Below are 106,619 nucleotides of genomic sequence, written 5' to 3' on the forward strand. Positions count from 1 at the left end.
TCCTGTTTACCTATAGTGTATAGTTTTGGGGTCCTGTATACCTGTAGTGTATAGTTTGGGGTCCTGTATACCTGTAGTATCTAGTTGATGGAGGTTCTGTATACCTGTTGTGTATACTTTTGGGGTCCTGTACACCTGTAGTGTATAGTTGGTGGAGGTCCTGTATACCTGTAGCGTATAGTTTTGGGTCCTGTGTACCTGTAGTGTTCTGTAGTATATAGTTGGGGGGTCGTGTATACCTGTACTGTATAGTTTTGGGGTCCTGTGTACCTGTAGTATAGAGTTGCTGGAGGTGCTGTATACCTGTAGTATAGAGTTGGTGGAGGTCCTGTATACCTATAGTGTATAGTTTTGGGGTCCTGTATACCTGTAGTATATAGTTGGTGGAGTTCCTGTATACCTGTAGTGTATAGTTTTGGGTCCTGTATACCTGTAGTATATAGTTGGTGGAGGTCCTGTATACCTGTAGTGTATAGTTTGGGGTCCTGTATACCTGTAGTATATAGTCGGTGGAGGTCCTGTATACCTGTAGTATAGAGTGGGTGGAGGTCCTGTATACCTGTAGTGTATAGTTTGGGGTCCTGTATACTTGTAGTATATAGGTGGTAAAGGTCCCGTGCACCTGTAGTGTATAGTTTTGGGGTCCTGTATACCTGTAGTGTCCTGTATACCTGCAGGGTCGTATTTACCATTAGGCACTTGTGGTCTCTCTAAAGCAGCACCAGGGAGCAGGGGGAAGGAAACAACTTTTTATTTTTTTTTAATTTTTCTAGTCTTCCACCTCCTGTTCAGACTTGCCAGAAAATCTAGTGTCTTTTCAAAGGGGGGTATGGTAGTATTGGTCAGGTCTGGTGTGGCAGTGTTATCCAGTCACGGTATGGTGGTATTGGTCAGGTCTGGAGTGGCAGTGTTATCCAGTCACAATGTGGCGGTATTGGTCAGGTCTTGTATGGCTGTGTTATCCAGTCACAGTATGGCGGTATTGGTCAGGTCTGATATGGTGGTGTTTAGAAGGGGTCTACCAGGTATTACTGTGGATGTTGTGAGGCAGCTTCCCTAGCAACCACAGCTCCCTGTGAAAATGAAAGCAGTAATCCTATTGGTTGCTAAGGCTCCAACTGCCGTGTCTGCTCCAGCTAATTATATCACCTGTGTTTGCAGTGAGGAGATTTTCCCATTCATCTCTATGGGGCGATCTTCCCCCTCCTCTCCTGTACATCTGGCGGGGACGGGACCTTTGCTAAAACCAGGGGCAGAACTACCACCGTAGCAGCTGTAGCGGCTGCTACGGGGCCCCTAACATCAGGGGGCCCGTGATCTCGGCCCCCTAAAGATGACCGCCTGCAACACCCGGCGGCCGAGCGGGCCTCCGCGGTGTTCAGTGTTCTGACTGACAGCGCGAGAAGCCACAGGCTTCCCGCCCTGTCAATCATTCTTGTGACCGCAAGCAAGCGTTCTGCTTGCGATCACAAGAGTGTCCCGCCCGATGTGCAGCTCTTTGGTGAAGTCCTGGCAGTGTCATCGCTGAGCACTCAGTGTGCGCCGCCGCTGCTGGGACTTCCGTTTTGTGTTCTTAGTACCGGAAGTCCCAGCCGCCGCGGTGCACACTGAGTGCTCAGCGATGACACTGCCAGGACTTCACCAGAGGCCTGCTCATCGGGCGGAGGCCGAGAGAAGAGGAGACCGGCGACCGACGGGGGAGCGTGTGGTTAGGTGAGTTATGTGTTTGTTTTTTTTTAATCAGAGGGGCAACACTGGGGGCTATGTGGGGACTGGGGGGGGCAACACTGGGGGCTATGTGGGGACTAGGGGGTGCACAATACTGGGGGCTATGTGGGGACTAGGGGGTGCGCAATACTGGGGGCTATGTGGGGACTAGGGGGTGCGCAATACTGGGGGCTATGTGGGGACTAGGGGGTGCGCAATACCTGGGGCTACCTTTATGGGGAATGTGGGCCATCTATAAGGGGAACTACACTGGGGATGGACTACACAGAGGGGGTCATCTAAGAGGACTACACAGAGGGGATCATAAACTGTACGGCAGGGATAGGGAACCTTGGCTCTCCAGCTATTGCAAAACTACAGCTTTATTTTTGACTGTCCACACATGATGGGAGTTGTAGTTTTGCAGAAGCTGGAGAGCAGAGATTCCCTACCCCTGATATAGGTGATGCACAGAGGGTGTCATCTACTATAAATGGATTACACAGAGGGGGATCTCTACTATAGTAGATGCACATGGGGCCATCTATATGGAGGACTGAACAAGGGGCAATCCATAAACTGTCTACACAGAGCCTAATTTGTCTGTCTGGCAGATTCTGTGGATTTGTGGCTCGGAGAAGTCCTTATAATGGCTAGGGCATATGGAGAAGAAAATGAAAAGGAAACAACTCTAATTAGAGAAGACGTCCACTCTGAGTCACTTAATATAACTGCAGTGTAATTTAAATGGTGTACAGAACCTGTGTAGAGCTGGGTGTGTTGATGGCATAGTGGTTGGTCGAGGAGGGGGGGGGGGGGGCAATCAAAGTTTGCTATGGGGCCCAGCCATTTCTAGTTACGCCCCTGGCTAAAACCTTCCCGGGCACCCAATGTATCTGTGGGCCAATTTTGAGGTCAAACGGTTCAGGCGTTTGGAAGTCTATATGGGACAGACGGACAGACAGACAGACAGACTTTCATTTTTATGATATAGATAACTTAAATATCACTGGACTTTTTCCAAAATTAAACCACACTGCAAATTGTATGTAAAAAGTAATGCAACCTGAAGAGAACAAAGCCATTCTGCTTAAGAAATTTGACATAAAACATCAATTCATGAGGAAGTTATTTTTTTGTGTGGTATGTGTGGTATTCAGTGTAATCTTTTGTTGTTATTATTAGCTGGCTATCTCTATTCATTCTTATAAAGCGACAGAAAGAGCCGAGTATGCCGGAAGAGCGCTGTACTCTGCTCTTTTTGTCAGCTCCATAGGAATGAATAAGGCCAAGGGTAACACGCCGTACCCACGGCTTTATTCATAATAGAGCCGGCGGGGCCAGACACCTCCTACTTTTCCTCTATCCTGTGGATAGGGGAAAAGTCAATTTTTTTCTGAGCAACTGCTTTAAAGGGAACCAATCCGCATAATTGTGCTGATATGGTTCTCAGCAGCTCAGTTTAGACCTACTGTGCAGCTCGCGGAGCATACCAGCACGGCCGCAGCAGTAGCTTTACAAAGGGCAAAATAATGTTTTATTATGCCGCATAAGAGGGGGCAACTAGTCATCTGGGCGGGGAGCTATTAACGAGTCTCTCTGCATGTCAATCATCCCAGTACTGCATGCTGACAGGCAGACAGCCATGACTAGTCACAAGCAGCTTCCCGCCCAGATGACTAGTTCCCTCCCCCGTCGTGACATAATACATTTTTTTTCCCCTTTGTAAAGCTGCTGCTGCAGCCGTGGCAGGTAAGCTTCGTGAGCTGCACAGATTTATACTGAGTTGCTGGGAACCACATCAGCACAGCTGTGCCTATTGGTTCCCTTTAAATGAGCTCCAAACTGTAGCTTCACTATACAAAAAAAAAAAAAAAGTATAAATGTTCCAAACTAAACACAGGTCAAATGAGGCAATGCTAACCCTGCCCATATTCCTTATCCCTCCTCTATATTAAAAAAAAAAAAAAAAGATTTTTTTTTTCCCCCCAAACAACAAGGATCATCCAGAATAGCTAGAGAACTATTAGTGGCCAGGATGTATTTCTTAGAAGATATGACTCTCCTCCTTACTGTGGTGGTGTCTTGTCTTATCCTACTCACAAGTTATAAACATTTCTGGAGAAAAGGAAACTTACCACCTGGACCGACCCCTCTGCCAATATTAGGAAACTACCTACAGCTAAGAGGAGGAGACATGACAAAATCCCTGCTGAAAGTAAGTGTTTATTAAGTTTGTTTAATCTGTGAGTGTAACTTGATTTTTTTTTTTTTTTTTACATATGTCTGAAGAACTCACAAGCTCCTGTACCAGGTTGTGTAACTATGAAAGTTTGGGCGGATCATCAGTATTTACTGTTATTGTGTTTCAGAACATGAGGATAGGAGCATAACATAGCAGCTATGCAGGATCAGAAAGAATCAACTTTTTGCAAATCTCTTTAAATTTGAGCTAATTTATGATGGAAGGGTGGGTTCATACTGAGGAATTCTCGCAGATAATATCCACGGAATTCCGCTGTCTGTCCGCGCGCACGGCCGTGCGCCTTTCAGACGGCTCCACAGACACCATTCTATGAGCCGGCGTATTCGCTATCCGCCAAAAGAAGTGACATGTCTGCGAGAATTCCTTAGTATGAACCTACTCGAAATCAGAAAACTGTGCGGGATTTGTTACATGATGGACACCAATGATACCAAGTAAATGTCATTGACCTATTATAAGATCCATGATGATATGCTGAGGTATCTGTGATTTCGTCGATAGGACAAGTGCAGCAAGCTATAAGTGGCAACAATTTAGGATTTTGCAAGTGTTGTCGAATAGAGTGGGACAGGGCTTTAATGTCCCATGTCTTGGGATATAAATATGAACAGTATATTCATGTATGCAGTTGTTAAAATATAATGTTACTGCAGACAATGGTTTCTTTTAAAACATAGGGCTGTAGCGACTAGATGGATGACTAGTGGTTGGTTTTAGTTCCATTTGGCAGATGCACTTTAAGCAGTTGTACTGTATGGGCGGGGGGATGGGTGACCAGTGTAGGGTTAGAAGGAGAAGGTGTCAGAATGACCAAAATAAGGTAAAATGAGAGTGAGGGAGTGGTCATATGGTCTAATTTGGGGTTTGAATATATTTTGGGGTCCATTGTCTGTATTTAGGGGTCTGGTTGAGGTCTGAAATAAAGTTGCGGTTTGATTTGGGGTGGCACATTATAATATACTTAATACCTCAATGACTTCCCAGGACTAGAAAAGTGAATAAAAAAAAAAATGTAGAAATATATGTTTGTTCGTTTTTTTAAGAAAAAAACTTACCTTAAAAAAATGTAAAGAAAAAGGGGGGATAAAAAGGAGAAGTTGTGTGCACACATCTGTGTCCTGTCTCCATGGGTTCTGTATTGTAGCTTCTAATACGGGCTATGTGGGCACGGGCTAGTTAATTAGAACAGAGACAGTTAATTGATGCAAGGTGACTAAAAGTAGACTCATCACAATTGGTGTTGCCACATGTAGAAATGACTAAACTATTTAATGTGTACCTTTGATAAATGTGTTTTTTGATAAATGACTATTGTGGACAGGTCAAATATTTTATTTCCAGCACAAAACGCATTGCCACATTATAGTCACATTATACCGGGTCTCACGCTGGAGATGGGTGCTTTGGAGATGGACCAGCAAGGTCTGTCTCCTCATGTACAGTTACAAGCAGGGACACGACACCTCCATTAAAGGGGTACTCCAGTGGGGGGGCACTTTTTTGCTGGGACCCGGGAGGAGGTGGCCGAGGGAAAAGACGTCCACTCACCTCCCCGGTTCTAGCGACAGGTCACGCATCGCTGCACTCCGGTGCCTGGTTGCCGGCCGCTTCCGGGTGTCTAAAACGGGCCGTCTCAGGTCTGCTCAGCCATTCAGTGAAGGAGGCGGGATCTGAGCTGACTTGAAACGGATCCCACCCCCTTCACTGAGTGGCTGAGCGGACCAGAGACGTCACGTCTCGGACCTGCGTCTGACACCCGAAAGCGACCGGAAACCTGGCACCGGAGCGCCGCGATGCGGGTCCTGCCGCTGGAACCGGGGAGGTGAGTGAACGTCTTTCCCCTCGGCCACCTCCTCCCCGATCCCAGAAAAAAAGTGCCCTCCCCCCCGCTGGAGTACCCCTTTAAAGTGGAATTATCGCTAGGTTCTTCCCAGAGAACCTGCTGATATGCCGCAGTAGCTGTGTCCCTCAGTAGTATATGGCCATTAGTTTCACCCCTCTCCTCCCTCACATTGTTTCTAAAATTCAAAATGGTAGTAATTTAGAAAAATTACTTTTGTGCTCCGTGCGGCACACTCGATTAAACTCTGCTGTCTGTGCAACACTCTTACCAAGCTTATGGTTTTCTCTAGTTCCCCATTCAGATAACTAGACCAGTCGCGGAAATGTCCGCAGTAAAGCTGCTGTAATTTATCAGGGTCAATCATGGGTTTTTTAGGGAGGAGGAGTCTATAACTTTGACGTGACAATATGTATTTCCAATTCCCATCCAGCTTAGTGAGAAGTATGGAGAGGTGTTCACCGTTTATCTAGGATTCCGACCAGTCATAGTGGTCACAGGATATAAATCTGTAAAAGAAGTTTACGTGGACAGAGGGGACGATTTCTTAGCTCGAGGCGATGTTCCTTCATTTGATTTTCACTTTAAAAACTATGGTGAGTAATGTATTTAGTTTATTAGGCTTAATTAAAATGATTATAATGCAGCCACAAGGCTCTGCCTGATGTATGATGGCCTGACTGTATGAGGCTATTAGATAGGTCAATATACCGGTCGGCCTAGGCCTCTTGGCTGTAATAAGGATGATAATTGTAGATAAATACTTATGCAAGTTACAAATTTGTACAGCCTTTTATGTGAAGTTTGCATTTTATTCTATAATGCTTTACTTCTTACATCATTTGATATTTTGTAATTGACTGTTTATTACTATTTAGGAATTGTTTTCACCAGCAACATGGACAGGTGGCGGGAACTTCGTAGATTTTCTCTTTCTACTTTGCGGGATTTTGGCCTGGGAAAACGAAGTATAGAGGATCGGATTCACGATGAGGCTTTGTGTCTTGTGACGGAATTAAAGAAAACAAAAGGTTGTTATAGACAATAACCAAATAAAGTATATAAAGCACAGTGGGCGTGTTGGAATTAGCGAGCGGCCAGGTAGTGGATGGCAGCATCACTGTGATCTCTCCCCAGCTATATCTTCTGATCGCAGAGGGTCTCATTGCTGATCAATAACTTTTGACATGCCTGATCACATGTCAAATGTTATTTTTTAATAACAATGACTCTTTAAAACAAATAGCAAAATACTGAATTGCGACTTCATAAAAAAACATGAAGGGTAAAGAGGGTAAAGGTCTTCATTGACAGTGTACAATGTATAAAGCTACGAAAGGTAATGGCAAAAGAGGTATAAGACCATGTGAGAATAAGAAAAATAGACTTCAGCTTACCAGTTCTTTGGCAGTAAAAGATAATCGTAGGGTGCAGTTTTATGTCAAAAATCAGTAGGGTTTTTTTTTGTACATTTTTCATTTTCTAATGAGTAACTAAAATTTACTACATCAGACAGGTCAAGAGTAGAGATGAGCGAACCAACCTGAGCTTACTGTAAGCTTACTTATCTTTAGTCAGGTGACAGCTCCTCACAGATGACGTCATCCTTGCTTGTAGACTTTCTCTTTCCTTTTTTCTCTGCATCCAGCCTACACCACCTTGATACTCCTACTGTGACATACTCCTTTGGAGGAGAGACAGATGGGCCTCTGACTGGGGAGGGTGATGAACAGGCCGGGACAACAGAAGCTGAAGGGGAAGCACAGGCAACCTCAGATGTTTGTTGGTTTTTCAGGTGTCTCATTCATTGCAGCTTATGTTTTGCATTTAGGTCTCCTATCATGCATGTCATGCTGAGGTTATTCATATTTACACCTCGATCGAGGCCCTGGTGGCACAGTGTGCAAACGATCTGTGTGTCATCATTGGCGAGTTGGCAGAAAAATGTCCAGGCCAGAGAGCCTCTCTGAACTGGCTTTCGCATGCTCCGTCCTTTGGCATGGTGGGCAGTACAAGTTGAGGTACCGACTGTGGGCTGTCCGTTGTGCTTTTGCCCCTTGCTCCATTTTTTTTCTCTTTCTCTGTGGCTTGGGGATCACCACTTCTTCCCCCGGACTTTCATGGATCTTCAGTCAAAATAGGGTCTAGGACCTCATGATCACCCTTCCACCCACTCCTATCTGCTACCCTCCACGACAGCCTCCACACTTGTGAAAGTCTCAGCAATTGGCAGTTGGGTTTCATAATCTAAGATGGTCCTCTGCCAATTGGCCAACCCTTCCCTCCTCTTCTTCCTCTATCAGAATTCATTGGGCATCAGCGCATTTGAGGTCCTTAACTTGGGTAGGTGGACCACTAAATCAATGGGAGCAGAGTCGTCAAAAAGCAGTAGTAATTGCTGCCTCCACGACTCCAGACTGCTGAAAGTCTCAGTAATTAGCAGTTGAGTTTCAGCATTGTCCAGCAACCACGTTTTTTTTTTTTTTTTTTTAAATGGCCCAGCCACAGCAGTTAGTGGCTAACTCCCAGGCTACTGGGCCCCCAAATCCTAGTCCATGGACTTTCTCGGCACCCAAGCTCTTAACCAACAAACTTTCTGGCCACCACTTCCTAATCCACAAACTTTCAGGACCCGCACTACTCCTAATTCATGGACGTTATTGCATCCCACCTCTTATCCCATGGACGTTAAACAACCCCCCCCCCCCCCACCCACAAACACATACATAGTTCCTGAGCAGTATTTTGTGGCAGGGCAGTTAGATAATTTTTTTGTGGCCTGTCTGTCTCTGCCCACACTAGCAACCTCTCCTTACTCTTATTACCAGCAGAATGGTAGGACGTAACTGCTGCTATTATACACTGGGGTCATATGTCCTGCCTGTCCAATCACAGCCAGACCTACACTGAGCTGTCAGCAGCCTTTCAACAAACTTTATTGTTTGTCTGAACTACAGACCCAATCACTGCATTCTCTGCAATGTTTGTGGTTGGGTCTGCGTAGCCGAACACGTGGGTCATCACTAATGACTAATAGTAGCCTATCCTAATGAACCACTTCAATCCTTTCGTGAAAGGAAAACTTTCTCTCTGTCAGTCTAGCTAGTCAGAATCACTTTGATTTTCACTCCCAGCCTAAGTAAATTTGTAAAATAAAAATTATACCAAACAGAAAGATAGGCAAGAATAAATATGAGGATGCCACATAGTGCACAGTGATTAGAATGGGTATTTTGTTATTCTAATATAAAACAAAACAAACAAATAAAAAAAAAAGATGATTTTGGGCTTTGAGAGTATGGACAGCTTTCACATAGGTTTTTCTTTTTAATTTGTACTGACTGGTATTGAAACAAAAAGGAGCATGTAGTATGATCCTCACCTTTGGGTCGAATGGCAGATAAAGCCACAAAAAGTAAATAAGTAAAATCAAATAGAAATGTTAAATACGACAGAAGGTTAATGTATGATCCCAGTTGAAGAATACAGCCTGACTTGGCACACCAAGTTATTGATTATTTGTTAAAAAGGCACATTTCAAGAGCAAATAGGAACAGAGGGAAAAATAATAAAACTGGACTATTTTTTTTTTTTATAGTGGAATATTAACTTCAGTGTAGCTTATATTTTTTTCTTGCATGCTATTAACAAACTTACCCACATAAAGCTTCTTGTAGACAACAGTTTCACAGACTTATTTTAGCCTGTGTTTGGGCGGAAAGCTTGGACCTTCTGTGGTTAAACTAACCCTCACATATATTACATTCAGGCTCCAGCAGCAAAACAGGAGTGTAAATAAGCCCATGGCAAGATAGAGCTAGTCATCCTGATTCTGGGCATACCTTTTTTCCTGTAAGTTTGTAACAAGAGTAGAGTTATTGTCAGGGCGAAGAGCATATGGCCTCCTTGCTCTGGCATTTAACTGTGAGCACTCATTACGAGCACTCACAGATAAAGAAACAAGTGCTGGGTGGACCTTGGTACACTCCGTGCTGCCTCTGGTCCTGCAGTCACCCCCCCCCACACACACTTCTAATAACAGGGACTGCTGCCTGAGGCCACAATATATTGTAATAATTTCTTTCAATACATTATGTACATTTAACAACATGTATTTTGTGTATTTTTCCTGCATTTTTATCTTTCTCTCTTATTGTTCTAGAATCATTTGTTAAATCTCGACAGTACATAAGTAAAGCTGCCTGCAACGTTATCTTCTCCATCATGTTTGGACATCGTCATGATTATGAGGATTCAGAGCTCCTTGATGCTATTTCTTTAATGTATACAGCTTCTGCCATTGTCAGCTCGGAATGGGGCCAGGTAAGGATTAAAGAAGGTTTGATCCCAACTAGAGATAAGCAACATTTTTTGTGGATCAACATTAAGCCTAAATGGGCACTAGTATTGGAAAAAAAAACAAAAAAACCTTTTAACAACTTTGTCACAAGGACATATGAAAAGTTTTGATTGGTCAAGTCCTCACTGCTAACATCAAACATCACCCTATTTTATTTTTAATAACAGGCACACGTTAAATCAGTTGTCCTCAACAATTCTTCAATGCTTGTTCAGCAAACAGCTATCTCTCCCGACACCTCTATAGTGTCCATGTGTTTGGTTGTCTGGAGCTATATGCTTTGCTTTATTTGACATCAAATGGTGTTTACAGATTTACGATTAAAACTGTTACTGTTACTATGCACTAAAGTCTCAATATATTTGCTTTAGTTATATGAGATTTTCCCCTGGTTCATGCGTTTTATCCCTGGAGCCCACCAGAAGACCTTCATCTGTATGAAAAAACTCCTTCAGTTTGTAGAAAAAAGAGTTCAAATGAACCAAAAAACACTGGATGAGAATAACCCCAGGGACTTCGTTGATGCTTTTCTCATTAAAATGGAGAAGGTAAAGAAAGGGTCCAAGGAACCCTGTAAGTCTATATGAATCTTTACTATGACCAATGCTTCTAAGGGTGCGTGCACACTACGAAATTCCTATATATGACCCGCAGCGGATTCTGTCGCTCGCACCCGCATGCGGAGGTGTGCATCTCCACCGGTGCCATAGACACTATTATATGCACGGGCGGATTCCGCATTACACCAAAAGAATTGACATGTCAATTCTTTCGGTGGAAAGCGGAATCCACCCATGCATAGAATAGTGTCTATGTCACGGGCGGAGATGCGCGCTGCCGCGTGCGGGTGAGAGCGTCGGAATCCGCCACGGGTCATACGCGGGTATTCCGTATTGTGCAAGCACCCTTAGGGCCCATTCAAACTAGGCAAAAGTGGCGGAATTTCAATTCTTTGAGTGGAGAACGGAGGAGCACAAGAAAAGTAATTGAAACAATGGTACAGGTGGTGTCGGAGGCATGGGCTCTGCTTGAAATTCCACCACTTTTGCACCTTTTTTTTTTTGCTCCTAAGGGAGAGAACCTTTGTAATGTAAAAATACTTCCTCTTTTATTTACAGGAAAAAAATAATCCCAAAAGTGAATTTCATCTCACCAATTTGGTGAACAGCACTCTACAGATTTTCTTTGCTGGGGTGGATACCATTAGCACAACCCTGACCTATTCTCTTCTTCTCCTTATGAAACATCCAAATGTCCTTGGTAGGTACAAGATTTTTCTGTTACTTAAAATAATTAAATTTTACGTAAGAGAATATGGAAAAATGAAGAGGAGGGTTCATGGGAACAAGAAAACACCCTCAACAATTACTTTCTGTGGACCTGTTATACACTTTTTCTTAGGAGCTTAGCTCGCTTCATAGCGGGTGAGCAACGGCTTCTATCAGAAGTGACAGGATCAGCTCCTGTCACTCAATGATTGGGACTAGGGATGGTCCGAACCCACCGAGGTTCGGGTTCGGCTCAACCCGAATGCTCGGCATCGGATTCCCGCTGTCTGCCCGCTCTGTGCAGCGGGCGGATCCAGCGGGAGGACCGCCTGGAAAACTGGGATACAGCCTATGGCTATGGCTGTATCCCAGTTTTCCAGGCGTTCCTCCCGCTGGATCCACCTGCTGCACGGAGCGGGCAGACAGCGGTAATCATTGCTGATGGTTCAGGTTCGTACGAACTCCGTACGAACTCGGTTCGGACCATCCCTAATTGGGACCCCTGCAGTGTGTAAAAAGTGTAAAAAAAAAAAAATGTTTTATAAACCTATGCCGAAGCCCCTCCTCTAATACAAGTTAAAATGACCCCCCTTTCCCATTATATAATTAAAACATGTAGAAATAATTAAAAAAATAAACATATACATCATAGCATGAGTAACAGTCTGATCTATATAACAAGTCCCATCTATATAACAATATTGTGCTCACACGGTAAATGGCGTTCATGAAAAAAGCACTAGAAATGCAATTCATAAGAGGAAAAGTGCAGCACTCACAATTAATTAATTGCAAACTTTAGGCCATTAAAATCATGGGATGTGGATGGACGAGGTGAAGGACTGCTTCCCGCACTCCCATTGTGAGAGTATGTGAAACGGTCCGTTGCTTTGTCCATCCACTCCCATTATTTTTTGAATGGACTAAAGTTTGCAAACAAAATAAATGGTGAGTGCCGCACTTTTTCTTTTATGAACTGTATTTTAAGTTACATGCGCATGTCGAATCAGACCGAATTCCTGATGTAAACGGACATTATACCAGTAGTGGAGCAATGACAAGGTAAACGTCTTTTATTGAGATCAAAAAAGTGCTAGGATTGTTAATTTTTTTTTTGTTTCATTATATAGTAAATAAATAAATAAACAAACAAGGAAAACATTACATATACATAAATATTACTAGAGCTCATGGTGCAAAAAATGACATCCCATACAGCCCCGTAGGCGAAAAAATAAACCTGTTGTAAAAGTCATAATAGAGCAATTTTAAATATTTAAAGCGACTCTGTCCCCCCCCCCCCCAAAAAAAAAAAAAAAAAAAAAAAACACTTGTACCTTCGGATAGCTGCTTTTCATCCAAGATCTGTCCTGGGTTCCGTTCGGCAGGTGATGCCGTTATTGTCCTAAAAAACAACTTTTAAACTTGCAGCCCCGTGCCCAACGGCCGGAGCTTAGAGTATCTGTGCCCTAACATTGCACCTCCGCTCTATCCCTCCTCCCCATCCTCTTTATCATTAGGAATGCCACTGGAATATTTTCTCCTGTCTGAACATTGCACAGGTGTCTTAACCATCCAGCCCATGTTCAGTGGGAGACAATCTGCCTGGAGCATTCCTAATGATAAGGAGGGCGGGGAGGATGGACAGAGAGGATGTGTCAGCCTAATGCATACACAATCTAAGCCCCGGCCGTTGGGCACGGGGCTGCCAGTTTAAAAGTTTTTTTTTAGGACAATAACTGCATCACCTGCCGAACGGACCCCAGGACAGATCTTGGATTAAAAGCAGCTATCCAAAGATACAAGCGGTTTGGGGGGGTCAGATTGTGGGTACAGAGTCACTTTAAGACAAGGAGAAAAAAAATTGAAATGCAAAACAAAAAATTGGCCTGGTCATTTAAGTTATTTTGGGGGCTGGGTCATGAAGGGGTTAATGAAGATGTCTACTGCTAGACCTCTGCTGCCCATTATTGTGTTAGATGCTCTGTTAGAAAACTTGGTTCAAATGGTTCCTAAGACTATTGTGGAATATTCTATTTGGAACTTTTGGACTATAATTATTGACTGTGTGAAAGCATTGATCATTGATTATTTATCATTCCTGCTAGCCAAAGTTCAAAAGGAGATTGACAAAGTCATTGGTCGAGACAGATGCCCAAAGATTCAGGACCGGAACCAGATGCCATTCACTGAAGCTGTTATTCATGAAATACAAAGATTCATAGATTTGCTCCCATTTGGGTTGCCACGGAAAACAACAAGAGACATTACATACAGAGGGTACTCCATACCTAAGGTGGATATCTAAGACCTTTAAAAATGTTTACTATTTTGTTTAATTTCAATACAAAAAATTTGGGTCATTCCTTATGTGTTATTTCTGTCCACAAAGGGTTAATCTGATATTAAACGGGTTATCCAGTGCTACAAAAACATGGCCACTTTCTTTCAGAGACAACACGACTCTTGTCTCCAGTTCAGGTGCAGTTTGCAATTAAGCTCCATTCCCTTCAATGGAACTGAGCAGCAAAAACCCGCCCAAGCTGGAGATAAGAGTGGGGCTGTCTCTGGAAGAAAGTGGCCATGTTTTGTAGGGCTGGATAACCCCTTTAACTAAGAAGGTTTAGACATTCCCACTGAGTCATCGGTGAAACCAATGGATATTTTTAGATACTTTTAAGTGAGAGAAACATAGTAGCCACTCTACACTGTGGTTCTGGGTGAGGGATTATTCCCTATCTTCTATTAAAGGGGTTATCCAGAAAAAAACACAGCTACTTTCTTGCAAAGACAGCACCACTCTGTCTCCAAGTTGTGTATGATGTTACAATTTAACCCCATTTACTACAATAGAGCTGTGCTTCAAAACCCAAACCCAAACTCGAGACAAGAGTGGCGCTATTTCTGGAAGAAAGCGCCAATTTTTTCTAAGCCTGGATAACCTCTTTAAGGTATTTGTCCTCTAAGTTCTCTAAACCATTCCCTTTAAGCTGTCCTCTCTTATAATTCCAGAACACCAATGTGTATCCACTGTTGTCCTCTGTATTGAAAGACCCTGCCTGTTTCCCATACCCAACTGAATTTAATCCCAAAAATTTCTTGGATGAAAATGGGAAATTTAAAAAGAATGATGCCTTCATGCCTCTGGCTACAGGTATTTTTAATCCTAATGTTGGAAATTCTTGTTTTGTAGCTTAAAACTAAAAGATTTTCTTGAATTCTTTAACTTTTTTTTTTTAATTTAGGCTTAGCTCACACTATGCTTTAGGCCTCTACTATTCTTTATCATACATTCTATTTTGTGATATGCACATTTCTATTTTTGCTCTTCTGCAGGTAAAAGGATTTGCATGGGAGAAGGCCTGGTCCGAATGGAGCTGTTTGTTATTTTAGTCACTATATTACAAAGTTTTAACTTGAGAGCACCTGTTGCTCTGGAGGACTTGGTTATCACACCAGAGATATCTGGCCTGGGAAATTTACCAAAACTCTACAAAATGGCTTTTATCCCTCGTTAAATATTAACTTTTCTCTGCATCACATTGTGCTGTCAAATTCTTACAGTAGACATGCAGTTTCCTAAGTTTTTGGAACCAGAGCACAAAATAGTATAACTCAATTTTTTTTTTAGACTGACTTCGGGTCGTCTTTGAAGTAAATCTGTCAGCTGGAGTTCATGTTCCATGTTTTCTTCAGTAAACACTTTACCTGTTTAAGTTACTTGGATTCACTGTTTACTGCTACACCCTCTCTACACCAGTTCTATTACAAAAAGCTGTGTGTCAGTGTATCCAGGGGTGGGCAAACATACCACTCCTGGCCACTGTGACAAGTGCCTTGTTTAATACTACAACAACCAGCCCTGGCACATAACAACTGGCCCCCTGGGCCACTGCATTTGTCTGTCAAGGATTTTAAGTTAGACCGATTGTTTAGTGGTCTTTATAGATGGTTTAGCTAAGGTTACATGCATCAGTCAAAATCCATCTCCTATATCCAGGATACTTTAGTAGACATGAAAGTTGTGAGGGTACCATCCATTGTGAAGGCTCTAGGCGCCTAATGGTGGTGTCTCTGGGCAGCCTGCTGGCCCTCTGAGAGGATAGCATGAACAAGTTCCAGACACTCTATTAAATTGACATAATCGCTGAGAAGGTACCATCAACATCCATTCTGAAGGCCATTGGTCTCCCAAGGTGATATGTCTGGCCAGCCATCAAGGCCTCTAACTGGACTTCCTAAATGTGTTCCAACCACTTATAGATAAATGGGTATTTTCCACTTCAAAGGACCTTGGACTTTGGTTCTATTCCCTCTCAAGGCAGTTCCATGGTCCTCTGACCAGATTAATTAAATGAGATGTAGATAGGGGTCCCAACTGTGACCTGACCCATACACTAGTGGGGCCCCCCTCCTCACATGTCATCATTTTGCAGTTGTCCAGAATGGGCTGTAAAAATGACAGCCAATTCAGAAGAACTGTGATGAGCAAGCCTGCAGACTGCTTTCCATCTAATCAATGAAATCAGCACATTGATGCACATCGCTGATATAGTTGAATAGCTAAGTACTGGCAGTACTGCCACTCGGCAATTGCTCCACCAGCCTTACAGAGACCTGACCAGAAGACGTAAGAGCACCTGAGAACAGCAGGAGCCTGGAGAGGTAAGCATTAACAGGGAGGCAGATTAATATGGGTTGCGTTGCCCAACCTGTGGCTCTCCAGACTGCAGAGCTACAACCCCCATCATGTCCTGTTGATATTTCATGATAGGAATTATAGTTTTACAACAGCTGAAGAGCCGCAATGAGAAACAATTATTAGAAAACAGCACAGTACATAAAGGGAAGGCAGTAGCACAGTACATAGGGGCCACAGTGGCACAGTACATAAGGGACACAGTGACAAAATACATAAGGGAAGATAGTGGCATAGCACATGGGGACACAGTGGCACAGTACATGAGAGGGGGATGGTGGCACAGTACATAAGAGGGGGACAGTGGTACAGTACATGAGAAGGGGACAGTGGCACAGAACATAAGAGGGGGACAGTGGCACAGTATATGAAAGGGGGACAGTGGCACAGTACATGAGTGGGAGACAGTGTCAAGGCACATAGGGGAGACAGTAACACAGTATGAGGGGGAGAGTGGCATGGTCTATTAGAGGTGATTGTGGAGCAGTTCACTAGAGGGGACAAGGGTAGAATCCAATAGATGACAGGGACACAGTACATTTGTGGTGTACCCCCGGAGGTGTTATATTGGAGGGACTTGCTAGGTGTTGTAGTGTGACATCACTCCTGTGGTGGATGGCCGAGATACAACTGGACCTTATTATGTTGTCACATGACGCCAGTGCCTGGTGGGCACACAGGTGTGATGGTATGCCTGCTTTTAGTGTGTAGGGCTGTTGTACCCTTTTCCCCTGTGGTCAGTGTCCTGCCGGGCTGCTACTGGGTCCCTTGGGATATTGTCACTGATGATGTAGTCACGGATGGCCAGAGTGGTGTAATGACCCTCCCGGATAATAGGACCCGCCACCAACAGAAAGGGGAAGTTTCCCAAAGTTGCGGTGTATAGGCTGTGTAGGTGGTGATGAATGATCACAGACTCTTAAGATAACATTGAGTTGGTTTACTACTTGTAAATCTGCAGCAGGTAATAAAGAAGATCTTTGATATACACTTGACAAAGTTGCAATAAAGACTTGAACATAAGACAACCAGATCTGTAGGATAAGTGCAGTGTAGGAGGTAGTTTTGTCGAAAGAATTGTGCTGAGGTAGAGTAGCAGAGAGGAGGATGCCGTGAGAGTCTCAACCCATGTAGTAGTGTGCTCTGCCGGGATGTTGGAGGATACAATAGAATACTTGTAGAAGAAGAAGAACACCTGTGCCTGTGTATTGACCTTTACTCTAGTCTTCACAACACCTTATGCCCACTAGCGTTGGCCGAACTGTACTAATGGGTGACACAGGTCACAGACCTTGTTACCTAGGTTGAGCGGAATGCTGAGGGTTCCCTGCTGACACCCTCGCTGCGAGATGGTGTTCATAGGCTTACTGCCACTTTGCTCCACCCGGATCAGTTCCTAGCTCTTTGGCTCTTAATGGATACTGTCCTGCTCTGTCCCCTCCTAAGAGGTTTAACACTGCATAGTGCTTTGTGTGGGTACTTTTAAGAAGGTTGGTAACAGTGTGATGTCTTGCGTCCTACCCATGCGGGGCACTGGCTAAGACTGAATTTGGCAGAGGGCCAGGGTCTGGACAAAACCACTGTGGAGAGCTACTAGCTTGCGTCCTTTCTCCCCACCGTTCTGAACGGAAAGCTCTTGCTCCTCCCCCACCCAGGGGATAAAGGCACAGTAGAGGTTAAGTAGGGTGGAGGGGAAATGGCATTATTAAATGATTTGAGGGGTACAGCGACAGAATTAGTTTCTTCAGTACACTATTCTCACCTGTTTTATCCCCGCCATGTCCAGTGCATCTAATGATCTAATGACATCTTGGCAGAAAACTAGATGATATGTGACCAGAAGAAATCTTCATGGCGGCTTGGGCCAAATGGAGAAGAAACTGTACAGTATCTGATGCAAAAGCTGAGATTTTGCACTAGAGCTCATGAGCCTTTAGGTGGAGTATAGCTTTATTGTTGTGAACCTGTTTAACAGGAAACATCAAGTATTTGGCAGAAGTATTTGTGAATACGGAAACACCTACTAAGGGTACAAACACACAGGGCGGATCTGCATTGTGGATCCATTGCCTGAAGCTTGTATGGGAAGACATACTCTCGGCAGGATGGACATCCCATTGCAAGTACTGTATGTAGGAGACCGCCCAGTTAACCCCCTGTGGATGGAGCATAATGTACCTGCTCCCCGCTCCGGCTTGCTTCAGGGGTTCTGGGCTAGACGTCCTGCCTAGCCAATCAGTGTGCTGCGGCAGGGCGGGCGTTAAAGGGGCAGTCTCCTTACATACTTGCAGCGGGATGTCTTTCCATACAAACTTTGGAAATCCGCTTCGGATCTGCCCTGTGTGTTTGTACCCTAATATGTATTCAAGGCTTCCCCACACATACTTTTTGCATTGCCTTTTTTTTGATCTGAGGAAACTAAATAAAAAACTGAATATGTTTTTTGTTCCCCATGAAAGTTTTTGTATTTTTTAAGGAACATACTGTATGTTATTTTAATACATGCGTTTTATTGCATTTTTTCACTTGTGTTTTTTGCAATACAAGTCATGCGTTTTAAAGGTTTCTAAAGAATGTGAGAAACAAAATACCCCAAAAATGCAAACACTCATCTACACATGCATATTAGAGATGAGCGAGTAGTGAAATATTCGACTTTCGAGAATTCGAATTGAATAGGCACCAATATTCGACTATTCGAACGAATATTCAATCCCATTATAGTCTATGGGAAAAATTCTCTGCACTTGGAAATCCAAATTCGACCACTTGGAGGTCACCAAGTCCCCCATGAAACCTCCCTAAACGATGCCAACACCTCCGGAATGACACTGTGACAACAGGGGGAGCATGGCTGGGTGCACCCAACACCCCAAAATCGCAGTATAATGCCACTCTCCGCAGTTGCGAAGGAAAAATATTTGCGAACGCTTTACAAATGTTTACGTCAATGTTCACATTTCCTTCGTATTTCGTGCACAGCGTTACATACATGACTCCAATGTGTGTCCGTAGAGCGTCACAATATTCGCGCGTATCACGCATTATGCTGTGCGAACGCTAGGCCGCCGCAGAGGAGAGATTAGGAGAGAGAAAAATGTCCAGGCAATCGTCCCCTTTTGGCGATGAAGAGCTGAAGCTCATGGCCCAAATGATGGATCGAATGGATTATGGCCTAGAACGTGTCCCTGTCACCCCCCCCCAACCCCAACACACATAAAAGGCGTTGTATAATAAGAAAGGTGGTTTGTGCCCTCCAGCAGGATCTCAACAAGAGAAGGACCCCCGTCCAAATCCCAAAAAAATGGTCGGACCTGAAATATAAGAGTCCCCGGAAACTTGCAGAGATACGGCACGGTGAGTAATATGCTGTGAGCCTGATCGTGGGATGTGTAATATATTGGAGTTGTGATACTGGGATGTATAATATACTGGATTCCTGAGACTGGAATATGTAATATACTGGGATCTGCTATTGGGGTGTGTAATATACTGAGGACTTTCATTACCCTTTTACTTTGTACCCACATAACCCCCAACCGATTGCTAACACATATATCAGATGTTCCCTCCTTGTCATGTGCAGCCCACAGCATATGGCCCTCCTCTCATAATATAAGTATTGAGCTTTTTAGGAATAAAACAGCTTAGGATGATGCTGCTGCTGATGGCTTCTATACCTTTTTCTTTTTTTAAAGATCTAATGGAAGAACGAAGGCGTCAGTGCCGCAGAAGGGCAGCTGTTAGGCCCACAGCGGATAAAAGTCGGGAGTTAGGACCGTCTTCTAAGTGTGCACATTTGCATGTATATATAGGCTATGTTCACACAATGTAACAGGACTTGCAGCCGATGTCGGACTGGGGTACCTTGGGCCCACCAGGGAATATTTTATTCTAGGGGCCCACCTTACATACACCAGATATACCCAGTGCCAAACCTTTCACATTACTATAGCGACTTTGCACAGTGCTGTGTATGTGACGGGCAATTCTCGCTCACTGTTACTAACTGGTCAGACACTCCAGGTCCCTGGCTAGGTTGAAAGTGCATCAGCGGTCGAGAGGCGGAAGTCAAGTATTAAATATTCAAGGTCATGTGGTTCAGCCATCCAATGAGGGTAGACACCGTTTTCGCGCTGCGTGCCTACTCCCAGGGTCCCTCATGGCCTCCCTGCATGGTGATTGGATGAAATAAAGCGCCAAGTGCGATGGGAGGGCTTTCAAATGTTTGCCACGTATTAGTCACACTACTCGATTGAATTTGAATCTTTCGAATACCGCAATATTCGATCAAATACCATCTCACTCAAATTGTATGGTTATCTAATGCATATATCTATATATTATTATTATTATTATTATTATTATTATTACTTTAATTACTTTTTTTTTAAACCTAGAGAGGTTTATGGGAGAAAAACTGGAAGGACTGCCAAAAAACACCACTCAAGTTAGAAAAAAACCCACCACTAACAAAACAAAGCGTACCAGTAATGATGTCACCCCTGCTCTCCAATGAATGGATAGGCTGTAGAAACACCTCCAACCAGTTGATATGTTTCTTGCGTCACACAGTAGAGAGAAACCACAAGCTATTTCTCTCTGGTATCAGCTGCCTTACAACCTTGAATACAGTGGGTAGACCTGTGTGCACACTTTTTTTCTTTTTTTGGGAGAATCACAAGCACAGTAAATTTTTCGATCTTGCAAAGTTAAATAAAGAAAAAAAACTTGTAGTGTGCTGTGTAGTGTAACATACAGTAGGTAGTAGATTGTTAGTGGTGAGCAAACATTACTTATTGTTAGTCAATGGTTATGTTTACATATATGTTGTGCTCAATTATTAACCTTCTTGTAAAACATACTTTGGCAAAGACGTCCGTTGGTATATTATCTTGGTTAAGGTTGAAAGATGGCCGCTTTCAACTATTTTTAAAGGTCCACTGAATTTTGTTTAAAAGATAGTGAAAGGACGGTAAAAAAAAAATAAAAAAAATAAATAACGGCTGTTGTTCGCTAAATGACATCCATCAATAAATGTCGCTGCAAACAATGGCCGTTATTCTATACCATATGTGTGAACTAATGACCGTTGTTTCCATTTAATTGAAAACTGAAATAAGTACCAATGATTAGCATATAACATACGTTATTTTAATTTTAAAAAAATTCCCTGTGTGAACATGTTTTTTTTGCGTAAAAACTTTAATGATTCTTATCCCCTTTAATGTAAGAATTGAGTATAAACAGGGCCCAACACAGCCATCTTTTTAAAAAACCAAGCCTTAAGCCCATAATGGACATTCTTACAAAAAATTCATTGCCTAGGGAATTGACACCCACAGCACCCCACCCATCCTCTGCAAAAACAGAACAGAATAGAGAGAGCAAGTGAGAAAACTAGACCACAGTCAGGATGGATTTCTCACAGGACGTAACTCTCCTCCTTACAGCAGCAGTTTCTTGTCTCATCTTCTTCTTGAGTTTTAATTTTTTTTGGCGAAGATGTAACTTACCACCTGGACCTACCCCCCTGCCAATACTGGGGAACTATCTACAGCTAAGAGGAGGAGACATAGTGAAATCCCTATTGAAAGTAAGTGTTTAAAAGAGTTTATCAGAATTTGAAAAATACAAAACCAAAACAAAAAAAAGCTGCTTTCTTCCAGAAAAAGTATCGCTTTTGTCCTCAGTTTATATGCGCTATTGCAGCTAACATGAATGGAGCCAAGTTGTAACTCTGCACACAACCTGAGGACAGATCAGATCAGGCACTGCTTTTGGAAGACAACAGCTACATCTTTATAATTTTGGACAATCCCTTTAACCCCCTTCCCATACTTTTTATTGTGTTATTTTCTTTTAAGGCTTCATAAAACCTCAATGCTGTTGTTTTTTTCTTGCTCAGTATTTTGCAACCAAAACCAGGAGTGGATTGAAAACACAGAAAGGCGATGTTCACACACTGTTGAAATTAAGTGAATGGCTGTCAACAGCTGTTGTTTTTAAATAACGGTAATTATTTGCCATTAAATGTCAACCATCCACTCAATTTCAAGTGTGTGAACATAGCCTGTGTTTTCAATCCACTCCTGGTTTTGATCGCAAAATACTGACCAAAAATACTATGTGGGAACATAGCCTAATACACATGGGACTTAAAAAAAAAAAAAAAAAAGGCCTCTGCCGTTTTTTATACCAAAACAGAAGAGGATTTAACAGGAATGAGAAGTACAAATCCTCCCCTTATATTCTCAATCTTATTTAAATCCACTTCTGGTTTTGCCACAAAAACTGCTATGAAGGTTTTTTTTTCTTTTTTCTTTTTTTTTCTGGTGATACATCCTCTTTAAGGTTACAAACCCACTTGCCGGATCTGCAGCAAGTCTCCTTGCTGCGTTTTTGCAGCGAGACTCGCTGCAGATCCCAGCCCTATACTTTCAATAGCAGAGAAACTCGCAGCAGGGATGTACATCCCTGCTGCGATTTTGTCTGCAGCCCGCCCCATTAACCCCCCGGCCGCCGGACATTATACATTACCGGGTCCCCGTTCCTGCTTGCTTCGGGGCTCCCGGTGTCTTCACGGCCCGCCCGGCCAATCAGTGCGCTGCGGCGGGGCAGCGCACTGATTGGCCGGGCGGAACGTGCCGGGAGCCGCTGAAGCAAGCAGGAGCCGGGATCAGGTAATGTATATCGCCCCCAGCCCCCGGCCGCACAATCGCCCCCAGCCCCGCAGCCCCCGACCGCACCATCGCCCACAGCCCCCGGCCGCACGATCGCCCCCAGCCCTGCAGCCCCCGACCTCACGATCGCCCCCAGCATCGCAGCCCCCGGCCGCACGATCGCCCCCAGCAGGCGATCGTGCAGCCGGGGGCTGCGGGGCTGCGGGCGATCATGCGGCCGGGGGCTGCGGAGCTGTGGGCGATCGTGCGGCCGGGGGCTGGGGGGCTGCAGGCGATCGTGCGGCCGGGGGCTGGGGGGCTGCAGGCGATCGTGCGGCCGGGGGCAAAAACGCTGCAAGGAGACTCGCTGCAGATCCGGCAAGTGGGTTTGTAACCTAAGGCTATGTTCACATGTTGCACCAACAACAGCCGTTCCGCAGTGAATACACGTTTTTTTTTTTACCTACGGCCAGAATTAATAATCATGAACATTGATTCTGGCTGTAAGCAGTGTGATAAAATGGCCGTTGTTTGTACAGCATGTGAACACAGCCTTAGGGTTGATTTACACAGAAACATTATCTGACAGATTATGTGCCATAGATTTGAAGCCAAAGCCAGGAATGGATTTGAAAAGAGGAAAAATCTCAGGCTTTCCTTTATGTCCTGATCTCTGTTTATAGTCTGTTTCTGGCTTTGGCTTTTAAATCTTTGGCAGATAATCTGTCAGATAATCTTTTTGTGTAAATGGACCCTTAAAGAGGACCTGTCACCCCCCCTTGCCCGGGTGACAGGCTCCCGACCCACAGTTAGATCCCCTTATACGTACCTCATCCTGCCGAGTCCCGCTGCCAGAGCGGGTCCCGGGATGGAGATATCCTGGTCAGAAGCCGGCGCGCGCGCTGTGGGGAGAGGTCCGGCGTCCATAGAGAATGAATGGAGCCGTGCGCGCGCTGCAGAGATGAGACCGGCTCTATTCATTCTCTATGGACGCCGGACCTATCTCCAGAGCGTGCGCCGGCTTCTGACCGGGATATCTCCGTCCCGGGACCGGCTCCGGCAGCGGGACTCAGCGGGATGAGGTACGTATAAGGGAATCTAACTGGGGGTCGGGAGCCTGTCACCCCAACACGGGGGGGGGGGGGGTGACAGGTCTCCTTTAGGCTGGGTTCACACTACGTATATTTCAGTCAGTATTGTGGTCCTCATATTGCAACCAAAACCAGGAGTGGATTGAAAACACAAAGGATCTGTTCACACAATGTCTAAATTGAGTGGATGGCCGCCATTTAATGGCAAATATTTGCTGTTATTTAAAAACAACGGCTGTTGTATTGAAATAATGGCCGTTATTTACTGTTATATGGCGGCCATCCACTCAATTTCAACATTGTGTGAACAGATCCTTTCTGTGTTTTTAACCCCTTAACGACATCGGGCGTAAACTTACGCCCTCGCGCCCTGGTACTTGGTACTTGTTTCCCCGATCGCTGCGTGTTCGCACACAGCGGGGGAAGATGGCCTGCTATAAATCATAGCAGGCCATCTTAGCTTCTCGGCACGGGGGGTGGTTAACACCCCCCGTGCTTACGATCGCCGCTATAGGCTGATCAATTCAGATCAGCCAATAGCGGCGATCGGAACCTTTCCGGGTCATCGGTGACCCGGAAAAAAATGGCGGTCGGTGCTGTCCGAGGACGGCACCGACCGCCATTACTGTAAAAAGTAATGGTGATCGCCGTGCCACCGGCCCGATTCACGGCGATCGGGCCGGTGGCACGGCGATCAGAGTCCCACAAAATAGTAAATACCTGCCCTGGACCCCTCAGCTAGGTAGCCGAGGGGTCCAGAGCAGGTATTTATACATTACTCACCTGTCCCGGGCTCCTGATCGGCGTCTTCCGGGTTTGCGGCGTCCTCGTGTTCGTTCGGGTCTTCGGCTTCCTCCGTGACGTCACGTTCGGCTTCTCTCGGCTATTTTCGGCTCCAGCGTCGGCTTTTTCCGTATTTTGTGCTCTGCTGCCCTCTAGCGGCTGATATGTGTAATACACTTATCAGCAGCTACAGGGACGTTCAGAATGTAAAAAAGTTTTTTTTTTTTTTTTTTTCTATTTTCCGCACCCTATCGCCGCTGAGTGTTGATCAGCATTGCACGAAAGTGCGCTGCTAATCAGCAACTCCTCCTTTTTGGCATAGGGTGTTTTTTTTTTCTATATTCTACTGCCACGGTCTGCTGATAAGTGGCGCACATAAGTGCGGCATTTATCAGAAACTCCTTTGTTGGCGTAGTTTTTTTTTTTTTTTTATACTTACTGTAATAAAAAACACGTAAAAAAACACTACATTACACCACACTACATTGAATAAAGTTTGACACTACACCACTACATACCCCATATACCAATCCCCGTATAAAGATGGCCCCCAGGGTGTTTTCGGCGTCAGAGGGATACATTATTATTGCCTCCGACAACGAAACAGCCAGTGAGGATGAATGGGGGGATCCTTCTTTCCTCCATTCATCCTCATCGTCCTCATCATCCAGTGACGTGTCTGGGGGTAGCGTAGCGTACGCTGCCCCCCAGACACGTCTTTTCTGCCAGTACCGTCCCAATAAGAGATGACGGTATGGCGTGAAATTCTACAAACTCTGTGAGCGTACCTCAGGGTACACTTACAGATTTAGGGTACGTGCACACTGCGGATTGGCGAAGGATAACCCTTTGTGCATTCCGCAGCTGGCACCCGCCGGCGGACTGATGCAGGCGCATGTCTCTACCCGTGTCATAGACTCCATTCTATGCACGGGCGGATTCCGTCGTCCATCAAAAGAATGAATACGTTGGACGGAGAGCGGAATCCTCCCGTGCATAGAATGGAGTCTATGGCACGTGTGGAGACGTGAGCCTGCATCAGTCCGCCGGTGGGTGCCAACTGCGGAATGCACGAAGGGTTATCTGTCGCGATTCCGCAGTGTGCACGTACCATTAGAGTGTATGAAGGAAGGGACACCCGAATGCAGCCCCCAGATGCCCCCTCCCCCCCCCCATCCTCGGAACAAGTGGGAAGATCGTCCGGGAACTGATCTTCCCACTGCTGGATAAAGGTTACCACCTGTACGGGGATAAATTTTATACCAGCGCCCCCTCTTCTGGTCCCTCGCTGCCCTGTAGCTTGCGGCACGATACGAAAATATCAGAAGCAGTAATAGAGCCCTAATATTTAGCAGCCATGGAGCGGACCCAGCGCTTCTGGATATGAAGGACCCCGTATCTCACCAGGACAACATTTTCCAGGTAACGTCCCCCACACTGGAAAACAGGAGACCCCAGAAGAAGTACAGAGTGTGGCGTAACAGGGGGATCAGAAAGGACGCCATTTTCCAGTGTGACACCTGTCCTGATCCCCCCGGCCTCTGCATACTGGATCGCTTCAAGGCGCACCACACGTCATCGGGGTTCTACATTATCTAAATTCTGTCCCTTATTCCTATTTCAGGGGTCACGTTGATCCAGGGATTATTCTGATCGCCAATATGGAGTCGGGAAGGAATTTTCCCCTGTGATGAGGCTACTGTTGTCTGCCTCACGAGGGGTTTTTGCCTTCCTCTGGATCAACACAGGTTGAATTTGATGGACACCTGTCATTTCCAACCTTATAAAGTAATAATTGGTCTAATACCCCCAAATAAATTAGAATTGTCCCTTTTTCCCAGCTAAATAGGCATGGCCGCCATTCCCATTAGAGGATGCCATGATGCAATTACAAAGCCTCTGTGCGGCCAGAACAGTAGAAACCCCCCACAAGTGACCCCATTCTGGAAACTACACCCAATAAGGAATCTAACAAGGGGGGCAGCGGGGATATGGCCCCCTGGTGACGGCCACATTTGGGACGTGAAAATGAAAAAAATGGTATTTTTTATTTTCTCGGCACATGTTCTACGTAAGTGCCCGTCACCAGTGGGGTCCATATCCTCACTGCACCCCTTGTTAGATTCCTTATGGGGTGTAGTTTCCAGAATGGGGTCACTTGTCAGGGGTTTATACTGACCTGGCAGCACAGGAGCTTTGTAATTGCGACATGGCCTCCATCCTCCATTCCAGCCTCTAAATGGCGCTCTGTCCCTTTGGTGACTTGCCCTGTGCCCATATGGCACATTATGCCCACATGTGGGGTATTTTCGTACTCAGTGAAAACTACCCTACACGTTTTGTGTTCATTTTCTTTTTAACCCCTTGTGGAAATGGAAAAAATCAAGGCTAGACCAACATTTAGTGTAATTTTTGTAAAATGTTTACTCTAAATCATTAATCTTGTCATGATTTTTTCATTTTCACAAGGGGCTAAAAGATAAAAAAAAACACTAAATGTGTAGAGCAATTTCCCCTGAGTACGGAAATACCCCACATGTGGACATAAAGCGTCGTGCGGGTGCAGGGTAAGCCTCCGAAGGGAAGGAGCGCCATTTGGTTTTTGAAGGCTGGATTTGGATGGAATGGATTTCGAGGGGCCATGTTGCATTCAAAAGGCCTCTGTGTTGCCAAGACAGTTGAAACCCCCCACAAGTGACCCCAATATGGAAACTAAACCCCTCAAGGAATGTAACAAGGGGTGTAGTGAGCATATGGACCCCACTGGTGACAGGCACAAATGTGGAACAATGTGGCATGAAAATGAAATATTACATTTTTTACACTATAATGTTGGTTTAGCCTTGAATTTATCATTTTCACAAGGGGTTAAAAGAGGGGAAATGAAACATAATGTGTAGAGCAATTTCCCCCGAGTCCGAAAATACCCCACATGTGGACATAAAGCGCCATGTGGGCGCAGGGCAAGCCTCCGAAGGGAAGGAGCGCCATTTGGATTTTGGAGGTTGGATTTGGCTAGAATGGATGATGAACGCCATATCGCATTTACAGAGCCCTCGTGCTGCCAAAACACTGGAAACCCCCCACAAGTGACCCCATTCTGGAAACTGCACCCCTCAGGGAATCTAACAAGGGGTGCAGTGAGGATATGCACCCCTTGATGACGGGCACATTTGTGCCATGAAAGTGAAAAAATGAAATTTTTTACTTTTACGTCACATTGTTCCACATTTGTGCCCATCACCAGTGGGGTCCACATGCTCACTGCACCCCTTGTTAGATTCCTTGAGGGGTGTAGTTTGCAGAATGGGGTCACTTGTGGGGGGTTTCCAGTGTCTTGGCAGCGCGAGGGCTCTGTAAATGCGACATGGCCCTTGAAATCCACTCCAGTGAAATCCAGCTTCCAAAAGCCAATTGGCGCTCCTTCCCTTTGGAGGCTCGTCCTGCGCCCCCTTGGCACTTTATCGCCACATGTGGGGTATTTCCGTACTCGGGAGAAACTGCGCTACACATTTTGTGTCTTTTTTTTCCTCTTATCCCTTTAAGAAAATGAAAAATTGAAGGCTAGAACAACGTTTTAGTGTAAAAAATAAATTTTTCTTTTTTCACGCCATATTGTTCGGAAAATCTGTGAAGCACCTGTGGGGTCCAGATGCTCACCGCACCCCTTGTTACATTCCTTGAGGGGTGTAGTTTTCTAAATGGTGTCCCTTTTAGGGGTGTTTTTTAGGTTTTGGCACCCCAGAGCCTCTGCCAAGCTGAAGTGGTACAGTCAGAAATGACCAAATATAACGGAGGCATTGAAATTCACTAGGCGCTGAAATTCACTAGGCGCTTGTGGTTGTGTCAAATAGCGCAATAGGGCCACATATGGGGTATTTCTATAAACTGCAGAATCGGGGCAATCAATATTGGGGTGCATTTCTCTGGTAATAGGTTTATAATTATGAAAAATATTGGATTACAATAAAATCTCTGCACAGAAAATTAAAATTTTCTAATTTCTTACACACTTAACTTTTATTTCTGTGACTCCCCTAAAGGGTTAAAACACTTTCTGGATATGCTTTTGCAGAGTGTGTGGGGTGCAGTTTCTGAAATGGGGTGCTTTGTGGGGCTTTCTAACATACAGGCCCCTCAAATACACTTTGAACCTGAACAGGTCCCTAAAAATATCTGATTTTGAAATTTTACTGAAAATTTGGAAATTTGCTGCTAATGTTTTAAGCTTCCTATTGTCTAAAAAAAATGAAAGATCGTTTAATAAATCCTGCCAACATAAAGTAGACATGTTGCTAATGCTATTTAATATATAATTTATGTGGTATATCCACTTTCTGTATTACGCAAAAAAGTTTCAAAGTTGGAAAAATGCAGTTTTTCACATTTTTTCACATTATTTGTGAAACCTGATTGGTTTTTTTTCATAAAGATTCGTTATGAGTATCGACTACAATTTACCAGAAATGTAAAGTACAATATGTCACGAGAAAACAATCTCAGAATCAGCCGGATAGGTAAAAGCATCCCGAAGTTATTAATGAATAAAGTGACACAGGTCATATTCATAAAATTTGTCTCTGTCATTAAGGCCATTTCAGGCTCTGTCCTTAAGGGGTTAATCCACTCCTGGTTTTGGTTGCAATATGAGGACCACAATACTGACTGAAATATACGTAGTGTAAACCCAGCTTGAAAGTCAGCGATCAGTCAATGAGCTTGTTTGCACACTGGCTGATCTTTCTTTATTACACAGGGAGATATCTACCTGATTTTTTCAGATAATCTCTAGTTTTAATAGGCCCTCAAAAAAGTACATTTTAGTAAATCCGAGCCAGTGTATTCTGTTATTATTGATGGAAATCTCAGATTTGTGGTTGCCTTGGTTTGATGAAGGAAGATGTAACAATAACTGTGATCATTTCCCATCCAGCTTAGTGAGAAGTATGGAGAAGTGTTCACCGTTTACCTGGGTTCCCGACCAGTCCTAGTGGTCACAGGATATAAATCTGTGAAAGAAGTTTATGTAGACAGAGCGGACGATTTCTTAGCTAGAGGCGATGTTGCTTTCTTGGATCTTTTCTACAAAAACTATGGTGAGTGACCTGTTTTCATTTATCTGATCCTATGTAATAGTATTCAGCAATGACTCATGTAGACAATATGGTGCCTTTGTACTCAAATCTATTAGGGACCCTGATGCTTAAAAATAAATTGTCCAGACTTAGAAAAACCTAGCTGCTTTCTTCCAAAAACAGCGCCACTCTTGTCCTCAGGCTGTGTGTGGTATCACAATTCAGCGCCACTCACTTCAATGGAACTCCGAACCCACACTGAAACTGAGGACAACAGTGGTGATGATTCCAGAAGAAAATGGCTAAGGGTGTGTTTACACAGACAAATTTATCTGACAGATTATTGAAGCCAAAGCCAGGAACAGACTATAAACAGAGAACAGGTCCTAAAAGAAAGACTGAGATTTCGCCATCTTTTAAATCCATTCCTGGCTTTGTCTTCAATAATGTGTCAGATAAATCTGTATGCGTAAACATACTGTAAGTCTTTCTAATCGGTGTTAACACCTTTAAGAGCCAAGGGGATTGTCAAACAAGACAAAAATATTTTAAAAATGTTTTTGGTTTCTCTGTCGATAGGCACAGTAAACAGTTCTGGAGATAAGAGGGGTTTGGCTTCCTCCTTCTGTGTTTGAAGCTCCTGGAGTCTGGGCTCCTTTTTCTAGACACTTTACTAAAGGCCCTATTATACGGAAAGATTATTGACCAATATCAGTCGTTACAGCCGACAATCGTCCCGTGTAATAAAAGGCAACCATCAGCCAACATGAACAATGTCAGGCTGATCGTTGCTGTCGTTTGTCTTTCAACATGTTCAAAGACAAATGACTGTGATAGCAACGATCTGCTGCTGTCGATCTGCGGAATAGGAGCAGACCGCCGCCATCACCAATGGGCTGTCTGGAAGATCCAGCAATCACCCGGGCAGCCCCTTCGGATGGACTCGAACCCGAACCCGGTTCGCTCATCTCTAGTAGGAGCTGTTAAAGGAATGTGTCTGCTGTAGATGAACCACGAAGGAATGAGATGGCACATAAGATAGAAGGATGGAGTCTGCATCAATGGGGGCTGAAAGAGGAACTAAATATACTGAAAGCTATATAAGATGCTGGGAATTGTAGTTTAGAAGTGTGTTGTAGTCTTGTACAGCATTTTAAACAGGATATGTTAGGCAGCAGAACTGGTGAAAATTTATTAAAAAACCCAGAGTGGGTTAAAAAAAAAAACCACTGAAATTGTGCAAATTTTTCCATTATAATTTTGCCCTGTCAGTCCCACTCCTGATTACAATGGCGCGGAGATTCAAATATTTTCCCCGCTGCAAGTATGATGATACATGATGCCGGACGGGGAAACAATTTACCGTGTGTAGGTACGCAAAATTTTCGGACTTGTGAATGCAGCCTAATAGGAATACTGTGCGTGAACATAGCCTCAGGCTGTGGGTTTTGAATACCTAGGTCGAACTTAGAAAGCTGAACTGTAGTTTGTTGCTACTTGTCTGAGACAAAAATGTGTCTGGTTTTTGTCTTGGACAGATTGAAAAATCTGGACCCTAGAGTGGAATTCATTAATGGGCTTGTATGTTAGGGTCAAAAAGTCACTCACTTTCGCTCAATCATTTTCTCAAAGCCTTGAGACTTTTAGGCCCCGATCTACCTTCCAAGTTAAAAATGTGTGTGCCATGACCCAGGGTACTGTGTGGTGTTATACAGTGGGTGGGCTTGGTGTTTCTGCCGGTTTCACTTCTCACAGTGGCCAAGAGTGGTTATACTCGCCCTCGGCAACACGGGCACTGGCACTAAAAAAAGGTAGCACAAGGTGTAGGTGCTGGTGCGGAGACAAAAATAGGACAGCACTTAACCAAAAGCAACTTTTACTGAGGACTTCAGTGCAGTAGAAAATAGTATGGTAGTAAGGCACCTTGACAGGTGCAGTGACTGTAGTGTAGGAAAGTGAAGAAAGTTAACTTAGTGTAGGTATAGGGACCTTGGGGTCTTGTCCAATGTAGAACTTTACTTAGCCAAGATTAGTTTAGGAGAAGAATACTCATACTAATGTTTATATAACTTGGTATCTGACTGCTTTCTCCCCAACCAGATCAGAGAGGGCCAGGTTGGGTAGCACGAGCCCCAGGCCTTCATAACTGTGTGTAGCAGACTTCCCAAGACCTCCGAGGATAGCTGTACATAATTCAGTGAGATACTTCAGCTTTCCTGCTCTTTGTCTTACTGGGGATCAGTCCATTGACTTTTGTAACTGTCCTGAAAATAACAAAAAAGGATGGTGTGGAAAAGGTGTACCCTAGAGGACAGTTACCACTCCTGTGGGTTTAGCAGTGCATCATAGGAACAGTCTCTCCCATAGAAAATCTCTTTCTCTAAGTCTCTATCTTCTGACAAGGTCCCTGGCCTGGGTCAGGCCCGGCTTCACTACAGCAAGAGTTCTCTTACTTGTCTTGTTCCTTCTCACCATACAAAAGACCTCCCACCAGGAACAAACTGAGTTTATATAGGGGTGACTGGGTCTAACTCCCATTGGTGGGGCTGTACAAGAAAGAGGAGTGGGAAGAAGTGTAGTTGATGGAAAGCTGTGTGAGGCACCTGCACCTGTGATTGTTCAAAACAGGATATAACAGTGCAACAGTTAACCCATTACCTTCAGCTGTGCTCATATACCCAGACAGTATAACAGAAGAGTGAGACATCTAGTGGGAAAAATACAAACAACACCTTCATCCCCTTAGTGTGATACCTAACAGAGATACTTTAGCCAGGTGGTATAAAACCGTACTGGGAAACTAGATGTGCAACAGCCCAAAATCTTACAATAAATAGCTATTCAGGCAAGTGCTACTTATGTGCAACTTTTACGTTTGCCCAAACGTTACATTTTTTAGACAGACATACAAGCAGAGCAGTCAATATATAGAAATCCATCAAGCTGCCTTTGATGACTTTTGATGAATAGGGGTAAAGTTAAACATGCTAAAGGAGAGATGGAATAAGCTCATACCAGATGCCTCTTTATCTTTTGAAAGAAAGGGATTTGGCATACTCATTTGGTCCAGTCACACATCTGTGAGCTTAGAGACAGTCCTCTCGCACACATCTTGTGACATCCATGGGCCTCCCACAATCATGTGTTGTGAGGTCAATAAAAGTCTATGGAAACCAGACTGCAAATAGGGTCTGTATAATGGTAGGTCCTATTTTTTGTGGTCCAGGCTTTGGGCAAATGCACACACCATAGCATCCACAGTCGTGTGCATTGACCCATATATTATGTGATTTATACTGTGTAGAACTGCGGACTGCAAATTACAGCAGTGTACAAGAGTAAAAGAATGATTCTTCACCATCGGTCTATTAAATACTGTAGTTTAGAGACAAAGTAACACGTTAATGGCTACCAGTACTGCTCCTTGACTTATACAGACTTGTAGACCTGTTATATAATTGATCTATTTTACTTTTTGCTTGTATGAATAAAATAAATAAATACATTATGGGTATTCTTACCATTCAGGGATTGCTTTCACAAGTAACATGGAGAGGTGGAGGGATTTTGGCATGGGTAAAAGGACTGCAGAGGATCAGATTCAAGAAGAGGCTCGGAATCTCGTGGCGGAATTCAAGAAAACAAGAGGTTTGTTGACAAAATATAAGAGGTAAGAAAAAGGTTGTTATTGCAGATCACTCAAAGACAATTCTATCTCTACTGCATGTCAGAAAGAAATCGGGATCTGCATCCTAGCAAACTTTTGATAGCCCCCGCCTTCCTGACTGACCACTAAGGTGTCAATTGTACAGGCTTTTGCGAACAGTGTAACTAAAAGCAACACCTGTGGTGGGACACCACAATTGGTCTTCGAAGTCTTCCAAGGCAGTGCTTCTCAATTCCGGTCCTCAGGCCTCACCAACAGGTCAGGTTTTGAGGATTTCCTTAGTATTTCACAGGTGATATAATTACACTCAGTGGATCAGGTGTTATCACAGGTGATCTTTGTATGGGATATGCTCAAAACATGACCTGTTGGTGAGGCCTGAGGACTGGAATTGAGAAGCACTGTTCTAAGGGGACTACAAAGTGTATACAAGTCTCTTCTGTGTTCCAGTTATGCCACTTTCTGCTGGCGCCCTGCTCAGCTCTTTGAGCAGCGAAGGGAGCAAGGAGGGTAAGTATGACTCGTTTATTGTTTTAGGCCACGGACGACCACTATAACAAATTACACTATAACAAACCTGTATTTACATCTTGAAAGTGAAAGTACTTATCCATTTACCAAGTAAAGAGAACTGTGAGTTACTATTTTGCAAGTAACCTACCTTCTCTGGCTATATCGAGAACACCCTAACTTGCCCAAGGTACTTTTACCCTTATTTTCCACTCCGTTACCATTACACTGCCCCTTAGTTAATGCATTTGGGTGACACAAATGTTTATACTCTAAAGACATCTAAACATTAGACACATTTCATCTTTCTATTTTCCAGAATCATTTGTGGATCCACACCTCTACATTAGTAAAGCCGCCTGTAATGTTATTTTCACCACCTTGTTTGGTAATCGCCATGATTATGAGGATGAAGAGCTACTGAATGTTATCTCCTTGATGTATACAGCATTGTTCACTGCCAGCTCAGGATGGGGACAGGTTAGAACAAACTTTGATTCCTGCCAGAGAAAGCAAAATTTTTAGAATCGGTAATTTTTTTTGCTGCTGAGGTTTCACTGCTAAGACCCATTGTGATCAGGAGATATAGCCTGGGAGAGAGCACGACAGCAGTGCGATCACATCTACTTTGGCGATTGTATTTTAATCACTACTTCTATCATTCTCTAACATTTCAATGTATTTTGCTTTAGTTATATGAGATGTTTCCCTTGGTGATGCAGTTTATCCCTGGAGGATACCAGAAGGGCTTCAAATGTATGAAAGAACTCCTTAAGTTTGCAGAAAAGAGAGTTGAAATGAATAAGAAAACATTGGATGAGAATAACCCCAGGGACTATGTTGATGCTTTTCTCATTAAAATTAAGAAGGTAAAAAACAAGGGGTCTGTTTTGATGTAAGCCTATTAGATGTCATCCACATTTTAAAAGTCATAGAACAAGGCAAGGAAAGGCTTAAAAAAGCAGTCTAGGTTTTTTCTTTTCAATTCTTCCCCATTCCCCCACTACACGCTGGCACATATACTTACCAATGATGATCGGTGTCCTACGGCACGGCTTCGTTCCGGTCCTATGGCGCAGCTTGGATCCTGCAGGTGCCCACATGACCTCTTCAGCTCTACAGCTCAGGAACCTAGGAGTCATGGTCTCCAATGCATCTCTATGAGATTTCTGGCTTTCAATAGACCTGTAGAAAGAAGAGTGGTCAGAAGAGCAGTGACGCCACCGCCAGTGGGATCCGAGCTGCGCCGTTGGACCGGAACGAAGCCAAGCCGCAGGACACCGATCATCATTGGTAAGTATATGCTCCAGTCTGCAGTGGGGGATGGAGGGGGGATTGATGAATGTACTGTATTCATGTTCATTTATTCATTATTAGGCTATGTTCATACTATGTAAGAGACCGGCGGTTCCGTGACCCAGCCGGGTCACGGAACGGCCGGTCTCTGCAAAGATCATCCCGGCCAGTACTGCAGTACCAGCCGGATGATCTTTTCGGCTGCAGGGTTCTGATGCAGGTGCATCTGTGCATGCCCGCATCACAACTCCCCACAGCACACTATGGAGCGAGCGGACGGAGCCGCTAACTCCACAGTGTGCACTGACATGGTGATGTCATTGTGCCAGAGATGGGTGCTATGAAAAGGGATCTGGAAGCAGCAAAGAGAAGGGACAATGGTGCCTCTGTTAAAGTATTTAGGCACCAAATTCAAAATGTCATTTAGAAAAATTACTGTTGTGCACAGTGTTACCGGCCAATGGTACACCTTATCTGACACAGCTTTTCCTATTTTAAATACACAGTAGGGAAAACGCTTCTGCAGCATGGTAGGAACCTCCACGTAAACTTTGCATGATTTCAGGAGAATTAATAATATTATTTATTATTATTAAAGTGGTTATCCAATTTTGGAAAAACATGGCCACTCTCTTCCAGAGACAGCACCACTCTTGTCTCCAGGCTGGGTGGGACTTTGCAACTCAGTTGCATTGAAGTGAATGGAGCTTAATTGCAAACCACCCCTGAACTGCAGACTAAAGTCATGTTGCTTCTGGAAGAAAGCGGCCATGTGTTTCTAACGCTGGATAACCCATTTAATAGTACCTTTTTAATTCACAGGAAAATACTAATTCCAAAAGTGAATTCCATCTCACCAATTTGGTGAACAGCGCTCTCAGCGATGGATACCATCAGCACAACCCTGACCTATTATCTTCTTCTCCTTATGAAGTACCCTGATGTCCTTGGTAGGTAAATCCCATTACAATCTCTTGTAATCGGTTAATGTTATGTAACATTACTAAGAGTACCACTATAACAGTACTATGGTTAAACCCCCTCACCAATATTTCATGTATTGCACAAACCTCACTCCTCATAATACCTTGTTTTGTATGGATCAGCCATACTTCATCAGATCCTTCGTACTAATGTTCAGATACACAGATTTAAGGTCAAGGTTAAAGGGGTTATCCAGCGAAAATCTCTTTCTTTCAAATCAACTGATATCAGAAAGTTCTATAGATTTGTAATTTATTTCTATTAAAAAAAATCTCAAGTCTTCCCATACTTATCAGCTGCTGTGTGTCTTGCAGAAAGTGTTGTTTTATTTTCAGTCTGACACAGTGCTCTCTGCTGACATCTCTGGCTGAGACAGGAACTCTGTCTCGGTTTTCTATGAATCTCCATAGAAAACCTCTCCTACTTTGGACAGTTCCTGTCTCGGCCACAGATGTCAGCAGAGAGCGCTGCATCAGACTGAAAATAAAACAGCATTTCCTGCAGGACATATAGTAGCTAATAAGTATGGGAAGCCTTTTTAATAGAAGTAAATTACAAATCTATATAACTTTTTTTTTTATATCAATTGATTTGAAAGGAAAATAATTTCGGACAACCCCTTTAATAATGTCGGACACCTTTCCCCCCTGGCAGTATTTCTCATTAGGCAGTGGAGGACGATGGTTCACTCGGTGTCAGATGTTCGGTTCAGGTGCCGTTTGACAAACAGAGCTGAATGGACTCCATTGATTTTATTTATTTTTTAAATAAAATCATCTTTATTGAAAGTTGAACAAATAGCAAAAGGTCCATGTGTAAAAGAGGCCTTATAGTTTTTACGAGCCCACTGATCTGAATGCTAATTGTAGTACCTAATATAAACCACAAGATGTCAGCAAGAGGTTTTTTTTTTGTATTTTTTTTTCTATACCTGTAGTTGCTCTTTGTGACCATTAGTGTCACTGTAGTATATTTTATTTGTGCTGTAATTAAAATGTTGATACAGCATTAAAGGGGAACTCCAGTGATTTATTTATTTATTTATTTATTTTTCAAAATCAACATGTCAGAAAGTTATACAGATCTGTAATTTACCTCTATTTAAAAAGATTAAGTCTTCCATCACTTATCAGCTACTGAATGCCCTAGAGGAATGTTTTCTTTTTAGTCTAAAACAGTGCTGTCTACTGCCACCTCTGTATGTGTAGGGACCTGTCTGGATCACTAGCAAATCCCCATAGAAAACCTCTACTGCTTTGGACACAGAACAACATAAGCACAGAACAAAATCTTCGACTGCTAAAAAATACACCACTTCCTGCAGGGCATACAGCAGCTGATAAATACTTGAAGGCTTGAGATTTTGAAAAGTCATTTACAAATTTATTTAAAGGGGTACTCCAGGCAAAATTTATTTTTAATATGTTATTAAAAAAGAAAAGTTATACAAATCCCTAATATACACTAATTATGGGAAATGCACATATGGTGCTATTTTCCCTCAACTTAGTAGATCAGGCAGGCTCACTTCCTCTAAAAAAAGGTGACGTCACGTTTCAAGTGCCGCGTCCAGCAGGGGGCACATGTATGCATCTATGTAGATGTATCAGTGCATTCTCCCTCTCTGCGCTTGCTGACACTAACCCCGCTGTGGTGGCCCCTCCCCCCAACTAGCTCACCCTGCCGCCCGGTCAGCGCTCCCCCAACTAGCTCTGAGCCCACCCGTCCTGTGCAGGAGCGCTCACCCGCCGCTCGTTCCTGGCAGGGTGAGCGCTCCTGTACCTCCCATCCAGCCGCCCGTGCTCTGAGCCGCCTGGTACCTTGCAGGAATGCTCACCCGCCGCTCGTTCCTGGCAGGGTGAGCGCTCCTGTACCTCCCCATCCAACCGCCCGTGCTCTGATTCGCCCGGTCCCTTGCAGGGGCGCTCACCCGCCATTCGCTCCCGGCGGGGTGAGCGCTCCTGCCCTCTACATCTAGCCGCCGGTCCCTTGCAGGAGCGCTCACCTGCCACCCGATCACGGTGCTGTGAGCGTTCCTGCACCTCCGTATGCATCAACCTGTCCCCTCTCAGATACCCACAGCGCAGGAGCGGGCGTCTGGGTGAGCGCTGAGGCACAGTGGGGCAGGGAGGCTGTCCTCGCTTCGCCTCAGCGCTCACGCCCGCTCCTGCTCCTGCGCTGTGGGTATCTGAGTGGGGACAAGTTGATGCATACGGAGGTGCAGGAACACTTGTTGGGGGAGCGCTGACCGGGAGGCAGGGTGAGCTAGTTGGGGGGAGGGGCCTCCACAGCGGGGTCAGTGTCAGCCAGCACAGAGAGGGAGAAGGCACTGATACATCTACATAGATGCATACATGCGCCCCCTGCTGGACCTGGCACTTGAGACGTGGCGTCACCTTTTTTTAGAGGAAGTGAGCCTGCCTGATCTACTAAGTTGAGGGAAAATAGCACCATATGTGCATTTCCCATAACTAGTGTATATTAGGGATTTGTATAACTTTTCTTTTGTAATAACATATTAAAAATAAATTTTGCCCGGAGTACCCATTTTAACTCTCTCACACTAGCTTATTAAACAAACAAACAAAAATAGATATATATCACAGAGTACTCCTTTAACAGTTTTAAATCGTGTATTTCTGGGTCCTGGCTAGAATTGTTCTTCAGATAAAATTCTGTCTTTTTCTTTCATAATTCATGTAAAATATTCGAATATATAGACTTGACTTTCTATTGGCTATTTCCTAGAAATCTACAGGTTGTGATAGGAAGGCTTTATGCAGAAAAACAAACCAACAAACATCAGATTCCTTAGATTCCTCTGACGCTCTAATAATAGAGCAAAACATCTAAAATAGTTTTTGAGAAGGTAGACCAGAATTATCTCAGAAATGAACTGCCGCAATCATCACAATGTACAAATCACAATGTATCCAGTTCATAATGGTTTATAACCTTCTCTTATAATTCTCATTACTATTAGGTAAAGTCCACCAGGAGATCGATAAGGTCATTGGTCAGGAAAGATGTCCAAAGGCTGAGAACCGATACCAGATGCCATTCACTGATGCTGTTCTTCATGAAATACAACGTTTCATAAATTTGCTCCCAATTGGTATACCACGGAAAACAACAAAAGACATTATATACAGAGGCTACGCCATACCTAAGGTATGGATGCTAAAAGGTTTTGAAGTAGATCATAGGATGTAACACTTTTGTGTAGCTGGAGAAACACTCTCCACTTGGATTGAACTGACAAAAACATCAAAAGTTTGGTTTAGCAGGTTTGCCATACTTTAATGTAGAGTCTGGGTTCGTCCCAAATAGTACTTTAATGAACTAGAGTGAAACAGCTAAAATATTGCAGACGTTTAGCTGTTTTACGGTTTCCTAAATGTCGCTCATCATACCTACCTGTCTGCACTCCTGCAGTGTTCTTCTTCTTCAGTCTGTTCTCATGACAGCACTGCGGCCAGTGATTAACGAGTGGGCTGTCACTCTTGTCTCTAACGGTGCTGTCCTGTCCAAGTCAGCCAGTGATTGACTGACTGGGACGTCACTCTACAGGTGAATAAAGACACCAGAGAAGCACAAGAGGACACTGGGGGAGCACGGACAGGTGATAACATTTTTTTTTTAGATGTGTGGCCGCCATCTTCCAGAACTTGTTCCAAACTTTGCAAAAAGTTAACTTTGGTAGCAAACTAAACCTTTTAGAAAGTTTGGAACAAATCTGGGTTTGGGAGGCTCGTCTCACTTAACTCTAATAGAATTTTTTTTTGTTTGTTTGTTTGTTTTTTTTACTCATTCTAAAAAGAAATGTTAAAATGCATATTATAACCCTCTAAAAATGTTATATTTTAGAACACCAATGTGTATCCAATGGTAACATCAGTGCTGAAAGACCCTTCCTGCTTCCCGTACCCAAATGAGTTAAATCCTAAGAATTTCCTGGATGAAGATGGTCAATTTAAAAAGAATGATGCCGTCATGCCCCTGGCCACAGGTAAATTAAGCTACTTTATTTCTAAATGAGGACATCTAGACGTCTGAATTTCCAGTCTATAGAATATTTGTTGCTACATCAGAATATGTTTAATTAGGGAATCTGTTAAAATGCTCTAAACTACAAATGTAAGTCGGGGGTTAAGCACACCAAGTATATCCAGGAAGGGTGTCATGGTTTCCCTCATCACAGTGAAGCCTTATGGTCAAACAGCTTCTAGGGAAATCATGTCATAATGCACACCTCAGAACTTGTTCTCCTTGATTGAGAAGTCTCAAAATGTCTCTCTTGATCAACTTTTATTTGGTCTAAAATCATTCTAAAAGATTGTTAAGGAGAAAAAAAAAAGGGGGGGGGGAATTGCTTGAATCATCTGTTTTCAAGTTCTGATTCTGATCCTTACAGGGACTCCTGTCAAAAGATAGGAGTCCCTGTTCCTCTAAGTACTAGACATGGAGGCATACACTGTATGAAGCATGCAGTATAGGAACAGGGACCCCTGTATTTTGACAGAAGTCCCTGCTCTCATTTAATGAACAAACTCTGACATTTTGCCACCATTAGAGAGAACGTATGAGATTAATACATATGATTTATAGTAAACTACTGCATCTCTATCTAAAACAAAGATTTCTTACTGCTATTTATTGTGAAATTGACCAATACAGAATGTTTGACCTAAAGACGGACATTGATTTAAGTCATAACTGTTTGTTTCTTCACTATAATCTCTTTGTACTGGTTTACAGATGTTGTGACTGCTGCAGTTAAGTGACACTGTCCATTTTATTTTGCATCAGGTAAAAGGATTTGCTTGGGAGAAGGCCTGACCCGAATGGAGCTGTTCATTTTTCTAATCACTATATTACAAAACTTTAACTTGAAATCACCGGTTCCTCCAGAGGACTTGGATATCACACCAGAGATATCTGGACTGGAAAATTTTCCAAAGCTCTACAAAATGGCTTTTATTCCTCGTTAAATGTTATTTCTCTATAACATTGTACTTATTAAAATCATTTTCTGTACATACAAGATTTCAAACACATATATATATATATATATATATATATTCATGTATTTTGACACAGTCCTTCATGGGCGTTTCCTGGGTAAATTAAGGGCTAAGGGTTTAGAACGTTTAGTTTTTAAATGGATTAAAAAGTGGTTTAATGACGGTACTCAGAGAGTGGTGGTCAATGATTCCTACTCCGAATGGTCACCGGTAATAAGTGGTGTACCCCAAGGGTCAGTACTGGGCCCTCTTCTGTTTAACTTGTTTATTAATGATATTGAGAATGGAATTAACAATGTTTCTATCTTTGAAGATGACTCCAAGCTTTGTAGTACAGTACAGTCTATGGAGGATGTGCAGATGTTACAAGCTGACTTGAATGAATGTTTGGGCATTGACTTGGCAAATGAGGATAATGTGGATAAATGTAAAGTTATGCACCTGGGTACTAATAACCCGCATGCATCATATGTCCTGGAGTGAGTTACTCTGGGAGAGTCGCTGATAGAGAAGGATCTGGGTGTACTTGTAGATAATAGACTACAGAACAGCACACAATGCCAGTCAGCTGCTTCTAAGGCCAGCAGGATATTGTCATGCATTACAGGCATGGACTCACGGGACAGGAATATAATATTACTGCTTTATAAAGCTCTGGTGCGGCCTCATCTGGAATATGCTGTTCAGTTTTTAGCACCGATTCATAGAAAAAATGTCTTAGAGCTGGAAAAGGTTCAAAACAAGCTTAAAGAGACTCTGTACCCACAACCTAACCCCCCCCCCCCCAAACCACTTGTACCTTCGGATAGCTGCTTTTAATTCAAGATCTGTCCTGCGGTCCGTTCGGCAGGTAATGCAGTTATTGTCCTAAAAGACAACTTTTAAACTGGCAGCCCGTACCAAACGGGAGTATTTGTGCCCTAACTTTGCACCACCCCTCCGTCCCTTCTCCCCATCCTCATTATCATTAGGAATGCCACTGGAACATTTTCTCCATGCTGAACATGTGCTTAAAGCGACTCTGTACCCACAATCTGACCCCCCTAAACCGCTTGTACTTTCAGATAGCTGCTTTTAATCCAATCTCTGTCCTGCGGTCCATTTGGCAGGTAATGCAGTTATTGTGCTAAAAATTTACTTTTGAACTGGCAGCCCTGTGCCCTACGGGAGTTGCCTGGATTGTGTATGCATTATGCTGGCACAACCTCTCTGTCCCTCCTCCCCACCCTCCTCATCATTAGGAATGCTCCAGGCAGATTGCCTCCTATTCCCCACCTGTTTAGCCCAGCACATGGGCTGAATGGTTAAGGACCTGTGCAATGTTCAGCATGGAGAGAATATTCCAGTGGCATTCCTAATGATGACGAGGGTGGGGAGGAGGGACTGAGGGGTAGTGCAAAGTTAGGGCACAGATACTCCCGTAGGGCACAGGGTTGTAAGTTTAAAAGTTGTTTTTTAGGACAATAACTGCATAACCTGCCAGATCATAGATTAAAAGCAGCTATCCAACCGTACAAGTGGTTTGGGGGGGTCAGATTGTGGATACAGAGTCACTTTAACTTCTTGAACCAAATTAACATAAATGCATATTTGTAGAATTTATCCATCCCACTTCCCTTCATTCATTGCTCTCCTGTGATGAACTTGATGGGCGTGTCTGTTTCAGCTTGTTTTCTTTCTTGGATCATACGGATGTCACCTAGTCGGATGTCACACATTTACTACTATATATTATTACTAAGGAGGTGCTGTGACTTGTTGGAAAGATTGTGTCTTTTATCAACTGTACTAACTATGAAGAAGTAATATAAAACTTCTGGGTCTCAGTTCACAATCTCGAACAGGGACCCTCGATTATCCTTCTTCCTTAAGAGTATAACTTACTTTATTGGGGTACAGGATGTTTTTGCCCCCCACAAGCTCCAGGTCCTGTTGCACTTTATATCTAGCACAACCTATAACAATTTTCCAAAGCCACAACTCCATGTATGCCAACCACATGTTAGATTTTTAGTGACTGCCTGGTTGCAGCTGCCTGTGGGTCACAACAATTGTATGAGCGCAACACAGCAGTTCCTGGTTGTGTGACTAAGAATTCCCCTGTAGCCCTAGCCATTCTCAGAGGCATACATCTCTTAGTAAATCTTGTGCTTCTATTCATACCTGCATGCAGATTTAAAATGTGATAAATGTGGTGCATAGAGAGGGTACACCCCCTCCAGGTGGTAGCTGCTACAACAACAACAACTGTACGCAGCAGCCCCAGTGTAGCCTAAAGGTATGTTCACACTGAGGAATAGGTGCAGAATTTCAAAGATATCCAGGCAAAATTTGCAGCCGATTCTAATTCTGCCCGTAAAATATGAACATAGCAATGCTCCATTGTGTTTAATTGGATTTCCACTATGTTGTTAACACGGCAGAATTTCCGTGCAGAATTTTATGCCGCAGATCCTTTTTCCGTCCAAAGAATTGACATGTCAATTCTTTGGGCGGATTCTGCTAGAGCAGTGTTTCTCAATTCCAGTACTCAAGACCCACCAACAGGTCATGTTTTGCGGATATCCCATATAACGAACAGCTGTGGCAGTTACTGGTGCACTGATTATAATTATATCATCTGTGAAACCCTCAAAACATGACTCTTGAGGATTGGAGTTGAGAAACACTGTGCTAAAGGAATCTTATAGAAGTCAATGGGGCTTGAATTCTGCTTGAATGAGAGGCGCGCCCTCTCATTCACTCAAAGCAGGACACTGAGCACAACATTCTTGCTTTGTGTGAACGGGCCTTAAGGGGTAGTGCACCAAAAAAAATTTTCTTTCAAATCAACTGCTGCCATGAAGTGCCAGAGATTTGTAATTTACTTCTATTAAAAAATCTCAAGCCTTCCAGTACTTATCAGCTGCTGTATGCAAACAGGAAGTTGTATTATTTCCAGTCTGGACAGCAGGAGAGGTTTTCTATGAGGATTTGCTCCTGTTTTGGACAGTTCCTGACATGGACAGAGGAGGCAACAGAGAGCACTGTGTCAGACAGGAAAGAAAACACCACTTCCTGCTGGACACACAGCAGCTGATAAGTACTGGAAGACTTGAGATTTTTTAATAGAAGAGAATTACAAATCTCTGGCACTTTATGGCACCAGTTGATTTGAAAGAAAATTTTTTTTGGTGGACTACCCCTTTAGGCGAGGAATTGAAGAGGAATTTGCTCATTTCAGCTCAAAAGTACTCCCATAAAATATGTACAGAGCAATGTCCCATTGTGTTCAATGGGATTTCTGCTCTGTTGTTCACACTGCAGAATTTCTGTGTAGAATTTTCTGCCACAGATACACTTAGTGCCCAAAGAATTGCCATGTCAATTCTTTGCGTAGGTTCACACTACGGAACCTGTGTGGAGAATAACCGACAGATTCCGTAGCTCGTACCTGTTCGCGGCTGCGCGCCTCTCCGCCAGTGCCATAGACACCATTGTCAATTCTTTCGGTGGAATGCGGAATCCGTCCGTGCATGGGGTGATGCGTGATGTCTATAGCACGGGCAGAGAGGCGCGTGGCCGTGAACGGGTACGAGCTATGAAATCTGTCGGAAGTTCTCTGCTCGGGTTCCTTAGTATGAATTTACCCTTTGGGCAGAATCTGCTAGAGGAATCCTATAGAAGTCAACGGGTGTTTAAATTCTGTTTGCATTCTGTTTAAATTCCACTTGCATTCTGCTCATATTCTGCTCCTATTCCTCTACAATTCCTTGAGAATTCCTCAGTGTGAACCTACCCTTATGCTGCTCCTATTCTGCCAGAGTGAATAGCCAAGGAATTTCAAGCAGAAAACCTTCCTCAACCATTCCTCAGTGTCTACATACCCTAAGAGCCCCTTTACACTGAGTAAAACAGGCAGAATTCCACACGGACCCTCACTGTGGACTCTGCTCGGAATCCCTCCTGCCTCAATGTGTCAGTGTGATACCTCATGCACCTCAGCTCTCTGCCGCTCTCCATTGACATGTCAATTCTTTGTGTGGAGAGCGGAGGCATGCCAGGCATTGCACTGACATACTGTGGCAGATGGGATTCTGAGCAGATTCCATGGCGGGGCTCAGAACGGAATTTCGCCACTTTTGCTAAGTGTGGAAAAACCCTAAGGGTAGAGTGGTCAAGATGCAGCTTGGATGTAGTTAAAAACCAAATGGACTCGCTGGTTCTTTTGATTGTTAACAGCTGTATGGTTTTGTGTATAGAGAAGTTCAGTTCACTCATCTCAACCTAAAGTGGTACTCCGGGCCGGGGGGAATTTTTGAGTATCGCCGGGGAGGTGGTGGAAATTGAAGCCGAAGGTCACTTACCTCTCCCGTTCCAGCGCCGATGCCCGGACTGCACCGCCCGGTACTCCCGTCCCACAGCTGTGGCGTCTCAAGGCAGCTCTGCCAATCAGCGGCCGTAGCAGAGTCCCACCTCGGCCGCTGAATGGCAGAGCAGCTTTGAGACGTCACGTTTCATGCAGCAGCTCTGACCAGGAAGCGGCCGCGGGACGGGAGTATCGGGTGGCGCGATCCGGGCACCGTCGCTGAAACGGGAGAGGTAAGTGACCTCCGGCTTCAATTTCCACCCCTCCCCGGCGATCCTCAAAAATACCCCTGGCCCGGAGTACCCCTTTAAGAACCTTTAACTCCATGATGTCCTCAAGGGGGTATAGAGAGGGCTCACGACTCAAGCCCTCTCTATACACGGTGGCTACAATTGTAGTACAATTGGTGTTACAAAAAAAATTTGCAGACCTCATATGGGTCTATAGATGAAAGAAATGAAAGGGCTATGGCTTTTTAAACACGAGGAGGAAAAACACTAAAGTACAATAACTAAAATTGGCCTGGTCCTGAAGGGGTTAAAAGTCTGCTCACATATTTGCCTATGTCCTTTACATTTGACATTGTACTTTGTACAGATTTTGAAAACTAAGCATGTTTCTCTTGGGTTTGTTATATGATTCGGTATGCTGCGCTTTTGGAACCTGCAAAGAAACAAGAACAAAAAAACCTGATAGCTGTGTACACACACACAAACACACTCACACACACACTCTTACTTGATATACACATATACTGCCTGTTGGCACATTAACTTATCATTACTCATGATTATGTTTTAGCCTGATTAACCTCAGTCAATTCACAGAAGAATTTCACATCCCAGACAGGAGTTTACACGCACAGCGCTCCACCCATTGTGTCTGCAAAGTGAGAATGGAGAGAGAGTAACTGCGAAGGTTAGACCACAGTCAGGATGGATTTCTCAGAGCATGTAGCTCTCCTCCTTACAGCGGTGGGGACTTGTCTCATCTTATTCTTAAGTGTTAAGCCTTTTTGGGGAAAATGGAATTTACCACCTGGACCTACCCCCCTGCCAATACTGGGGAACTATGTACAACTAAGAGGAGGAGACATAGTGAAATCCCTGCTGAAGGTAAGTGATTAAAGCAGTTATTCAGATTTAGACAATAAACATGGCTGATTCCTTCCAGAAACAGCACCACTTGTTTCCTGGTTTGGGTGTGGTATTGGAGCTCAGTTCCTGTGAAGTGAATGGAGCCAAATTGTAATATCACCCACAGCCAAAGGACAGGTATGGCACTGTTTTGGAAAAAAAACAGCTATGTCTATTTTCCTATTACATGTTTTAGTTTTTGTTTTCATCATTTGATCCTAGAATTTGTCTTGAAATGTAAAAAAGTGTGAAAATAGTGCCAAAATATGTAATCACCTTTAGGCTATGTTCAGATGATTTTTTTTTTTTTTTCTTTACAGAAGATCGGACGCTGATTGCAATAAAATCAGCATCCGTTCTTTTCTGCAGCAGTGTCATTGCATTGAATTCAAGGCAATACCACCTGCAGTGTTCCAACATCGTTTATTTTAAAGTGACTGTACCACCAGGCCGAGGCTGAAGCACTGGAGGCGGGCCGACCCACCCTTAGTGGAAGGAAACCCCCGCCCCTCTATGATAGGGTTCCATTGATTCTAATGGAGTCACGTCATGGAGGAGCTGGGGTTTCCTCCCACTAAGGGTGGGTCGGCCCGCCTCCAGTGCTTCAGCCTCGGCCTGGTGGTACAGTCACTTTAATGTTGGTTCTTTAAATCGAGCATTAAAGTAGTGAACATGCCAATTATTTCCGGACACTGTTCGCCGAATAGCGTTTGGATACAGTAGCTTCTCACTTAATGTAAATTCTGGCCGGCGACCATGGTTAATTGAATTGCAGGCACACCCAACAGTGCCTGCAATTCAATTGTAAAAAGATAATGTTCCTGCAGTATCTTCTGCAGGAATGTACCGAACGCTCGGCGTCCGCCAGTATAACACGGTCCATTGCTATGCAATGTAGTGTGAACATAGTCTTAGGCACACAGTAAAATAAAACCAAAATATAGCTCTAATTTTGAGTGAAAAATCTAAATAATAATAAAAAAAAGTCTAATCTAAATGGGAATCTCAGATGTATGAATATCTTGTTTTGACTATAGAAGAAGCTAGTTACTTTGATGTAACAAATACTTATGATCATTTCACATCCAGCTTAGTGAGAAGTATGGAGAAGTGTTCACCGTTTACCTGGGATTCCGACCAGTCATAGTGGTTACAGGATATAAAGCTGTGAAGGAAGTTTATGTGGACAGAGGGGACGATTTCTTAGCTCGAGGCGACCTCGCTTACTTTGATCTTTTCTACAAAAACTATGGTGAGTAATTTCTATGGAGTTTTAATTTCTTTAATCCTATGTGTTAAGGGTCTGCAGCAATGGTTATAGACAACAGGGGGCTTTGCTGAAATCTCTGTTGGATTGGTGCTTGAAAAGGAGTTGTTCAGGATAACAAAAACATAGCTGCTTTGTTCCAAAAACAGTGTTGCCCCTATCCTCAGGTTAAGTGTGGTATTACAACTCAGCTCTATTCATTTCAGAGGATTTAAGCTTCAATATCACATACTGTATGAACTGAGGTCAAGGGTGGTGCTCTTTCTGGATAGGAGCAGCTATGTCTAAACCAGAATAACCCATTTATGAGCCAAAGGGGGGTTCAAACATGAGAAATGAGTTTCAGGTTCCTTCAGAAACAACTTTTGTACAGTGTTTGAAGCTGAAAAAAAAAGTCACAAGAAAACAGCAACGTGCATTTTGGGGAAAACTATTTGAGGGGCTTATAAGGGACTACATCCAGGAATATGTAGTGGCTAATAGTATTATAAGTGATAACCAGCATGGTTTTATTGAGGACAGAAGCTGTCAAACCAACCTAATATGTTTCTATGAAGAGGTGAGTAGAAGCCTGGACAGCGGCGCGGCTGTGGATATAGTGTATTTGGATTTTGCAAAAGCATTTGACACAGTTCCTCATGGGCGTCTGATGGGTAAGTTAAAGTCTATCGGTTTGGAAAGTTTACTCTGTAACTGGATTGAAAACTGGCTTAACAATCGCTCCCAGAGAGTGGTGGTCAATGATTCCTACTCCGAATGGTCCCCGGTAATAAGTGGTGTACCCCAAGGGTCAGTACTGGGCCCTCTTCTGTTTAACTTGTTTATTAATGATATTGAGAATCGAATTAACAGCAATGTTTCTATCTTTGCAGATGACACCAAGCTTTGTAGTACAGCACAGTCTATGGAAGATGTGCAGATGTTACAGGATGACTTAGACACTCTGAGTGTTTGGGCGTCCACTTGGCAAATGAGGTTCAATGTGGATAAATGTTAAATTATGCACCTGGGTACTAATAACCCACATGCATCATATGTCCTGGGGGGAGTTACTCTGGGAGAGTCACTGATGGAGAAGGATCTGGGTGTACTTGTAGATAATAGACTACAGAACGGCACACAATGTCAGTCAGCTGCTTCTAAGGCCAGCAGGATATTGTCATGCATTAAAACAGGCATGGACTCTCGGGACAGGGATATAATATTACCGCTTTATAAAGCTTTGGTGCGGCCTCATCTGGAGTATGCTGTCCAGTTTTGGAATCCGATAAGAAGGACGTCCTAGAGCTGGAGAGGGTACAAAGACGGGCAACTAAACTAATAAGGGGAATGGAGCATCTTAGTTATGAGGAGAGATTAAAAGAATTAAATTTGTTTAGTCTGGAGAAGAGACGTTTAAGGGGAGATATTATTAACTTATTTAAATATATAAATGGCCCCTACAGGAAATATGGGGAAAAGATGTTCCAGGTAAAACCCCCTCAAAGGACAAGAGGGCACGGCCTCCGCCTGGAGAAAAAAAGGTTCAATCTCCGGAGGCGACAAGCCTTCTTTACCATGAGAACTGTGAATCTGTGGAACAGTCTACCCCAGGATCTGGTCACAGCAACAACAGTAGAGGGCTTTAAAACCGGCCTCGACGAGTTCTTAAACCAAAATAATATAGATGCATATGTATAGAACCTACCCATAATCTGTCCCCTTCCCTTTATCCATCCCCTCCTTGGTTGAACTTGATGGACATGTGTCCTGCTTTAACCGTATTAACTATGTAACTACGAAAGTGATTATGTGACTTATTTTAGGGGTTGGGCATGCTGCTGCTAGTTTTTTTTAACCTACTAAACTTCATTAAATAGTACTGTTCAGTCAATAAAAAAATGGATTTACGGAAATACGGATGTCCAATCTGTAATTTATAACGGATTGTACGGGTCGTATTTAGGGACCAGGAAAAATGTACTGAACGTGTGAATAAGGCCACAGGCTATGTTACCACTTTGAGAACATATCATAGAAGGCGACCGTCTTGTAACTTGTTACTGTCTCGTAATCATAATAATTATTAGCGGCTCTCTATTTAAGGAGACTGCTGCGTTTGCTTCATATGTTTCCAAAGTGGGAACATAGCTTTAGGGCACATGCATAAGATTGGTAGAGCACAGATTCTACGGAATGTGAAGCTGTGAACTGGCATTGGGAACTTCCGTAGGTGGGAAAAGATCTGAACATGGCCATATACCTAGGTTTGGGCATAGCATCAATAGCCATGCACATTGGCTCACCGTCTGGGATTGCGAAATGCAAATTACGGAAGTTTGCAAGGGCCCTAAAGCCCCTATTACACGGGGCGACATAGAGGAGCAAACGAGCGATGTCAGCGCTTGTTTGCTACTCGTTCCCCCCTCGCTGCGACCGATATTACACGCGTTGGCAGCGAGCGACTGAGTACAGAGGAGGCTGCGGGGAGGTGCGAGGGGGCTGCCCGGATGATCACTAGATCGTCTGGGAAGCCCATAGTGGGGAAAAAATTTTATATATATACAGTAATATCTCGGTTTTCGAACGCTTGGAACTCGAACTGCTTGGTATTCGAACGAAAATTTACCCAGAAGTAGTGTTTGGAATTCGAACTTTGCTCGGTTTTCGATAGTTTTTCGAACATTTTTGCGAGCGTGGATGGTGGGTTGTACCTGGCAAGTTAAGCAGTGGTGAGGCTTCACATACAGTACAGTGCTGTATAAGACTGCTGGAGTGCATATACAGTGCAGTAGTAGTACAGACAGTGCACCACCATCTCCCATACATTACCGTGCTTGGATGGGGGGGACGCTATACAGTAAAGGATGGGTGAGAAGTTGGTGACTACTGTACTATATTTGCTGGTTCTGGTGAACATTTCTTATGTTTAATGTCCTGTACAGTATAGTGCTGTTCTGTACTGTACGGTAGTGATTATACTGAGCACTTAGTGTAATAAATGAGTATTGTAGGTAATATTTGGTGGCTGCTGGAACCAATTAATCACATTTACATTATTTCCTTCGTGAAGACACTGCTCGGTTTTCAAACTGCTTGGTTCCCAAACTGCCTTCTGGAACCAATTAAGTTCGAGAACCGAGGTACCACTGTGTGTGTGTGTATATATATATATATATATATATATATATATATATATATATATATATATATAGATAATTTTTTATGGTTTGCTTAAATGAATATAAATATGTTAAAAAATAAAAACTATTAAAGGTATTTTTACAACCCAGGAATTGCTTTCACAAGTAACATGGACCGGTGGAGGCAGCTTCGGAGGTTTTCTATTTCCACAATGCGGGATTTCGGCATGGGAAAAGGAAATACAGAGCAACAGATTCAAGAAGAGGCTCAGTGTCTAGTGGCAGAATTTAAGAAAACAAAAGGTTTGTTACAGACTAGTTAACTTTAACAATGTTGTTCCTGCTCCTAAGAGTAGGCCGCGGCTAGACAGAAGAGGGACTACAGCTTTGTAAGAACTCACTGAATACTGAAAATCTACTACTCTGTACTATAGTGCAGTATACTTACCTGTTCTGCTCTACCACAGGTGCTCATTCCCGGGCCACCCATATAGTGCAGTGTATGCTGAGCGGCCATTTCCAGTGGGAGTGGCCCATTAGTAGATGTTGTGGGAACAATATATAAACATCTGAACGTTATACACATTTCATCTTTCTATTTTCTAGAAACATTTGTGGAGCCGCGACACTACATCAGTAAAGCCACCTGCAATGTTCTTTTCACCATTATGTTTGGAAGTCGTCATGAGTATGAGGATAAAGCGCTACTGAATGTTATTGCCTTGATACATACAGCATTATCCATTGCCAGCTCACGATGGGGACAGGTTTGAGAAAAATATTTTGTTCCTCCTAGAGATTACCAACATTTTGATAGTTGACCAATTGTCCTTCTCCAGCACTTTGGAAAATGAGAGACAATTGTGGAAGAGCATTAAAGCTTGGGTATCAGTTTCCAAATGTAGACTGCGGAGGGGCCAGAACCTGTACTGTATATAGTTGTATATTCTCAGAAGGTAGTAAGGCACGGTTGGGTGGAGGGGGCTGTATTGAATGGTGAGATGGAACAATTTGTCTGCTGCTCCAGCATAATGCTTACTGTGTGCTGTGTAAACCTGTTGTGTACCGTGTAAGCCGACTTTTTTTTCCTAAAGAGCAGGGGAGGAGGTGCCTGAACCTAACTACATGCACCTACCTCCCTAGATCCAGCGCTGGGGTCCGCTGTCGACCCCACCGCTTTCTGGTCTGAGCGGGGACCGGGTCGTGACATGTCAGGCCCACTCAGCCAGTAAGCAGCTGAAGCAGGACCCCACTATGGCCGCTGACTGGCTAAGCGGGGCTGACATATCACGACCCGGTCATTGCTTAGACCAGGAAACAACCGGGGACCGGGAAGCAGGGGGACAGACAGCATACCCCAGCGCTGGAGACAGGGAAGTTGGTGCATATAGTTAGGTTCAGCCTCCTCCTCCCCGGCTCTTTAAAAAAATGCCGGGCGCCAGACTACCCCCTTTAATCACTACTTCTATTATGCTCTAAATTTTTTACTTTATTTTGCTTTAGTTATATGAGATGTTTCCCTTAGTCATGCGGTTTATTCCTGGGAAACACCAAAAAGGCTTCAACTGCATGAAAGAAATCCTTCAATTTACGGAAAAAAGAGTTGAAATAAACAAAAAAATGTTGGATAAGAATAACCCCAGGAACTATGTCGATGCTTTTCTCATTAAAATGGAGAAGGTAAATGTAAAAAAAAAAAAAAAAAAAAAAAATTACACCCATGGCCATGTACAGCAGCACATGGTGTAGAGTGAAACTGGCACAGTTGGAATCTGATTGGTTGCTAGGGGCAACTGAGCCAGTTTCACTTTACACCATGTTTGTTTCTAACAGTGTCTATATACTTTGGATAAAAGACATTATTTAGGGTGTATGGTGGCTTCCAAACGCCACATAGAAATCATGGGCTTATATCAGTGCTAATAAATACGTTTTCCTGCAGTTTCCTTTTTCTTTTTTCTTCAATTTTTTTTTTTAAATACAGCACAATGCTGAATGGTCAAAACCTGCCATTTAAATTTCCTAGTCTATAATGGACCCATCCATAAGGTTACCCATTTCCCCCTGCAGTCAAGCAACATAATACTTATTCAAGCTTTAACCCCTAGACGACCCTGGACGTAGGGTTACGTCATGGAAGTCTGTCCCCAGACGACCCATGACGTAACCTTACGTCCTGGGTGTTTCTCCCGCTATGAAGCGCGCTCCGGAGCGGAGCGCGCTTCATAGCAGGTGGGGGCCGGCTGCAAACAGCAGCCGGGACCTCACCGGTAATGACACACTGCAGCGATCGCGCTGCCGCGTGTCATTAACCCCTTAAACGCCGCGATCGCGGCGTGACCGCGGCGTTTAAGTGTAAGTGACAGGGGGAGTCCCCTGTCACTTACCGATCGGGACCCCCGCGGGTGACTGCGGGGGTCCCGATCGTTGAAACGGACTGCCGGAGGTCTCTTACCTGCCTACGTGCGGTCCGATCGGCGATCTGCTACACTGAGCCTGCACAGGCAGGCTCAATGAGCAGATCGCCGATAACACTGATCAATGCTATGCCTATGGCATAGCAATGATCAGTGTATAAATCAAAGTACTGTATGTAGAAGTCCCCCAAAGGGACTTCAAAAGTGTAAAAAAAAAAAAGTTCAAAACACTATTACACTACCCCAAAACCCCTCCCCCAATAAAAGTCTAAATCACCCCCCTTTCCCATTATATAAATAAAACATATAAAAATAAATAAATAGATAAACATATAATATACCGTAGCGTGCATAATTGTCCGATCTATTAAAATATAACAAGCGTCATTGTGATCGGTGAACGGCGTACACGAAAAGAGGGGGAAAAAGTGCGCAGATTACCGATTTTATGTTACATTATATATTTAAAAAAATCAATAAAAAGTGATCAAAACGTCCGAATCTTCACAAACATGGTATTATGTATTTCAAATTTTTCCTTTATTTTTTCTAATAAAATATACAATACACCATAAAAAAGAACAAAATCTCAATCCATATAAACAAACATATTCAACAACCCCTAAATTTCCAACCCTACCCCCCTACCCGCCCCGCCGAAGGGAACAACAAAAAAAAAAATAATAAAAAAAAAAAAAAAAAAAATCAACCCACAACCATAATTACTGATAGTATTCTTCATATCTAGATCTACACCTCTCCCAATGCACAATGTTAGGGACTTCAGAACTAATCCATTTTCTTATTAGCAACAGTCTGGCATAAAAAAACCACCTCAGTATTTTCTTCACCGTTTTTTTCCCCTTTTTAATCTCCCCAAAATCACCCAGCACCGCAAGGAGCGGAGAAGGTACCAGTTTAATTGCAAATGCTTCATTGATCTTTTTATAGACCTCTAACCAATAATTTTGTATTTGAGGACAGGCCCACAACATATGCAAAAAATCAGAATCATCAGTGCCACATCTTGGACACTTCCCGTCCTGCCTTTTCTCGATCCTATTTAAGAAAGCCGGGGTGTAATACAACCTATGGTTGATATTAAATTGTATTAACTGGTGATTGCCCGACCTGGACACCATACTCACATTCTGATAAATTTTGCACCATTGCTTGTCGCTAATAGGTCCCAAATCATTAACCCACTTACTTTTACTATTATAACTTACATCTACCATTCTTTTTAAATATGAATATACATAAGAAACCACTTTAATTTTAATTGTCCCCTTTATCATTTGCTCAATCAAAGTGTCCAGGTCGAACTCCACCTTCTTCAGCCATATAGTGTTTTCCAGAGCGTGGCACAACCTTATATAATCAAACCAAACATTATCAGCTAAATCATATTCACCCTTAACCATATTCCACCCCTTAAGTTGACCATTTACATAAATGTCCCCTAACCTTAAAATTCCCCCTCTCACCAGGTTGTCCAGAGCTCCCATCTTCCAAACTTCATGAATACTATCATTCCACCATATAGGGGTAAACTCAAAAACAGACCTTAGATTTAAAGAACTCTTCAACTTCTCCCAGGTCCTAAGAGCAGTTCTGACCAGAGGTAGTTTTCCCATCTCCCCATTCCTCCAAGCTCCCATTTCTAAGATCTCATATAAATTATATAAGCCAGCATCCTTATTTTGCCACAGCCGTTGGAAGAACCTGCTACCACTTCCCTTTACCAGCCAAAAAAGTTGCGACGCCAGAAAGTAAACATTCAGATCTGGAAAATCCATACCTCCTTTTATTTTGGGAAGAGAAAAGATCTCCTGTTTTATTCGCGCCCTCTTCCTCCCCCAAATCAAGAAATTAATTACTAACTTAATCCTTTTTAAATAGCTGTCCGGCAACCAAATCGGGGCCACCCCAAAAACATATAAGAACTTAGGAAGACAAATAGTTTTAAACAACACCATCCTATCAACTCTAGAGATAGGTAACTTTTGCCATACCACACTCTTTCTTTCAACCTCCTCTAATATACCTCTCATATTCAGCTCATTAAACTCCTCCAAGTCCCTTGACACCCTTATACCTAAGTATCTGAAGCTACCTCTCTCTTGTAAAACCTTCAGCTGCGGAAAAGAAAAATCCAACCCCCTACCCAAAGGCATTAGAATTGACTTGCTCCAGTTGATACTTAATCCTGATACATATCCAATCTCTCCAATCAATTCCATAACTATTGGCACACTTTTTTGGGGGTCCTCCAAAAACAACAACACATCGTCTGCATAAAGGGACACCCTGTCCCCTTCACCCCTCGCCCCAAAACCTTTTATATCAGGATTTAATCTAATTAATTGAGCCAAAGGTTCAATGCTGAGGGCGAAGAGTAAAGGGGAGAGGGGGCAACCCTGTCTGGTCCCTCGGCCCAACAAAAAAAAATCAGATCTCTCTCCATTAACCAACACCGCTGCCTTAGGATTCTTATACAACAGCTGCACTAACTCAATAAACTTGGGACCTATACCAAAACGCTTCAGCACCTCCCACAAGTATCCCCACTCCACCCTGTCGAACGCCTTTGTGGCATCTAAGGACAGGATGGAGTGGGAACACGGAACTCCAACCAATTGTAAGTTCTCAAACACCCTTCTTATATTATATTTGGCCATTCTACCCGGAATAAATCCGCATTGATCCTCATGGACCAGCCCGGAAATTACTCTCTGCAACCTAGAGGCCAGGAGTTTAGCCAAAATCTTAGCATCCACGTTCATCAAAGAAATAGGGCGGTACGCATCCATAGCTAGTTTGTCTTTCTCAGGCTTTAGAATAAGGGATATAGCTGCCTCCTCCATTGAAGCCGGTAACCGCCCAGTCTCAACCGAGGATTCTATCACTTCCAACAGCCTTGGCAAAAGGAAATCACGATGCCTCCTATACAATTCATAAGGCAAGCCATCTAGTCCTGGAGCAGTACTCCCTGGAGAAAGATTCAACGCATTATTCAGTTCTTCTAAAGTTATCCGAGCATCTAGCTCCGCCTGTTGCTCTAAGTTTAATCTAGGGAGACAGCATTTGTCTAGTACATTATTCACTTCCTCAGTTAAAATGTCATGTTCAGGTGTATATACATTTTGGAAGTAAGCCCTAAACTGACCTAATATCTCTTGTGTATCATTCACAATATCCCCAGAGTCTCTTTTTATTGCCTGGATATCCCTATTTGCCAACTGATTTTTAACAATGGCCATTAGGCCTTTATTAGGAGCACCAGACCCCAAATAATATTTCTTTCCCCAAAAGGCCATCTGGTTCCTTGCTTTTTCTAACAGATATTTATCCAAATTAAACTTAGCTGTTTCTAACTGTAACTTAGCGTTCTCCGAGCCATCCCTCTTATATTCCTCCTCCCCTAAACGCAAATCTTCTTCTAATTTCTTTTCCCTAACCCTATATCCCTTTTTCAAACTAGTAATAATTCCATAATATTTTCCTCTAATTACCGCCTTTAGTGTATCCCATACCACCTGTGGAGATGCTGAACTTACATTAATATCCCATATTTCCTCAAACTCTTTTCCCAGTTCTCCAATATTAGGAATAAGATTCAACCAGTGACCATTGATTCTAATATTAAATATACTACTTATACCCCCTGTGCATAACTCAAACATAAGTGGTACATGGTCCGAAAGACCTCTATTTAAGTGTTTAACATTTTTAACTTTTTGTGCCATGTTCCCATTCACAAACCCTATATCTATTCTTGATAACGTACCTTTTGCCCTATTCCAGCAAGTGTACTCCCTTTTGTCTGGATTTCTATCACGCCAAATATCATATAAACCGTGTTCCACCATCATTTCCCCCAAAACGGACTTGTGTAGATTTAAGACTACTCTATTCCCTCTAAATCTATCGTTCTCTTCATGCATTACTGCATTAAAATCACCCATAACTAGAATTGGTGCATTAAAAAACTTTTTTGTGAATGAGAATAACTGTTCTAAAACAAAAGTGTTAAAGGGAGGAGGAATATAGACAAACGCCAGGACGCATAATAGCCTTTCTAGTTTACAAAATAAAAAAACAAATCTACCATCTACATCAATCTTTTTTTCCAATAATTCCCAGTTGACTTTTTTATGTATTAATACTGTAACCCCCCTAGAGTAACTGGAGTATGTGGCATGGTATTGATCTGCCCACCAAGGTCTGCTCAGTTTATGCTCCGTATCTCTAGAAAAATGAGTTTCAATCAGGCAGACCACAGCCGGCAGATAACATCTTATATAATCCAAAATCGCCACTCGCTTACGCCTGTCCCCTAGTCCACGTACATTCCAAGCAATGACCCTAGATACCGACATCTATCCAAGAAGAAAGAAAAGAAGGGGGCAGAGGACAAAAAAAAAAAAAAAAAAAAAAAAAAAAAAAACCCAAAACCTCCCTGTCATACCCTTCGGCACCCCACCCCCAACCACCCACTACCCCAACCCCACTCCCCCCACCCCACCCACTTCCCCCCCTCCCCCCCTTCTGACCTAGGCAACTAATCACCCAAGTCCCTAACCTGAGCAATACATACTAGACCTCTCTATTCTACTCCTTCATTCAGAGAGCCCCGTTACAGTCCCTTCTGATCCATCCAATTGATTGTTTCTGTCGGACTATCAAAGAAATATGATTTCTCCTCAAAAATCACTCGTAACTTAGCTGGAAACATCAAACCGTACTTTATATTTTTTTCCCTCAACCTTTTTTTAACCTGAGTAAATGCCACTCTTCTCTTTTGTGTATCGAGAGCGTAGTCTGGGAACAGCATGATCCTGTTGTTATTGTATTTTAGCTCCCCCAAAGAACGGGCTCGTCTGAGAATTAGCTCTCTATCCCGTGAGTTTAACAGCTTCATGACCACTGCTCTAGGGTAGCTTCCAGGTGGGGGTTTCTTTCCCGGTACTCTATGGGCTCTCTCTACCCCAAACTGTTCTGACAGGTTCTCCCTCCCCATCGTCTCTATTAACCAATCTTGCAGAAACTTTTCCACTTCCCTTCCTTCTGTCCCCTCTGGTAAGCCAACCAACCTTAAGTTCCCTCTACGGGATCTATCCTCCATCTCTACAAGCTTAGTCTTAAGTGTACACAAACATGGTATTAATAAAAACTAGAGATCATGGCGGAAAAAATGACACCCCATACAGCCCTGTAGGTGAAAAAATAAAACCGTTATAAGCGTCACAATATACCCATTTTATTAATATTTAATTGCCAAAAAAAAGGATTTCATAAAAAAAATACATATATAACAGTAGAGAATCTGTGTAACCTGCATATGGTTGTGTGACTGACCTATAGAGTAATAGTATCATGTCGCTTTTACCATATAGTTCATTACGTAGACACAGGAACCCCCCAAACGTTACCATATTGCATTCTTTTTTACGATTTCACCTATTTATATCTTCATAAATAATATATTTGGAATTCCATCATACATGTTATGGTAAAATGAAAGACGCCATTACAAAGTACAACTATTCCTGTAAAAAACAAGCACTTACAGGGCTTGTAGATAGAAAACTGAAAGTGCTAGAGCTCTTAGAAGGGGAGGAGGGAAAAACGAAAACACTAAGATCAAAATTTGCGCGGTCCACTGGGTCATTTTGGGCCTGGTCCTCAAAGGGTTAATGTATAGTATAAACAGGGGTTCAAGAAGATTACACCTAATTCTGTCCTTTCTCGTTTTTAGTTTCTCCATATTTGTAAGTCCAGTCTATGTTCTTCTCACTGTCCCTAGTCACAAGTCCCCATGGCTTCTGCAATGTAAAAAAATACAAAGTGGGGAAAACACTTCTACTCTAAATAAGTTTCTATTTATCTCAGGGATAATAATAATAACATTAATAATACAGTGGTACCTCTGTTCTCAGACTGCTCGGAACTCAAATAGTATTTTCAAGGAAAGTTTGCTTTGGTTCTCAAACTCTTGTCCGGTTCTTAAACACTTTTTGGGCACCCAGTCTTGAGGTACAGTAATACTGCGGCAGTCGAACAAAAACTTACTTGGAAGTAGAGTTCAGAATTCAAACTTTGCTCAGTATCTGAACTGCTCAGTTCTTTAACTGCATTCCTGAACCAATTAAGTTTGAGAACCGAGGTACCACTGTCATAATAATAATAATAATAATAATAATAATAATAATAATAATAATAATAATAATATTTCCTTTTGGATTCACAGGAAAATAATCCCAAAAGTGAATTCCATCTCACCAATTTAGTGAACAGCACTCTACAGATTTTCTTTGCTGGAGTGGAAACCACCAGCACAACCCTGACCTATTCTCTTCTTCTTCTTATGAAATACCCAGATGTCCTTGGTAGGTAAAGCATTTTCCAATTACTTGATTATTAGGAGAGGAAAAGAGAGAATCTAGGTCCTCTAGACAAGTCTAAAAAGATGGTGAATAATTACAAATAGTGGGATATATGGATATAGTTTACTGGTAGATAATCAGAATATAGTATATAGTATATAGCAAATAGCCAATGGCATGATAAAAACATATGTTATATAGCAAATGACATGATAAAACACAAATAGGCAAAGACAAAATATGTAAAATATATAATTATATCATAAAATGTGTACCAGCAATAAAAAATCATGAAAAAATGGCAAAAATGAAAAAGTAAAAAGTGAAAAACAAAAATATGAAAAGAATAAATATAAAAATTTTTCTGCTGTTGAGAAAGATACTAAGAAAGTATCGAAACGCGTCCAGCTACTAAGAATATTCTACTTATGAACTAATGCTCAAAGGCTTACTGAATTAACAGCCTTTCAAACATCCATTTGCCGCCAACATCAGCACGAGGTCCCGCGGGCATCACAACACACTGCGCATGTACGGAGCTCCGATCTACATTAATACATGGGCTGAGCACGGCACACGCTTCCAGCAATAGGAGCAGCCAAACAAAGACCGGCAAGTCCGAGCGCACAAGCCAGCCGCTCCGGGGACCCTCCATCTCGCAGGAACGGTGAGAGGTGTAACATACACCACATGAATTTACTAGCAACTGAATGCACATCGCTATACAAATGCGATAATCATTACAATGCTACCATCTATCACTCTACAACTGGGTCTAAGTAGCGTACATTCATGAACTTTTGGCGTAACCAAGTGCAAAATGAGCGCCATCAACCCATTCTGTCATAACCATATGATTTACAGCCAATTATGAATTTTACCACTTTGTGCTGATGAATTAATGAATTGAGCTACTATTAATCACCTAGGAAGTGTTTACTCAGTATACCAATTATGTGCAAAATTTTATAACCTTTTATCAACTCTTTTCATATTTATTCTTTTCATATTTTTGTTTTTCACTTTTTATTTTTTCATTTTTTTCATTTTTTTCCATTTTTTTTTTATTTTTATATATCTTTTGCCATTTTTTCATGATTTTTTATTGCTGGTACACATTTTATGATATAATTATATATTTTACATATTTTGTCTTTGCCTATTTGTGTTTTATCATGTCATTTGCTATATAACATATGTTTTTATCATGCCATTGGCTATTTGCTATATACTATATACTATATTCTGATTATCTACCAGTAAACTATATCCATATATCCCACTATTTGTAATTATTCACCATCTTTTTAGACTTGTCTAGAGGACCTAGATTCTCTCTTTTCCTCTCCTAAATATACCATTGTCTTTAGGGTATAGACACTACTTAGGTTAACCTCGTCAAGTCATTAGCAGTTAAACTCACACTAACCGCATCTTGTGTTATACTTGATTATTCGATTTTAAAGAGCATAATACAGGGTGGTACAAAAAGTAGGTGGAAAGTATGTGTAATAGGGTCCCTTTGAAAGAGATTTATCAAACATGGTGTAAATTGAAACTGGCTCAGTTGCCCCTAGCAACCAATCAGATTCCACCTTTAATTTTTCAAAGAATCTGTGAGGAATGAAAGGTGGAATCTGATTGGTTGCTAGGGGCAACTGAGCCAGTTTCACTTTACACCATGTTTGATAAATCCCCCCTTCATAACCCAAATACACATACTGTCTACCTACTTTTGGATCATCCTTTAAAGTAATTTGATTTAACCCCTCTACCCAATACCTCATTGTGAATCTATTTTATTCTTAGATTTTGCCATGCGTCTTACATTCTGCTAGATGTATTATTGTCACTCTAGGAATATACAGACCCCATGACATGTCCCCGGATGCCAGTCTGCTCACCTTTTTGGGCAGTGCAGGAAGGCCCAGCTGCTTCACAAATATTTTTGTAATACCTTTTTCCTGGATAGCTGGCTGGGCTCTCCCCCCATATGTCTAAAGTAGTAGATGGGACACAATGATGGTTGACCTGCTGACAATTACAGGAGACTGTTGGTTTAAAATCATTCACCAAATCTGAGGAGTCCTACAGCCTACCTCATACTGTACTTTATAGCTATCTTTAGTAGCAGCACATGGTAGATGTCCAGTTTCCCCATCTCAGACAATTTCTGTCTCAATACCCCTTAATTGCAGTCCTTAAATGTGGCCTTACACTTTCAACGACTAACGGGCAAATGATCATCTGGCCATCATTTATCTCTCTTGTCTAGCCCCAGTCCTCCCCATCCACAGTAACATTCAGCACTGCCAAGTGATCATATTTTCTCTAGAGAGATGTGACTGCAGCTTATCAATCCTAGAACAAAGGAGTCGGTTGGTGATTTCCATCACACTCCACCCCTGTCTTCGAAGGCATCATTTTTAGGGAGACCACCAGACACCTTATACTGATGGGTGTACCTGGCTGTAGAAGGTGTTTTTTTTTGTTTTTTTTTTAACACCCCCCCCCACCACCACCACCACCACCACCACCACCTTTCCTATCTTCTCCCTCCTCATGTTGTTGGACTGCTGGATTAAGGAGACGCACACATTTTTTATTTTCTTTACTGTATTTACACATTTCTAAAATCTCTCAATGTGTATACATGTAAAATATAACATACAATAAACTTACTCTAAGGGTAGCTTCACACGTACCGTATCGCTGCGTTTTAAACGCCGTGTTTTTGGTGCGATTTTTACATGCGCATTCAAATTATCCTGCATGTGAAAATCACGTGAAAATCAAAATGCGCATGTAAATATCGCACCAAAAACGCAGGGAAACGGTACGTGTGAAGGCACCCTTACAAAGTTTTTACCTATGTATCTGCACTTATGCTTAATTTAATGAATTTAAAAGAAAAAAGTAGTTCTAGTTATATAGTAGTTAGGAAAATAGAGTTTGTCCCAGTACTGAGCTCCATTGGGCTGTGTAACCCAAAGCATTCCACATACAATCTCTTGTACTATAAAAGTCATGCCCAAACTTTATTCCTCATTAGCAGGATAATTTGTTTTGTAAGAGTCACCCGTACTGTTACAAATGCCTAAATACAAAGATATACAGTGCCTTGGAAAACAATTGAAATATTTGTATGTAACTTTTGACAAGGTGAAGGAAAATGCTTAAAGGGGTTATCCACCTAAGGAATTCTCGCGGATAAACTCAGTGGAATTTCATTGTCTGTCTGCACGCACGGCTACGCGCCTTTCCATCGGCTCTATAGACACCATTCTATGGGCTGGTGTATTCCGCTATCCGCTGAAAGAAGTGACATGTCACTTCTTTTTGCAGATAGCGGAATACACCGGCCCATAGGGTAGTGTCTATGGAGCCGGCGGAAAAGCGCGCGGCCGTGCGCGCAGACATACTGCAGAATTCCACTGATATTATCCGCGAGAATTCCGAGTGTGAACCCACCCTCAGAGTGAAAAAATGAAATTTCTGTCTGTCTTCCTAGCTGCTGCCATTCCTGAGTTACAAGTTTTTCTAAAAGCTGATCTATATCCAAGATAGGAAACTACATTTCTCATCATGCATTTCCTGCATTTACTGACAGCAAGCAGAGATAGAACTATAACTTTTCATATTACAGAAACCTAGGCTTAGGGACACATATGAGTCTATTTAAGCAGCACAGGTGCATGGAGATTATGTAAATAATGTTTCCAAGTCAATAGACAGTTAACCCAGAGAGGAGATCACATGACCTGTGACTACAAAGTGAGGAGGGAAAAGGGAGTGTGGTCAGAGTGGACCTAGAGTAGAGGATTGTAGACTCCCAGAGCGGATAAAATGAGAAGAAAAAAAAAAGGGAAAGGGTGCATACAGTAGGTTATACATGTATATTAGACATAGGGTGGTATTGAGAAGGGAGATTTAGAATATTATTTTTGTTACACAGATAACCCCTTTAAAAACGTTGACGTTACCGCACGCTAATTTTTCCAAAAAACTCATTGGAAGTTTTTAAAAGTTTACAATAACAATTGAAAAAGTAATTAGTATAGTGATCCAACAAATAAACAGGAAAGCATAAAAGTTTGCTTAATAGATTGACCTGTTAAGGGTCATGTTCACATCATGCCCATGGAATGAATGAACACAAAACCATGTTAAATAAATAACAATTTTTATCAGAAGTTCTTCCCTTTATCTCTATAAGTCCCTGTTATTGTACTCTCCTATTTTCTATTGTTTTTTTAATCTGTTATTCATGTTGCCAGTACAAAAGACCCAGAGGTTTCCAACACTGAGGCGTTTTGAACTTCATTATTCTTATTGATTTATACTAGAGATGAGCGAAGCAAACCTGATAAATTCCGACTCTCAGCGAATCGGGCGTTTAATTAGTCTCATTGTAATTCGCGAATTAGCCAGATTCGCTTCGCAAATTCGCTAAACATGGCGGCCGCAATAGCAAACGCACATGTTAGCTTACACTTACACAGTTGCAAACATTACGCAGTTGTGAACATTAGGGAGTTGCGAATATAATGCAGTTGCCTACAAAATGAGATAAGCGCTCACATGTTCGAAAACAATTGTTATAACCATTCCGATCATCAATTAAATTGTTTGTATCGGCTAACACAAACCATTAGCGGCATGTTCGTACGAACATACGAACATTTATGAACATGTTTGCTCGCCATTATTTTTAATGAAATCCGTTAATGTGCATTTCGTGAATATTCGCGAATTTGTGCAAATATCTGCGAACTTCGCAAAACAAATTTCCAAGTGATTCACTCATCTCTAATTTATAATTATGCTTTTTAATGAAGCCACTCTGTGACTGCAGTGTTCCTGCATCCCAATTCACGATTGCACACAATGGAGAGTGCGGCCGGAGCCACACTCTCCAATGTGTGAACTGACATGTCTGTGCGCCCACTATTCAATGAATAGTGGCCACACGAAAAACTGACATGTCAGTTTTTCGTGTGGCCTGTTGGAATTGAAAGAATTGAATCCCAGCCAGAGTGTACACACATAGGGGCACATTTATGAAGCAAAAAATGTGTATTTTTCAGCGGAAAGGGGCTACATGCAAATAATTTTATTTGCAAATAGCTGTTTTGCTAATAAAATATTCGCATCTGGCCACTTTCCGCCCGATAAAATCATTAATCTTGGTGTGTGTTTTTTTTTTTTCTTTTACGCCGTTGGAACAATAATGTCATATTTTAATAGATCGGACAATTCCGATATGTAATATGTTTATTTATTTTTCTTATATTTTTGGGCAAGGGGGTGTTTTAAACTTTTATTGGGAGGGGGTTTTATAAAGGGTTTGTAATACTTTTAAAAACTTTTTTATTGCACTTTTTTTTTCTTTTTTACACTTTGTTTCATTGTAAAAGATGCAATCAATAGATTGAATATACTGATCTATGCTTTTGCCATGGCATAGCATAGATCATTGTTATCTGCGATCTATGCATAGAGCCTGCCTGAGAGTAGACTCTATACATGGATCGCCGATCTGACAGGACAGAGGTAAGAAGCTTACCCCCGCCTGTCGGCACAAGTGATCGGGACCCCTGCAGCATGGCTGTGGGGGTTCTGATCACCCAGTGACAGATGCTTGTTCTGTCACTGAGTACCTTAAACACTGTGATCGCTATAGATTGTGGCGTTTAAGGGGTTAATGAGACGCAGCTGCCTCTCATTACCTCCGGCCCCAGACACACTGATGTGTGCGGGACCGCTCTCACTGCAGCATGTGGATTCCTTCTAAAGAATCAGCAGGACAACCCCTATTTTCTCCTCTAATTGCTAATTGGTTTCTGCACAGTGTATTAAGGTATAATGGTAAATAACATATAGAACCAGATTATACATTTTTTTTATGATTATCTTATTACTAATAGCTAAAGTCCACAAGGAGATTGACAAGGTCATTGGTCAGGAGAGATGTCCAAAGATTGATGACCGCTACCAGATGCCATTCACTGATGCTGTTATTCATGAAATACAGCGTTTCATTGATTTGATTCCAATGGGTGTACCACGGAAAACAACAAAAGACATTACATACAGAGGACACGCCATACCTAAGGTACAGTATGTATACTAAAATGTTTGGATGTAAAGACATTTGGGAGTAGATCACAGGAACAAACACTTGTTTAGCTGGAGAGACTCTCTTTGTAGCCATTCTCCACTTTGTAGCTACTTGATTGAATTTTCTTTTATTTTTCTAATGCTCTAAAGCAGGCATGTCCAAAGTCCGGCCCGCGGGCCATTTGCGGCCCGCGTTCCGAACTTTTACGGCCCCCCAGGTATCCAGCAGCAGCAGATACCTTTGCCGCTGCTGCTCTAGTGCACGGAAAAGGAAAGCCGAAATCTCGCGATGTCCGAGATTTTGGCTTTCCTTTTTCGTGCACTAGAGTAGGCCCGGTTCCCACTGAGCAAAGCTAACGGAATTCCGTTGAACATGTTCATTCTTCAGTGCGTACAGAGCAGGAGCGCGCGCTTCTCATAGCCTCCCGCTCATAATGGGAGTCTAACGGCATTCCGCGTTGCGGAATTCTGCTAGCTTTGCTCAGTGGGAACGGGGCCTAAGGCAGATTGATTAAACACCTGTTTAGATTTGTCATACAAGTCATAAAATAAAAAGTATGCAGTTTTCAATAAACTTTGTAAAAAAAAGTTTATTTGCATTCATTTTAATGGTCCAAAGAATGTCAAGCAAAATGGTCGGCCCTCGCACATGTTCACTTCATCAAATTTGGCACTCTTCGAAAAAAGTTTGGACATGCCTGCTCTAAAGGGACTTTAAAGATCGATATTCTAAACCTTTAAAAATTTTCTATTCCAGAACACAAATGTATTTCCAATGTTAACATCAGTGCTGAAAGATCCTTCCTGTTTCCCATACCCAAATGAATTCAACCCTAAGAATTTCCTGGATGAAAATGGTCAATTTAAAAAGAATGATGCCTTCATGCCCCTGGCCATGGGTAAATTGAGCTACCTTTAGAAAACTTTTTTTTTTTTTATTGGGGGATGGGTAGCTATAAGGGAAATTTTCAATCTATAAACAATTTTCTGCTACAACAAATTATGATAAAGTGGTAATCTTAGCTGTCAAACATACTTTTTTTCAAACTTGTGCATTGTGCTCCTTTGCTCTACATTCTGCTGTTCTGTTTGGCTCTGCTGTAGCAGTTCCTGTCCTGACAGCTACACAGGGCTGGGAGCTCTCAGTATGAAGATAAATTACTGCAGATTAGGTAGCCATGCCAGCTTCGAGATCCCAACCATCCTCCTTTCAGAGCAGAGCAGTGAGTTAATGAGTCATCAGCTTGGCCATCACAGATAACACAGAAAGGTGGTCGGGAACTTACACAACCAGCAGTAAACATGAAAGACACGGCAGAGTGCCTATCAGGAAGAAAGAGATATTAATGTAAATAGAACTAATTTCAAAGTTTCTTAATTTTAATGATCTACTGTTTTAGACATTAGCTACGCCCCTGCCCAGAATGTAAAGAAGTAATGTATTGACTGTTTGTTTAATCTCCAGCCTTCAGCAGCGCGGGGAGTGTTAGTTTGGGGTCAACTCCCTCCGGGTCAGCTGTTACGTTGGTGAGGTTGCTGAGTGGGTTTAGGGTCACTTGGGCACTTGTCACGGTAGCCTGGACTGGTACAGATCCCACGTCGGACAGTAATGGCACCTCACAGGCACTCGAAAGAGAATTAAACAAAGTGTAGTAATGTGTGTGTGAGTGTGGAAGAGACAAGCCAGAGTCTGGTGCTTCAGAAAAATAGAACAGTCTACTGGGAGTAACCATAGTGCAATACAAACAAAAACCGGTAGCAACAGTCCAGTCTAGTGCAATTCAGTAGATACAATCTTGTGATAACTCAGGTGCTTGTAGTTGAGGTAGAGATCAGGTGTTTGAAGGAAGAAGGTGTTCTGTAGTAGAGAGAGTAGAGGAGGAGTTACCAGAGGGGCCGTGCCCAATGTAGAAATGTACTCTGCTGGAACAGTAGAGGTGTGTAGAAGAAGAAAGTATAGAATACTTGTAACCACGGACTACTTTTCTAGTCCTGACCGCCTTATGCGCCCTAGTTGCAAGCTACCCATCTTAGGTGGTTAGTAAAAGCCCCTGGTCTTATCTGGGTTAAGCAGACTCCTCAGTCTTCCCAGTTGTCCTGCACTGCGCAGTGGAATACATAGTGTTTTCCTAGTACCTTTGTTCCACTGGGGTCAGTCCCTGTTGCTTCTGCAGGTAACTGCTCTACACGGTTTAGAGAGGTTCATGGCATAGGGGCTTAGCACTGCATAGTGATTCTAGTGCTCATAGAAGAAAATACTGTAACTCATCTTGTTTTGTCCCTGTCAGAGGACCTGACCAAAGCCAGGCTCTGGCTTAGCTTCTCCAGAGACTTATTTGTGTAGCTCCTTCTCTTACTGAATTCGAACTAGACTGAACTGACTCCACCCACCCGGAACTAGGTCCTAATCCCAGGGATCTATCTAACCCTGGCTGTGATTGCAGGGCTGTGTATGTGCAGAGAAGAAAGTGAAAGAGAGAGGTTAGAGAAAGGAGGGAAAGCACCTAAACCTGTGAGTGGACAAAAGGGCAACATGTGACATACAGTAACTATCACCTGGAAGACTTTAGCTGTGCAAAAGACAGGTTACACAGCAACACAGCAGTGACACCTAGTAGGAAAAAAGCTAAGCACAGCACACAACACATCCCACTTATGTAAGCCAGAGAGAGTACCTTACTGAGGTGCAACAGAACTTAGGGGCCCGTGCCGAGTCACTACAGATGTGTATTTCTACTATACAAAGCAATGCACAGTCGGAGGCTGATGACTTAGGTCTGGACCTAAAGAAACATTCAGCCGATGATTGCCCCGTGTAATGAGGGCGTAACACTTGCCCTGGGCTGTCCCTTTCCCGTAACGCAAGGCAATCAATATTACAAGGTGGGTGGATGGGTGGGAGATGGATGCATGGGGGGAAGGGATGCCGCCACACAGTCTGGTATTATCAACTGTGACTTGATAGTGTCAAACAGTGGTAACTGATAGTTGATTATTTAGTCATACTTTTTTTTTAATTAAGAATACCAGAGTATATTCACATAGCAGAGCTATAAGGATACATAAAAATTGTTATTTCAGTGACCTCCCTTACCTTCTCCCCCCCCCACCCCCTCAACTCTGCCATACTCTTTTTTTTTTTTTATCAAATATGTTGTGAAGGCTGCAGTTAAGCAGTTAAGTGACATTGTCCATTTTTGTTTTATACCAGGTAAAAGGATTTGCTTGGGAGAAGGCCTGGTCCGTATGGAACTGTTTGTTATTTTAATTACTATATTACAAAACTTTAACTTGAAAGCACCCGCCCCTCCAGAGGACTTGGATATCACTCCAGACATATCTGGCCTGGGAAATTTTCCAAAACTCTACAAAATGGCTTTTATTCCACGTTAAATATGATATTGATGTGTTTATAGAGGATGTGTCCCACCACTGGTGCTGTCTAAAGCACCCAAATAAGTCCTTCTCTCAGGTTGCACGGCTGAACTCTATTGCACTGCTGAATAAGTTAATGGGTTTATTGTTTTGTACCATGTGCTTTGCGCTGACGACTCACAGGTGCTGGTTCTCTTCTACCAATCTCTTCTTTTCTCTCTTACACACACCCAGTGTGATCCCAGTATGATAAAGCTACCAGGGAAAAGGTGTATGTATCCTACTGCGCAGCGCAAGACGGCTGGGAAGTCTCGGCAACCTGCTACACCCAGATAACCGACGACTTATTACCCACCTAGGATGGGTTCCTTGCAACTAGAAGGCATAAGGCGTTTAGAGCCACAACTGGCATCTGTGAGTATGAGTATCTATACCTCTCTACAAGTATCTCTACAAGTATCTCTACCTGTACACCTGAAGCGGCAAAGCACATATACTACATTGGGCAGGGCTCCTCTGGCAACTCCTCTCCTCTTCCTTCTCTCTACAAAGCACTTACTTCTACAAAGCACCTACTTCTAAAAAGCACTTACTTCTACAAGCACTGGTTTTACATTACTGTCAGCAGCAACGTTTCAGTGTTAAGATTTTCACTACTGTATCACGTGTATTAAACTCAAGCCTTTTTCACTCAAGTATTTTTCACTAAACGCACAAGACTCAAATCAAATCAGTATACAGTAGATTTACCAACCACATCTAAGCTTTTAGTAACCCCCTTATTGACATTCCTTGGGAAACTAGCAGTAAGGCTACCGGCTATAATACACTTATGCACTATCCATTGGATATGGGATTAGTCTTTTTGGTGGCACAACTTTGGTGGCCTGGCAGATTTACTGTACTGATTATGGAGTTTAGTGTCCATTTGGTTAAGGTCTTACAAAAACTGTATACATGGTGCAAGTTAAATGTCTGTAACTATTTTAATCCATCCCCCCTTAGAATCATTCTTAGATCCTCACTAGTGTCTGAGCCGAATAGAAAGCTTTTGCTTTTGAGTATCTGAAAAAGAAAAAAAGGGAGAAGAAAATGTTCGTTGCCAAGGAGGCTATGTACTTCTCTGTGTATCTAATGCTCATTTCCAAGGGGGCTAGTTAGTGCTCTAGATGTCTAATGCTTGTCACTTATGGGGCTATGTACTGCCCTTGGTGTCTAATGCTTGTTTTCTAGGGGGCTAGTTAGTGCTCTGGGCATCTAATGCTCATTGCCTAGGGGGCTGTGTACTGCTCTGGGTGGCTAATGCTCATTGCCTAGGGGGCTCTGCACTGCTCTGTGTGGTTAATGCTCATTGCCTAAGGGGCTAATTAGTGCTCTGGGTATCTAATGCTCATTGCTTAGGGGGCTATGTACTGCTCTGGGTGGTTAATGCTCATTGCCTAGGGGGCTAATTAGTGCTCTTGGCATCTAATGCTCATTGCCTAGGGGGCTATTTACTGATCTGACCGGTTAATGCTTATTTCCTAGGGGGCTAGTTAGTGCTCTGGGTTTCTAATGCTCATTGCCTAGGGGGCTAGGTATTGCTCTGGGAATCTAATTCCCATTGCCTAGGGGGTATGTACTGCTCTGGGTGGCTAATGCTCAGTGCCTAGGGGGAGAGTTAGTGGTCTGGATGTCTAATTCTCATTGCCTATGGGGTTATGTACTGCTCTCTGTGTCTAATGCTCTTTACCTAGAGGGGAAAACCGGGTCCAATGAGACTATGTAGAGACAATTCTGAGACTATTTCGTGACAATGAATTTTGAGACAAAGAACCCCTGATAGTAAATAATTTGCCACAAGAATGAGTTAGTAATCGACATATACCATGATGGGGATTTCCGAAGCGAATGCCAGAGGCATACACCAGGGAGAAGGTGCAGATTCGCCACTTCTCCATGGAGCATGCCTCCTGTGCGCCCCGCTCGCCCGATGGACGAGCTGGCGAACCTTGCGGGGGCGTGGTGAGGTGGGAGGAGGCTTGGCCTCCTCCCGCACCTCATTTATCATGCTTTACACCTGCTTGCAGGCGTAACTCATGATCAAAATCTACACCTGGAAGCAGATTTGACTGCCCGCCCAGATTCACTAAGTGGCGTGCATCCTGCCGGGGGAAGGGGGCGGGGCCTAATATAAGACCGACATACTTGTATGTCAGTCTTCGTAAATCCCCCCAATATGTTCACTTCCCTTGGGTATTGTTTTGGTTATTATCCTTCCATTGTCATTTCCAAAATTAATTTTTTATGGTCCAATTCAGATTTTTGGCCTTCTTTTACAACGGCCTTTTTCCCAAAACTATATAGAGTTTGCAAAAGAGGTGAGCTGTCAAAACAAGAGAAATAGTCCCAAAACACCTCAATTTGAAACTACACCCTCAAGCAAGATTTTTGTTAGTGTACAGTTTTTAGCATTGAGACATGAAAATGAAAATTAACATTTTCTCCAGTAGAATTAATTTTAGGGGTCAAAATGTAATTTCCTGTGAGTATAACAGTACCCCATATTGTATATGACTACAAACTGCTGTTTAGACATATGGAAGGATTTAAAAGAAAGAGAGTGCTTAAAGGGGTATTCCATTGAAACATAACTTTTCATATGTTTCTGTCCATGGGGAGACTAACAATTCATGCCATGCTTATCTATTATCTCCTTCCCCCAGTTCTGAGCTGCTGTTTTCTGCTGAAGACACAAAAATCTGTGTGTGAGTCTCCCCTCCTCCCCCTCTCTTCTGAGACGGCTGATGTAAACAATTCCCTGGCTGGTAGCTTCTTTGTATGCTGGGAGGGTTATTCTGAGGTCAAGTTTCTAATGAACTCACTGTGATTATCCTCCTGGCATGACAAAGAAGCTACAATTTTGCAGATAGAAACTTGTATACAACAGCTGTCTCAAAAGGGAGGAAGAGACAGAGAGAAAAGCTCACCTACAGATTTTTGTGTCTTCAGCAGAAAGCAGCAGCTGAGAACTGGGGGAAGCAGACTGAATAGATAATGGAATGGTTAGTTTAACCATGGGCAGCAACATATCAAAACTTATGTTTGATTGGAATACCCCTTTAAGTTGTTCTTGTGACCACATTTGAGTATACCCAAACCACAATGATATTTATACTAGAGTGGACTGTTAAAGACAAAGAGTTCCCTTAGAGAGTCCAAGAGAGGTAAGTATTGTCAAAGGTTGCTTCTTTTTCTGTTGTCCTAGAGAGACTGTTGTTTCCACAGTAAAAATAGGGGCAATGTAGTATTATTGAACAACCACTAGATGGCAGCAGAAGAGTTCTCTGTGAGGTATTCCTTGATTTAAGCTATTGTTTTTGACACAGTACCTAATAAGATTGGTCTGTGTGGTGCTCCTATCTGTATTCAGAGACAGACATTATGAGCCTACCTCCACAGTGTGGGTCCAGAGAAGACCGTCCTGGTTCAGCTTCCCAAGGGCTGTGGGGCCACAGGTGTAGCAGTGTAGCGGTGGGGCAGCAGCAGCAGTGTCTGCCCTGCTGCTGGAATTGGTTTTGTCCGGTGAACTAGTCTGTGGGTAGTTGAAGCTGTCGTTGCAGAGAGTAATGGCAACACTCGTTGATGATATGATCCGGGTGCGTCCTGCCACCAGCTGTTTTCAGATTTACTGTATCTCACCTGAGGGCCTAGAGTGTGGTCCATGTCTGTGCCCTGCTGGTTCATGAATCCAGGCCAGAGGTTCCGGGAAACTGCAGGCCACAGGTATCTGTCATCAATTTTTATCAGAATGAGGGGGGAGCCCCTCCGGGTTACCCCCACGCTAGATAAAATCAGAATAGGGTGACTAAAATGGCTTTTTTTTCCCCACTCAAAGTTACTACCATAGTTTGATATTTTTCATTACTGCTTGAGAATGTAGCCGAAGAATTTTTCTAACTTGTAACTTGCTAATATTGTATTGCTTAAAAGGCTTTGACAGTGTAAGATACTGACAGCAGACAGACTCCGATCTCAGGAGCATTGCATACATACAATACTCTATGATCTGCTGTCTTCGGCACAAAGCATTTTTATTCCGGGCTGACAATGTCAGGCTATGTTCCCACACCGCATTTTACATGAAAAACTTCTTTCACATAAAAAGGTGCAAGGGGAACATAGCCTCACAAAAGTTTCACAATATAAAGAAAGTTGCTGTACCCCTGAGGCACTTATCATGGTGGCCAGGAGTATTGAATCCCCAACCCCTGGATATATGGAAGCACACTTCTGGTTTGGAGCAGGTGCAGTGCAGGTGTAGGTGCAGCAGTAATCACTGAGGATCAGATAACCTTAAGTGCAGTCCACGCAGTACAGTTCTTCAATACAGTGTAATACACAGGATCCTTTTTTTCACCATCTACTTAGTAGTAGACAAATAGTCTCAGCTTCTCTATAGCAGTATATATATATATATATATATATATATATATATATATATATATATATATATAATGTGTAAAGTATATCCTCCAACCACGAGGTGCATATATATGTAAAGTATTCCACCAGCACCAGATTAGGTGAAAGAAACACTTTGATTTATTCAGTGAGTATACAGCACAGCAAGCATATTCAGTCGGCAACGTTTCTGTGGCCTCTCGCCACCATTTTCAAGCCATAGTAGTGAACAAACAGTGATCATTTATACAGGTGCAGGAATTAAAAAAACACACTCATTGGTTGTGCAATTAAGCACTTCATTGGTTGTGCAATATGTCAATCACATGTGCAACATTCTGATACTTGTGAAAGTTCCAGTGTATTTACCATACATTAGTAAAGGCAATCGCCTTTGTGGTTACAAGTGCAAATTAGGTATAAACAAGTGCTAATCAAGTCCATTGTATTCAGAGTCCATTAGATCTAATCACCTCTTTCTTGCTGAGGTGAAAGACTTGCTTGAAAACCTTCGTCCAGGACGCAAAGGAGCAGGAACTGGCCGATAGAGCAGGAGAAAGCGTCTGGTTACCAGGGAGACAAACAAAACTCATACTAGAGCTGCTTCACAGGCCTCCGGTTGAAGTGTAGACACCTCTCCTGGCTGCACTGTTTCAAAGGTCGCTACAGAAAAAAGCCGCATCCTGTGTGAACTAGTTTCAATGCACTTGCCCAAGCCATATTATGATTATCCTCCTTGCTCAAAAATACACGGTCCAGTCAGTTGTTCCAGCCGCGTCCCGTTTCCAGAATCTAAAGATATAGAAACATACATGAGTAAATATTATGAAGATATAGAAACATACATGGATAAGTATTATATGAATTTATTGTTCACTTTTTTACTGCATGATAGCTTCAAGAAATTGAGGAGTGGAAGCAAATAATATTTATCTTAATAGTATCTTAATGAAAATAATCTTATGACGCAGCATCAGCATGGATTTATGAGGGATCGATCTTGCCAGACTAATCTGATCGGCTTCTATGAAGAGGTAAGACTGGACCTGGGGGAGGCTGTGGATGTTGTGTATCTGCACTTTTCAAAGGCATTCGATACTGTGCCGCATGAAAGGTTGGTCTACAAAATGAGGATGCTGGGACTCGGGGAAAACGTATGCAAATGGGTAAGTAACTGGTTGTGTGACAGAATACAGAGTGTGTAGCAAAAAGAGCAAAGTCCTCAGTAGCACTCCAATAACCACAGGGGCCCAACCTGGCTTCCCTCTGGACGCAGACTTCACCCGGGTCGTGGATCCCAATCGGCCCAATGAATGCAGTATAAGAAAGATGGATGACAGCGTCCAATCATGTAAACGTTTCTTTTATTCCTCCATGAACAGACAATGTAGTAACGTTTCCACACGTCTGTTTGAAAAAGACTCAGACGAGTCGAAACGTTACTACATTGTCTGTTCATGGAGGAATAAAAGAAACGTTTACATGATTGGACGCTGCCATCCATCTTTCTTATACAGAAAACAGAGGGTGGTCATTGATGGAACATATTCAGATTGGGTTTTAGTTACTAGTGGGGTACCACAGGGGTCAGTGTTGGGTCCACTTCTTTTTAATATATTTATTAATGATCTTGTAGACGGGCTACAGAGTAGAATCTCCATTTTTGCACATGATCCTAAACTGGGTAGAGTAATCAGCACAGAGGAGGATAATATCATATTACAGAGGGATTTGGAGAAGCTAGAGGCTTGGGCGGTGAAATGGCAAATGAAGTTTAATGTGGATAAATGTAAGGTTATGCATTTGGGCTGTAGAAATAATAAGTACAGTTATGTGCTAAATAATAAAACACTGGGTAAAAATACTTCCGAAAGGGACCTGGGTGTATTGGTTGACAGTAAGTTCAACTTTAGTGTAGGGATGAGTGAACTTTTAAAAAGTTTGGTTCGGTTCGATCTGGTGAACTTTCGTGAAGTTCGGATTCGTACGAACCGAACCTAAAACGAACCTTGCAATAATGGCTGAATAATTGCAGCTACAATAGTGGGAGTCTGATAGGGTATAGTGATGAGCGAATACTGTTCGATCGAATAGATATTCGATCGAATAGTAAGGTATTTGATCTATCGAATATTATAGAATAGTTCACCGAATATTCGATAAATATTTGATAAGCGTTCAAATCCCCCAGCTTCCGTTTTTTACCTCCAAAAGGTCGAATAGATGTTTTTCAATAATCGAATACTTGTTCCCATAAACTTTAATGGGATCAAATATTCGATCGAATATTCGAATATTCGGGAGATATTTGTACGAATATTCTCCGAATATTTCACTATTTGCTCACTATTGCTCACTATTAGGGTATAGTTTTGTTTAGTTGCAGTTGCTATTACAATTAAAAAAGTGGAAAAAAAATCAAAGTGCAAAAATAGTGAAAATCAGTAATACAGGGCACGGTATTAGGAATCCCCGGCAATAATGCCGATTCCTGTAATAGTTATTATTTAATTAATAAAAAAAAAGTTTCGTTCTAAAAAAGTTATTTTCGTTGTTTAATAGCTTAATTAAAACAAATCCATGTTTTTGCAATTAAATGTACTGTTAATAAAAAAAATAATAAATATGTATAAACACTTGATCTGTAGATATTAAAAAGTTAGAAAACTGATCAAACAGAGGGTACCATGTCACCAACGTTAAGGTGTCCTCAGAGACATGGACCCTACTCTAGCAATGGCCTCTCCTGGGCTGAATAAGGATAGGAGCCAAATGATCTCTTTTTATAGCACCCTTGGGACATGGGTGGAGTACAAGCCAACAGGAGGTAGCCACACACCCCACATTTAACAGAAAAAAAGGAAAAATTGGCAGCACATCTATGACTGTTCACACTGCAGGTTGCACAATGCTTGTGGCTTAAGTACAGACAAAAAAAAAAAAAAAAAGGTGCAACAGCAACCCACAGGTGCAAGAACTTACCGTATATACTCCTCCCAGTGTACACATGATAAACACCTGCTCTGTAGATATTAAAAAGTGAGGATCTTAGCAAACTATTTGATTAAACAGAGTGTACCAAGTGGTAGGAGCAGCATGCTACAGGCCTTATCCCCAGAGCATATAATACCAAGTACTGACCTATTCATGCATACATAGAAGCGGTGGACCCCCACTCTGGGACACTGCACATGTGTTAACCCACATCTCCATTCAGCTGAATCTCTATTCCTAAGATCATTGGCACCGCCCAGAGGTTGGTGTTGCCCTGTGATCACTTATTCCATTCTGTGGATATAGGATACATTTTATTGTTAGACAATTGCTACAAAGTGGTTGGCTACTTCTTGCAAACCCTTTTTGTTAGATGGGTCCCCAATGACAAGGTAAATAGCTGTAAATTGTGGAGGAATTTAGCGGGATCTCCATCAGAAAATAAATGTTTTATATTATTTATTAAAATCAGTGGGCTGTTGGTACACAGACATGTTGGGTCCTCCATGTTGAGGATCCTGAATAGAGGAGGCTCTTCTCTATCATCTTAGAAATTCCAAATAAAATATTTTTAAAGGGAGCTTTTTTAACCAGATACATCCTTTTAAGGAACTTTTTTTCCTTCTCAGGAGAAAGTTAACCCAAACAGTGAATATAACATGAAGAATTTACTGGCTTAAACCCTCCAAACCTTCTTTGCTGCAATAGAAACCACCAGTACAACCAATCTGTCTAACCTATTCTCTACTATTACTTCTGAAATATCCTGATGTCCTAGGTAAGTGAAGAAAAACACACAATTCTCTTTTTAAGCATCCCATTACAACTTTCATATTAATGGCTCAAAGGGGCTTTGTGAAACTAGAAAAAAAAGACGTTAAAGGGGTTATCCATAGAAAAAAATCTGGCAAATGCTAAATGTGGCACCTGTATCACCCCAACAAAGCCTATGAAGTGCATGGTTTAGACCCCTTTCTACTCAAGGGCCTCAAATTCAATTTTTAGAGGGCTTACCTCAATGGCCACAAACTAAATTTTTTAAGGGTCACCTCAATGGCATGTCACCTAATTTTTGAAGGGCTCACCTCACTCAAGGGCCTGTCACTTAACTTTTGGAGAGCTCACCTCAATGGCCTGTCACTCAATTTTTGAAGTACTCACCTTATGCAAGGGCCTCAAAATAAATTTTTGTGGCTTCACCTCAAGCGCCTAAAAACACAAGGGCCTCAAATAAAATTTTTGGAAGGCTTACATCAAGGGCCTAAAATTCAATTAATTATAACTATGGGCTCACCTCAAGGGTCTCAAACGTCATTTTAAGGGATGCAGGATTTCTTTTTTTCTTCTAACAGTTTGACTTTCTGTCCATGCTAAGGTAGAGGAAAGAAAGTTTCCTTGTATTTTCTCCACTTTAAATAGAGGTTATGTTGGGTTTGGAGTCTATTGTTGAGAGCCAGTGAAATTTGCGTAATACTGCTTTTGGGTGTGTTAGATACACCTAGGCATGCTTCCCCAGCTGTCCCAGTTCCAGAGGTGTTTGTATAATTTTCAGAGGTGTCATTGTCAACTTGATAACTTGGTCGAATTTAGGTTTTCAAAAAACAAGCATGCATCTCCTATTGACTTCAATGGGAATTCAATAATTAATCAAATTTTCGGGCTTTACGGAGTATTCAAATTGAGTTTCGAGCCTTCGAGTATTTTACTACTCACTCCTCTCTAGTAATAACTCTTTTAGGATTCACATGTTGTTCTTTCTAACCCCATACTGGTTATTACTTATAATACTATTACCCCCTACATATTCTACATATTCCTTTATGTAGTTCCTTATAAGCCCCTTAGATTGTCAAATTATGGGAGAGGGAGCACTATACAATGTCATAACAAATAAGTTAGGGCAATTTCTTTATATGGGAAATTTCTTAATTTAAATTCAGATGAAAAGAAATATATGTCTTATGCTGCGTTTACACGAAATGATTATCGTGCGAATTTTCACGATAACGATCGAATTCGAACAATAATCGTACGTGTAAACGCAGCGAACGATCGAACGCCGAGCGAGAAATCGTTCATTTTCATCTTTTAACTTGTTCTTAAATCATCGTTCGTCGTTCGCAAAAAATTCGCCGATCGTTCCATGTAAACAGTCGTCACGCGAAAGTCCGGCCGCCCGCACCCCGGCCACCTGCTCATCCGCAGCCCAGCCCCCCCGCTCATCCGCAGCCCCGTGCGCCCCCGTGCGGCTTGATCGCTACCCCCACCGCTCCAATCGCTACCCCCGCCGCTCCGATCGCCGCCCCCGCTCCTCTTCAGCACTGATTGGCTGAAGAGGAGCCGTTTGAAATTCCCAGCAGGTAAGGTATGCTCGTGGCCGGGGCGGCGGGGGCGATTAGAGCGGCAGCGCGGGGGGCGATCGGAGTGGCGGCGGCGGGGGTGGCGATCAGAGCGACGGGGGTGGCGATCGGAGCGGCGGGGGTAGCGATCGAGCCGGCGCAGGGGGATGCGGATGAGCGGGGGGCCGGGCAAAGCGATTTTTCCGCACGATATATCGTACCGTCTAAATGCTGATCGTTATGAAAAAAAATCGTTACTCTGACATCGTTAATCGTACGATCGGGCCAATAATCGTTTCGTGTAAACGTACCATTAGATGATCTAATACAATATTTAACATGTGACAACCTTATTTGCGCATTTGAATGGGATCATGCAAGTGTAGTGTCCCACTATGGGCGGATATATTGTCTTACACAAACCCAGGTAAAACTAGTTCTTTCAGGTGCCAAAACTAGGTTGTTTAGTTGCTGTGCTCTACTCTAGCCACTAGGTGTCTCAACCCTCTGGTGCACATCTGCAGTTCAGGAGGTAAGGTTTAGCCTGTTAAACACACACACACACATCCCAGCAGAGTACTATACTAATTAGGCAAGTGCTCCCATCTGACTTCTATCTACTGTTACAGCTCTATTTCAACTTTCGGTTCAGGGAAGAAAAGGAGCGCTGCACCTCACACCTATGGCTGATACTAGTGCCGCTAGGCTAAATAAAAAACACATCAGAATTTTGTGTATGAATTGATCAAGCCATACTGCCCCATGTACCTCGTGCCGGTATCTGATACACATGGGTCCCTACACTAAGTCCACACCGTGCCAGTCAGTGGCCACCAACCCCGCAGGCGTGCACAGCCAGGGAACGGGGGCCATGGGACGGCCCTGCGACCCTCATGCCACAGGACCAGACCCAAAAACACCACACCAGAACCCGGCCAGCACCGCCGGCGGAGAAGGTCGCCCCCAAGCAGCACAAGTCTGGATAAGGTATTACACTCACCATAGCTGCAGCAAACAGAATGGGAAAAAACAGGAGGGATTAAAACCATGTGCACTCAGGTGTCTCCTGCTAATTGCGGTCATGTGGGTCTCACCAAGAGGAGTGCAATACACGGAGAAAAGAGAGAAACAAAATGCGGTTCAGGGAAGAAACAGAGTGCTGCACCTCACACCTATGGCTGATACTAGTGCCGCTAGGCTAAATAACCTTATGGACCTTATGTCTTCCCCATTCTGTGAGAGCAGCAATGGTAAGTGTAATACCATATCCATACTTGTGTCGTTTGGGGGCAGCCTTCCCCGCCGGTGGTGCTGGCTGGGTTTTGGTGGGGCTTTTTGGGTCTGGTCCTGTGACATTGGGGTTGCAGGGCCGTTCCATGGCCTCCCTTCCCTGCATGTGCACGCTTTGCGGGGTTGGCGGTCGCTGACCGACACGGTGTGGAGTTAGCGTAGGGACCCGTGTGGACCAGAGGACCAGTGGTACACGGGGCAATATGGCTTGATCAATTCATATACAGACACTCTGGTGTTGATTTTTAATATAGGCCTAGCGGCATTAGTATCAGCCATAGATGTGCAGCCGTTCCATTCTCTCCAGTTCGTGTTTCTATTTCAACTTTACCTTCACCTCAAGTTACCTACTGAGATATCTACTGTTTATTGCACCAAAGCACTGTTATATATTTTTTTATTTTTGTAAGCATTGTTTAAGTGAGACTCTGTCATCTCTGTTGCTGCACCCAGCACCTCACACTAGTCCTACCAAAGGTCCAGAGCCTGTGTGTTCAGGGGTGGGTATTACCATTTCTTACCAATGTGACTAGTTTTCTCAAAACACCAGAACCCACTGGCTGGTTCAACACCAGAATCCAGCGCCCAGGGACACAGCACAAGCTACCAATTCAATATACTGCAGTATACACAAATGATGTTTTTTGGTTTGTCAAATACCCTTTTTCCCTGAAAATAAGACAGTGTCTTATATTTAAGGGGTTATCCAGCACTACAAAAACATGGCCACTTTCCCCCTACTGTTGTCTCCAGTTTGGGTGGGGTTTTGAAACTCAGTTCTATTGAAGTAAATGGAGCTTAATTGCAAACTGCACCTGAACTGGAGACAACAGTAGGGGGAAAAGTGGCCATGTTTTTGTAGCGCTGAATAACCCCTTTAATTTTTCCTCCCAAAGATGCGACAAGTCTGATTTTCAGGGGATGGCTTATTTTTCTATGAAGAAGAATTCACAGTTATTGATGAAAAAAAAAGAAAAAGAAATTAACATTTACTATTTGCTGTATAGTAGTTGTCATCACAAACCAGCATAACCAGACAACCCCCCTCCCCTTAACAGCATAGAGGGTGGCGGCAGGGGTCTTACTTCCCTGCCTTACTTGCCTTATTTTCAGGGGGGATGCCTTATTTTAAGATATCCTGTAAATCCTCCACCTTATTTTCATAGGATTTTGGGGAAACAGGGTATCATATACATGCTTTGTTTATAATTGAATCCATAAAATGGAGCTTAGTGGCCCACAATGTGGCTCCATTACTAAACTTGGTGCTTCTTGAAGAGAATAAAAATCTCTTTCTCGAAAACATATATTTGTTATTGAAATATTTATCCTTCTTACTCATCTTAGGAAAGAGGATTTGCCTCGTGGACGCCTTGGTACGGATGGAGCTATTCCTGTTTCTTGTCACTATTCTGCAGCATTTTGATTTGAAATCCCAGATACCTAAAGTAGAACTGGACATTGCCCCAATAGTATCTGAACTGGGAAGCTTTCCTAAACCTTGAAATTGCTTTAATTCAGCGTTAACCCCTAGACAACCCTGGACGTACAGTTATGCCATGGAAGTCACCAGACGACCCAGGGCGTAACTGTACATCCTGGTCGTTTCTCCTGCTATGAAACGCCCTTCATAAGAGGCGGCGGCCAGCTGCAGTGAGCGGAGGGCGCTCCATAGGAGGCGGCGGCCAGCTGCAGTGAGCAGTCGGCACCTCACCGTTAATGACAGGCTGCAGCGATCGCTCTGCAGGGTATCACTAACTCCTTAAACGCTGCGATTACGGCACGGTCACAGCGTTTAAGTATAAGTGACAGGGGGAGTCCCCCGACACTTACCGATCCGGACCCCTGCAGTGTGACTGCGGGGTTCCCAATCGTTAAAACAGACTGCCGGAGGTCTCTCACCTGCCTCCGTGTGGTCCGATCGCCGATCTGTTCACTGAGGCTGCACAGGCAGGCTCAATGAGCAGATCGCCTATCACACTGATCAATGCTATGCCTATGGCATAGCAAGGATCAGTGTAGATAATCTAATAAATGAATGAATGTTAAATTCCCCCAAAGGATTTCAAATGTGTAAAAAAAAAGTAAAAATCACTATTACACTACCCAAAAGCCCCTCCCCCAATAAAAGTTGAAATCACCCCCATTTTCCATTATATAAATAAAACATATAAAAATAAATAAATAAATTAACATATAATATACCGTAGCATGCGTAATTGTCCGATCTATTAAAATATAACAAGCGTCATTGTGAACGGTGAAAGGTGTACACGAAAAGAGGGGGAAAAGTGCACAGATTACCGATTTTATGTTACATTATATATAAAAAAAATTAAAAAGTGATCAAAACGTCCGATCTTCACAAATATGGTATTAATAAAAACTAGAGATCATAGCGAAAAAAAAGACACCCAATAGCCCGTAGGTGAAAAAATAAAACTGTTATAATTTTATTAATAACTAATTGCTAAAAAAAGGATTTCATAAAAAAAAAAATATAACATTAGAGAATCTGTGTAAACCTGCATATGGTTGTGTTCGGACTGACCTATAGAATAATAGTATCATGTCGCTTTTACCATATAGTGCATTACATAGACACAGGAACCCCCCCCAAACATTTCCATATTGCATTCTTTTGTACGATTTCTTCAATTTATATCTTTTTAAATAATAATTTAAGAATTCCATCATACAGTACATGTTATGGTAAAATGAAAGGCGCCATTAAACAGTACAACTATTCCTGTAAAAAACAAGCCCTCATGTGGCCTGTAGATAGAAAACTGAGAGTGCTAGAGCTCTTAGAAGGGGAGGGGGGAAAAACAAAAACACTAAGATCAAAATTTGCGCGGTCCACTGGGTCATTTTGGGCCTGGTCCTCAAAGGGTTAATGGGATATATTAAGTGTTTCTCATTTTGAAACTTTAAGCTAATCTGTTGATTTTTGTTTTGCATATATTATTGTGCCGTAACTGTGGAATCAGATTCCCAAAGTTATTATATCTGAATAAAATAATAATAATATGCTGTTTGTACTGTAACTGTCATCCAATAAAATCTCTTTATCCAAAGATCTGTTATTTATATGATTCAACGCAAAGTCACATATGCTACATTGGAAATGTCTGACAGTGTAAAAAATTCTCGATCCCCCACAACTTACCAGCACTTGAGAAGTTAAATCAGAAAGATTTCAAGAATCAATACAACTTAAGGTATTTTGACCATAAGTGGGTTAATCTACATGTATCTGATATTTTATTTAATTTTTTTTTAAATCTGTAGTGCAAGCTGTGATAAGAAATTCAGTAATATATCATATTAGAAAAATACTTCAATCTGTTTTACCTCATAAGTAAAATCTATCTTCAGATCACAGAGGGATCAGGTTACTGCTGCCTATACAAGTCTATGTGGAGAAGGAGGCAACTAATTCTCACCCATTCTTCAACTTAATTTAAGGTAAACTGATAATTATAAATTGAACCAGCAGAATAACTGGTAGCTGGTCAGAAATAGTGTGTAACGCTGCTGGTCGATACTCATCAATGGCGCTGTCCAGATCCCGTGTCCGCTTGGCACCGATATCCTAAGTACTCCACTGTTGTTCTCCATGTTTGTCTTAGGGCTACTTGTGTCTTCTTTTACTATGATGGGTAACAATAATGGAATCATAATGAATAATAAATAATAAATGTGCCTGTTCTTGTCCTTATTTTCTATGAGAACTTAAGTTCGGTAATTAGCAATAATGAGAAACAGCCATAGGGTCTGACACATAATTGTTTGTACTTATTTAACCTCCAACACATGTCTTAGCTGCCCGGTTCATATTTATTGTACCTATTTTTTTTCACAGGTTTATTAAAGAATGCTTTAGATCATAACAGTAAGACAATCAAGAATACAACGGGGAAAGACCAACATCATCATCAGAAAGGTCCTACAATAGAATTGGCATCATGTACATTTACAATGTAAAGTACAAACAGAACAATAAGTAAACTGGACAAGTCAGTGCAAGAAGAGCGTGAAAGGGAAGATGAGGAGATATTTCAACATTCTTTATGCATATATCATTAGGAGGTAGGGAGATTCTCCTGGGAAATTGTAGTCAATGGAGACACACAAAACGTGTCCCCGATTTTACGGAATTTTGAAGGACATTTTCCTTGTTGACCAATGAAATCCACATGGCCTTTGTAGGTGGATGTCTATCTATCCAGCGGAGAGAGATGGATTTCTGTGCCAGGAGAAGGGCTTTTCTAAGGAAAATACGTGAGAGATGGGTCCACACCTCCTCACTAAGAACACCAAATAAACAAAAGATGGAGTCAAAAGGCATATGCATGCTACAGATATCTTACTGGAGACGTTTCTTCCGACATAATTGGAATTAAAGACTTGCATCTCTCTACTCCTGTCACTGGTGTATTGGCTGCCTTTGTACATATAAGATATGAATACAATAAAAATATACAGTATTTTCCGGCGTATAAGATGACTTTTTAACCCCGAAAAATCTTCTTAGAAGTTGGGAGTCATCTTATACGCTGGGTATGGTCGCCCCCATATGGTGGGGGAGTTTAAAAAAAGCAGCGTCCCCACCCATACGGGCGACCACTATAAAAAAACAAACAGTTAACTCACCTGAGAGGAGAGAGGCTGCAGTGGTGGCAGAGAGACAAGGAGAGGGACAGAGCCGACACTGAGGGAGAGCTTACTGAGCATCCCCCTGCCATCATCCTCTCCAGCAGCCACAGCCCGCACAGCTCTGGGAGTCGGGTCGTGACATCACCATGTTATCCAGGAAGTGAAGCCTTGATGCAGTAGTAAGTGCAGGGAAAAAAGCACTTTATAAGCATTTCCCGTAAATGTATATTGGTGATTTGTATAACGTTTGGGGAGCAATACAATACTTTAATAAAATGTTTTGCCAGAATTCTCCTCTAACTATTTAATTATTTGCCATTGCTGCCGCCATGTTTAGTGTATTTGCGAAGTGAATCTGGCGAATTTGAGAACCTCTACGAAGCAAATTTAATGCCTGATTTGCTGCAAATTGGAATTCGTCAGATTCGCTTCACTCATCTCTAATTCAGAGTAATAAATCTGCTGTGAGAGGAGAGAATAGCCGGAGGATTCCTGTTAACACTTGTTGAGTTCAGTATCCACACCTCTGGTCCTGGCTGCAGTCTACATGGTAATCTGCTGTCAAACCAGCGAGATCATACGCCACCACATATTCTCATGCTCCACCTATGTGTTTTTAGACATTTGTATAAAAGGGTTGAATACATTAGGACTTAACAGTATTTCAAGAGCTTCTTATAATGGATTTATCTCAGGATCCAACGCTTTTACTTGTTTTATGTATGTCATGTTTTATCTTGTATTTTAGTTTAAAGTCATCATGGGGTCGTAGGAATCTTCCTCCTGGACCAACTCCTCTCCCTCTATTGGGGAATGCCCTGGATATTGGAGTTGATATTGTGAATTCTCTGATGAAAGTGAGTACCTTTGGTGCAGGTGGTAAACAGATTGGTTACAACTGTTGTTATGGGACCTTAGCCACAAAACATTAAGTTTATTCTCATTCTCGTGGCCTAGTTGCTACTCTCACTAGTGGTGAATTATCAGGTAGCATAGACTCTACAATGATTTCATCCTGTAAAAGTACAACTTACACAATACTCATTGGGTAAACTTTACAATATTGACAGGATTTAAAACTTTTGAGGTCCCATATCCCAAGTTGGGATGGAGCAAATCTTAGCCATGCCTATCATCAGTAACAAATAGTTCTAGGGACAAGAATTATGGGGGGAGATTTATCAAACATGGTGTAAAGTGAAACTGTCTCAGTTGCCCCTAACAACCAATCAGATTCCACATTTCATTCCACACAGACTCTTTGGAAAATGAAAGGTGGAATCTGATTGGTTGCTAGGGGCAACTGAGCCAGTTTCACTTTACACCATGTTTGATTAATCTCCCCCATGGTCTTTGTGCTCTGATACTATTCTATTCTTCATCATATTAAGGTGTATTGGTGTCAGAATGTGAGGACGAGTCGGATTAGACAGCTACTAATAGCTGTCTAAGCACATCTAATTGGCCATAATATAAAGCTATATAAGATATAAAATTTCCCTTACTGTCCAGCTTCCCCATTCCTGCCCACATCAGCTATTTGCCTGCAGTAATAGTTATGTCTATGGTATATACAAACCTACCTCCAGTACCTACTATTCAGTTTACTGAAAAAACAATTATATATATATTCTGTGCCAGCAACAACAATAAGACGCCAGAATCACATGATCATATGCCTCGACAAGCCTATTAACATTAAACATTTATATAAACTTCTGGCAATTTTAACCCCTTTGTGACCAAGTTTATTTTTGGGTTTAGATTTTTTCTATCTCCCCTTCTGAAAAGCCATCATTTCTTTTCCTTTTTATTTTCCTATATATCGAGCCATAGGAGGGCTGATTTCTGTGGGGATTAATTGTCCTTTCAAATATTTTTTTTTGTTTACATTTATTAGAAAAATGGAAAAAAGGGGGTGATATGAATTTTTAATATGGGAGGGTTTTATAAATATTTTTTAAAACTTAAAATTACACTTGGAACTTTTCATAATCAATCATTAATTTGTTTCTGATCTATGCAATACTATAGTGTTGCATAGATCAGTGAGAAAGGTGCTCTGAAAATAGAGTTTGCCTGAGTCAGACTCTATTAGCAGAGAAACTGTAGCTGAAAGTGAGTATATACCTCCAGCTGCAGAAGTGACCTATTGGCACCTCGCTGTAGGGATGCTGTTCAGACACCTGACAGGTGCGGTACCAGTTATTAATGGCTTTTAATGCCGCAATTTCTTTACATCGCAGAATTGAAAGGATTAAATGACTGCCATCAGCAGGATCTCTGGTGTCAGTCATTAGCAAAGGATGTATAAAGTGAGCCTAGCTCCTGAACCAGCTGGCGTATCTAACAGGTGTAGGGGATTTAATATTAAGGGTAGGGTAGGGGATTAAATATTTAAAGATATCTCTAACCTGCTGTTAGATTCTAATAGGGCAGGAAATGTGGCCATACCTTTATTTAGAAGATCTACTGAGCCATTAACCCCTTCACGTCAGCCATATGTTTATACATATACTATCCTATTGGATGTGCCTCGATGCATAGAGATAACGGCGTTTAAGGAAGTCAGTGACAAGATAAGCACCTGTCACTGACTGATCTGAACTCAGCAGCATGCTTGCGGGGGTCCCCATGGCTTGCACTGACAGGCAGGGGTAAACCACTTACACAAAACACAAAAAAATGCAACAGCTCACCGCAACAGCAAGATACAGACCCACTATAGACATGAAAATAGTTAAAAGCAGCCCCCTCAACTGCCAAAAAAATTCACACAAAAATAATGAGTCTCTTGGTTACTATTTGCAAGTAAACTGCCTCACCACGATAAGGTGAACTCATATCGAGGCAGACCCTACACTGTATGTACACTATGGCCTCTCCATGGCGTATAATACGCCTATGCTCTGGGCATGCAAGATCCGTCTAATACCTGCAAAAATAATTGCACCATCTGGGTGAGACAGGCGGAGTGCACGACCAAATAGAGGCAGCCACTCCCCCAACTGGAACACAGAAAAAAAGAAAAAACTGTGTTCTAGGAGAGCTGACCAATTTTTTATTTTTTTTCTGTAAACCCCTTACCTTTGTCCTGTCGGATTAGCAATTTGAGTCTGCTCTCAGGTAGACTATGTACAGATCTAAACTATGTACGGATCACTATATACTGTACACTATATCACTATATACACTATATACAATCACTATATATAATCTAATAATTGCATATTTAACGGTTTAAAAAAAAGTGTAAAAAAATGTAAAAAACCCTTTATAAAATAAAACTGCAATAAAAGTTTAAATTACCGCCTTGCTCATTATAATAATAACAATATGTAAAAATAAAATAAAAAAACATATTATATATCATAGCCCGTAGTATTGTCTGATCTATTAAAATATCATGATAGTTTTCCATCACGGTTAATGGTTTGAATGAAAAAAGGGGGAAGACATACCAGAATTGCTGATTTTTTTTTAATAATATATAAAAGAAAAAAAATTAATAAGAAGCAGTTACATTTTTTTACACCAATATTATACCAACAAAACTAGAGATAGTGGCACAAATAATGAAACTCCAATGAGCCTTATAGGTGGAAAAATAAAAGTGTTATGGCTCTTAGAAGGCGAGGAGGTGACAATGCTTCATTGTGACCTGGACATCTGTGCATCAATGACCTTGGTCATGAAGGGGTTAATGAGAAATGTTGTCATTTAGAAATATGTAAATAAGGAGGTTTGGTACACTGGGGTTTCCTGTAGCCCTTAGTGCACTAATCCACTGGCTTCTGCTGCATTGATGGTGACATAGAGTGTCACTGCAGTAAGAACTGGTGGGCAGGTGGAGTAGTGCACTGAGGGCTATTTGACAGCCCCCCAGTGCATTGTCTCATTTACATATTCAGAATAAGTAAAGTCCCTATTACATGGGGCTATTAGCGGAAGCAAGCAAGTGCCAACCTGTCATGTCAGCGTTCACTTACGTCGCCATTACACACGCCAACAGCAATTGGGAAAGTGCAGGGAGCTGCGGGGAGTTGCAGGAAGGGCTCCCCGGACAATCTTTAGGGGTGCCCATAGTTGGTCTGCCGTTGCTGCTCCTGTTACTCAGAGTAACGACAGCAGATCGTTGCCATCATTGTCGTTAATCTTTCAACATGTTGAAAGACGTTGAAAGACAATGATCAGCCGACATTGTGCATGTCGGCTGATCATTGCCTTTTGTTACACAAAGTGATTATTGGCCTTAAAGGGTTAGTGCGGCGGTAAAGAATTATTGACAGAATAACACACATTACAAAGTTATACAACTTTGTAATGTATGTTATGTCTGTGAATGGCCCCCTTCCCCGTGTCCCACCACCCCCACCCGTGTACCCGGAAGTGTGGTGCGCTATACATACCTGTCACGTGCCGACTCGTCTCCGATCTTCAGTCTGCGATGTCGTCTTCGGACGTCTGGGCCGAATCCCTCCGAGCGTCCTGAGTGCCGGACGCCCTCTTCAGCGTCATCGGCTGCTCAGCTGCGATTGGCTGGGCATAACTGTGCTCAGCCAATCGCGGCTGAGCAGCCGATGATGCGGCCGCATCATCAGCTGCTCAGCCACGATTGGCTCAGCCAAACTGTGCTCAGCCAATCGAGGCTGAGCATCTGATGACGCTGAAGAGGGCGTCCGGCACTTAGGACGCTCGGAGGGATTCGGCCCAGACGTCCGAAGACGACATCGCAGACTGAAGATCGGAGACGAGTCGGCACGTGACAGGTATGTATAGCGCACCACACTTCCGGGTACACGGGTGGGGGTGGTGGGACACGGGGAAGGGGGCCATTCACAGACATAACATACATTACAAAGTTGTATAATTTTGTAATGTGTGTTATTCTGTCAATAATTCTTTACCGCCGCACTACCCCTTTAATGGCGATAATACGCCAAATACAGCCGATAATAGTTTTGTGTAATAGGGCCTTAAATGTGACATTTTAGGGGAAATTAATACGATCATTGTTCTACAACTTAGATCAGAATTAGAGATGAGCGAACCTCGAGCATGCTCGAGTCGAACCCGAACCCGAACTTTCGGCATTTGATTAGCCGTGGCTGCTGAAGTTGGATAAAGCCCTAAGGCTATGTGGAAATCATGGATATAGTCATTGGCTGTATCCATGCTTTCCAGACAACCTCAGAGCTTTATCCAAGTTCAGCAGCCCCCAGCTAATCAAATGCTGAATGTTCGGGTTCGGATCGACTCAAACCCAAACCCGGTTCGCTCATCTCTAATCAGAATCTTTTGTCTTTTTGTTAGGAATCAATGTAAACCTTGACATTGTATTGTTTCTTGTGATATACTGCATCAAGTTATTTTTGGAGCAATAGAAAGCTAGATTAGAAATAACAATTTACTGATTCATCTATGTATCATCTATCTCAGCTCAGTGAGAAGTATGGGGACGTGTTTACAGTTTATATGGGATCTCGTCCAGTCGTGGTTGTTACTGGATATAAACTTGTAAAGGAAATTTACTTGGACAAAGGTGACGATTTCCTAAATCGGGGAGATTTGCCAGCTTGGGATGATTATTATAAAAATTATGGTAAGAAATGTATGATTCATGAACTATTTGACAGATACTTGGCATATTACATGAACTGAATGCATTACTAGGTGATCTATTATATTACTCTAGGCAGCTGAACATCCAGATAATGTTTTAATTTAAATGTAATGTATGCTAATAAAAGAATGTTATTTTCACTCATACTCATGTATGGATTTGGTACGGTAACAAAAAGCATTTTACCTATGGATATTTTCCTTTCCACCATTGTAATTTTTATTCTCCTCTTTATCATGTCTTCTCATAAAGATTTTTTTTTTTAATCTCAGGTTTTATATTTACTAAGAATATGGAGAGGTGGAGGGAGCTCAGGCGCTTTTCTCTCTCTGCCTTACGGGATTTCGGCTTTGGCAATAGAAGCATTGAGGATTTGATCCAGGAGGAAACCCAATTCCTAGTGGCAGAGTTAAAGAAATCCAAAGGTTAGTAGAAAAGGCACTTAAACTAAAAAAAGATCCATGGGTAGAAAACTCACGGGGTGCATACTCATTTGCCAGTCTTAAATCAGGCCCCGCTCCATTTTCCCCAGCTGAATTCACAAACAGGTACATGCCTCTTAGTGAATCTGGCTGGGTGCCTGAACTTGCACCCAGCATATGAAATCTTCCAGCAAGTGTAGATTTGGATCATGATCAGTCAGGAATGAGGTGCGGAAGAAGGCCACACCTCCTCCCCGCCTTTTCGTGCTCCTCTCCAAGCCCCCCACCCCACGCAACCCATCGGGCAAGCGAGGGATACAGCAGGCGTTTCCCAGGGAGAAGGGGCAAATCTACGCCTTCTCCTTCGTGTATGCCCCTGCCGTAAGCTTCATAAATGTTTTCCACTATGTAATGTGATAAGAGAAGTCAAGACATTAGGAAATATCAATTTCAAAGCATTTATTCAACCCAATGTCTAAATAAAATTAGAAACCATGTAGGAACAATATGAGGCCATAGACTTCTATAGATGCTGTGTTAAGAAACCATAGTCCTTTTGTTTAGGTGTCGTACGGTTTATGGAGTATTTGTCAGGAATAGCAGGTGAAGACAAGACACTCGACAGTGGGCCCTGAATCTGACCCCACCCACTGTCACCTGCCTACTTGCCTCGGTCGACCCTAAGCGGTCGCGGACAACCACGAAGACAATCCCTATGCTGTATACGTGCAAAACATAAAACGCAGACAGACAGACAAACACAATGCGGGGAGTAAACTAGCCGAGTCAGAAACCAAACGAGCAAAATCGGAACCAAACGGAGAGTCAGGGGACAGGCAAAAGGTCAGAATCCAGGCAAGACGATAGAGGAAGGATAGGGCAGAATACAAGGGACTGGGGAGCTGGGATCAGAGACAACTAATAGCCAGCGACTAGAGGCTGGCACTGACAACACTTTATACTGGATCAGGAGCCCGGACCAAAGGCTGATTGGTCCGGCCTCCTGAATCCAGACACATAGCAGCTGGTGCACTGCAGGCTGAGTGGCAGAGAGATCCGGTACTCAGCCTGAGTCCAACAGCACTCAGCTGCTCGGCCGGACGACGCTCACTGACGCGAGACCCGCGGCTCCCCTGGTTTCTAGGGACGCCGTCGGGTCTCCGTGACGTCACCCGGCCCTGCCGAGGAGGGCGGCGCTGCGCTCCAGCCGGGCCAGACGACGCTGGAGCGCGGTCAGGTAAGTTACTGACAGTATTTTACTACTCTTGCATTGACTTCATAGTGTACTGTATTAACTTTGCTCTACATGAAGTTTTCACAATAATTGCACTTAAATTACTACATGATTTTGAGTAAGGGGTTAAACTAGGTATCCCAGCATTGAGTGTATTCTACGTAAGAGAACGGTTAGCTCTAGGACCTACTGTTTGCTCAATACGAAGGGAAGTTACTAGAGTCTAAAGTAGACTCTCCCAAATGAAGCTGTTCCTGAGAATATTTCTCTATATCCTGGTATTCTCTCCTTGTCCAGAAAAAAAGAAAAGAAAGAAGATACTGAAACATTAGGGAAAGAGAGTATAATGATTCCACAATTCTATACTAGAAATCTGGAAACAACAAATACGGTATCTCTGTCTCTGGGGAAAACCGAGGAGATACATAACAGTTGAGTATAAAGACCAAATACTCTTGCTTCTGAGCTTTACCATTATTCAAGTAACTACTACCTAGCTGTGAGCTAAGGAGTCTTTTACTATGCATAAGAGGAGAGGAAGACCAGCAAGCATGAAGGGTAAAGCAAAGACTACAATAGCAGCTATTATGCCCTTATAGCTACTGTTATATAGAACTGTGCCTTAATTGTATAGATACTTGTTGTCATCAAGAAAAAAAACTGTTCTTTTGTTCTAACACCTCCAGTATATATATATATATATATATATATATATATATATATTTTTTTTTTTTAGTTTCTATACCAATCATCATGGGGAACCCTTGATACCAAACATTAACAGGGTGTGTCCCAGAGTTCTTAGTATCACCTATCACCACTGTGCAGACCCTTGTCACTGCACCAGCCCAAAAAATATAGGATTACCTTCTGGAAGCCCTTGTGCCAATGGGATCAGCAACAACCCCATACTGTTCACCCGCCCAGCAATGTCTGCATTTTATCTGGATTTCTGCATTTACAACACAGAACTGGTAGATAAAGCTTGGGCACCTGTATTATATGGAAAATAGTAATTTTATGTATTCATGCAGAATAGCACTTTGTGGAATTTTTGGGGTCATTTTTGTTTTGTGATACTGAAAGCGAATCAGAAAAAAAAAATATATATTTTTTTATATGAACTGATTCTGCAGATGTGCCTATTCTGATGGTGCCTTCCTTTATTAAACCACCACCTGGTTTGTTTTTTTTCTATATGCAAATAAGGTTTCTTGATGCACTGGAGGTGGGCCCAGTGTCACCAGTGCAATGATATCTCCTCCTCTGGGTGACCTGCTGCCTTCTGAATCAAGTCTGGCTTTGGCTTGGCTCTGCCTCAGTGCGTCACCCGGGGAGGAGATATCGGTGTACAGGGGACGATGGACCCACCTACAGTGCACCAAGCGACCTAATTTGTATATATAGAAAACAACAAGGTTTGCTGTAACCAGGCGGCAATTAATAAAATGGATAAAGCCATCAGAAATAACTGTCAAGATAATATAATGGATATAGTGGGCTGATCTACTACTGGTGTGTTGAGCCTTCGGGGAGTTATGGCATTGTATAAATACAACAATGAAGAATAAAGCAAATAAACTATAACTATTTTAATCCTTCCTTCCTAGAATCATTCTTTGATCCTCATCCCTGTCTCAGCAGAGCTTTCTGTAACATTATCTTCTCCATCATGTTTGGAAATCGCCATGAATATGGGCACAAAGATATCTCTATTGTTTTGGTCTGCATAAATAAGGCATTCTTGACTGCCACCTCGCCCTGGGGACAGGTAAGAATTAAGAAGGAATATAGGAAAGTGAACAGCAGGACCTATTGCATGTGCATGTCTAGTATTTACAGATACTTATATGTTTCTGTTCGGCGAGACAAGCTGGCATCAGGAAATTCTGGTCTTGTGACCCAGCTGGTATTGGGAGGTTGCAGGAGCTAATATTATATATGTGAGCACCTAACCATTGGTGGGTAATTCTGAAAGCTCACATAAATCTCCAGACTTGTTTTTCTCCCACCCAAACATTTATGGAAGCTTGTTGATGCTATTAAGTTGAGTGAAGCTGTGCTGGTCTGAGGGAGTTTGAGCATGGTCCAGAGACAAGCGACTTCTAGAGCAGCAGTGTGATGGCAAGCTAAAGCTAGTTCATGGGAGCTGGGAATAAGAAGCTGTGTGCTCCTGGAGCTGACTGACCCCAGGCCTAAGAGGGTTGCATTCTGAGTCTTGGAATGCAAAGATGCCATGTGATTCCTACAGACTGGGTGTAAGGTCCCAGAATGCGGTTATGTGGCTTGACTTATGATGGTCCCTATCCACTTGCATTTATGCAAGAGAAATTATTGCATAATACTTTACACTTTCTTACTCAGTGTACTGGCAAGCAGAGAATGGGTTACAAGTATGGATGGTCCGAACCTGCCGAGGTTCGGGTTCGTATGAACCCAAACGCTCGGCATCAGATCCCCGCGGTCTGCCCGCTCCGTGGCGCGGGCGGATACAGCGGGGGGAACTCCTGGAAAACTGGGATACAGCCTATGGCTATGACTGTATCCCAGTTTTCCAGGCGGTCCTCACGCTGGATCCGCCCGCTGCACGGAGTGGGCAAACAGCGGGAATCATTACCGAGGGTTCGGGTTTGTACGAACCCGAACCGAACTCGGTTCGGACCATCCCTAGTTACAAGCTATCACACACGCAAACACATCACTGGTTAGGCAATAGTACCACCAACTAGATTTCCTAGATTACTACTGCTGATGCATAGAAATTTCCAGAAATAGGGAGGGATTATGCAAATAGGCCACCTATATAAAACCTGCCATTACAGGAAGTAGGAAAGTAGAAGTAGAAAGTAGAAACGGACAGAGTATAGCAAAGAGTTGAGACAGAGGAGAGAAAGCCATCAGCCAACTCTTTTGGGGAAAGGCCTATCTAGGTCACAGTATTTCTGGAACTGTAGTCCAGAACCTGTAAAGACAGGCTTTAAGTGTGCTTTTCTGATACCCGAGGTAACTGTGTCCCATTGCTAAGTGTTTGTGTCTAAGAAGATAAGTTGTGCAAGAGTTCCTTGGCGTTTTTCAAAGACTCGTTTGTACGCTCCCAACCCTAGAGACTTTCAGCTCCCTCTAGTTGACCTTTAAAATGTGACCACCAAAAAGGCTTGGGGAAATGCAAGTGAGCACCTGTACTTTTAAGGGGAGAAACTTTAAAAACCAAGGAAGAATCTAAGCCATCTCAGGGCAGTGACTTCCGGATTAGTAACACACTTTCTACAGCAGCAAAACCTCTTTACTAGGGTAACCCATTGAATGCCACCAAGATTAAGAGCTTAAGAGACTGTATTGTAACATGCTTAAAGTATTTTAAATCTGGTTTCCATCACACCTTCAACATTTTGGGTGACCTCAAACCACCAGCCAGACGCAGTACCAGGGTGTGCACCGGGGGAGATACCACACAGTTGGGAGCTCCTGTGTGCCTTTGTGTTTGACAGTGACCATTACTGCTGGCTGTGGAGCAGCACAAATGCCAGCAAGCCCACAGATACATTTTCCCCAGCAAAAGGGCTTGACAGAAGGGACACGTGTATGTTTTTGTAATTTGGATGTAAAATGAATAAATAAGAACAATGCATTCTGCTTGAGACCATGTGGCTTCCTTTGTTTGTACCGCTTGTGGAGAATAAAAAAAAATAATAATAATTTACTGACTGTGGGTAATATTGTTACTGTAGATCTTCTTACTATCCTTTACTAGATGTATGACATGTTTCCTGGAGTGATGAGATTTATACCTGGGCATCATCAGAGGATTTGTAAATCATTCATCAGACTTAACCAGTTTGTCAGCCAAAAAATAAAATCTAACCAGAAGACTTTGGATCCCAATAATCCAAGAGACTATGTTGATGCCTTCCTCATTAAAATGAAAAAGGTAATGTTCATAATGGAAATATGAACCTTACAGATAATGTACTGTCCATAGATCAGATAGGACCCCAATAATTTGATTTTTTTTTTTAGCTTTGCAAATTTTTTGAGGACCCCCTCTATGTGCCAGAACAAGTAGCTACTCTGTAAGAGTTTTTCTCACGGGCAGACCCAGCATACCCATGAGGCAACTAGGCACAAATATTATAGTGAGTCCTGAAGTTCACATACCATAGAAAGCTTTAGTCATGGTAGCTAAAGTGAATAATTGGTGGGCTTCTGGCTCTATCTTTGGGGGGTCACCGAAAAAGAAAGGGTTATGAAAAAAGACTTAACAATGATCATGGAAAGTAGTCTTCTGAGGCACCACATACAGAACCTGGTCAATGGTATTTGGTAGTACTCATGGTGTTACAGTTAGGTAAAACTTGCTTGATCTCTTCATGATAAAAGAACCAGTCTAGAGATTAGTGCACTTCAATAGGCGGCTTTACTAAACAGTAACAAACCATCCACATACAGTAGGCTAAGGCACAAAAATTAAAGAGTTTACAGTTTCAAAAGACATTAAGCTGCAAACATTGAAGTGGGTTGGGATGAGTTAACCCGATGACCTGTAGGTGCTCCAAGTTATTACTCGAGATGTTTGAGGTATATAAAGTCATAAGAATCTACCAGTTGGTTCACAGTGGTGTAGATGTGTCTGAACCCAACTGAAGGCCTGAAATGGTTTCTGATACTAAGAGGCACTGCATTAAATGTTATCTCCTTATGTAGTAGAGGAAGTGATACTGGACTTCCACTCAAAAGCCGTAGAAAGTTCATTCTTCAGGCCATATCAAGACTCAAATAAAAACAGGTTAACAATGGTGTTATATTTTTTTTTGCTAGAAGCTCCACATATTGGGTCCTCCAGACTAGAAATGTGCGAAGCAGCTGAAAATTCGTTTTTCAAGGCTTGCAAATTTTGGGTCAAACACATTAAGGTTAGCTAACTGAATTCCAACAAATTTCAATAAAACAGCCAAACTGTAGTAGCTACAAAACTGGGACTATAACAAAAAGATAAATTTGTAAACACATGTTCTTGCAAAAGTGTAAAAAAATTTGAAAATCACAATTTAAGAAAAAATGGCAATAAGCCAGTCAATAATTCAATTTCACCCATGGAAGGTGCACGCTCCATTCACTTATCCCAGTAAATTGATATAACTCAATAGGAGTTTACAGGAGTCTCCAAGAGTTTACAGTGTCCAGTGCCAAGTGAGGGAATAATATTGACTGTGTCTTCTCTGGTCCCAGTGAATTCCCATAGGCACCCAGTTACTCGGTAAACTGGACACTTGATTGGCAGCTTCAACAAAAAAAATCACCCACAATCATCCCTCCTATCCTCTCCTCTCTGTCCTTATATTGCTCTGTTAGTCTCTTCCTGCTCTGCTCTAACTGCCTGCTGCCATCCTGCTCTTTCTTTCATACACAGCCGACTGATTATTGACTGTACAATTTGGGTGTACGTCCAAGATAATTTAATCCCTGCAATGAATTAATAAAGGAAAGGAGGGGATAGTGCCTAAAACGTAACTTTTATTTCAAATGATTAAGATACACCAGTCATAGTGTGCCCATCACCAAGCTACAAATTTTACGATGATTGGTTTGGATTGTCGCATATCCGGAGTGCGTCCTAAACCAACATAATACAAAGTATAATATACAGAATGGAGGCTGTTGAGCCCCAAATCGAATAAGATCACGTTGTGTTCTCCCAACGCGTTTCTGCCACTTGTTACCGCGGCGTCATCAGGGGAGTGTATCAGCACAGATGCCACAGGTGGTGGAAGCCGGTGCTTATAAATAAAGATAAAGGCATACCCAAGAATAGGATTCTGTTGCTCACTATATGTCTTATGTGCCTATTAGATTACAGGGTATGTGATGAAAGGGCTTAACAGTGTGGGTTAAACAGTTCTTGCCGCTCTGCGGCTACTCACTGGCCCTTGTTTAGAACCATGCGGGGTAGGGGTACACGGGAAGCATGTGTGCTCCCAGGATCTAGAGTGGGACTGCGCTGTTTCGCTGCATTGGCAGCACTACAGCAACAGTTTGTTCCCCTGCACGGTCTCCGGATATTAGTAAGTCTGCGTCTGCAGACTGGCCACCTCCGGAAACAAATCACCTTATATAGATGGGGAGGTGCTGACATCACAGAGGACCCTTCATTCGCTTGGATTGGTGCTAGGGATTATGGTAAATCCCTTTCTTCCGCCCATTGACACTTAAGACAGCTAATATTTGCAGACACCATGTTTTTTTCAAATTTCCTTAACAAATCTGGGTCAATTTGGTGAGCAGAATGAAGTGAATCAACACAATTAGCAACGAATATTGCTTCACTGTATTCAATTCACTTATCTTTACTCTAGACCAAGAGAAGCTCTTTGTGGCTATTCTCTCTTATGGATTCTAAATCAGGATATTAAACAAAGGAAAGTTCCTGTAATAACTTAATATCACTTAATAACATGTTTTAAAATATTTCTTCAAACCGGAAAATCACTGCAATAAATTATTTTTCCTCCTCAGGAAAAATTGAAACCAAACAGTGAATTTACCATGAAGAATTTACTGGCCTGCATCCTCCAGATCTTTTTTGCCGGAGTAGAAACGATCAGCACAACCACAACCTACTGTCTTTTGTTACTTCTGAAATACCCAGACATTCGTGGTAAGAAATGTACATGTCTGTCTTTTTTGTAAAGATCTAACGATGTCAAGATAATTGGGTAATTTTCTGGTATCTGATAAAGGTTCTTTGGGAACTCTTTGGAAAATACATTTTGCTTCTCTGGAGGTTAGGTGATCGTTCCTCCATCTTATGGTACATTCACACGTACCTGATCCGCAGCGGATTTCTTGTTGCATATTTGTAGCGAGATCCGCTTCGGATCCCTGCCCAGTAAACATGTACATTCCGCTGCAAGTTTGTTCGCAGCCCTCCCCGTTAACCCCCCGGCCGCCAGAGCCTATACTTCACCTGGTCCCCGCTCCGGCTTGCTTCGGGGCTCTTGGCGTCTTCACGTCCTGCTAAGCCAATTAGTGCACTGCAGCAAGGCAGCGCACTGATTGGCTGAGCAGGACGTCCTGAGAACCCCCGAAGCAAGCCGGAGTGGGGACCAGGTGAAGTATAGGCTCCGGCGGCCGGGGGTTTAACGGGGCGGGCTGCGGGTAAACTCGCAGCAGGATGTGCATCCTGCTGCGAGTTTGTCTGCCCATAGAGTTTATTGGGCAGGGATCCACAGCGGGTCTCCCTGCAAATTTGCAGCGAGAAATCCGCTGCGGATCTGGTACGTGTGAACTTACCCTTAAAAGGCAATTATTTAGCTAAGCTGAGGTCCCATAACCAATTGTTCTGCGTAAAAGTTTATTCTGGGCTACCTTGAGGTCAAGTGACATTTCTATCTTATCCCATAGTTATAGAGCAAAAATTAAATCATAATCTATTATGTAACACCAATGCCATTTTACCAGGTTTGGCCAAAAAGAACTCACTAAAGTTTTTCTTACTCCAAACCAAAGTTTTCCTTAAGTTCAGACAGAAACAGGGTTGGGCAGATTTGGTTTGCTCATCTCTACCCAAGATCCTAGCTCTAACTAGTGACCTGCCTATATACAGTATATATGTACAGTATATACTAATGAAACTTATTAATGAAATAAAAAATAAAGGAATAACAAATCATATTATACATTTATATATATATATATATATATATATATATATATATATATATATATATATCATTTTATTTTCCAGATAGAGTGCAAAAGGAGATTGATCAAGTAATTGGCCGAAATCGTAGCCCAACGATGCATGACAAGACCCATATGCCTTACATGAAAGCAGTGATCCATGAAATGCAAAGATTCATAGATCTCGCATCAATGGGTCTCCCAAGAAGAACTATAAACGAGGTCAAGATAAAAGGGTACACTCTACCAAAGGTACAAAAGTAAAGTTACCCTAATTTGACATATCAGAGCTCTAAATCCCTTGCAAAGCTGAAGAGTTAGATTATAACATTCTTTATTGCCCGCACTCCCCATTAAAAACACATTAGGGGTTTAGTGTGCAAACTCTTTATGCAATAAATTCCCGAGCTGGGGCATAAATGTGTGGAGCTATGTATTAGAAAATGAAGAAATGCTCTAGTGTTAAAAAGGTGACCATTTCCTTTTAGAGAAACATGTCGGCTCTACACTATATCATGCTCAGAGCTTCAGACGTGGGCAGATAAGTGATAGAGAGCTAAACAGATAATATCTTTCTCCCAGCTGATGGCTGTTTGTAAAGTAATAAAATCATGTTCCCCTTCCAAGTGTCATAGAGGCCTGGCTGAGCTGCAGCATGCACACCTCCTCAAGTTTAATGTTTACCCTAATCATGCAGAATACAAGGGGAACATTTTAAAAATTACAATGAAAGGTAGCAGGGAAAAAGCAGAGGAGAAGGGTGCTTCTGGGTGTAGTAAGCCAGATCACTCAGGGGAGGGGGTGAGGTGTCAGGGGTTTAGACACACTCACCTTGTTAGGTTGTGCATATACCAGGCACAACTCTATAGCAAAGCTTCCAATGTAACACCTCAGCTCAGTGAGAGACATCCACACCAGGTGTAGATGACATTAAGCCAATGCAAAATCCACTTGGACCTAGTGGGGAGTTGATCCTCCCAAGACTTGCCAAGCACAGGTGTGGAAAGTGGTGAGAGGATTTACTCCCCAATAGGTTCAAGTGGGTTTTGCATTGGAATCCCAAGTTAGGGCACTCCCAAGAATAAAACTCCAGAATTGCAAACAAAATGTAGCTGTTTTTATTATGAGAATAAAAACAAGTAGACTATGTAAAAACAATGCAGATTTGTTTGTCAGATCAAGATATCTCCTGATCAGTTAAGGTCTGAACACTCAGACCCTGATCAATCAAAACTTTTAATATATCTCTATGCTATATCAAAAGTTTCTTCTAATGACAGTGGCCTTTTAAGGACTGGAGATCCTAAAACCCTCAAAAATAGATTGCCACAGCATAAGACAGAGGCTCAATCATCTTTTACTTTTCTAGGCTGGGTTCACACTACTGTACGTATATTTAAGTCAGTATTGTGGTCCTCATATTGCAACCAAAACCAGGAGTGGATTAAAAACACAGAAAGGATCTGTTCACATAATGTTGCAATATTTGCTGTTATTTTAAAACAACGGCTGTTGTATTGAAATAATGGCCGTTATTTACTGTTATATGTCGGCCATCCACTCAATTTCAACATTGTGTGAACAGATCCTTTCTGTGTTTTTAATCCACTCCTGGTTTTGGTTGCAATAAGAGGCCACAATACTGACTAAAATATATGTAGTGTGAACCCAGCCCTAATTTGTATCTTTTCAGGATATCGACGTGTTCCCAATGATAACCTCTGTGCTCAAAGATCCTACCTGTTTCAAGTATCCAAAAGAATTCAACCCAGAAAATTTCCTCAATGAGAAAGGGGAATTTCAGCAGAATAAAGCATTCATGCCTACGGCTGCAGGTAGGAGCCCATATGTGTGGTCATGTCAATGGTTAACACGAAACTTTATAGAGAAGGGAGGTCTAATTGAAAAGGGTTTTATCTCAGTTACTGCTTAATTTTTTTAGGAGGACTGGCTGTACCTAGCCTGCTCTGGTGGTTCTTCCATTCTTGGTAGACATGTTCAATGTAAAATATTAGAGTACAACCCTGATACTCATCAACAACAACATTTATTGTGCTGTCAGACACAGTTTTAGGACAGGTCACCTGATGTAACCTTTTAGGTGCTTCACAGGATTATAATTACCCAGGAGGTGAAGTTACAGGGTTCGTAAAAACCTTTTGAAGTTTGACGCAGGCACAAACTAAATTTTTAGCAAAGTTCGTAAAGAATCTCGGTTTGGGAAGTTTGGTTTGCTCATCTCTGGTGGTAATTCAGGAGCTGCAGATGTTAATAGTAGGAACTAGGACATTGCAGTACCTCTGCGCCACTTGTTACAGGTCTGGGAGTGGTAGTTAGCTCTCCCTGGGACCCAACAAGCCCTTTAAAGTATTCTTAAAAAATAAATAAAGAAATAAAGAAATAAAAAAATTATATATATATATATATATATATATATATATATATATATATATATATACTGTGTGGTTTTAGTTATTTTAACTGAAAAAAAAGGTTCTGTTTCACATAATCTAAACAGAAAAGTTATGTTATCTCAAATAGTAAAATAAAAGTGTCATTTAAGATACTTTTGAAATTTTTACTATTCTTACACTTCCTAGGAAAAAGGACTTGCCTCGGGGAAGCCTTGGTTCGGATGGAGCTGTTCTTGTTCCTAGTCACCATCCTGCAACATTTTGACTTAAAATCTCAGATACCTATAGAAGAACTTGACATTTCTCCAAATGTAACTGGACTAGGGAATGTTCCTAAACTTTATAATATTGCCTTTATTCCACGTTAATAAAATGCATTAAAAGTCTGTGGTTTATTTTGAAAGTTTAAACTAATTTGGTAAGGCTTTGTTTATTTATATTATCACATATAATACAATAAAATAATCATTTAATCCAATGGTCTGTCATTTTTAATTGTAAACCACAAACTGAAATATTCTGCTACTCTGGGACTCCCAGCGCAATATTTAGATAGCAACACATATATTTAAAAGAGAAGTCCGGTGAAAAATTTTATTAAAGTATTGTATTGCCCCCTAAAAGTTATACAAATCACCAATATACACTTATTACTGGAAATGTTTTTAAAGTGCTTTTTTCCCTGCTTTTACTACTGCATCAAGGCTTCACTTCCTGGATAACATGGTGATGTCACTTCCTGGATAAAATGGTGATGTCATTACCCAACTGCCAGAGCTGTGCGGGCTGTGGCTGCTGGAGAGGATGATGGCAGGGGGACACTGAGGGACACAGGGCACTGGAGGGACACTGGGCATCCCTCTGCTATCATCCTCTCCAGCAGCCACAGCCCGCACAGCTCTGGGAGTCGGGTCTTGACCTCACCATGTTATCCAGGAAGTGAAGCCTTGATGCAGTAGTAAGTGTAGGGTAAAAAGGAACTTTATGTGCATTTCCCGTAATAAGTGTATATTGGTGATTTGTACAACTTTCGGGAGGCAATACAATACTTTGATAAAACATTTGCCAGACTTCTCCTTTACTGTTTTGATCAACCAATTCTATTTTCCTTTAGTAATTTGGTGGCTGCCTGGCTTATTTTTGACTGCTGATACCGGCAAACATGTATCCTTGTATGGCAGCTTGCATTTACTTTGTAATTTAAATTGTATTGTGTATTGCTCCCAGCATTGAGAAAATTTCAGGGTGACCAGTCTGGGTTGAGGGGGAGGGCAGGGTGACCAATCTGCGGTGAGGGGGTGACATAATAACCAGTCAGGGGGTAGCAGGTTGACTAGTCTGAGGTGAGGGTGGGTCAAGGGGACTAGTCTTGGGTGCGGGGAGGCAGAGTGACCAGTGTAAGGTGAAGGATGGCAGGAAAAAAATGTTTGAAGTAAGGAGGAAAAGGATGACTAGACTGGGGTGAAGGGGTGATAGGATAAGCAGTCTTGGGCAAGGGGATGGCAGAATGACCAGTGTTAGGTAAAGGATGGCAAACTGATCTAGCTGAAATATTTATCCCAAATTGTAAACACCACCTTAGTGCTACCATAGTTATAGTACAGGGGTTCTTAAAGGACAACTTCCATGAAAAACTTTTTCCCAGTAATTGAAGCACATTACTAAGTTATATAACTGTGTAATGTGCTTCAATCACCTATCTGCCCCCCCTTCCTTATCTTTTCCCCCCTCCACCCCCACCAGGAAGTGTAGAAAACTCACATATACCTAATTTCTGTCATCACCAGTTTCTTCTCTCAGCTCCTTCTTGTGACGATGAGTCATCAGCAGGAGGGCTGGGCTAGCTCCTGTACACCAGCCTCCCCCTCTCCCTGTCTTCTTAGGTGACTCAGCTTGCTCAGCTCCCATTGGCTGAGCAACTGCAAGCAAATTGAGTCCATGTCACTTGCTTATCTTCCCTCGTGACAGACTCCCGGCACATAGGCGGCTCCCCCCTCCTCTCATACTCTCTCCTGCTGCCGAGTGGACTCAGTGAGTGAATGAGTCATGTCACTAGGGAAGATAAGCAAGTGACATGGACTCAGATGGCTTGCAGTTGCTCAACCAATATAGAAGTATAGAAGTATACTGTATATAGTAGTGTATATAGTTCATTAATATGTTATGGTTAGTAGTACCTGAAAACATTGTGGGGGATGTATTGTAGATATAGATTGTATAGGTTGTTACTGGGGAGGAATGAGTTTGGTTAGTAATGTTTTGTTACATTTTATTAGTTTGTTCAGTTAAATGGTAATCTTTCGCATTTAGTTTTTTCTATAATAAAAATTTTAATAACAGGGCAATCAAGTTAGTTAGTTGTCCATTTATCATCATAGTTGTTGGAGTAGTGCTGGCTCCTGGTGATGGCTTCATATAGCGACTGTTGTCTCAGCAGTGGTGGTGTCTTCCCCCTAGTTCAGATATAGGAGACAGAGATAGATCTGAGGGACCTACTGCTTCCAACCAAGACTGCATGATCCTGACTTGCAAAGATGGGGCTGCGCAATGGTAGCTGCAGCTTTTGTTGTTTACAGGGAAGAAGTGGCATGGTAGTCCAGGTTCTTCCAGGCAAGGGGGTGGTGGCTTACATGTGCTGACATACACTATAGATGTTGTAGCTGTGTTTGAACCCAAACCCAAACCTGACTCACTTTATGGTCACAGATGTTAAAGATTGCTTTATGGTCTTTGCCATTACTGACACGGAAAACAGGCAGGACGACAGGAGATGGGACAGAGAAAACGTCTTGCCCTTGGCATGGATTGGTGTTAGCACTGCTTTGTTAGGATGATTACTGGCTCTGGGATTGACTGACTGCTGTGAAGCTGAAACTTTGAGGGATCCATTCCACAATAATGGCCTGGCTAGTACTCACCTGACCCCTGGGTGTTACTGGAAGCTGCAACCTTCGTCCAAGACTGTTAAGATGGCCACCACTACGATCCCATGTTGCACCACTTCTACCTTCTTGACTGCTACCTCTCCCGCTGTCACTGGCCAAACCCTGAAAAGGGCCAGACTTCTTTAGACACTTTGACATGTGAGGTCAAAGGGTGCTTGAAGGGTGATTGGAATGTGTTAAATGGTTTATTTCGAAGGGATAGGGTGTGTTACATCATCATAACAGGATGAGGTGCTAGAGGCACCCGATGAGCTGCCTGAAAACTGGCCTCAAGTTAACCTAGTAGTCCAGAGTGTTGTGACCTCCATTCGGCTTTGCTGCTGCAGTAACAAATGAGGGATGAGGGTTTACGTAATGTGCAGTGGGCATAAAAAAAATTAAAACAATAAAAATAAAACTTGACTGGAAACAGTCTGACACAATACAAGATTTTTAAATAGAAGTTAATTAGAAGTCTCTGGCACTTTCTGGCTCTAGTTGATTTTTTTTAATTTTTTTTTTTTTTTGCTGTTGTACCCCTTTAATAGATTTGCACTTTCTTGAAGAATAGAAACATGCCGACACACCTCTTGTATTCAGTGAACCTACTGAGTTCAGTACATTTTGTTTTGCTGTCTGGTCCTGCCTACAGTCTATATACCAATATGCAGTGAGCCAAGTCAGATGCCATTCTATTTAATCATATGATTGTTATATTCCTCTGCGGTGCTCCTCCTGTGTTTTTTTAGACTTGTGTATACAAGGATTCTACAGTCTGAAGCTGAACAGTATTTGCTGAGCTTCTCTGATTACAAACACTAACTTGTAATGGATTTACCACAAGATTCAACACTTTTACTTGTCTTGTGTATCTCCTGCTTTATCTTGTATCTAAGTCTAAATTCTTTTGGGGGTCGTAGGAATCTTCCTCCTGGACCAACGCCTCTCCCACTGCTAGGCAATGCCTTGGATATTGGAGGAGATATGATGGATTCTCTGATGAAAGTGAGTACCTTCAATAGGAAATGTTTTAATTACCACTGTTTTTCCGGGGCCATAGCAGCAAAAAGTTAGATACAATACCATTATTTTTTGATTACAAGACACACTTTTGGTCTTTGGAAAGAGTTGAACTCCCTAAGAGTTATACTCCCCGTTATCTGGTCGGCTGCCATATGCGTTTTATGTGTTGGT

General features: G+C 42.4%; 3 protein-coding genes and 1 pseudogene across 7 annotated transcripts; all 4 read left to right on the forward strand.

The window, feature by feature from the left end:
- The first annotated feature begins 3,703 nt into the window (after positions 1-3,703).
- LOC138766077 (cytochrome P450 2A10-like) lies at positions 3,704-14,978 on the forward strand. The gene is made up of 9 exons (XM_069943411.1): positions 3,704-3,925; positions 6,247-6,409; positions 6,692-6,844; positions 9,976-10,136; positions 10,545-10,721; positions 11,292-11,433; positions 13,550-13,737; positions 14,454-14,595; positions 14,778-14,978. Exons 1-9 carry the CDS (start codon positions 3,746-3,748, stop codon positions 14,957-14,959), a joined length of 1,488 nt encoding a protein of 495 aa, XP_069799512.1. The 5' UTR covers positions 3,704-3,745; the 3' UTR covers positions 14,960-14,978.
- A 14,637-nt stretch (positions 14,979-29,615) lies between these two features.
- On the forward strand, positions 29,616-41,199 carry LOC138802951 (cytochrome P450 2A4-like; annotated as a pseudogene).
- Positions 41,200-46,482: 5,283 nt separating this feature from the next.
- LOC138802952 (cytochrome P450 2A4-like) lies at positions 46,483-70,214 on the forward strand. Its single transcript, XM_069986745.1, has 9 exons — positions 46,483-46,695; positions 47,806-47,968; positions 51,256-51,408; positions 51,712-51,872; positions 52,609-52,785; positions 59,776-59,914; positions 65,839-66,026; positions 66,789-66,930; positions 69,243-70,214. Exons 1-9 carry the CDS (start codon positions 46,516-46,518, stop codon positions 69,422-69,424), a joined length of 1,485 nt encoding a protein of 494 aa, XP_069842846.1. The 5' UTR covers positions 46,483-46,515; the 3' UTR covers positions 69,425-70,214.
- A 3,791-nt stretch (positions 70,215-74,005) lies between these two features.
- Positions 74,006-102,930, forward strand: LOC138766078 (cytochrome P450 2A10-like). 5 transcript variants are annotated; one of them, XM_069943416.1, is made up of 14 exons: positions 74,006-74,883; positions 77,473-77,621; positions 83,551-83,693; positions 83,851-83,940; positions 84,338-84,564; positions 85,880-85,988; positions 90,571-90,733; positions 91,027-91,179; positions 94,021-94,181; positions 96,162-96,338; positions 98,921-99,062; positions 100,152-100,339; positions 101,781-101,922; positions 102,688-102,930. In XM_069943416.1, the coding sequence occupies exons 5-14, from the start codon at positions 84,521-84,523 to the stop codon at positions 102,867-102,869; spliced, it is 1,461 nt and encodes a 486-aa protein (XP_069799517.1). In that variant the 5' UTR covers positions 74,006-74,883; positions 77,473-77,621; positions 83,551-83,693; positions 83,851-83,940; positions 84,338-84,520; the 3' UTR covers positions 102,870-102,930. The 5 variants fall into 5 exon arrangements, with proteins under 5 accessions (XP_069799517.1, XP_069799514.1, XP_069799515.1 ...); XM_069943413.1 differs by lacking the exon at positions 74,006-74,883 and having other exon boundaries at positions 77,133-77,621; XM_069943414.1 differs by lacking the exons at positions 74,006-74,883; positions 83,551-83,693 and having other exon boundaries at positions 77,133-77,621.
- Positions 102,931-106,619: the final 3,689 nt, after the last annotated feature.

The sequence above is a fragment of the Dendropsophus ebraccatus genome, chromosome 10 (genome assembly GCF_027789765.1).
Source record: "Dendropsophus ebraccatus isolate aDenEbr1 chromosome 10, aDenEbr1.pat, whole genome shotgun sequence".
Taxonomy (NCBI): domain Eukaryota; kingdom Metazoa; phylum Chordata; class Amphibia; order Anura; family Hylidae; genus Dendropsophus; species Dendropsophus ebraccatus.

What these genes read in the sequence shown, in the direction of transcription:
- LOC138802952 (XM_069986745.1), top strand. Translation starts at nt 46,516, where the DNA reads ATGGATTTCTCAGAGCATGTAGCTCTCCTCCTTACAGCGGTGGGGACT. An exon ending in GAAATACCCAGATGTCCTTG is followed by an intron (nt 59,915 to 65,838) that starts GTAGGTAAAGCA and finishes TATTACTAATAG; the next exon opens with CTAAAGTCCACAAGGAGATT. An exon ending in CTTCATGCCCCTGGCCATGG is followed by an intron (nt 66,931 to 69,242) that starts GTAAATTGAGCT and finishes GTTTTATACCAG; the next exon opens with GTAAAAGGATTTGCTTGGGA.
- LOC138766078 (XM_069943412.1), top strand. Translation starts at nt 85,812, where the DNA reads ATGGATTTATCTCAGGATCCAACGCTTTTACTTGTTTTATGTATGTCA. An exon ending in TCCTCATTAAAATGAAAAAG is followed by an intron (nt 96,339 to 98,920) that starts GTAATGTTCATA and finishes TTTCCTCCTCAG; the next exon opens with GAAAAATTGAAACCAAACAG. An exon ending in AAGGGTACACTCTACCAAAG is followed by an intron (nt 100,340 to 101,780) that starts GTACAAAAGTAA and finishes GTATCTTTTCAG; the next exon opens with GATATCGACGTGTTCCCAAT.
- LOC138766077 (XM_069943411.1), top strand. Translation starts at nt 3,746, where the DNA reads ATGTATTTCTTAGAAGATATGACTCTCCTCCTTACTGTGGTGGTGTCT. An exon ending in TCAGCTCGGAATGGGGCCAG is followed by an intron (nt 10,137 to 10,544) that starts GTAAGGATTAAA and finishes TATTTGCTTTAG; the next exon opens with TTATATGAGATTTTCCCCTG. An exon ending in GAAACATCCAAATGTCCTTG is followed by an intron (nt 11,434 to 13,549) that starts GTAGGTACAAGA and finishes CATTCCTGCTAG; the next exon opens with CCAAAGTTCAAAAGGAGATT.